The 133436-nt window shown below is 40.7% G+C and overlaps 4 protein-coding genes across 6 annotated transcripts in view; 3 read left to right on the top strand and 1 right to left on the bottom strand.

Annotated features, from left to right (window-relative positions):
• Positions 1 to 14799: 14799 nt before the first annotated feature.
• Positions 14800 to 101242, top strand: fam102a (family with sequence similarity 102 member A). 2 transcript variants are annotated; one of them, XM_033048715.1, is made up of 11 exons: positions 14800 to 15456; positions 62275 to 62395; positions 64690 to 64719; positions 68870 to 68986; positions 71013 to 71059; positions 78251 to 78402; positions 80172 to 80276; positions 82261 to 82528; positions 84235 to 84356; positions 91656 to 91725; positions 92499 to 101242. In XM_033048715.1, exons 1-11 carry the CDS (start codon positions 15311 to 15313, stop codon positions 92542 to 92544), a joined length of 1224 nt encoding a protein of 407 aa, XP_032904606.1. In that variant the 5' UTR covers positions 14800 to 15310; the 3' UTR covers positions 92545 to 101242. The 2 variants fall into 2 exon arrangements, with proteins under 2 accessions (XP_032904606.1, XP_032904608.1); XM_033048717.1 differs by having other exon boundaries at positions 14801 to 15456; positions 82261 to 82450.
• A 654-nt stretch (positions 101243 to 101896) lies between these two features.
• LOC116990771 lies at positions 101897 to 105805 on the bottom strand. 2 transcript variants are annotated; one of them, XM_033048718.1, is made up of 4 exons: positions 105362 to 105805; positions 104293 to 104343; positions 103712 to 103927; positions 101897 to 102513 (listed from the first exon to the last, which is right to left on the bottom strand). In XM_033048718.1, the coding sequence occupies exons 1-4, from the start codon at positions 105789 to 105791 to the stop codon at positions 102365 to 102367; spliced, it is 846 nt and encodes a 281-aa protein (XP_032904609.1). In that variant the 5' UTR covers positions 105792 to 105805; the 3' UTR covers positions 101897 to 102364. The 2 variants fall into 2 exon arrangements, with proteins under 2 accessions (XP_032904609.1, XP_032904610.1); XM_033048719.1 differs by lacking the exon at positions 104293 to 104343.
• A 3227-nt stretch (positions 105806 to 109032) lies between these two features.
• Positions 109033 to 119951, top strand: dpm2 (dolichyl-phosphate mannosyltransferase subunit 2, regulatory). Its single transcript, XM_033049372.1, has 4 exons — positions 109033 to 109213; positions 113242 to 113331; positions 115731 to 115833; positions 116596 to 119951. Exons 1-4 carry the CDS (start codon positions 109211 to 109213, stop codon positions 116652 to 116654), a joined length of 255 nt encoding a protein of 84 aa, XP_032905263.1. The 5' UTR covers positions 109033 to 109210; the 3' UTR covers positions 116655 to 119951.
• An 8228-nt stretch (positions 119952 to 128179) lies between these two features.
• Positions 128180 to 133436, top strand: part of pip5kl1 (phosphatidylinositol-4-phosphate 5-kinase like 1) — a 49471-nt gene continuing 44214 nt past the window's right edge. Inside the window, exons 1-2 of the mRNA XM_033048672.1 lie at positions 128180 to 128305; positions 131625 to 131738. The gene's annotated coding sequence lies outside the window, so the exon portion shown is untranslated. The remainder of the gene's footprint in view (positions 128306 to 131624; positions 131739 to 133436) is intronic.

The following is a 133436-nucleotide window of genomic DNA, read 5'->3' as shown; positions in this document are numbered from 1 at the left end:
TGGTGTTAGTGTGCGGGGATCGCTGGTCAAAGTGGACGCGGTGGGCCAAAGGGCCTGTTTCCACGCTGTATCTCTGTAAGAAATAGAAGCAAGGATAAGCCATCTAAGTTCACACCACCATCAGTAAGATTATTGTTGATCCTGTACCTCAACACCTTATTCCCACATTCTATCCATTATCCTTCATCCTTTTCGTATTTGAAAAAAAAAATCTCTCCTTTCAAGGACTCGACTTCCACCATCTCACGCGATCAAGAATTCCAAGATTCCCAGCCCTTGAGTGAAGAAACTGCTCCTTGTCTCATTACTAAATATCATTACCCATATTCTGAGACTTTGGCCCTCGTTCTAGATCACCAGACCAGCCGCAATCTCCACCCACGAGTCCAATCTAAACAGAGATAGACACAAAATGCTGGAGTAACTCAGTGGGTCAGGCAGCATCTCTGGAGAAAAGGAATAGGTGACGTTGCAGGTCGGAAGCCTTCTTCAGACTGCGTTCTGACACTTCTTCTTCTTCTTCTTGCGTATGGTGTGCACAGCCTAAAGTTGGAGGACAACTTGTTCTATTTGATCTTATTTGACTGTGCACACCGGGTTGATTGCATTTGTCGAAACAGGGCGGACCACGTGAAGGTTGCAATCTCCCACCCCGCGTTCTGACACCAAAGAGCAAAATGTCCAACGTAGATACAATAATAAATATATCGCCATTTGCATTAGTTTTGTGCAGTTAACAAATCACAATTTCACACAATGTACATAAGACGGCAGTTATTTGACAAATACTCTGCAGTTCGGTGCAGGAGATCTTGTCGACGAGTATTCTGGACCCACTGTTGACATCTGAAATTACAGGAGATATCATTTAGGATTAACTAATAAGAAAACAAATGATCATAACTACATGCCTGAACAATGGATGATATATCACTTAAATGCAATTGTTTTCAGTTGTGTGGAGAGACCTGCATATTGAAGATGTTTTTTGCCTCTAATATGTCAATTTACCTTAAATGTAGAAGAGCTTATTAAAATCTTCTTACAAAGACCATTAAGTATTTTCTTTCTATCCTCTTTTGGACCCAAGGCATAGCAGAGCTGCCAACTCTCACGAAGAGGTAAGGGAGGGAGAGAGGGAAGGGAGGGAGATCGAGAGAGATCGAGAGAAGAGAGAGATCGAGAGAAGAGAGGGAGAAGGGGGGAGAGGGAGAAGGGGGGAGAGGGAGAAGGGGGGAGAGGGAGAAGGGGGAGAGGGAGAAGGGGGAGAGGGAGAAGGGGGAGAGGGGGAAGAGGGAGAAGGGGGAGAGGGAGTAGGGGAAAAGGGGGGAGAGGGAGAAGGGGGGAGAAGGGAGAAGGGGAAGAGGGAGTGGAACGATAGCACATTATAACGTGCAGCCGTCCCATTCCGACCAAAGATTATAGAGCAGAGCTCCTCTCGTATCTTTGATTGCGACCGCCGCCGCCGAACCCCCCGGCCCACCATTGCACCCAAAGATGATAGAGCAGAGTTGTATAATCTTTGATTGCACCCTTCTTCACGGCGGGCTTGTGATCTTTGCTTGTGATGTCTCGACAATTCGAGGGACATAACGGGTAACAGCCGTCGCCTTCTCGGACTTGAATCTGAGCTCGAAAAACCTCGTGGTCACTGGGCCTAATGTGTCCCACGGGTCATATTTTGGAGACCAATCCCTTACAAGAACAAAACCAAAAACGTACAGAAGTGTTAAAAATGTCTTTATTATTATGGTAAGTAAAGATCTATTAAAAATAAGTCTAATAACTTTCTAATGTACCGACAAACCTAGTTTCCCAATGGCCGTTGATGGGAGGACAGAAAATAACATTTTCACGACAGAATATCGACTGAAAATAATAATAATATTTTCTCACCTTTCTTTTTTATTGGGGAACCTAAAGAATGACAGGTCGGGTCGTTTAGATTTACGATTAGAACAATTGATAGCAGAGCAGTGAGATGAAATTTAGATGAGGACGCCATGATAGTATGGGGCAAAGATTATGGTGTGGGGGAAGCCCAATAAAATGCCTCAAAAAATGGCGTCGACAATCACACACGTCATACTACGTGTTTTTCGAGGAGTGATCTATCTTGCTCCTCTATAATCTTTGGTCACGAGTACCGAGGTACAATGACAAGCTTTTGTTTGCGTGCTCGTTGAATGATTTTTGCTGAAGAAGGCATGGGTGGGGTGAACGTGGAAGAAACCAGTGCAAGGTCAGTCAGGGTTCAGGGAAAGGGTGATGGTTTGTGATCATCTATCTGAATAGCAACTGTTTCCCTCTTCACAGGCGTGGCCTAACCTGCTACAATTTCTCAGTATTTTCGTCTTAGTTGGCAGATTTCCAATATCTGCAGTGTTTTACTTTGTCATAAGAATACAATAATTCCTACCAGCAGCAGATGGCAGCATTCTCATCCAAGTAGCAATAGATCTGTTCCAAGTTGTCCGATCTCATATCCAAATTTGATAGTGTTGCACACTAAAAAACGTTATTTCTCTTTCCACAGATGTTGTCTGACCTGCGGAGTTTTTCCAAACATCTTTTCTTTTTGGTTCAGATTTCCAGCATCATTTAATGGGGTGGGAGATTGCAACCTTCATGTGGTCCGCCCTGTTTCGACGAATGCAATCAACCTGGTGTGCACAATCAAATAAGATCAAATAGAACAAGTTATCCAACAACTTTAGGCTGTGCACGTCATACGTAAGAAGAAGAAGTAGAAGAAGAAGCAGAAGAAGAAGAAGAAGAAGAAGAAGCGTCATTTAATGATCTTTGTATTTTAAATCCAGTCTCCATGGTTCATAAGATGGACTCCAGCTCCCTCTAATGTCAGCAGCACATCATTACTTCTCCCACTTTACATCATTCCTCATTGATTATGTGGCTAAGAGACATAGAGCTGTACAGCATGGAAACTAGCACTTGGGTGCATCTTGTCCACGCTGACCAAGTTGGTATGTTGAGCTAGTCCCATTTGCCTGCATTCAGCCCCTATCCCTCTAAACCCTTCCTAACCATACATCTGTCCAAATGTCTTAAAAACCATAATTGTATCCACTTCTATCGTTTCTTCTAGCAGCTCATTCCAGATACCAACCACCCTCAGTGAAAAAATTGCCTCGGTGGTCCCACTGAAATCTTTCTCTCATCTTCTTTATATAATATTCTTAGGTGGTGAGAAAGATGAAGAGTAGAGCAGTTAAGGGAGAGATATCCTTAGTTTAGGGTCAAGTCAGCAAGACATAGCTGCCAATGGCAGGCCAGTAGACTTTGAGGATTGTCATGGGTGCACAGTTTCTTGTACAGTGGGAAGTTATAGAGATTGGATGGATAGTGAGAGACTTTTACAGCACAGACGCTGGCCCAACAGTCCATGCTGACCTAAATTACATCTCCCAGGTGCCAGGTTAAAATGCTGAGCTCATTCCATTTGCCTGTGTTTGGCCCATATTCCTCTAAATCATACAATTTATTTGTTGTCATTTGAACCTCATTGAGGTTCAAATGAAATTTGGTTTCTGCAGTCATACACACAAGAAAAAGAACCAAGACCCAACACAATTTACATAAACATCCATCACAGTGAATCTCCTCCTCACTGTGAGGGAAGGCAAAGTCTTATCTCTCCTCTGCACTCATCATTCTCCTCCCGATGTCAGAGTCAAAGCTCCCGGCGGGCGCTGGTAAGTGTTTACAATCTGTCTACCTGTCCAAATGTCTTTTAAATATTATTATTGTATATATATATACGATAATAATATCATATAATATATCATCTCTATATTACTAAAACTCTGATCTTGACCGCTTTTGGCCCACTCTGCTGCGATTTCCAACAGAACGCCGCCACCTACGGCCGTCATTTTTGGCCACCTCACTCAGAGCCCCCCTCCGCCTTACGGGTGTGGAGGGTTTTTCCCATCGATGACAAATCAGGGAGATATTAATGTTTTTTTTAAATTCACCATTCTCTCTGCTGCCCCTGCTGGAGGGAGGGGGAGGGACTATAAAACCAGGAAGTGGTGCGCCTCACTTAGTATCTGCAAGATGGATGAAGCCAAGGGTCACGTCTCCCTGAGCTCTGAATAACACTGAACAAATGTCTACACAACTGTGAGTCCCCTTAATGTGGTTTGAAAATGAAAATATGGTTTGTTTGAAGTAAAAAGGCACTGCCCGCAAATGGTTGTTGGGTGCTTTGGCTTGAAGTTGAAAGGCACTACTTACTGCAAATTGTGGCTTGGGTGCTTTGGCTTGAAGTTGAAAGGCACTACTTACTGCAAATGGTGGCTTGGGAGCTTTGGTTTGAAGTTGAAAGGCACTACTTACTGCAAATGGTGGCATGGAGTTGAAAGGCACTACTTACTGCAAATGGTGGCTTGGGTGCTTTGGCTTGAAGTTGAAAGGCACTACTTACTGCAAATGGTGGCTTGGGTGCTTTGGCTTGAAGTTGAAAGGCACTACTTACTGCAAATGGCGGCTTGGGTGCTTTGACTTGAAGTTAAAAGGCACTACTGCAAATGCACTTACTTCTGTAATGCACTATATAGTGATTTTAGATAAAATATTACCACTTACGGCTGTGAGTTTTGGCCATCTTACTCAGTCCCCCTCCGCTGAGCAGGTGCAGAAAATTCTTCCGATCAATGAAAAATAAAAATGTTATTAGTGTTTAAAAAATGTTGAGAATCTCTCTCCTGTCAATCACGCCATGAAAGCCACACCTTTTCCGGTGGGAGGGGGTTATAAAACCCGGAAGTGTGGGTGTGGCTCAGTCTCTGCATGATGGGGGAGGGAGAGGTCACGACTCTGTCTGAGCTGTGAATCAACTGAACACACTGAATGTCTACTGAACTGTGAGTTTGGTGTTTTGTGTGGTTTTATGGTGGTTTCACCCTGCTTGAAATGGAATGAAACTGCACTTGAATTTGGCGGCCTTGCATCCTGCTTGAAGTGGTATGAAACTGCACTGAATTTGGTGGCCTTGCAGCCTGCTTGAAGTGGTATGAAACTGCACTTGAATTTGGTGGCTTTGGATCCAGCTTGAAGTGGTATGAAACTGCACTTGAATTTGGTGGCTTTGCACCCTGCTTGAAGTGGTTGGAAACTGCACTTGAATTAGGTGGCCTTGCACCCTGCTCATAGTGGTATGAAACTGCACTTGAATTTGGCGGCCTTGCACCCTGCTTGAAATGGTAGGAACATGGATTTGAATTTGGTGGCCTTGCACCCTGCTTGAAATGGAGTGAGTGAGCTGCCAGCAGATCAGGCTTAAGGGACTGAGCTGCCACCCCAAGAACCCATACCAGCACTCCAGAAAGCCCCCCACTGGCCACCAATATTGGAATTGGTGGAGAGGTGGAATATTGCGTCGGGGGACCAGCCCTCCCGTGTGAACATGAGACCCAACGGGTCCAACTTAGTCTAGTTAGTCATAAAGAAGGATCTAAAATGGCATCTAAAATAGAATAACCTAAAATGGCATCGCGCCATTTTGCTCTACAGATGCTACCTGGCCCGCTGAATTTGATAGTTAGAAGGACAGGCAGAAGATACTGTGGCTGCAAACGAGATACCTGGGTGCTATGTTATCTCCCAGGTGCCAGGTCAAGGATGTCTCTGAACAGTTGCAGAAAATTCTCAGGAGGAAAGGGGTTGAGGGGAGCAACCAGAGGTTGTTGTATATATTGGTACCAATGACATGGATAGAAAAAACCTTTGGGTTTGTGAACCTTCATTCTGCCTCAGGCACTGGCCAGGGACCTGCGTACGGAGGAGGGGTGAGGGGTATGGTGACAGACAATGTATCAGTGATGTATTTCAGTGATAGGCTGCCCACATTTCACTGCTCCTTTATCTACAGCTTCTTGCCCTTAATGATGAACTCAATGTCCTTAACAATGAACTTACTAGTAACGGCAAACTCCGACCTGAAAGCTGGCTCACGATTGGCAAGGAGCAGTACACCCCAAGACACTTGGATGAGCTACAATCCCAAAATACTTGTATATCTGATTAATCCACACTCCCGGTTTACCAGCTGTCCAAACCATTAAGGTGCTTGGAATGCTTATGAATATTTCTGACACTCATGAGAACTGAACCATGTTCATGATCTATGAATAATAATTTTACTGCAATTAAATTTATGAAAACTTTTACTATAAATTAAAAATGTGAAATACTAGAATACTATTACTATATAACAATAAAATGAATTAAAATTAATTGCAAATTTATTTTACCTGCAATAACCTCTCTTCCTTGGAGTCATTGGTATCCATTGAAATGAAAGTAATTGCAGAACTTGCACCAGGCTTGGTCCAGTTTAAATAGGCAGGTTTTCCATAGTATTTCTGAAAAAGTACGTGAAGATGCTGTCTTGGCACTGGACTGCATGAGGGGTCCAGCATCGTCAGAGTAACAGCAAGAGCATCACTGGATTTCTGTTTTGAACGTGGCGGTTCTCTGCAACGTTGTTCCAGAAGAGGATCAATTGTCCTCATGTACAGTATGATTCAACTGGGTAGCATGCAGAACAAGCTTTCTACTGTACCTCTGTACACGTGACAACAATACACTAAAGGAAGAAGGGATTCAGGGCATCAGTATTGCATTCAATCCACAAATGTTCTGCTGACAGCAAGCCTTTCTTCCTTTACCAGAGCAAATTACATTTGCCACATTTGGAAATCCAGCTGCGGAGCCCAATGTGGCTGGACCAGTGTTGTATCAGTGGGTCTGCTCCATCAGCCACATCTCAGATTAGGCCAAGAGCAGAATCTGAAGAAGGGTTTCGGCCCGAAACGTTGCATATTTCCTTCGCTCCATAGATGCTGCTGCACCCGCTGAGTTTCTCCAGCATTTTTGTGTATAATCTAATATCAATGTTCATCTCTGTGGAGATTCTCAGTCTGCAGAAGAAGGAAAGTACTTTAATGATTTCAAAGCAATGACATGTTTTAATTAACATTTGGTGTATTTTAAAAATTTGTGTTTTTAGACATTATTTACATCAATTTTAATAGTTTTTAAATGTTTCAGCTGTACAGATGCTGATTGGTGGGACTTCCTTGTCTGACCACTCCATGTGCACAGGATCAGCAAAGGTCAGCATCGCAGACTGGAACAATGGGCATGAATCTGAGCAGTGGGCGAAGCCAGCAAAATCCTGCCGAATACATTGGTCGTGGAGCTTAATGATCATGTAAATAAGAAGAAACCTACCAGAGACTCCTCGGTCATCTCAAAAGTACCTTACAAATGGAGCATTTACTTGAAATTGTAATACGAGAATCCTAGCCTGCAGTTTGCACCCACAGATTGTAATGTGATACTGACCAGATAATGATGATAGCTGGGGAATAAATATTTGCCCCAACCCAACAATTGCCTCACTGCATTTCTCAATAGAATGCCCTCCTCTCTTTTCTGTCCCCCGCCTCACTTGGTGTGCACACATATTTCCCACCATCTCACAACACCCCAGTCACCCTGCTCCTTTCTCCTTCTTTGTATGTTCATCTCCTATCCCTTTCATCCCCTCTCTTTCCTCACCCTATGATCCCTTCCACCTGTATCCCTCCCTCTGAGTTTATATTTCACTCCAGGCTTTGTCCCACCCCACTCTCTTTTCTAGTTCTCGCTCGTACTCCAATCAATCTGAAGAAGGGGATCGACCTAAAACGTCAACTGCCCATTACCTCCACAGATACCGCCAGTTCCTCCAGCACTTTGAACTTTGCTTGGTTCCAGAATCTGCAGTTCCACGTGTAGCCATTGGTTAATTTGTGCAACCTGAAATTGACAGCAAAAGACAGCACTTCCTGTAATGCAGCATCACCTCAGATAACAGACTCAATTCTGACTCAGATAAGAGATCTTTCCACTGAGTCATGGTTGACAACAGTTCACTGAGCTGTTCTATGTTAACAACAAATTCCAAGTGGGTTTATTTGACCTGGTGCATGTTTCAACATATCTCAGAAATATTTGAACACCTGCACGTTTCAGGCTACGATGCTATCTTAACAATGAAATGAAAAACTGTTCCAAACCTTGTAATAATTTGTAGCTAGCATTGAAAACTGAAAGTCATTACTTGTCAATTACACCTTTAATGCAGCAGAAAAAAACATCTGCTTTCAATGTCGACCCTCTCATGACAAATAACACAATAGTAATAATAATGAGACTAAATCATCTCAAAACTGCACAGCACTTCTTAAAGATGTGAGCCAGAGATAACTTCTAATTTTAAACGTTTACATTTCAAATATTTATTAAACTTCAAATCTTTTTCAAATCTTTGTAATGTTATAATACTTATTATTCCCTTGAAGAGAAATTGGTATGAGCACATCAATCTATTTAGGTCCCTGCTGTGTCTTTTAACAAAATAGGCAATGATAATTGCTCAATTATTATCAGAGTATATGTTTTCACACAAATAAACAATGGAACTTTAGTTTCAGCAGCAAATCAGAACTGACAGCACCAGCCTCAGCTTGGCTATGAATGAGTGTTCAAGAGGTACAATGTGATACTAGACACTGGTCAAGTTTGCATACTGCAGAACTTTATCAGGAAAGAACTCCAACACTTATTGGCAGGTAAATTTATTTTACAGAAATTGACATATCTTTGGTTCTTACTGTTGAGTGTGTGACACAAAGATCCAATCTCAATATATCAATCAAATATCAATATCAGTTTTATTCGTCACTTGCACATAAAGTGCAAGTGAAATGAATTTGCCAGGGGCGGTACAATGAAAAAGAACACACAAAAACACAATTAAAAATGTTAACACAAACATCCACCACAGCATTCATCACTGTGGTGGAAGGCACAAAATTTGGCCAGTCCTCCTCCATTTTCCCCCGTGGTCGGGACCTCAACCCTCCGCAGCCGCTGCTGCGGGCGTCCAGAAGTTCAGATAAGGCTAAGTCCAGGTAAGTCCTGAATCGGTGCTGCCCCACCGGAGACCGCGGCTTCAGGTTGGTGTAGGCCGCAGGCCGGCGGTCGAAGATTTAAAGTTCCCGCCGTGCCGCAGCCAGAAGCACCGCAGACAGCAGTCGGAGCTCCTCTCCGGGGGTCTCCGGCGAGGTAATCTCAACCGGATGGTAGATTCTCTGCTCCACAAAATGTTTCTATTCTTCTTGTGCTCACTTCACCTTTGAGTGACAGTTAAACGGCACACCTCTCCCAGGAATAGCTCACTTTGTACCCTCGCATATGGTACCATTATGCAATTATTGCAATGGTATACATTTGGCAAGGAATTGCAATGGCATACATTTGGCAGTAATTACTGGATTACTGCTGGAAATACAAATCAACAAGAAAAACAAAGATTTATTTTTTAATCTATTTTCCCAATCACAGGTCTGGTTTTGATAATCTAAGTCATCACACAACTGGAGTGAGGTGGGGGACTGGAAAGTTGTTTGGATTATTGATCCAGATGCGGCAGGGTGGCACAGTAGTACATTTGCTGCTTACAGCGCCAGAGTTCTGTCTGTGCTGGGTTTGTACGTTCTCCCCGTGGGTTTTCTCCAGAAGCTCCGGTTTCCTCCCACACTCCAAAGATGTACAGGTTTGCACATTAATTAGCTAGATTAAATTGCCCTAGTGTGTGTAACTAGTGTTAGTATACGGGGATCGCTGAACTGTGTGGACTTGGTGGGCCAAAGGGCCTGTTTCTGCACTGATTCTCTAAACTAAACTAAAATCAAATGCAGCCTTTTGTTAACAAGTCTTTTGTTATCAAGAACTATGTCCTTGAGTGTTCTTGGTTCTTGGTTTCTTGGTCCTCCAAAATATTCCAAATGGAATTTAAACTGGAGGTGGTGGAGGGAGGACTTAAGCCAGAAAGGGTTATTGGGAAGAAAGAGCTACTTTAAATTTAGTTGCATCTGGTTGGATTGGAGAACAATTAAAAAATAAAATAATTGATAGAGTACTGTGCTGGACTTTGAATGGGGTGCAAGGATAATCGGATCAACCTCAGCTACCCCTCCCAGGCTAACACTACCAGTATCGAGGCTCTGATTACTCTCCACATTGGATGGGCTACACCAGACACCCAAAACTGATGTTCTAATGTAGGAGGAGATTATCAGGTGGACAAAAAAAAAGATTTGAGGATGTACTCTTGAGAAAAATGTTTTGTCGCCACTGGCTCCTGGGAACCACTGGCCAAGATTACTCAAAGTGGAGCAGGTGCATTTAAAATAATATGGAGAACCTCGCAACAGAAGCATAGGAAGCTCTGTATAAACAGCAGTAGATAGTGCCTCACAAACTACCCATCTGCCAACCACTGCTTGCTTTATCTACAGAAGAGTCTATAATTACCTCATTGACCTCATAAGCAACCTTCGAAACTACAAAATCAAGGTGGAATTAGGCCATATCAATCCTGAACATGTGCCAAAAAAGATAAAGGATTTATCAAGGAAGGTGAAATATTTAAACAGTAATGGTGTTGAGAGGTTAAGCTATCAAGAAAGACTAAACAGGAGGGTCTCTTTTGTTTTGGACGTAGGAAATATCAGAACCATAAACATGTCTCCATAATAAATTTATGGGGATTTGTTTTTAACCTCATGAGGGAGAAAGGGATGTAAGAATGTATCCTTTTATTCTTTATTACGAGGATGTGAGTATCACTGACAAGGTCGGCATGTATTGCCCAAACCTCATTGCCCTTGAAAAACTGGTAGTGAGCTGCTGGCTTGAACTGTTGCATTTCTCTGAAGAAAAATAACCTCATAGACTGTTGCTTTATATTGAGTTCCAGGATTTAAATCCAGCACTGAAGGAACAGAAATACATTTCAAAATCACTGTAGCAACTGCTTGGTGGGGGCAGTGCAGGTGATGGTGTTTCTCTGCATCAAATCATGAAGAAATTATTGTTTAGGTTGGAGGATCGAATGCCAATCAAGTTGGCAGCTTTATTCTAAATGGTGTTGAGTTCCTTGAATATTGGAACTGCAATGTCCAAGCCAGTAAATATTTCCCTTCAGAGTTTGGATATGCCATGATGCAGGTGTAAAAGATGCCAAAGAGCTAAGAAAAGGAAGGATAGAAGGAGGCTCATAAGAACCATAAACACCAGAATGCAACAATGGAGTGAATGGCTCTGACCTTGATGTGAAATATAGGTACATGAGCATGGAGATGAAAGATATCTTGCATTATATAGTATTTATCAAACATCAGGCCATGCCAAAGTCATTGGTTTTAAATCCCTTCTTCCTATTTGCTTTCTCATTTTCAGCAGTTATTGGAACACAGTTTGTGTCTTTTACAATGAAGGCAATTATAAAATATTTGTTCAGTGGCAAAATTGAACAGATTTTGTTGGGTAGGGAGGGAGTGAAAACCCCCCCATAATTTTGGGACTGAATAATTCACACATTGTCCAAGTTCCCGACTTTTATGTGCCTATATAAAACCAACCTTTATTTTCATGCCAATCACCTCTTTCCCTCAGACACCCTAATTCACTCAAGGAGTATCATGTACTCCTTCACATGATACCTTTCTGGTTAAGCACAGGGGAAGCTCTTACGACTGTGATCTTCTCACTTTCCAGTACCCGTCCACACCGGAGGTGAATCATGGATTTACTTGCATTATTTTCAATTTAGCATTCCATATTTGCTAGTCATGATCTGGTCTCTTGTACAACAGGAGGACACAACACAAATTGGGTAATGCCTTTACAAGGACTTCAGTCTCTAACTCAGTCCCACAAAGCTCAATTTAGACATTTTATAACTTTTTGCATTCAAACAGGACTAACATTTTCAGCTCTTAACCACACCCTAATTTCTAGGTTCAGAATTTTACAGTAAGAATGTGATAATGTAGAGGTAAAGAAGATTTATGGATGTGCAGGGGTGAAGCATTTTAATTATTGATTAGACTAGCTTAATTAATTCCTTTGGAACATGGGAGACCGAGAGAAAATTAATTGAGGTACACAAAATATAGTGTAGGGTGGGGTGAACAAGTATTTCCAATGTTATGGAGAGGTAAATAGCTGGAGGGACAAAGTTAATTAAATGAAAAATTTGAGGTGAATTGAGAATTTTTTTTAAACTAAATAACGGGCCAATGTGGATAAGGTGGGCTGAAGGGTCTGTTTTCGTGCTGTGTGACTCTAATGATTGGTCTGGAGTTCACTGCCTCAAAGGTGGTGCAGAAACTTTCAACACACTTAAAAAGTACTTGGATGAGAATTTGAAACACCATAACGTATGGTCCATGGATTGAGGGCTAACAAATATCTGATGAAATATACATTTTTCAGGATGAACATATTGGCAAGGTCAGCTATGCTCACCCATCAAGGATGTTATGAAGGATAGCTGCTAGCCTGGCCATTCCCATTTCCATCTTCTGGAAGAAGACGCAGGAAAGCCCTGATGTCCAGCCTTAAGAACAGCTTCTTCCCCACTGCTATCAAACTACTGAACTAGTCACCTCTAATATATCCAGTCTAAAGAAGGGAGTTGACCCAAAACGTCACCTATTCCTTTACTCCAGAGATGCCGTCTGTCCCGCTGGGTTACTCCAGCCTTTTGTGTCTGATCTCTATTACACCCAATTCTGGAAGGTGCTGTCATGTTATTCTTAATTTTACCTCATTCAGTTATTCCGTTATTGCACAGAGGTATTTTTTCTGCACTACTTCAGATTGCACTACACTCTTTGCACCATTCTACTGTTTTCAATGTGTTGTTGTATTTACTATTGTATCTATCGTTATGTACAGTGAACAATAAATTTCATTGCATCCTGGTGTATAACAATAAACTATTCTGAATCTGAATGTAATTATTTGAAAGGCCTCCTTAAGAATTGCAAATTTATACGTCCATCTTTTACCAGCTAATATATTTATTATATTTCAAAGTTCTTTTTAGTTAATGGCATATAAATGAAACATTATTCGGTTTCAATCGGACATGAATGAATTACATTCTTTAAATATAAGATCCTAAGCCTGAATTGTTAACATTCTTTCCCCTTCCATGGGAGCTGCCTAACCTGCCAAGTATTTACCAGGAGATAAGCTTGCTTGTTTATCTCCCGTAGGATGTGATGGAAGTTGCCATCATTCTGTGTCTGAATCAGGGAGCCAGCAACTACCATCGCATCCAACCTGGAACAGTTGCTGCTGGTCCCCAATAATGACTCACACTCACCGTGTCGACCAAGACGCACATCAGCCACTCAGCCCAGCCTGCTCAACACTCGTCTTTGCAGCCAGCCTCTCCACACAAAGCCAATGGCAATTCATCCCTGGATTCTGGCACAGCAGCTGTCAGTAAAGCACCTCTCTCTCTCCCTCACTGTCTGTCTGAAGAAGGATCCTAACCAGAAAAGTCACCTATGCATGTCCTCCAGAGATGTTGCCTGACCCACCGAGTTACTCCGACACATTGAGTTTTACTCAGGATTCCAGCATCTGCAGTTCACTGTGGCTCCATCATTCTCTACATTGGAGCAGATTCCACTATTCCTCTCGTTTCCTGGAAATCACCCTGAGCTCTAAATGTAATCCCATCCACATTCTTTTCCTCTAGTTTCTTCAACTTTACAAAAGCACAAAATATTCACTATTAAACAAGTGAACCATGTTAATGAACTCTGAACTAATGTACTATCATACGCTCCGAAATATTATACAGTGTTAACAATAAACATGAAGCCAATCGATATCTTAACTTCAGAATAAGCAGCGAATAAACATTGCTACCACTGCGACATAAGTCATTAAATTAGGTAATGAGGTAGGAAGAAATGACTCATCCATCGTTAGCTGTACGCCAAAGGGACACACTGGAGTAACTCTGGAGTAGGTACACAAAATTGCTGGGGAAACACAGCGGGTGCAGCAGCATCTATGGAGCGAAGGAAATAGGCGATGTTTCGGGCCGAAACCCTTCTTGGCCCGAAACGTCGCCTATTTCCTTCGCTCCATAGATGCTGCTGCACCCGCTGAGTTTCCCCAGCAATTTTGTGTACCTTCGATATTCCAGCATCTGCAGTTCCCTTTTGAATAACTCTGGAGTATGCTGGAGTAACTCAGTGGGTCAGACATCATGTGTAGGAAGGAACTGCAGATGTTGGTTTACACCGAAAATAGACATAAAATGCTGGAGTAACTCAGCGGGACAGGCAGCATCTCTGGAGAGAAAGAATCGGTGACGTTTCGGGTCGAGACCCTTCTCCAGCCTGCATCATCTCTGGGGGACATGACCAGGCATCATTGAGGGGGTCAAACCAAAGATGCAAGGGCTGTGATCTTTGGGTCAAACCAAAGATGCAAGAGCTGTGATCTTTGGGTCAAACCAAAGATGCAAGAGCTGTGATCTTTGGGTCAAACCAAAGATGCAAGGGCTGTGATCTTTGGGTCAAACCAAAGATGCAAGGGCTGTGATCTTTGGGTCAAACCCCTTCCTCAGACTCAGACTCAAGCATTCGCTGTGTGTTTCTTTAAATCGATTAGCAATGTTTTCGCTGGAAACGTTTGGATTTTTCAGCCAATGGAGGTGCGCGTTTCATCCTTGATCGCCGCGCTGTCCAATGAGATGGCTCGTTACATCCTGCGGCCCGCTGACCTGCCACTCAGTATTGTCTAGATGGGCTGCGCCGGGACCAATCAGGACGGTTGTCTGTGATCCCGCCCTTGCGGCCAATGAGCGGCGCGCTGTGATTGGAGGGAGTGCGGGCGGGCGGGCGGGACGAGCGGCCTGTGCTGTTGGAGTGCGGTTGTCGAGGTTGAGGCGGGCTGGGCGCTGACAGGACATACAGGCGAGCGGCCGGGAAGGAAGGAAGGAAGGAAAGCGCCGGCTGATGGTGCGGAGAAGTCGGGGGGAGGCCAAGAGATTTTTTTTTAAAAGCTCCCGTGAAGCTTCGTGAGGGCAGCTTTTTAAAAAAAAAATAACTCGTAGCCAACCCCCTCATCCACCGGCCACCAGCGGCCTCCGGAGCACCGGTTAGCCGCCTGGATGCGATGAGGACGATGTCAGCTCCGCTCTGCGCTGATGCCCGGCTTGGAGGGAGACCGCTCTGGGCCCAGCGCCGACCCCTGGGTGACCGGACCTGAGTCCTACAGACCTGGGCTCCAGCATCTGCCGACCGCTCTTCGACCGACGCGCCACTCGCCCACCTCCTCCTTTCGGTCGCCCAAGTTCCCGGACCGTGACCAGCTCTGAGGAGGAAAAGAAAACAGACTGTGCGAGATTGACCGTCCGCCCATGGCTTTCATAATGAAGAAGAAGAAATTCAAGTTCCAGACCAGCTTCAGCCTGGAGGAGTTGGCCGCCGTCCCCTTCGTCAACGGTGTGCTCTTCTGTAAGATCCGCCTCTTGGATGGAGGGGATTTCACCCAGCTTTCATCCAGGTAAGGCTCCTCATCTCCAGCAATCATAGAGCAAAGGAAGAAGAAAAACAATCCAGAAGCTGCTTTTCAACGATTAGTGGGCAAAGCCAGTTCAATCTTACTTTGCGACAGACAGTGCTGTTTAAAGTTAGGGGAAGTCAAGTAAACCGGTTTTGGGCGAGATAAGATTTTGTTTTGATATAAGGTACAGAGCACAATTCCATGTGGCTCCCACTTGACCTTTAGTTTAGAGCTATTTGGAATACAAAATATTTAAGAAGGAACTGCAGATGCTGGAAAATCGAAGGTACACAAAAATGCTGGAGAAACTCTCCAGCATTTTTGTGTACCTTGGAATACAAAATAGTTTGATGTAGTAACAATATTATTGATTTTAAGTTTGTGGAAGACTTTAAGTGATTATTTCAAGACTCTAACCTTGTACGTGGCTTTATGGTGAGTTATGTTCTAAGATATGACCAGAGGCAAAATTAAATTGGAAATTTGATCCAGATATTGACATTTGGCCTGGCCTACCTGCGTTGGCATTTATGCTTCACTTACGCCTTTTCCTGTCGATCCACTTCTGAAATCTTTTTTTGTTTTGCATTTTAATTGTTTAGATGTTTCCTTGATATTGGCCCATTTAATCACTGCATCAGCCAATAAGAAAGTGGGTGAGATTCATCCAGGATATTACTTGGAATGAAGTGTCATGAGAAGAGACAGGAAAGGTTGCAATTGTTTTCCTTAGAACATACAGCACGACACAGGCTCTTTGACCCGCAATTTCTGTGCTGCACACGATGCCAAAATAAATTAATTCAATTTTCCTGCATGTGATCCATATCCCTCCATTCCCTGTAGTTGAAGTTAGTGAGGCTGAGGAAAGGGTTCTGGTTGAGGTGCATATAATTATTAGGGGCATGAAGATGGGAGGAAACGTTTACCCATAACAGAGGTATATAAAGCTGGAAGAATAGGTTTTGAGTAAGAGGTTTAGAGGGGTTCTGAAGAAATTTGTCAAGCAGAGAGTAGTTGAAATCTAGAATCTAGCACTGCTCGAAGAGGTGGTGGAGATAGAGGGAGATGCATATTTTTTAAGAAGCAATCAGTTGAACTATTGAATTGACATGGCATAGAAAGCTACGACAAAATGCTGGTAAATAGGTTTAATGTAGATTGGTACTCGATGAACAGTTTGAATACAGTGCGGTGAGCTTCTTTGTGTGCTGTATGACTGACAAAACAAATTGAGTGCTGAGTCAAGCAGCCAGAATAGTCAGAAGTCTAGAGGAGTTATATTAAGACCAGGCCGTGCTCTCATCTAACCACTTGGGTACATTTAGTTCTGTTCATTAAAACAAGAAATTCAACAGGCCAGGCAAAATTGACTAAAACGCAGAAGGGTAAAATATTGGACAAAAAAAAGAAGTATTTTCCGTCTTGGAGCTGATGTTAGGAAGATGATGTTATTCATGAAAATTTGATTTTTTAAAAAAAATTTGGAAAATTACTGAAAATTACATAACAGAACAAAGGAAATACTGCCTAATGTGAAAATATTATTTACAATTGAAAGCAATTTCTTCTACTTATCCTTGCAGTTAAGATGGCTGACAGGAGATTAATAACAGTTTTTAAGACTGGAACGATTGCATAACTAGTGACAGAAGAGGTGTTCGTGTGAGGAACCTGTAACTGAGAACAATAAATTCGAGATAGTCCTAACAAATCCGATTAAAAAATGTAGTTGAGCTTTCTTTGGCTTGCGTGCAGTGAGAATTTGCAACGAGCTACCACATGAATCAGTTAAATAACATTTGAATTTAAGGGAAAGCTAAATACGTAAACAAGTGAAATGAATAAAAAATTGGTTGACAGACAGGAAACAAAGAGTAGGGATTAACGGGTCCCTTTCAGAATGGCAGGCAGTGACTAGTGGGGTGCCTCAAGTCTCTGTGCTGGGACCACAGCTATTTACAATATATTAATGATTTGGATGAAGGAATTAAAAGTAACATTAGCAAATTTGCAGATGACACAAAGCTGGGTGGCAGTGTGAACTGTGAAGAGGATGCTATGAGGATGCAGAGTGACTTGGACAGGTTAGGTGAGTGGGCAGATGCATGGCACATGCAGTATAATGTAGATAGGTGTGAGGTTATCCACTTTGGAAGCAAGAATGGGAAGGAAGATTATTATCAGAACGTTGTCAGGTTAGGAAATGGGGAAGTACAACGAGACCTGGGTGTCCTAGTACATCAGTCACTGAAAGTAAGCATACAGGTACAACAGGCAGTGAAGAAAGCTAATGGCATATTGGCCTTCATAATGAGAGAAGTTGAGTATAGGAGCAAAGCAGTCCTTCTGCAGTTGTACAGGGCCCCGGTGAGACCACACCTGGAGTATTGTGTGCAGTTTTGGTCTTCTAATTTTAGGAAGGGCATTTAGGAATCTTGCTATTGAGGGAGTTCAGCGTAGGCTCACGAGGTTAATTCCCTGGATGGCGGGACTGTCATATGATGAAAGAACGGAGTGACGGCTTGTATTCACTGGAATTTAGAAGGATGAGAGGGAATCTTATAGAAACATAAAATTATTAAGGGGTTGGACACGCTACCTGCAGAAAACATGTTCCTGATGTTGGGGGGAGTCCAGAACCAGGGGTCACAGTTTAAGAATAAAGGGTAGGCCATTTAGAACTGCGACGAGGAAAAACTTTTTCACACAGAAAAAGATTTGTGGAATTCTCTGCCTCAGAAGGCAGTGCAGGCAAATTCACTGGATGCATTCAAAAGAGAGTTAGAGCTCTAGGGGCTAGTGGAATCAAGGGTATGGGAAGAAGGCTGGAATGGGGTACTGATTGTGGATGATCAGCCATGATCACATTGATTGGTGGTGCTGGCTCGAAGGGCCGAATGGCCTACTCCTGCACCTATTGGGTATGTATCTATGAGTGACGAGTCGTGCTTGTAGGGTGAAATAACAAAGATAGTAGGAGGTTTGTATATGTCATAAGGACTAGAAACCAGTTGAGTGAGATGGGTTGTTCTGTGCATTCTTTGCAAGTTAGACCATGTGCTGGGTGAGATGTCAACTGACGGGCAATAAATATAAAGTTGATTTTGCATTTCACGTTTGTTTTGGCTTAGTTAGATGTAAACACTTTACCCCCTCCCCTTTCATTTCCCAAGTGATCACATATTTCAGCCCAGTTATTGAAAGTGTGCACATTAATCCTGACTGATTTATTTCCTTGCCCGTTTTCCGTGTAACAACACTAGTTGGAGTGCCCATCATTGCTATTTAACTCGCATGGCACATTTACAAACAAATCTGGGACCGTCTGCTCTTTTTAAAGTTCTATTTCGCACTAATGGGAGCATTTACTCCTTTGATGCAGCTTCAGGTATATGACTCCAGGCTAATTTCACTAAGGTGTGCTGCTGCATACATTGTTATTTTCTTTTACCGAAAATGAAAATTGTTCACTAAAGCTAGTCCATGTTTATCATTATATAGAATAGAATAGAATAGTGTCTTTATTGTCATTGTAACATGAACCATGTACAACGAAATTGTAAAATGTCAGCCAGTCAGTGCACCATTCAAACATTTCTAAAAGCTAACGATACATACAAGGTAAAATATTTAAAAAAAGATAAACAACTAAAATAAATATCATGAAAATAGCACGCATAAACACCCAGCCCTACATCCTTCTGTCGATTTCACAGTCTCTTATTATGTATCGCCCCTGCGTTCCTTGGCGGCTACATTTAGTGCCTTTATAGCAGTGGGGTAAAAACTGTTTTTAAGTCTGTTTGTCCTTGTCCTTGTAGATCTGTACCGTCTGCCTGACGGTAACAGTTCAAACAGGGAGTGTCCGGGGTGGGAAATGTCCTTTATAATACTCTGGGATTTTTTGATGCAGCGGGAACTGTGTAAGTCCTCCAAGGTAAGGAGAGGGCAGCCGACAATCCTCTGGGCGTTGTCAATGGCCCTCTGGAGCGCTTTCCTCTGAGCCGCTGTGCAGCTGGTGTACCATACGCATACACAGTATGTTAGGATGCTCTCAATGGAGCACCGATAAAAGGACAGCAGCAGTCTCTGAGTGATGTTATTCTTCCTGAGCACCCTCAGGAAGTGCAGTCTCTGCTGGACCTTTTTCAGCAGCGCAGAGGTGTTCACGCTCCACGTCAGGTACTCCTCAATATGGATTCCCAGGAAGCGGAAATCCGCCACCCTCTCCACACAGTCCCCTCTGATAGTTAATGGATTGTCCTTGAATCTGTTAATGCTTGATCAAGTCTGCACTTTTGAACCAGCTTTCATTCTTGTATTCTTTGGAAATACAGTATTTATTGATTTTTGTTAAATTCGAAGATTATCTGGTGAATTAAAACTCAGTTAGCTTTTGTGGTTCATAATCAATATTAATCTTGCAGTTTTAACTGCTTTTTATACTGTACTCCTGAACACAGCTTTTGAGGAGCTCGGGTTATTGAGTCAAAATGTGTCAGAAGGAACTGCAAATGCTGGTTTACATCGTAGATAGACACAAAATGCTGGAGTAACACAGGGACAAGCAGCATCTCTTGAGAGCAGGAATAGCTGATGTTTTGGGTTTAGACCTGAAGAAGGGTCTCAACCTGAAATGTCACCCATTCCTTCTCTCCAGAGATGCTGCCACCTGTCCAGATGAATTACTCCAGCATATATTTGGGTTATTCAGTTATGTCCGAATAGATATATTAGGACATAGTTTTGTTTTGAGCAGGCAATCCTCTGGTGACTATTTTTTTTTATTTTGAATTTCCTGATTTAAAAAAAAAACAGCTTACAATAAATGAAGCTCTTGCCCTGAATTATCAGGTGAAAAAATTGTTTAAAGATGCAGACTGAATGAGTTCTGTGCTCTGTTGGGGAAGTGAACCGTCACATTGTATTTCAATATTTTGTAATGGATCTTTCCCCATGACATTCACTGTCAAATCAGCTGAACTAAGTTACCATACAATTTGGGCGTTGTTCTATGGGGACTGTAACCACTGCAATTTTTATTCTCTATTGATTAACTCAATCCGGACATGTTTTATGAATATTGTATTGCCTTAGAATTGTTGATGAAACAGAAATATAAAATGAGAAAATATTCAGTTTTCTAAGAAAGCCATGCCCCTACCCTGTAAGGTGGGATCACCCAAATTCCTACTTTGATCACAGATTTTTATGTTATATACAATGAAGTATGGAATGCAGAACTCCTTAAATGCTGTGTACATTTCAATTGTATTAATATTTTTTAACTGGTTGCAATGGGGCAATCCCATCCCAGCAACACGACAATGGCTACATGATTTGTTTTGGTAATAATGGTTGGGTGATAAATGTAGACCATGACATTGACGGAACTTTTGTGGTCTTTTAAATAATGACACAGGACATTTTATATCCACCAAAAGTGGCAGATTAAATGTTTAAACATCCCATCTGAATGATAATATCTCCTGGCAGAGCAGTGCTTTCACTATACAGGACTTTGTTTCTGCAGAATGGGTATCTGGCGGATCCTTCAACTGGTGCTGACACTGCTGAATGATGCAGTTACGTATTTACAGTATCCAACCTAATTCACTAGGACATACTCCTGTATATTTCACTGGGACATCCTCCTGTATAACTTTCCCTTTGTATTGTGGTTTTATTGTGGATTATGTTGATATTTTTACTTTTCTGCACGTATTCTGTAAATACCTTTCTGTTGAATATTCTTTTCTTTTAGGATAAGGACAAGTATTTTCTTTATTGGCTTTATTAATATAGCTGTTTGGATGCCAAAGGATTTAGAAGCATGGATTGATAATCCTTAGTTTTTAATTTGTTTTACCTATCTGGTCAGAAGAAAGTACATTGGCCATCATAGTAACATTGGCTGTGGTCATATGTTCTTGATTCTGCTGATACTGCGTGATATGACTCTATAACGATGATACCTTTTGTATAAAATACTTGGCTTATGTGGTTTACAATTACATGTGACTGCATGTGCTTATTTAAATTTTAAAGATCTATACAACTTTAGTTTGTGTGTTTTAGTTCTAGTTTCTAAAGTTTTTTTTAACTTTCTGAAACCACTTGTTTAACATAGAGCAGGTGCTGAAGTACTGAACCATCAAAATGGAAAGTCTGGAACCTAGGTCCCATTGTGGCTGCAGAAAGCAAATGATCATGAAAGCTTCTGCTTTATCACTTTTTTAAATTGTTTCGGCCTGTCTTAATTTGGCTCTATCGATTTCAGCTGCATTCTGAGAATAACGAGAAAGTAAATTAATTTTTCATACACAACGCAATTTTGTGCACAACCTAAAATCCTGGCTTCACCAATAATCAATGAAAGATTAGAATAATTTATTTAAAATCGTGTTCGGATGTCCTTTAGATCTATTTTTTGTGTACTGGTTTATTTTAACATTACTTTAACTTCCTGTTGATACGTTTCATGTTGATCAAAGACTTAACGAATGCCACCTGCTTTTCTTTGCAAGTAGATGGTTACTGAAATGTTTGGCTGTTGGCTTGTATGGTTCTGTATGTCTCCAATTATCTTTTCATGTTTCATAATTCAAACAAATGGGAAATTTTACATTTCAGCTCATGTGCGCAATACCTTGTAATTCTTTTGGTCTTTTAATATTCGCACATCGCTTTGGGTAAATGATCAGTTATAGTGTCTCTTCATGATTGGCCATCATTGTGTATTTGATGTCCCCAGTTCTTTGCCGTTATGTTTTTGAAAAAAATCTGCACTTCTTGATATTCCATAAACATATCTGGACCACAATAATTATTTTGTCATTTATTCTTGTAGAACCCCCATGCACAAAATCTATTCAGTTTCTTTGTACTGTTTTTCTCTCCTGCATGCCGACTCATTCCTGAAGCCTCTTGTCCTTTTTGAGCATCAGGCTACAGAATGAGAACTGTCCGGCTACTCATTTAGGCTGTCGGAGGGATAGGGTAAGTTAAGTTCAGTCTTGATTTATCAGAATAGGAAATGTGGCAAGACCTATCAAATATCCTGTTGCTAGCCCAAGGTTTTGGAAGAACAATTGTTGCTTCTATACTTGTGTGTCTGCTGATATTGGCTCACGGTTTCAAATTGAAATGTAAATCAAATGATCCTCCTCGTGTGACTTTTGTACCACTGAAGGAAAGGGAACAATATGCTGAGACCAGGTTTTGCTTCAGAAGCTACGCAATATAACTTGCATTTGCATATCCCTCTTCATGACATTGGCCTTTTGCATCCAGTGAAAAGATTAGCATATTCTTGTCAACATTTATTTTAAATTTACTGTCATGTGTAACTGCTAAAAAGTCCTTGGTTTCACTTATACATGCTCAGTCATTGTACACTCCATGATTAGCTCTGAAAGCAGCTATTTGGTATGTAGTTTCCAGTGGTTGTCACGCTATGAACCTCTAAAAAATTTGGAAACGCTATTTAATTATGAGTAGTATGACTGCTTTAACTACTTTGCACGCATGTAAAATTTGTTCAATGCCTCAATTTTAGATTTATAGTTTTGTATTTGTTTTGCATTTATTAATGTTAATTTGGATAAAGGATTAACTGCAATTGCAATATCACTGCAATTAAGCTGTCAAATTTTGGATTGGAAAGAAAAAACCGACTTCAGAAACAAGGATTCTAATGCACAAAATGAAGTTGTTTAGATCTTTAAAAGCTTTAAATAAACTTATACAGTAACATTAGCAGAATTACAGGCTTTCCATTTAAAAAAAAAAAAAATGAACTTGAGATCATTACAGTTTAAGTTTGAATTTATTGATTCTTAAAAATTGAGGGAGGAAGTTTCCTCCAAGTTGTGAAAAGGGAAAATGCTGCAAGCCTGATTATTTCTGGTTTGTTTAAACAAACAAGGCTGTGAGAATCAAATGATGAACAAGTTATCTTGTCTAGGAATTGTGCAGTTGAATGAGACTAATTATGTGTTGAGGTCATATCATAATCAATACTTTGATATGATAAAGCATTTGTCAGATTTAATTTTTTTTCATAACTGAAGGTAATCTTGTGCATCTGCTGCTGCACCAGATTGTGTTCCCTTATGCAGCATAATGTTTGAGATTGTTTATGCAGTTAAATTGATTGAAGGAGGAAAGGGACAAGAAGGTTTCATCAGATTCCAATGAACTACAATTTATTTTGAGTCATTAAAGGGATATGGGTATCGCAGACAAAATCGGCTTTTATTGCCTGTCCTTATTTGAGAAAATGGCGGAGAACCATCTTCTCGAACAATTGGTGTACTTATGTGGTAAGGATGTTTTTGCAAAGTTATTGGGTGAGAGTTGCTGAAATGAAATTCAGTGACAGTGATACAACAGTGTTATATTTACAAGTTAGAAAATTATGTGACCTGCAGGGTGGTGTTTCCATGAGCTTTCTGCACTTGTTCTTCCAGGATTTAGAAGGTGCATTTGGAGTGGAATGCCAAAGTATTGGTAAACAGCTACATTCTATTTTATATTTCTTGTTTTACTCATTAATAAACGAGGACATTGTTGACATAGGTCTGGATAATTGATGCCTTGATCACCTGCACGCCTCGTGCTGGTTATGCAGTTCTAGGGACCAAATCCTCTGAGGAAGTAACGACAATGTATTTCCTCGTCAGGATGAGGTACGGCCCAGTAGAGAATCCATGATGGTGGAACTCCATCAGTCAGCAACTCTTGCCATTTAGTGATAAAGGTAAAAGGTTTGGGAGATGCTATTGGAGTTGCAAGTAACTGCAGTGCATTTACATAGAAACATAGAAAATAGGTGCTGGAGAAGGCCATTTGGCCCTTTGCGCCAGCACTGCCATTCAAAATGATCATGGTCGATCATCCTAATTCAGTATCCTGTTCCTGCTTTCTCCCCATATCTCTTGATTCCATTAGCCCTAAGAACTATATCTAACTCTCTTTGAAAATATTTAGGTGGATCAAGTTCCATAGTGCATTGTTGTTGGGTTGAATTATTGCTTTGGGTGGTGAATTGAGCCCCATTCAAATTGGCTAATAGTCCTAGATATAAGAATGACCACCTGGATCTGTACTTGGGACTCAGCTGTTTGTAACATGCACTACTGATATGGTAGAGAAGATCAAAGTTTGATGAAGATACAAAAGCTAAGATGAAACCCTGAGGTTCCATAAACGTATAGTTTGTCCCTGCAAATTATGCTTACTCTCAGAAGATATTTTAACACCCCTCACAAGAGATATTATCGGTAGTATCTTGGTTCATCAAAATAATTGGGTTATTGTTCACTTCAGGAAGCAAAACAGTACACACCGCAGTGGAGATTGACGGTGCAGAAGTGGAGATCGTTGAAAGTTTCAACTTCCAAGGAATAAATATCACCAGTAATTTGTCCTGGCCTAGTCATATCAAAGCTATGACCAAGAAAGCACCCCAATGCCTCTACTTCCTTCAAAGGCTTAGAAAGTTCAGCAGGTCCCCAGCAACCCTCACCAACTTCCACAGATGCACCATAGAAAACTTTCTATCGGGATACATCTTGGCTTGGTTTGGGAACAGATCCATCCAAGATCACAAGAAATTGCAGACAGTTGTGGACATAGTCCAGAACATCACACAAACCAACTTTCCTTCCTCCAGCTTTTTGTGTCTATCGTCCTTCATTGACTCCATCCACATTTCTCGGCAAGGCCGCCATTACCCTAGCAAGCAATCTGGATTATATGTTAGATTTACCTCCCTAGATTTTTCATGCCTTCAATTAAATGAAAAATATTTATTGTGAACATTCTTATTTTAAATGCAGCACTTTATCTTTTCCTGGGACTTGTGCAGTAAGAGATGACTTGGGTGACTTGTGCTGTTTAATTTATTAGTTTGATATAGATTGTCCAATTTGTCTTTTACAATGTGCGTGAATAAGCGAGTTCCGTATAACAACTGCATGCCCAGGTCATGGGTCATTCGGGATAAACATTCTCACCAGCTGAGCTACTGTGTGTGTACGGACCTGCGTATTAATTTCAATGATTTATAAATAGATGTATCCGTCAAATATGTCAGCAGTATGCCACAGTGTACTGCAGGCTGCACAAATCCACAATTGTATCTGTTTAAATTATTGACTCAATACAGCACCAGCCTTGGAAACGCAAGAATGCTTGGAACGAACCTGTCAATTATCAATTCCCTGGCATTAGCCTGAGTCACAGCCATTCAAATTTGATATTGATTTACACGAATTACAAGTTGTGTGGTCAACCAATTTGAGACAGTCCTTGCATTCCGATCTAAACAACCTTCCTGGATTGAAGGAAACGAGAATGTGTTGTGTGGATTGTGTAGAATGTAGGTTGGAAAGTTCAGATTAGATTCGAACAGGCTGGTTAAACTTTCGAGGTGGGTTGGCTTAAATAAAGATGCTGTCGCTTTAATCTCTGGGGTTGGTTCCAGTCTGTCAGGGCACACAGTTGGGAGCCGGGTCCAGGGTGATCGGGCGGTGATAATTATGACAATTTGCAGCCATTTGAACCGCAGCCAAACTAGAGGCTTCACTCAGGAGTGGGTCGCAGCTCCCCAGCTGACGGGACCTGTTCTTGCTCTCTTTGAAGGAGGCGCCGCCCGCCACAGCGAGTGGGCAAATGCAGAGCCAACCTGTAATATGAGTGAGAGCATTTTCTCAGTCAGACAGTTGGGATGGGGAATCTGGGTGAGAGAGAGAGCTGCCGATGCCACACAGACAGAACAGTTTAATGACTACCCATTAAAATCCGCCCTTCGGCCACTCGGCAACCTGGGCCGATCTAATCTGACAGCCCTCTCACTAGCTCGCTGCATGCCCGATCCTAATGCAGAACCTCCACAAAACCTTTGGGCTTCGGGTAACACCTGCACAAAGAGCCTCTGCTAACAAGGGCTGGCGAACCTGCACTGGGAGATGGCTGGGAGAAACGCACCGCAACCACCGCAAACTTGGAACAGCATAGACCTTCCACTCAATCTATCCAATACTAAAGGTGAGGCATATCGCAGTTAAATATCTTACATCGGATTGGCGGCTCCTTCACAGGAGCAACCCTGTACTCAGTTTTCCTCGGAGATGAATCTTTGCCTTAACGGTACATTCACACCACCTGTAGGTAAAGCATCAGCCCACATCACTACTGATACAGTCGCTGCCTGTCTCAGATTAAATATATTTTTGCACACAAATTATGAATAAGGATAAGAAAATGTTTCAAACACAAGTAATATGAAAGGAAGCTATTGAGTTGACAGAATTCTAGATTAATTCCTTGGTAGAATAGTTAACAATTTATACACAGTTTATACAGCTCTGCGTTCGCTTTTTTATCCCGAATGACCATTGACAAATCCCATGATTCCTTGCGTTTATCGATATACTGAACTCACGTATTGGGGAACGTTTTGAATTTATGCAATTTAGTGTGGAATTGATTATTTCTAATCTTGCAGCACAGCAGATGCAATAAAGATAACATGACATTAAGAAACATTGACAGAACTATTAAATCTCTTTCAAAGAATTGTGCAAATGTATTTTTTTCCAACTGAATATAAAGATGCTTTGTAATTCCAGTTAAATGTTTACTGTATTCTTTATTTTTCGAATGATTTTTAAATTCATCTCCTTTGCCCCAATGCCTTGAAGGAGGATTTTTTTTTTCATGTGCCAATCCAGTGTGCAGCATCTGTGCAGTGTTGCAATTTGTCATCTTTTCTCTTGCATGTTGCCTTATCTAGCCACTCAGAGTTTATCAGCCAGAGTTATGTTGTTCATGTGCTTATGTTGAATTAAAAGTCAGGATCTTCATATTTAAATTGATGCTTCCTCTGAAACTAGCTGGGATATTTTTATGTAATGCCTGAAAATATACATGCTTGCTGTATGTTAAATAACAAATCTATCTTGAGAACAACAACATCCCCAAATGTCCTGTTATTTGATGCATCGATTGAGAATAATAATTGTAGCCTAACAAGGCAGCTATTTGCTATTCTTGGTACTATTTTTAGCCAGTTGTTTATTCATAGTCAAAATCTATTTGCACATGGTATGTTTTTATTTAGTGTCCCTTTCACTGTATTCAAAAATTGAAACCAGAATTCCTGGAAATAGGGAAGTATTCTTGCAGCATGTTGAACTCTTTTATTTTTCAGAATGAGTAGAACAGGGTATCACAGAAATATTTGGGGCTGAATTTCTTTGCAACAAATTATTTTCTTGTCACTTGTTTATCTTCATCCTTCTTCACCTAACCTTTTCTGCATATTCTTTTTCCATTTATTTAATTCCCCTGAATGCATCTCTACTATTTGCCCCAATTATCACGGTGGCAAATATTATTCTCTGGATAATTATTCTCTAGCCTTCATTGTTCATGTTTCAATTTTGATGGATTTGATTTCCTCTTTAATCAGATGCTTAAGACTGTGTTAAGAATTTGTTCAGTTTCTGAATCTCTTTGATACCATTTTCTCTAAAAGTAACTAACTTCAAAAAACGATTGGATTTGTTTGGCTCAAGTGCCTTTTTTTTAAACGAGAATAATGCCCGTGTTCGAGTGGAGTGTGTTTATTAACTTAGTGAAATTAAATTGATGTCAAAGATAAATGGAACCCAATTTTTGGGGGTATATAGCACATAAACAGGACATTCTGCTGAACTGTTCCATGTTTCTCAAATTCATCAGTGACTATCTTGTATTTATCATCTGTATTGTGTCAATATGCAATATTTCTGAGAGGAAGGAGTTTTTGAGAGAATTTGAAGGAAATTATTTTTGTCATGGAGTCCTTGTTATTTGGAACTGGTGCTAGAGGAGGTGGTGATATCAGATGAAATCACTGTTTGAGAAACATTTAGACAGCTACAAATAGGTGAGACATAGTGGATATTGACCTAGTATGGGGATTATTGTAGATGTGCAAAAAGGTTGGCATGGATATGATGAGTCAATAGGTCTGTTTATAGATTAAATTTGTTGAATGCGCAGTAATTTTGTGGATGTAGCTTACCTGTAAATTATTGAAAGTAATTTACATACGGTCTTCCATTGGTAGGCTGCTGTTGAATATTACGATTTAAAGGACTAGAGTTTGCAATTGCATGGTTCCTTATTGGTACTGGACCGTATCTTTAATGTAATATATCATGAACTCAGTACAGACATGAGTTAACCTGCTTATTGCAATATACATGACAGTCAAAATTGCCCACAACAACCATTTTGTTATTTGCTGTATATTAGCTTATTTATGCACTTATACACTCTGCTATATTTAAGAGGGAGTTAGATGTGGCCCTTGTGGCTAAGGGGATCAGAGGGTATGGAGAGAAGGCAGGTACGGGATACTGAGTTGGATGATCAGCCATGATCATATTGAATGGCGGTGCAGGCTCGAAGGGCCGAATGGCCTACCCCTGCACCTAATTTCTATGTTTCTATGTGATATTGTGGTTGCTCTTTGAGCATCTGACATCCAGCTTCCACTCCCTTCTCCATCGTGCTACCTATAAAAATCTCTATTTCCTGATTTGCCTATCGCACCAATCATTAAGCAATACCTGTTTGTCTCGCCTCTCACCACACTTGCCAACTACTTTCCATACTTTTCCTATCGACTTTACAACAGTATATTTAGTCTTGGCCCTAAATATTTTTTGAGCCCTGTTTCAATATGACCACTATGGCATGGAATTTATTCCAGCTATGGAGCCCCTTTTTGTGTCAGTGTTGTACACTTCTTTGGCTTCTAATTTTTAAACAGGTTTTATAGAGTAAAAATTCAGAGGCTGTAACACTCAAGATATGTTCATTAATTTACCTGTTAGTATTAGTATGTACTAATCTCAACAGGACTTGCTGAGAATTATTTCTCAGCGGGACTTGCTGAGAAATGCAAATGCAGATGCTGCTTTTACAAAAAAGACATGAAGTGTTCGAGTAAGTCAGCGGGTCGGGTAACATCTCTGGAGAATGTAGATAGGTGATGTTATGAATCTGAAGAACGGTCCAGACCTGAAACATCACTTACCGCATGTCTCCAGGGATGCTGCCTGACCTGCTTAGTTACTCCAGCACTTTGTGACTCTTGCTGACTTTTTTCGTCAACACAAAAAGAGAGGATCTTTCGCATCCCTCTTTGACGTGCTTTTAAGTAGCTTTGTAATTTGCCTTACATAGTATGTAGTTTGCACCTTGTATAAAGTGGGAGTTTTGAACCAGGTTGCAAAAAGATCAAAATAATTTGATGGCTGCAGGGGAATTCCACAACTGTCTGAAAATCATGTTGTTGACTGAGTAGTATTTTACCAGTAACCTCCTTTCTGTTTCCACATCCGATTTGGGACTACTGCCATTTGTCAAATCAATCTAGCCGAGTTCTGGTAGTAATTAACTATCCTAGCATTCACTTTCCAGCATAACTCCCAAGATGGGTTGAGGGTTAGTTGGGGGAAGGGAGGCCATGTACTTGAAATACGGCACTCATTTTAATAAAGGCGGTGAGTTTGAGGCACAGATGTTTTTATTTGACCTCATCAATACAGTGTGCCCACTAATTTGGAAAGTCAAAAAAATTGACTTGCCTCGACTTCTGCTGTTTCATCCAGAAACTTTTCAAAAGTGATTAGTTATTTGGTGTGAACAGAGAGTTGAGTACAGTTGAAAGTTGTTTTGATATGAGTTCTGTACAGTTGTTTAACTTTACAATCAGATTACCAGATGCTATGTATATTATTTTAACGCGCTGGTCAGGGAAATCCCACTATTGGTGTTTTAAAAGGAATGCCTAAAGATAAATAGAAAGTAAAATGTGGCTAGTTCTGGAAATCTAAAACAAAAAAAAGAGAAAATCAGACAGTCAATTCGTTTTGTAGGAAGATGTACAAGATGATGCTCCTATACAAAGCCTCCAAAATATTCCTGTCTCCACATAAACTGGTCTGCTCGGATATGTGATTGCCCAAGAAAACTTCTGAATTGCCCAGAAACTGGTAGAAACTGGACAAATCTTTTAAGATGCTGTCTTTTATCAGATGCTATTGTTTCTGTTGAAACACATCATTTATTTATTTATTTATTTATTTATTTTTTAAACTGATCTTGAACAACTTTGAAAGGAAGCAAGCACACGTTTCAGAATAGTCCATTTGGGAATTTTAATAGCAACGTTGAGAAAAGCAGTTGCAGTGTAGAAGTGTATTTAAGTTAAATTTAATCTTGTATATCTTATTGTTTTACAATGCCAGGCATATGAAGGCCTTTAAAGGTTTTTGGATGGAGAATTTTGTGAGCTGGCAAACTCTGTGGAATGGCAGTGATGTGACCCTGCTCATTGGTCCTATGTTTGTAAGGCAACAGTGACAGATGTTTTCTTATTCTGCTTCATTCTGTTCAACACAGTCTGCACAATGACTGTAGCCAGATGGGATGACTTAAAAACAGCAAGACACTGTGGTGTCCCCAACTCGGCATTGTTTCCAGATTGTCCTGCCAGACTGTGCTTGGGGAGGAGACATTGGAGGAAAGATGACGTACTTGTGTGGCTGATGTGGCAAATATAAACAGTCACTACTTTAGCTCAATGTTTTGCAGTTTATTTGTCGTTTAACAGGACATGAGAGATTATTGTACGTTTTGCTACCTTTCATCTTGCATATAATCTTTTGAAATCTCTTGTATATAATATTTGAAATAATTTGCACAGTGCATTCTGCTAATAGAATATGTATCTTGCATTTACAAATGGAGAATTATTTTGTGATCATGAAAATGTTTCAAAAAGCCATTTAATAGGTATGTTTGTCTATCAGCATTGAAGTTCCAAGATATTTGTACTATAGCTGGTGCCTAGAGCAAGGTTTGGTATAAATGAGCTTTGTAGTTATGCATGTTTTGCTTTGAGCTGTTGTTAATGATGAACAGGTGTTCCTTCATAGTTCAAAGATGGCAAATGTCAACAGATGCAAGAGTTCTTCTGCTGTGTTGGTAGAACTTTGCAACGAGTTGATGCAAGCATACATCCAAGGTTTTCCAATCTTCTACGTTAACATTCTGATGCTTGTTAGGACAGCTCTCTGTTGATCAGAATTGGGCTGTACCAGCAGCTGAAGGTAGTGTCCACCCATGGAAAATCTCTTTTGAAACTCCAGACAAAGCACAGATACATCTCCCTGCTGCCCTAGAATTGGACTGAAAGTTGTTGCTCTCCAGTGCTTTGTACAGTGTGATTGCTGAGACTAGGTTATTGTTCCAGTGGAGAGTGGAAGAGTGCTGCACAATAACATTGCATACAGTTCCTCTTTGTTTTTACAAGGAACCCATGTGTTACTCTCATGAAAAGATTTTTTTTCTATTGCCACTGATGCAGTAAATTTTTTAAGTTGTTATGAATTGCAGGACTCGAAGACAATGAATAATTTGTGTAAAATTGCAGTTGCCGAAAACACTTTCCTTTGTCAGTTTTTTGGATCAAACTTGAAGTCTACAGGCAGAAAGTTAAAATAAATGCAGAATTATTTTCATTATTGTTTCTGGAAATCTTGTGTAGTGTGCTATAGCTAATTCAAAGCAGTGACTAATTGTTTTTAATTGAGAATGAATTTACTTGGGTACATCTTTTTTATAGAGAGAAGTTTCACTGTCTTTTTAAAGATTATTATTTTGGTAACATTTGTATTTAAAAACACTAATCAGGCCACATTCTTTAAAAGCAAGCCTCTTTTAAATGGGCATAGGCAGAATAGTAAAAAGTGAGGTGCAAGACCTTTCACAGCTTGCACCGAAAGTTGATTCATTCAGATGATTATGGAAACTGGTTTATACATAAGTACCACAACTGAATTGAGGGCTTTTCTACTTTGTTTCTAGGACAATTAATTTACTGGTTTCAGATGTTGGCCTGCTTACATAATGGCAAAAATCTTATGTAACAGGGTACAGTTACATAAGTGAATTGGTTGAAAATTTATTTTTACATAGAAATTGTTTCTAATTCCAATTAACACATGTCTCATTACGAACTGGTTACTAATTTACTAACTGGTTGTCAAAATCAATTGCTACCATATCCTGGACAACTAAGTACATGGTTTATATCAGTGTGGAATGCACGTGACTATTCAAATGTATATTGTTGTAACCATCTGCACAGTCTGGTTTGTGTTGAGTGCTACTGATCTTAAACAGTCCCCTTTAAATTCCTTTTTGGGAAGGGGCATATCGTTTCCCAAAGAACATTTAAGTCTGAAGTATGAATTTGTGCTTGGATTTGATGGTCAGTCCTCGGAATTCCTACATGGCCATAGATATATTTTATTGCCAGTTAATGAATTAATGAAATTGGAGGAAACATGTTGGCAGCCTTAATAAAATTCCAGGTTAGAATTGTAACTGAGATGCATATTCCTTCATTACCAGACAGTAATATACTGTTTTATAATGTTTTGAACCAAAGGCAAAATAGCATGTATGTTTTTGATTCTCTGTTTAAGTAATGAGTTGCCTGGAAGTGGTTAATGTTCTGCACACTGGAATGTATGAGAAAAGGAGAGAATGTGCTACAGTTGAGGGTCAGATGAAAGTGCTGGGGGGATGGAAATGGTTGGATTGGATTACACTGAAGGGGACTGTTATGGGGAGACACAGTGTATAACACTGATGTTTACTGGATCATTGACAGATTTTCTTTTGTGGTTTGACTCGGTGGTTGCTGTGGTACTAAAAGAATGGATTGCAGCTGACTGTGTGACTGAGCAGAATTAAGAAGTTTTGATATCAATTAAATAATGCTTCAAACTCTAAAATATCAAAGTCCAAATGTGGATTTAATTTTTTTTTTTTACTGTGTACCAAATTCTGCACTTTTTGCAAATCCATTTTACCCTGTCTACCCCTTAAGCCTACAATCTGTGCAGCTTGCAGACGCTGGCAGCTCTTGTGTTGCTCCACGTGTCCACTTTACATGGGAGAGACCTCTACAGCTGTGGGAATCTTTAAAGGCCTTTCTCCAGTGTCCAGAAAAAATGCACGTATTTCAGTACAAATAAAAAATAATATTTTTATTTCTGCTGCACTTCTTATTGCCACTTAAATTCCTAAAGTACTCAACCAGCAATCCACATGTAGGCTAACAACAGCTAATACACACTGCCAGCTGCATGGAGGAAAGGACAAATTAATTTGCTTTTGTAATGTTGGTTGAACCATAAATGTTTGCCAATTACCAGGAGAACTCCATTGCTCTTTTGGATATGTTGCATGCTCTCTCTTGCTAAAATGGCCTTAAATGTAAATTCCATGAGAAAATGTAGTGCTGCCACTAATCCACTGGAATCACTGTATATGTTCTGGTTATGTCTCCCAATCTTCTATACATAACTAAAACTCTGATCATGTGCTCTTCCGGGTTTGCGCGGTTTTTCTATTTGTGCAAAAACGGTACGCGATGGCACTACGATTTTTCGTCAGCTTACTCACCGTTCTCCTGCGTTGAGAGTGCAACAAGGTTCGTTTCGATCGGTAGTATATTGTAACGGTTAGCGAAGTTTAAAAATCGTAAAATCCGCGCGTGCGCAGATCGATCTCCTCTCCTGCCAGTCAGCGCTATGCAGATTGGTCTCTTCTCCTGTCACTCCGCCGCTTCCTGCGCCATCGCGTCTTTACTGGAGCTGAGGGATGCTGGGGGTGGCCGGCCGAGCTTTCCAACCGGTCACAATTTTCGGAGGGACCGGAAGCGGCCCAGCGCGGAGGTGGAGATGTCGTAAAAAGGAAAGCGGAGAGTCTGATCCCGACGGAGGAGCGTGTCCAGCGGCCGCTGTGAGTCCCAAACGCACCACCATCGCAACGGCCCGCAGCTCCAGCCCCTTCCCCTCTGGTCCCCCTAACTGCTTCCTGTCACCCTCCCCCGTGATACTCCCCTCTCCCCCATGGCTCTTCCCATCGTCTTTTCTCAGAGCTCTCCCCACACCCCGCCCACACGCCAGCACGGCCGTAGCTGCTGGTGCTTCCGGGCTGTGCCGAGGATCCGAGGCCTGGCTCTAAGAGCGCCGACAGCTGATGCTCCTCCGGGGCACGCAGGAAGGGAGAGGAGCGGCAATCTCAAGATCCTGGGGAGGCGAGGAGGGAGTGTATGGTTGGAGAGGGGATAGAGGGAGAGGAGGGGAGTAGGGAAAGGAGAGGAGTTATGGAGGGAGGGAGTGACTGACGATAGGGAAAAGGTGAGGGAGGGATTGGGGGAGGGTAGGTGGAGAGGGAAAAGAAGAGGGAGGAGGTGGACTAGAGGGAGAGGAGGAGGGTGTGGGTGGGTAGGGATTGGGGAATAGAGGGAGAGGAGGGCAGTTGGGGAGATGGGAGGGATAGTGGGGGGAAGTGAGGAGTGGGAGAGGTGGGGGGGGGGTAGCGGGAGAGGGGGGGGGGGGAGGGGGTCGAGGGATAGGAGGGGGTAGGGAGGGAGGGAGTGACTGAGGGTAGGGGAAAGGAGAGGGTGGGGGAGGGATTGGGGCGGAGGAGAGAGGGAAAGAAGAGGAAGGGTGAAGGGAGGAGAGTGTTAGGGATGAGGGAAAATGAGCTGCGCCTGTGCAGTTGGGGGATATGGGTGAGTGGTGGAATATTGCATTGGGGGACAAGCCTCCTGTGTGACAGGGTCCCAACGGGTCCCACTTAGTCTAGTAGGGTTTAAAGTCTCAACCTTCTGACTTGAATGGTATCTTTGAAAATATTTATGACAATCGCAGGACTTGTTTGGCAGTATCATACATCCCCTGTCTACACCCTAACTATTTTTCATCGATACATTCTATAACTAGAATCGGATGTCATTTATAATGCCCACCATGCAATCCTCAACTTAGCACATGTTGATATTCCTGGTGTGTGTGGCCCATAATCGCATCATATTGACTACTGACCTTGCTGAAATACTGACACTTCACTTGCTGCTACCTTGAAATCAGTGAATGCCATTTAATCATCTTCATTTGCATCAGTGAAAATTTGCTTTTGTTGATCTGTGATTGGCTAAAGGCAAAGACCTTTTAAATTCTATTGAAAGGCCATGGCATCTTGATAGTAAAATCTTAGTTCAGAAGCAGTTAAACTGATTTCTGGTGCACATATCATGACCCAGTTCTCAAGTAATTTGAATTATTGCGTTCTCAGGTTAAGCATGGCTAAGCGCATTAAGACTGATTACGTTATTTCTGAAATTATCTTGAGTTAATATATCCTGAATTACTTGTGCATGAAGAAATTAATTTAAATCTTCACTTGCTGCTGGATACTTTCTTGTCTGAGCAAGGGCTTATTTTTCTTTTATCTGACAGTGACAAGTGTTGTAATGAAACAGAAAATTAAAGTTATTTGAAAATGTTTAATTTTTCTTTGGAAAACTCACATAAATGTAGCAAGTATCATTCAGAAAAACTGTTCCACGCATAACCCCCCACCCCCCATGGATTAATTAACATCAGAAGAGGGTTAGCTGCTCTCCATGTTGAATTTGTTATGACTTTTTAAATCCATTCAGTGATACATGCATTTATTTATGAAAGTCTGGAACTTTCATGTGTGGCTACTGTTTGTTTGATTTTATTTTGCCCAGCCAAAATTATATTATTTCAAAACTATGAATATGGAAGAATTAACATTAAGCATTATAAAATCGGTGTTATAATCTATGATATAAGTTTGTAATTGCAATAATAGCTCGCTGCTGAGAACCTTTCCATACTGTTCAGCTTGCAGTTAGTGCATTATATCTGCTCACAGCTCCATCAGAATTCTGGTAATTAGGCTGCTCTGATTATCAGTCAGTTTCCACATAAACTTGTTTTGGAAAATGGGAATCCTGCTAGATTTAGAAGTTTATAATTCTCTTGATGTATCTTATGGAAAGTTGACGTTAACAGTGTTAAACATTGTTAGCGCTTCAGATTTTAATGGGATAATGAGATTTGTAACCACTGCGATTAATGAAAATATATACTAGTATATTGTAGAATGTAGTTCCTTTCAATATGTAGACCAATGAGATTGCCATTAAATTGCTGAAGTAATATCTTTACTATTATATTCCCTTAACTTGGAAGCTTTATAAAATGTTGTTCTCAATTGAAGGATGCTACTATACGATACAACAAACCCAGCTACCAGTTATTCCCATATAATTCTCTCGTCGACTAAAAGAAGAGAAATCCTTAGGTTGGTTTGCCAAAATGTGTGGAATATTTATTTGAGATGTAAACCCCAGCAGGAAATGATATTAAATTAATCAAATCATTGTTTCATAGAAGATCTTTCCTGCAAGACGACAGGAGAAACTTCCAACCTATTACTTTGGATATAATTTGTGTGACGGCCCAGTATGTTACCCAGCAAACCACCCAATTGCTTAAATGTACTGTCTTCCAATATTTTTATTGTAGCAAACAAAATCCTGGTTGTACTTTGTATGAAGTGTAATGGAAGCATATAAAGGGTTTTGAGAGTGCAAGGAAAAATCCACTAAAGCAGATCTCATGGTGAATGATTCCAAACAAATTTGTTTCTTTATAGCCCCAAACAGAAATTTAATAAATACTAGACCAAGTGCAGACCCGTTGGGTCTGTTCCAACGTGCGGTTGTGGGGGGGGAGGCGGCATGCAGCGTCACACACACTAACTATCCCCCCCCCCCGCATTCACGCTAATTACCCCCCTTGATATTATATTAATGTTATTAATTTGCTCCTTTTACCCCATAACCACCCTATCTACTGACGCATAGCCCCCAACTTGCAGTCACATCTAGAGAGGGAGGGGGGGGGGCGGGGTCAGAGAGTAAGGGCAGAGAGAGAAGGGGCAGAGACAGAGAGAGAGACAGAGACACAGAGAGGGGCAAGAGGGATGGGGGGGTGGAGAGGAGGAGAAGAGGGAGGGTGGGTGAGGGGGGAAAGGTGGGGGAGGAGAGGGTGAGAGTGAGGGGGAGAGAGAGGTGGGAGCAGGAGGGGGAGGTGAGGGAAGAGGGTAGGGGTTGTGGAGGGGAGGGGGAGGGGATGAGGAGAAGAGGGGGAGGAGAGGAGAGGGGGGGATGAGGAGGGGGAAGGGGGGAAGAGGAGGGGGGAGAGAGAGAAAGGGAGAGACGGGGGGTGATGAGGTGAGAGAGGATAGGGAGAGAGAGGGAGGGAGAGAGAGGGAGGGTGCCTTTTTACTTCAACCCCAAACAACCATTTGCAGGCCGTGGCTTTTTTCCTCAAACTAACCATATTTCATTTTCAAACCACATTACTTTACTTACTTTTTTTTTAATTATGGAGGACTCACAGCTGTGGAGACATTTGTCAGTGTTATTCAGAGCTCTGATTGAGGCACACCACTTGCAGAGACTGATTGAGGCACACCACTTCCTGGTTTTATAGTCCCTCCCCCTCCCTCCAGCAGGGGCAGCAGAGAGAATGGGGAATTTTGTAAAAACATTAATATCTCTGTCATTTTTCACCGACGGGAAAAATCCTCGGCACACATGCGGCGGAGGGGCGCTCTGAGCGAGGTGGCCAAAAATGACGGCCGTAGGTGGCGGCGTTCTCTCGGAAATCGCAGCACAGAAGGCCAAAAGCGGTCAAGAACAGAGATTTAGTAATATAGATTGAAGATAGATATTTAAAATGATTTTTTAAAATAGATTATTAAGATAAACTCTTTCTTGTGGCCGACTAGTCAAGATTCAGAAAACATTAATTTCAACTAATACACATCACAATAATCGGAGATGGTATTAGGAAAAACATTTTTATACAGGGAGTTGGTTGGGATTTCAGCGTGCGTGTGGATAGTATAAAGTTATTACCTTTTGAATGTGCAGCTATAAGACATCAGGTATTTTTTCTATTTCATTAATTTTATATTTTTCTGTAATTTCTTTGAATACATTCTAAAATAGCACCTTCAACAACAGCAAAGTGCATCACTGAGCCTGCCATTGTGCTGATTATGAACAAAGGTTATTGCTGAAGAGGAACTGAGAAGTATTGTCATTTGATCTTTGACGTAGTTAACGTGAAAAGTGCTGCGATAGTGACATGTTGCATTGAGAAGAATCCTTTTGATCTGTTATTCTTTTAGAGGCAAGGTAAATTCTAAGAGCTGGTGCACTTTTATTTTTGCTGGGCTTTTGTAAGCATGAGATGCTAAGTTTTCAGTGCCACCCCAAATAGTCCTCCTGCTACTTTAACAATCCAGGGTCAGGAATTCTGTTGAGTTCATAGGAATGTTACTTATTTTGCAAAGAAGCCTTTGAGAATATCTTTAAATTGTTTCCTTTGTTGTTCTGGTCATTGTTTCCTGTGACATAGTTTGGAGTTTCAGTAGTATGTGTTGAGTATGACATGGGCTCTCCACTGGAGTCGGCCAAACCCAATTAAATTATGCCTGAAGAAGGGTCTCGACCTGAAACATCACCCATTCCTCTCCAGAGATGCTGCTTGTCCCGCTGAGTTACTCCAGCTCTTTATGTCTACTATAATTAAATTAAAGATTGATTCTGTTAAGACCAACCTTGCAAGTAATGAATTTCAAATCCAGACTACTCACATTAAAAATATTTTTTCCTCACCCTGTCCTTTGACTTTATTTTTGTCCAATTTTTTATAATTTATGTCCCCAGGCCCATTTGATTGAACTACCATCTTTCTATTTACTCTTTCTAAATCAGCCACACATCCCATCAATTCTACCTTTAAGCTGCTTTGCTCCAAAGAAAATAGCCGAAGCTTCTCCGTTTATTCTTTAACTGAAATCAGTAATCCCTGGAACCATTCCATTAAATCCTTCCTGTATCCCCTCCAGGCCCTTTTGCATCCTTCCTGAAGTGTAGTGACCAGAATTGGAAACAATACTCCAAGAGTAGTGTTAGCAGTGTTTTGAAAAAGTTCACACAACTTTCCTGCCTTTGTAATCTATGCCTCCATTTACGGATTTCTGGGTCCCATATGTTTTACTAACTCTCAACATGACCTTTCCACTTTCAAATACTTTTGCATGTGTGGAACCGAGTCCCTCGGCTCCAGCACATTCTTTGACCCTGCCATTTAGTCTGTAATGCGTTTCCTTATTCTTTAAGCTAATATATATCACTTCACATTTAAATTTATTTTACCAATTGTTTCCCTGTTCAGCCAGCCCAATACATGCAGTGTAATCTATTACTTTCTCCCTCACTATTTTACCACGTTGCCAGGTTATCTGCAATTTGAACATTCTTACCCTGCACACCCATGCCCAAATCATTACAAATATCATCTACCATCAATCATCCTCCAGTCTGAAAGAAACTGATTATCACAATTCTCTACATTCTTCCTTCTAAACCAATTTCTTACCCTTGCCACCATGACCCTGGTAGGCAGAATGGCATGAATCATAACTAAATCTCTCGCCGCACACTATATGTCATTAAGCAACTCTGCTGAGCAGAACGTCAGTCAAAAATGATGACTTGTGAATTTCTCATGCACTCTGCATGAGATAGGGGGCGCTGTCCCTGTGCACGGCTGCACTGCCAGCAGTTGTCTGTCTTTTCAATCGTTTATTTTATTTTTAGTTAGTTAAAGTGTTTTGTTTGGAGGTTAGACTTTTTTGTGTGGGGGGTGTGGGGGGGGGGGGGGAAGGGGGAAACTGCCTTTCAGGGTCCCTACCTGGTCGGAGAGGCAGCTTTTCTCCGGGCTGCAGCTTCGACCCGTCCTCGCGGCCTACCAGCGGGCATGGAGCGGCGTTTCCTGTCGCGGACCGCCAGAAGCTCGGCTTCGGAGGCGGCACAGCGCTGGAGCGCTATCGTGGAGCGGGCGATGCCTTGCCTGGGTCGCCGCGCTGGAGCTTCGGTGAGCTGAGACCGCCGGGAACAACATCGCGGAGCTGCGGGACTGGAGCGACCAGCTGCGGGCGGCGGCGCCGAACTTTACACCGGGAGCCTGGGATCTCGCGACGAGATCGGCAGTTGTCGAGCTCCATCCGGCGCGGCCTTGTCGGCTTCGGAAGCCGCGGCCTCCAGTACGGAGGCGGCCGTTCCAGGGTTCCCATGCCGCTGTGAGGACTCTCCCGACGCCGGAGCACCACCACCCGGCGAGAACAGCCAGGAACATCGGGCCTCCGTAGAGGCAACTGTGGAGGCCTCAATAGGCCCGACTATGGGTGAACTGGGGTTGGGGACTGGACTTTGTGCCTTCCCTCATGGTGGGAGCCATTGTGGGGGGATGTTCTTTGTGTTTAAGACTCTCATTGGTGTTATGTCTGTATTCTTTTGTGTACTGCAAAATGGCAAAAAAGCATTTCACTTCATTACACCTCAGTGTATGTGAATGTGACTAATAAAAACCTTTGAACAATGGAGATTAAGTTCCCCATGCTGTAATTCATGTTTTACTTCTGGGAGACAATTGCCAGTATCATTGCAGATCTTTTCCTGCCTTAGCCCCATTTTGCTTTGCACGATCATATTAAATCAATTTGCGAACCATGCCAATTCAGGAGCTTGTTATATCTTTTATGTAATTCCATGCTGGTTTATAGACACTGATAGCTTCAAATTGACATTGCTGCTTTAACATTTTCTATATTGGATTGTTATATTTTCCATGCAAGGTTCAGTTACGTTTTAAAAGGTAATTTTCATCACTGATTTTGAGAATAGCAGATTGAGTTGATCCCAAATTAGCCATATTGTTTTATCACTATGGGAATTACACAGCACTTGCTTTTGACTGTTTGACAATCCTGTTTAGGAATGCAACTATTTGAGAGGAAAGTAATATTTAAAAAAAAACAATAACTGCTCACCAGGTTTTAACATATTCCACGAGTTAGGAGCTGCATGCTGTGGCATGAAATTTCATGTTTTAAGTGGCTTTTCCGTGCACCACTAAATTTTTAAAGATTCATGCAGTTCTACTATTGAGAATAACAGCTGAATCTAGGCAGATTTTACTTTGATAAGTTCACTTTGCATCTGCATTGTTTTGATAGTGTTCCAAAAGAATAAAATGCAATAAACTTGAATGCCCTGAAGTGAAGTTGCTATATCTGAGAATAGCAGGAATTTGGATGTTGTGGATTTTACCTCTGCATCCAACACCATTGTGCCAGAGCTTCTAAACTCCAAACTCTCCCAGTTGCCTGTGCCTGAACCCCTCTGTCAGTGAATCACCAATTTCCTGACAGACAGGAAGCAGCATGTGAGGCTGGGAAAGCACATCTCGGACCCGCTGACCCTCAGCATGGGAGCACGGCAAGGCTGTGTACTTTTCCCTCTCCTTTACTCACTCTACACCAACGACTGCACCTTAACAGACTCTTCTGTCAAGCTTCTCAAGTTTGTGGACGACACAACCCTGATTTGGACTGATCCAGGATGGGGAGGAATCTGCCTACAGACAGGAAGTGACACAGCTGGTGTCCTGGTGCCATCGCAACAACCTGGAGCTCAATGCACTTAAGACAGTGAAATTGATTGTATACTCTAATAGAGCTCCCCCCCACTGACCATCAACAACACCACTGTCACATCTGTGGAGCCATTTAAGTTCTTTGGAACCATCTTCTCCAGGGACCTCAAATGGGAAGCCACCATCGCCTGTTCAATCAGCCGAGAAGGCTGCAACCTCCACACACCCCCTCCCCACCCGTCGACGAACTGTACACTGCAAGGGCCAGGGTAAGATCATCTCTGACCCCTCTCACCCTGGCCACAAGCTCTGAAGCACTTCCCTCTGGAAGGCTACTCCGGACTGTCAAAGTCACCATGGTCAGACATAAAAGCAGCTTTATTCCATGGGCAATAGCTCTACTCAACAACCAAAAGTCTGTAGCTTCCTTTTCCTCTGGCATTTTATTTCATTCTTCACATGTGTAATTTATAATGTTTTATTCCTAATTGTTAACTGTATATCATGTTGTTAATTGCGAGCACAAAGGCAAATTCCTTGTATGTGTACATACTTGGCTAATAAAAATGTATTCAATTCAATTAGTCTATCTGAATCTGGAGCGGGCGAGGCCTGGTGGAGTGAGGGGTCGGGAGCACAGTTAGCGCAGGTAGCGGCGGCCTCGGGGGAGGGCGGCGGGAGAGTGGGCACTGGGCTGGGAAAGGCCTGGGCCTTGTCGGCGTCAATACGTGCTTTAAAGCAATTAGAGGGAGTGTGTGTGAGCCCTGGTGAGCAGGGGGGGGGGGGGCGTGTGAGTCTCTGAGCGCGAGTAAAGGTGAGGGGACGTCCCTATGAGTGTGAGCATTGAGGGGTCCCCTGTGAGTGAACAGTGAGGGGGGTCCCTGTGAGTGTGAACAGTGAGGGGGGTCCCTGTGAGTGTGAACAGTGAGGGGGTCCCTGTGAGTGAGCAAAGGTGAGGGGCTTCCTATGAGTGTGAGCAGTGAGGGGTTCACTGTGTGTGAGTGGGGAAGACCCTGCGAGAAATTAAGGGTAAACAGGCAAGAAAACTGTAATTTCAAGGTACAATTATCAAAAAAAATCTGCATAAAGGGGATGCTGCCCCCTTTTACCGCTGCCAGGGGCATTGCCCCTTGGAATCCTACCAGCCTGGACTCTCTTTTTCCAGTTTTTTTCTCCATCTTATGCCTGTGGAGCATTTCATACGATGCGATAGAAATTTATTCATCCCTGGAGGAAATTTAATTTGGTCATCATAAAGTTGTTACGTTTGAATGCAAAAATATGTAAAAATCCATACCTTGCCACCGTGAGTGTGTGATTTTATTTAAACTGGGATTGTTTTTGCTAGTGTATGTCAAATGCACATTGAAGTGTATGACAATACACATAGAAGTGATTGACAATTTTTTTTCCTGTGTAAAATGTGATATTATTGAAGCCTGCTCATGTTGAGTTCGATGGTGCGTGGTACTTAAAAATTTTGTCTAATAAAACTAACTTGAGAAGCAATGATCGAATGGCATAATTACAATTTTACTTTAGTGATGAAGAAAAGTTGCATCAAACAGTATGTTACAACGTTAGCAGAGCAAATCTATATGTCTTATTTCTAAGAAGGCAACTGATTTGGGACATTATATAACTCAAGCTTTAAATTCCCCTGTACAAAATTATTTTCCATTTCCCATGTTACAAATAATTTCTTGGCCTGTGTCAAAGGTAAATGCATATTCCTAATTTTGGCACAAACTTTTCTATAATTATTTCCTTAATGACACAACAGTCTATCACTTTTGTGAAATGTGTTTGATTATAATTGTTTGAATTTTTATTTTATTTTGATTAAGTGCAGTGCACTACAGATTATTAAGCAGGCTGACTGTACAAATGCTGATCCAAGCAAAAAGTTTATTGGCAAGCCAGTCCTGTAGCTTTCCAAATTCAGCTGCACTGGGCAATCAGTTCTCAATAGGGCGGATTGTTCCACTAAATTATTGAATATTTTAGCTGAAACAATGGTTAATCAACAGCAGCTTTTGAATTGTGGAAAAGTGAATGTAAAAAGGTGTCGATCTTAACGAGGCACCAGACTGCCACAGCATTGCACAGACAATATTAATCTTATTCTTATTCCACTCGCATTTCACAATACAGTAACTTCGTTGTGTGTAACAGCTCAAGTTCAGCCTAATTAATCCTTTAGTTGTAATGTCTGCAGTTCTCAGTTGAACACTAATGTCACATGGTACAGTGATGTTATGTGATTATAACCGCAAAAGCTATTTTGATTTATCCTGAGCTGTAGAATTTTCCCACTTTGCCGAACAATCATTTCTCTTTTGGGAACATTTTTTCTCCCAATCAAAAAATCTACAGAACTTGTTTTGTAATCAGAGATTAAAGATATTATGTGGACTCATTAAAATGCAAAGGAATTGTGTCAGTTATGATATTTAGTAATTAATATGGTTGAAAAAAAATATCATTTGAGCAGTAGCTTGACTAGAGTAGCTTATGAAAATATCAACTCATTTCCTTCAAAGCATGGGTTTCATAGCTTTTGCTGACCTGTTTAATCTCTCAATAAGGCGACATACTAATTTACAATAACAGGAAAATACTCCAGAGTAAGACAATAGGTGGGTGTGTTTTTAACTATGGGAATTAGAGATAACCAGAAGGCAAAATGTCTGCACTTGGCCATGAGATCACATGAAGAGTGAGATCCTTATCTGACCTGTTGGAGGAACCAATGCTATGCCTGATTAGTTCTACCAATTACTGAGATGCTGCACAATTGGTGAGGTGGTGCCATAATAGACAGTATTCCAATTGTAATTACCTGACGATTAATGAAATGGATCAACCCTGGATCGTTGTTGTGGTACTGTCTCGGACGAGGCGAGTAGAAGGAATGGTAGGGAGATGTTCCTTAGAAATGGGGTTTTAACTCTTTATTAAATCCATGCATAGCACTTGAACCTGGGACCATAGAGCTCTTCAGGCCAAAGTGCACACGGAGAAATCTTGTGCCCAGATGTAAAAAAAACCCCAAGGGAACGTGCAAATCTAACTGTTATTGATCGTTATGTGTCTTAAGGTTGTATATTGTGCAAGGTGTGAGGGATTGTACATTGTCTTTAAAATTAAGAGTTTGAATAAAGCCAAGTATACCTTTCACCAAATGTCACCAGTAAGTTTCCAATAAAAGTGCAAATTCAGCAGTACATTCCTACCCCAATAGCCAAACTCACCAATAATATGATTCCTCTTCCAGCTGTGTAATGCAATGCAAAGCAATGGAATTGAACTGATGCCAATATTTTATTAACCCGCAACCACTGGATCAGACTTGGAGGGAACCATATTGGCACTGTTGTCTGGTACTGTCAACAGAGTAGAGAAGTTACTGTCGAACTATTTAAAAGCTGAGTTGCTAAGTCTTAGAGCAGACTAACTTTTTTTTGTCCAGTCTCCTCTTTAGTCGATGTCAGTATTATATTGCAACATTTATGAAATGTATTTCTAAGTAAGTCATTGTTTAGAATAATACATAAATATTTATAGTTTTTAAGTTGTTTTATCTTGATAAGGAAGTTTATAAGCAGAGGAATTTGCAATCAAATGCGCCATCAGTACAGTGTTGATGACTAACCCTTCTTCCTGAATCTATTTCCACAAACCTTGTGTTTTGAGTTTATAGCCTTATTTAGATCGGCGGTCTTTCTTTAGATTGATTTTAAAAGGCAACTTCAATGCTGTTCAAATGTAGTAATAGATAATATAATGTTTATTAGTGTTCTCCGAATCCCTTCGTGTAGATGCATTGGGCTACAGATGAATTATAACAGTTTTTTTGTTTTTTTTTACTTTAATGTTCAGGAAATCTTAGATTTTACAATTTTTTAATTTCTTTTTTAATTTTCCTTTCGCCAACCCTATTTGCGAGTGGTTGGGAAGGGTTCAGCCAGGTTCAGCTTGTTATCTTGCTCCTCCTGCCCTTTTCTTCAAAATTTAAAATTTCATCCTGGCCATTGCTAAACCGCATTTGACATTGATAAATCTGGTTTTAGTCTATTAAGTCATCGATTTTGTTCCACACATCAAGCTTTGATTTAATTGAATAGAATTTAATGCATTTCTGTGAGAGATCCACTCCAGTTAAACGCAATCGATGCCGACTAGTTTCCTCTCGGTATGTCCGGAATGCGTTCTCTGGAGATGTTGTAACAATGACGTTTTTCAAACATTGTGTTTTTGTATGCTGTATGAAGCAGCTCCATTAATTGCTTGCAAAGCACTGGGGCATTTGTTATTAAAATGTATCTTTTGTAATAGTAAATTGTTGCACTATGACAGCAGTTTTTTCAGTTCTCCTGTAACAAATCACAGAGCTCCCCACTTTTAAAACTATAATAATACTGGAGCATCATTGCCTCCAAGTCACACGCCACTTGATATCTAATCACATTCTTTATGTGCTGATCACAATCTTAGAATTCTATACTTAACACCGTGTGGTCTGAAATGTTTCAAGTGTGCAGACGACCAAAATCACCTCTTGGGGTGGGTAATATTTGTTAATTGCCGTAGTAGGCCACGATGCAACCTGTCAGAATACTTGTGTAGGAAAGAACTGCAGATGCTGGTTTAAATCAAAGACTGATCAGTCTGAAGATGGGTCTCGACCCAAAACGTCACCCATTCCTTCTCTCCAGAGATGCTGCCTGTCCTGCTGAGTTACTCCAGCATTTTGTGTCAAACTGTTGGAATACTTTCTACATTGCATATGTAGCTGTTTGAGTATTCAGTGATATGCTGAATTAAAAATATTAATGTATTAATTAAAGTTAATGTTACAAAATATTTCTCAAAATCTTATCCCTATGGAGTTGAGCAAAACGTTCTGATTAATGCGTATTTAATAATCTGTTAATTTAGCAGTGGAGAATACAACTGTGTAATGTGGTTCAATCTCTGATTGTAGAGGAGGTCATTGCTATTGGCAAAACCAACGGGGATGTCGGCGGGGTGATATTTTGCTGGGGAGGAGAAATCTCAAGGGTTGCAGCACTCTAAGCAAGTGACATTAAATCAAACCACCTTCTAGTCTGGTGCCACTGATCCTTTTGTGCCTCTTAAGTGCAGGGGGAATCTTCACATTTGCAATTTAAGTTAGCAAAACTGAAAGTAGCTGGTTATTATCATATTGGCTACCATGCTTCCTAAACTATACTTCCAAACGTATTTAGTCAGCTGCAAAGTGTGTTGACATCCTAAGGCTGTGAATAGTTATGAATGCTGATTCTTTCTTCCCAGTCTGATAATCTGCATGGAAATCAGTGGGAACTTGCTTTATACTGCTTTGACCTTTCCAAACTGGAATATTCCAGTTCATTATCTTGACCTTGTTCTTTAGGATGGGAGAAAAGTATTTATTTGGCATCGACCCCTAGTGTCTTGTGCAAACTATTGAATGTTAAATTGGCTTGGAGCAATACCTTTTCCTCTTTACTTGCTAAGCATCCAAGATTGACATGTGTTTGTTTTAATAGCAGAGGAGGTGTTGATGAGCTTCCTTTCACAGGATTCATTCATTTCTTGATGGTAATGTTTACCATGTTTCAAGTAGCCATATCGTTATTTTTGTTCTACTACCATAAATGCTGAAAGAGATTTTAGGTTTAAGTACTTAAAAATGGAACTGCAGGTTTTTTTAATAAATGTTAAAGCTATGTTGGGTATCCTATCAACTTTTCAGTTCCTGTATATTTTAGTATTGTATCAGACTTGCTTGATGCCACATTCAATCCTATGTTGTTTAAATGTCAAGAGAGGTCACTGTCACTTTGCATCCTGGACTGCATTAAGGATAGGTGATCAAACATACACCACGATAATTCTCAACACTGATGCCCAGCCAGGGTGTGTGCTCATTCCCTTGCCATACTTCCCATATACTTGCGAAGTGTGGTGAAATTCTGGTCTAACTGCATTACAAGTTTGCAGCTGACACCACAGAAGTGGACTGGATCTCAAACAGTAACAAAACTACATATAACCATATAACATATAACAATTACAGCACGGAAACAGGCCATCTCGACCCTTCTAGTCCGTGCTGAACACATAATCTCCCCTAGTCCCATATACCTGCGCTCAGACCATAACCCTCCATTCCTTTCCCATCCATGAAGGAGATAGAGAGCTAAATGACATGGTGTCAAAACATCCACCTCTTCCTCAATGTCAGCAAAACAAAGGAGATGGTTAATGACCTTAGGAAGTGAGATGGAGTATTTCCCTCCAGTTCATTGCAATGGTGCTGTAATTGAGATGGTCGAAAGCTTCAAATACCTAAGTATAAATATCAACACCAAGTTGTCCTGGTCCAACCACATTGACGTAACGGCAAAGAAAGTACATCAAATCCTCTCCTTCCTCTCCCCAACTACTCTTAACAATTTTTACCAGATACAGGTGCACCTTTTATCCGGAGTTCCGGAAACCGAAAAGCTCAGAAAACCGGACATTTTTTCCAGGATGTCGTCTGCACACCAAAGCTCGCGTTTGGCGCCAAACTTGACCCGAAACGACCCACGGTCAACCCAGGTCTGTACTACTGTAGCGGCTGCCTCCTCCCCGGAGATCGGGGAGACACTTAAACATCTGTAAATCATTGCTTAAATGTTAGTCAGTTAGTTTGGAGGGCTTTTATGTGAAGGGGGGGGGGGGGGGTGTGAAGGGGGAAACTTTAATTCTTAGTCCCCTACCTGGTCGGAGAGGCGGGGAGCGGGCAATGCCTTACCGGATCGCCGTGCAGTAAGCTCCGGAGCGCTGTGGCCGCCGACTCCCAACATCGCGGAGCTGGGGCTGCGGGCGTCCGGCCGCGGGCGGCGCCGGTTGTAGCTCCGACCCCGTCAACTCTACCCCTGGCTGCGTGGCGCTCCAAATCCAGTGCGGCCCGCGGCCGGACGCCCGCAGCCCCAGCTCCGCGATGTTGGGAGTCGGCGGCCACAGCGCTCCGGAGCTTACCGCACGGCGACCCGGTAAGGCATTGCCCGCTCCCCGCTGGTATCCCAGCGCTGTGGCCGCCGACTCCCAACATCGCGGAGCTGGGGCTGCGGGCGTCCGGTCGCGGGCGCGCTGGATTTGGAGCGTCGCACAGCCAGGGGTAGAGTTGCCGGGGTCGGAGCTCCAATTGGCGCCACCCACGGCCGGACGTCCGCAGCCCCAGCTCCGCGATGTTGGGAGTCGGCGGCCACAGCGCTCCGGAGCTTACTACACGGCGACCCGGTAAGGCATTGCCCGCTCCCCGCCTCTCTGACCAGGTAGGGGACTAGAATTAAAGTTTCCCCCTTCACCTCCCCCCCCCCCCCCCCCACCACATAAAATCCCTCCAAACTAACTGACTAACATTTAAGCAATGATTTACAATGATTCCCCAGTCTCCGGGGAGGAGGCAGCCGCTCCAGACTTTTCAAGCCGCCCGCGCTACCTACCTAATCTACGCTAAAAATCTTCCATTCCGAAATACAAAAAATTCCGAAATCCGAGAAGTGGCTGGTCCCAAGGCTTTCGGATAAAAGGTTGTGCACCTGTACACCATAGAAATCCAGATGCATCGCAACATGGTATGGCAACTGCTCTGCCCAATACTGCAACAAATTACAGAGTGTTATGACACTTCCCAGTATATGGTGCAAACCAGCCCCCCCCCCCCCCCCCCCCCCCCCCCCCCCCCCCCCCCCCCCCCCCCCCCCCCCGCCCCGCTGCTCATCCCCATACACTTCACCGTTCTGCCTTGGGAAAGCAGTGCATTCAAATGTCACTCCCAGTGCATTCAAGGGTCAAGAGAGGATATTCTCTCTTCAATCACCTGTGGACAGAAGATGCAAAATCTTGAAGGTGGGTACCACCAGTTCCTAGGATGGGTACATGGACACATACATGGATAGGAAACGTTTAGAGGGGCCAAATGCGAGCAGGTGGGACTAGTGCAGATGGGGCATCTTGCTTGGCAAGTTGGGCCAAAGGACCTATTTTCATGCTGTATGACTCTATGACTAGAACAGCTTCTTCCCCACTATGATCGGACTCTCATTTGCTAAGGATGTATTCCCAGTCTCCCAATGTACCTCGTTGTGGCCTTTGCACTTTTATTTTAAACAGTGCTTTCTCTCATGTTGTAACACTATATTCTGCACTCTGTTCCCTTTCTCTTGCACTACCCAATGTACTCCTGTCTGGTATAATTTGCCTGGATAGTAGGCAAAACAAAGTCTTCCATTGTATCTCGGCACACGTAATGATAACAAACCAATGTTGTCTGGGCTGTAGATTAGGCTGGATTAGTTTGGGAGTATATAAATACTTAGTTTTGTGCAATTTGTGAAAAGTGGCTGGAAATAAATAAATGTTCATTATGTATTGTACACTGTAATGCAAAAACTGCAAGTGCTGGGAATATAAAATAAGACAAGAAATGCTGGAAATAACCAGCAAGTAAGTCGGCACCTGTGGAAATGGGCGAATATTTCACATTGACGGTTTATCTAGTACTAGTAAAACAACGTTCGCCTGGAATATTAACTATTGCAAGCTATTCCTTTGTTTAGACAGGCTGTGATAGCTTGCTCTATGATGTGGAGTGGTGTACAGTTGTTGCCCTGTATTTCTGGGTGTCTCCTCATTCAAATTTTTAGCTGCCCCTGTAATTTTGAAAACTTGGCTAGATCATAATTTCCAAAATGTTCTGTTTGATTCATAAAGTTAGAAGCTCTGTAACAAAAAAATGCTTGCGATTATTATTGTGCTTGGATAATTACCTGCTGAAATAACATTTACTTTTGGGAGAAATCTGATTTTCCGAAAGTCACATACAGAAAGTAATGCATGACCTAACATTCCTCTTTGCGTAAATGGATGAGATTTAACTGTGACTATTTCCAAAAGACTGATTCCAACTGAACATTAGCATCCAACCAATGGGTCCAGGTCAAAATCAAATTATGATTGTTCTTTTAACCCTTTTAAGAATTGATATATACTTTGAATTGATATATTATTTTAATGATTGGGATTTCTGTCTCATATTTTGTATGAGATCTTTGTTCCTATTTTTGAAAATTACATTTTCATATTTTTAACTATACCCGATATTGAAAAAATCTACAACTGTATTTCTGTAGGATTGCTTTCAAAAGGTTATTGCGACAAGATGAAAGTAAAATTCACCTGCATCATACTGTGATACCCTACTGATAATGGTCATTAATACAACAATAATGATCTGTTATCAAATTGTTTAATGTTGATTTGGAAACAATGGAAAGTAGGTGTAGCTGAAAAATATGAAGGGCAAAGTAACTTTGTTAGTACAGGTGCACAACCTTTTATCCGAAAGCCTTGGGACCAGACACTTTTCGTAATTCAGAATTTGTCGGTCTTCGGAATGGAAATTTTTTAGCGTAGATTTTAATGGCTGGCTCAGTGGTAGAGTGCTCGGCTCATATCCGCAAGGTCGCGAGTTTGCGCCTTGATCCTGGCAGTTACTCGATCGCGAGTTTGAGTCTTCAATGTCGTTTTTTCTTGCAGAATAAATGTTTGTATGAAATACAGTGTAGGAGAGGTGTACTGACTGTGTGGGCAGAACTTTGGAAGTGATTGCCCACCAGTCTAAAAAGCCGCTGTGTCTCCCTGTCCCTGGGATAGCAGGGGGCGATCAAACAGCACAATACCCCCCTCCCCCTCCAACTCCAGAGGAATCCGCTCCCCGATGGGCCGCTACCAAAGATCATAGAGGAGCTCCTCTATGATCTTTGGCCGCTACAGCGACAAGTGGCAGTTCGCCCACAGCCCGAGCTGCGCCCCCTCATCCGCCACCCCAAGAACAAGACGTACCTTGCACACCATCAGCTTCTGCCCCTACGTGTTCCTCTGGAGTTGGAGCGGGGCTGGGCTGGAGTTGCTGCTGGCTGTGGGTCTCTGGGATCTCCGTGCTTGCAGTGGGCCTGGGGGTCGGTGGGCGGCGGTGGGAGCTGTGGACCTACGGACCTACCTCCGTGGAGCTAGCCAGCTTCGGAGCGTGGAGAGTTGCGGGGGCGAGCTGCTGCGACCCGACTCCGGTGGATGGTGACACCGGGAGCTCGCGGGTCTCCGGTGGGAGACTGCTTTGCGGGGCACCGGCAGCGGCGACTTCTCCCGCCCGAATTACGGGGTTGAGAGCAAACATCATAGAGGTTGAGAGTGACCTGGAGGGGGGCCTTACAACGCCCAGCGCGGCTGTAAATTGCCGCGGACTTGCTAGCGCCCGCCGGGGGCTCCAACATCAAGACCCGGGGCAGGGCCCTACATCTCCCGGCGTGGCTTTGAGTGGCCGCTCCCCGATGAGCCCCTACGACGCCCCGAGCTGCGCCCCGTCATCCGCAACCCAGGTTCCTCTGTAGTTGGAGTGGGGCTGGGCTGGGCTGCTGTTGGCTGTGGGTCTCTGGGATCTCCATGCTTGCGGTGGGCCTGGTGGTCGGTGTCTAATTGGTCCTGACACGGTCCTGCTGCAATCGCCGACGTGAAGACAATGCAAAGCCCCCGCGCCGGTGCAATGGGCGGGGAGCTGGAGAGGGGAGGGAAGGGGTCACACACATGGCCGGGTAGCAGAGGGGTGTAGGTGGGGTGATACTGAAGCGAGCGACAATCTGCTGCTGCCTGCCCCGCTGAGTTAACAAGTTCCCACGCAAGACTCACGAAACACTGTATATCGTGAGTCCACCGTGGGAACTTTTTAATTCAGCGGGCAGGCAGCAGCATATTGTCAATTATTAACCCTCCCGCGCAATATACCCTCACCTTCTCTTTTATGAATGGGGATTTAGTTCCCCTTTCTTCGAGGACCGACCGGAGGTTCCGCTGTCACCTCTGCGGGCCGCCCTCGGTGAACGTTTTCAAGGACCTTTCTTCAAGGACCGAAAAAATGGCCGCTATTCGGAGGTTTTCGTTATTTGGATCTTCGGATAAAAGGTTGTGCACCTGTATAATAATCATGAGTAAAATCAATATTGTCAAGTACACTTCACTTCAATCTTGCAGGCTAGATTTGATCTGCAGGAATACGTTTGAAATCTTGCCCTTTCTCCAAGAAAAAACCCCATTATGCATGAATGCCATGTCTTTTTTATCATCTTATCTGCCAAAAAAACGCAATGGAACCCTTTTCATCCAGCCATCATTAAATAACATATCTCGTCCAAATACTCAGTGAAGTATTCCACCACTTAGCAACACTGACTTCTACATATGGAAAATATCTTATGTTCTCTGCCTGCCCTGTGCTATGATTCAATTTTATCTAGAGTAAGTCGCAACAAACAGCTAACAATGGCCTGTTTCCTTTATCCTCTTTACTTTTTTTCATATCTTTCATTCATTGAATATATCTCTCTACATCATCGTCTATATCTCTTGTTTCCCTTTTCCGTGACTTTCAGTCTGAAGAAGGGTCTCGACCCGAAACATCACCCATTTCTTCTCTCCAGAGATGCTGTCTGTCCCGCTGAGTTACTCCAGTTTTTTTGTATCAATCTTCGGTTTAAACCAGCATCAGCAGTTTCTTCCGACACATAGTACCCGTTAATTGGTTTGTATAACTGAATGCTTATCATTGACCATCTGTCATTGTAAATTTTGGCTGAAGAAGCTTTCCGATGGCTGACATGATCTTCAGCGTACTAACATGATTGCAACTCAAGAATGAGGAAGAGCTATTTGGACAAGCTACCGGAGAGCTTGTAGTACAATGCTGCAAGAAAAACACAGCGGTGCAAATAAAAACGATACACCCATTTTCCTCCTTCCTAACGGTAACCTCTCTTTCGGGTATCATGGTCCACATTGTGTAATCTTAAATTGACAATCTGCATCTATCAATCTTCTCATACTCTGGCTATCCTTTTTTTGTATTTACTGTTTTTAGTTGCCTTTTAACATCTTGGCATTGAACAGAGCATAGCAGGTATTTATAAAGATATGAGAAGCAATCAATGTGACCATCAGAATAGATGGAGCAGACTGAGGTTTTCTTTCAGTTGGAGTTAGAAGATTACAAAAAGACCTTTTACGGATTTTTTTAAATTATGGCATTTGACAGGATTGATGTGAATGATAGTTTCCACTTCTAGATAAGTCCAGAACAAGCGGAATCGTGATGTAAGCTAGTCATCAGATGACATAAAGAACTGAGGAGGATTTAGCGCAAAGCAATGATAATGTGGAATTTGCAATCACATGGGTTAGTTGTAGCAGATAACGGTTTAGGTTTATTATTGTCACGTGTACCATGTACAGTGAAAAGCATTGTTTTGCATGCTATCCAAACAGATCAGATATACTATATTTTGGTTCATAGGAGAAAATGTAATGTAAATGTGAGAAGTAGAGAATGAGTAAATATGGGGATAAAGCCAGAAGATACAATTTCAGTGAGAATAGATTTATGATGGGTATAAACATTATACCCTTCTGGAGGTTTTGTTCTGTGGAAGGGTAGGATGAGGAATCATTTTAATCGATTAGTTTTGGTATCTGTATCATTGGGTGCTTGGAATTGGGCTTTGGGAGACATAGCTGCAGTATTAATAGCACCAGATCCACGTGGAAACTACACGTACAGCTGGCCTGGAATCAATAAATATTCATCTTTAGGACTGGGGAGTGTGGAAGTGTGGAGAAATAGCCTCTTCGCCCATTGAGGACAAATTTCCAGCATTTCTGCCTGAAGTAATATTGTCATTGGTAGTTGAGATTTGCGCCTTATTTTGCTATGCAAAAATTGAGCCATATTTGAAAACATAAATGAAAAATAAAACAATGGGTTGTATGATAACTGAAATATGATTGGAAACGTAATATATTGTTATAATTAGATTAACCATCCATAGATTCCTCGTACGTTGTTTAGGTTTGGTTTTGAAATTCCTTATGAATCCGGGACAATGGGATTTTTTGTAATGTGTTTATAATGGGAATTGAAGCTGAGTGTAGGTCTGGTCTCAACTGGTGTTTTTGCCCCATTTTATAATGATTGCAAATGTGTGATTGGGCTGTTGTGTTTCTTTTTTCCATACCTCGAAGACAGCTTATTGTTTGCAGCCATGGAGCTGTCAACTTGGCTATGATTTCCAAGCCTGGTACAGATCTACTCTGCATGACAGCTCCATGAAAAATGCAGACTGTTGCACTAGCAATTGTATTAGACCTTTTTCAAGCTCACCACAGCCTTTGACTTTACCATTTGTCAGGAACAGTGGATAACCCTCCCCGTTTTCAGTTAGCCACAGAAATTTATCGGCATCTTATGCTTAGTCTGCAATTGTACACAAGCTGTGATGGTCTACAAAGACCTAGTGGACTGATTTACAAGGAGACAGACCAGATATGGAGAAGGATACATTTCTGATTTGCACAAACCATTTACCCGAGCCGATTCTGGTAACACATTAGAATTCCATGACATTCACAACTTCCAAGGTGATCTAACCTCTTTAAAAATAGCATAACCTATTTATCTTTTATAGATTTTTTTAAATCTGACCTTTATAAAGCACAAAGTCAATCAGATATTTGTCTATTAAATACATTTTGGCTGCTTTCCATTCTTGATTTCCACCTCTGCAATGATATTATATTGCTCAAGGTCTCATAACCTTGGGCAAAGTAGTTTATTTTTGGAGTTTAATTCAGTCACTTAAATATGTTAGTGTACCATAAGTGAGTTAGAACAAGAAATGGTTTGATGTCAGAATTTCCCTGGACGATTCATTGAATGAATACTGGTTTAAAATTATTCTTGTATGAAGCAAGTAATAAAATTTAGAACTCCAAACTGTAGGTACTATAACTATTCCACTGTACAAAGAGAATCTGTGTTCCGATTTCTTAGTTGAAAGGCATGGATTTCTTTACCTCATCCTGTTGCTCTGTATAAATATTAGGCTAGATTAGTTTAGCTTAGTGTTGTTTATTTTTTATCACCTATAGAGATATAGTGAAATGCTTGTTCTCCATGCAATCCAATCGAATCATACTAACATGAGTACAATAGATTCTATCCCAGAACAGCATGCAGGGTATCGCTACATTCCGGTGCCATCGTGCAACTTGTAAGTCTGTTTAAAAATCCCAATCTTGGCTCAAGAAGGTGTGCAATATCGCATTTTCTCACTTTACCGGCCAGTGTCCAGGCGGAACTGGATCAATAAAATAGGGGTCGGCCTGACCAAGCGCAATATCTGTAGGGTGCTCTCAATCACTCATTCATCCAGCAGTGGTGGGATTGCCCAAGACTGCCTCTGCCAATACCATGACCCGTGACCACTGCAAATGCATCATCCAACTGACTGTTCTTAACAGTCGTTGGGTCAAAATCCTAGAATTCTCTCCCGAACAGTTCAGTGGGTATACTCGCGCCTCAAGGACCGCAGAGGTTCAAGAAAGCAGCCCACCAGCACGTGTTCAAGGGCAATTAAATGCAGTCTCCAAAACCCACATCCCTTTAAGAACCATTGAAAAGAGTACTTGAATCTCCCATGGCTTGGAAGGCTACCTACCAAGTTGTTGGTAAATAGTAGTATACATAGAAACATAGAAATTAGGTGCAGGAGTAGGCCATTCGGCCCTTCGAGCCTGCACCGCCATTCAATATGATCATGGCTGATGATCCAACTCAGTGTCCCGTACCTGCCTTCTCTCCATACCCTCTGATCCCCTTAGCCACAAGGGCCACATCTAACTCCCTCTTAAATATAGCCAATGAACTGGCCTCGACTACCCTCTGTGGCAGAGAGTTCCAGAGATTCACCACTCTCTGTGTGCAGATGGGTGCTTGATGATTGGTGTGGACATGGTGGGCTGAAAGAGATGTGTCTCTGTTGTATGACTCAGAGGAGCAGGGTCACTGATTTGAAAGCAAGGTTAAAGTATTTAAAATTAAGTTGGGAATGATAATTGTTATTTTTCCTTGGTATTTTCCTGTAGAAAGAAAGGCAGCCGGATGGATATTTAGTACTGTACACTTGAGGAATCAAAACCAAGTGTTTTCTTATGGTAAAGGGGGATCGAGGCCTTGTGATAAATTTACAAAGTTGTAGCACCAGGGTTTAGTCTTCATTATATTATGCATTTGGTTCATATTTTTTGTTTTTCTTTCTACCCATTTGAGTTATGTATAATAGAAATGATCTATGTAAACTTGGCAGGTTGAAGGTGCAAGTGTGTTATTACAAGATGCTGGTGGGAGGTGTGATTACAATGTGACAACATTACATACGCAGTTTCCATTATAAATGTGCATACAGGAATATGTAATGGAGGAGGTAGCCAGGAAATGGTTATTGCTGGAAGATTTTTTTTGCATTTTTAAAATTATTTTACGTGCTTCTCTTTCCAGAACTACTTGTAGCAATTTTTGGCCCCCTTTAGAAATAATTTTTTGAATCCTGCAAATGCTCTCATTATAGATTTGGGTAAAACTTTTGGCTTCTGATACGGGAAGAAATCTTTGTAACCTTTCTCTAACACTTCATTGCCCTTGTTCATACAAGCCTCTTGCACACAAGCCCCATGATTTAACATTTGCCATGTATTTGATTATATAAGGGAAAATGTCAGTTCCTGGCCTCTGACAAGCTGAGAATTTTGTCTTCTATCCCAGGACGCTGGAGTTTACAATATTCGTACTGCTAGTTCAGCTGACTAGAGAATTAGATTCTTCTTTTCACAATATCATAATACATAAATATGTGGAGGATTTTCCCCATGGATAGAGAAGCTTGAACCAGGGCTCAGTTTCAAAATAAGTAATTTACCACTGAAATGATGAGAAATTTCTTTAATTATAGGTGGTGAATACAAATATATGAAATGGGGAAAAGGGGTCGGCATTTCAGTCCCTCGAGCTTCATGGATGATCTGATTGTAATCTCAACTCCTCATTCCCGTGCTAAACTTTTGTCCCATTGATTCTTCCTCTGCCTTTGAAATTTGCAAAGACTACTTCCACTGCCCTTTGACAAAAAGCACTTCGAAGATATACAGGCGACCTCCACATTACCACCATTTTGTTAACGGAAATTCACTTGCACCAGATTTGCAAATCGCCACCCAATAATTTGAAATGCGGAATAAAACTTGTACTCACTGAATTATAAATATATAAACACTTTTATTTTCAACTCTTGTTTGTTGACACTAGTGCAGATAACGCATTCACATTATGGAAAATAATGATATAGATAGTTTTGTAGAAAACTGACCCTTCCCTTCCCATAATATGAGGATCACATGTCCAGCCCTAACGAGAAATTTCGTCTCCTCTGTTTCTAAATGTACGGCAACCTATATTTAATCGAATCCCTGGTCAAGGCCCCTCACTCTGCCTGACCCGCTGAGTTCCTCCCACCTTTTTTTTTGTTCAAGATTCCAGCATCTACAGTTTCTTGTCCATTTCAATCAAGTCCCCACTCTTTCTTGTACCAGAGAAAAACCAAGCCTATCTTGCCTTTCCCCATGTCAGCCCACCTACTCCAGATATTCGGAGGTACACAATACTCCAGATATTCTCCTACTTCCAACACATGAAATCCAGAAATAAGCAAAACAATGCAGTGTTTATTGTCAGTGATAGGACAATTGTTGGGGGGGGGGGGGGGGGGGAGATAATCTGAGGAATATGATTAATCTGCATTTGGAAAGGCTAAAATTAATCAGATTATCAACAGAATTTTGATAGGGGAAGATCCAGTTTGACCAATTTAGTTACATTTGCTGAAGATGTAACAAAATGTGTTTGAGGGCAGTGTGATTGATGTGGGCTACGTAGACTTAAGGCGTTTGACAAAGTCCCACATGGGAGACGGGTCCAAGAGGTCAGTGAGTCCATGTGATCCAGAACAAGTTGGCAAATTAGGTCCAAAATTGCCTTTGGAACATTGGTATTGTTGATAGTGAGGAGATGGTTGTAAGCTACATGATGTTGTTAATCAATGGTGGGCAGAGCAATCGCATGTGGCATTTAACCAGAAAAGTGTAAATTAATGCATTTAGGAAGGACTACGAAGGTCAGGAAATGATAGGCTCCTAGGGAATATTGTGGCACTGAGAAACCTCAATGTACAAATGCAAGATTTCTGACGAGCCCAGATAAAAGTTTTGGGCGTTGAAGACATTAAGAATCTATGACTTCATTAGCCAGGGTTTATAATGTTAGAAAAGAGACACAAAATGCTGGAGTATTTCTCAGCAGGCAGCATCTCTGGAGAGAAGAAATGGGTGACATTTCGGGTCGAGACCCTTCTTCAGACATAGTCAGGGGAAATGGAAATGAGAGATATAGACAGAGATATAGAACAAATAAATGAAAGAAATGCAAAAAAAGTAACGATCAAGGAAACAGTCCATTGTTATACTGGAACACTAAGGGATGCAAGACAGGGCAGGAAAGTAGTGTCAAGATAGAGTATGAGCCATTAAATTGTTAAATTGTGGAGCAGGTTTGAGAGGCTGAGTGGCTGCCTACTGCTCCCATTTCTTGTGTGCTTTACAAGCTGGCTAAACATTTGTTAATACGTTTCACTTAAACCTCTGCAGTTCTTGTGCAAATAGCAAGCCTAAGTTATTTAAACGTTAATATCTATTGCACATAAAAGCCTTGTCAATGGTTGTGTACTTAATCTCAAAAAGAGTTCATAACAAATTTAACTTTAAAGGCTGAAGTAACTCGTTTTATTGTTGAATCGAAGTTGAGGCAGGGAAAGTTAAGAATTTGTTCTGAATTAATCTCCATTGACCATAAATCTGAATGTTAAAATGATACAAAATTCCTTCCATGTCACTGTGGACGTGGCAGATATAGAAGGCATGCATGATGTAAATGTTGACGCTGCATTCATGGAGCAAAATTTTGAAGCCAAATTTTTTTTTGTTCCTCTTGATTCCCAGTGGCTTTGTTTCAAAAGTATAAACAGGGAATGGGGGAAGGATCATGAATTATCCCAGCATTAGAAAACCTTGTAAATGGAACTTTAGTTCTAGCCTCTGACTTTTATCAATCCTGTTTACATGCCAAACTATTCATGAGACCACTGGAAACATGATGCAGATTTATTTTTATTTTAAGCGCACCAGTAAAGATTTGATTGTACAAATGTTACATTTTGTGAATAGTTTTGGGCTGTTTTTATTCTATTACCAGAGCGATAGTGCTTCCATTGTAAGTGTATATGGGTGTGAGTTATCTCTCAAGATCGATGAAAATAATTGTTGTGTAACTTACAGTAAAGCTCCAACAATTGGCCCGCTCATGTTTTTCTGGACTGAGATGGTTTATCTATTAATATCCTAGTGCACTTTAAATCAGGGTTTTATATGTTCCATAGTATTATTATTTTTTAAATGCAGTGTGAAAATCAGGTTCCCAGTGAATAGAAAGGAAGCACAGGGAGTACAGAGAAGGTTAACCAGACAGATTCCTGGGATGGCAGGACTTTCATATGAAGAAAGACTGGATAGACTCGGCTTGTACTCGCTAGAATTTAGAAGATTGAGGGGGGATCTTATAGAAACTTACAAAATTCTTAAACGGTTGGACAGGCTAGATACAGGAAGATTGTTCCCGATGTTGGGGAAGTCCAGAACACAGGGTCACAGTTTAAGGATAAGGGGGAAGTCTTTTAGGACCGAGTTGAGAAAAACATTTTTCACACAGAGAGTGGTGAATCTTTGGAATTCTCTGCCACAGAGGGTAGTTGAGGCCAGTTCATTGGCTTTAATTAAGAGGGAGTTAGATGTGGCCATTGTGGCTAAAGGGATTAGGGGGTATGGAGAGAAGGCAGGTACAGGATATTGAGTTGGATGATCAGCCATGATCATATTGAATGGCGGTGCAGGCTCGAAGGGCCGAATGGCCTACTCCTGCACCTATTTTCTATCTTTCTATCACTCAGTAAGTCACATTATGGACCATTGGGATTTCTGAATAGTGGACGTTTTATTGTATTTGTAGTTGGTGATGTGACTTTGACCAGGACTCAATGCTAAGGATTCTGTATCTGTGCACGGTTTACAAAATTGTTCAGTATTAATTCCACTCAGATTTTTTAAATATTTAAAGTTCTGGGAATGGTATATTTTCCTTTCTTCCTCCCAAAACACTGCAGTTGAAATTTAACATTGACCACTTTGTGTCTATTTTTAAAGAGGTTGAATTTGTTATTTTGTGGAGCTTAAAGAAACACCGATTTTTTACTTGCCACTGATCGGATTACCACCTCTGTGCTGGGTCCATCCGTGATCTTGCCCCTATCAATCAAAATTACTTTTATATTCATCACAGATAAACATTGTATTGCCTGACAGGCCAATTGTGCTAGCTGATTGTTGTGTGCAGTTCACCGCCTCAAGATTGAATTTAGTTTTATTCTCTAGCCTGTTTTCACACGTGACCCAATCATCCCAGTTTTACAATGTTTCATACTAAACACATATGCCACTCTGATGGAAAGGTAGTATAAAACATCATCCTGTCCAGTGCACAGGGTAAGAATGTTGTATTAAAATTGTTGCCAATTAGTCATTGCAGCAAGATATGAATTTCAAACTGTATTATGCTGGTCCTGGAAGATGGATGCTGAGAAATAGAATTTATTATTTTTCATTTTGTTTTTGCATTTTGCTATCACAGAAAAAAATATGAAACATAGCAAACCTCTCATACTCCGTTTCTTTATTTCTTTGTCAGTCTGAGTTCCCAGAAGAAAAGCACAATATTTTTTGACCAAGCAAAGCCCAAAGTTGGGTTATGTACGGGACCTTTTCTGTGTCCACTGAATGTTTTATTGATGTTTTTTGAGCAGTTGGCTTTATCTGACTAAATCTTAATTGCAATTCACTTGATGGAAAATCTATTAAATTGTAACCTCTGTAGGATTGCACCTTTCACAACTGTGGCCGTAACTGCCATAGGCCATATAAATTTAAAAATCTTGCATTGTTACATGTTTATTGGAGTTTGGAAACTCTCCCACCCTTACTACCTGCAATTTCTTGCACATATTTGCCGATACGGGTATGTTGGTGCTATTAAACAGGAATATAGAGGTGAACACAACACATACACTGTCTTGATTGGAAGACGTGCACTGGTGTTTATGCCAAAGAACAACTGGTCAAGAGAGGATGGGAAGGATGACACACCCAGGGAAAAAACTAATTTTAAGTTATGCTTGATTTAAAATGACATTGACACGAGAATGAGATCAAAGCAAAAACTAACAAATTTGTCTTCTTTTCACAGGGTAGAAGTTCAGCAGAATTGTGTTCGTTGGAAGAAAAAATTTAGTTTCATCTGCAAGATGAGTGCAAATCCAGCAACTGGTGTACTGGACCCTTGTATTTGCAGAGTATCTGTACGTAAGGTAAGCATCTTGGAAATCAAGTCATTTCTAAGTGAATGTTTACACTGAGGTAAAATACATTTCCCTTTCTGGTGAAGTGATCCGCATTGGTTACAGAAAGTATAGACCAGAGCCTTCGCAAAAGTCTATGATAACCAAATTAAAGTAATGGAGAAACAAAGAACTGCATATGTTGTCTTACCAAACAACGCACAGTGCTGGAGTAACTCAGTGGGTCAGGCAGCATGTCAGGAAAACAAAGATACAATGCCCTCCATAATGTTTGGGACAAAGACCCATCATTTATTTATTTGCCTCTGTACGTCAGAATTTGAGATTTGTAATAGAAAAAAATTACGTGGTTAAAGTGCACTTTGTCAGATTTTAATAAAGGCCATTTTTATACATTTTAGTTTCACCATGTAGAAATTACAGCAGTGCTTATACATAGTCCCCTCATTTCAGGGCACCATAATGTTTGGGACACAGCAATGTCAAGTAAATGAAAGTAGTCATGTTTAGTATTTTGTTGCATATCCTTTGCATGCAATGACTGCTTGATGTCTGCGATTCACGGACATCACCAGTTGCTGGTTGTCTTCTCTGGTGATGCTCTGCAAGGCATGTATTACAGTCATCTTTAGGTTATGCTTGTTTTGGGGGCTAGTCCCCTTCAGTTTTCTCTTCAGCATATAAAAGGCATGCTCAATTGGGTTCAGATCGGGTGATTGACTTGGCCACTCAAGAATTGACCATTTTTTAGTTTTGAAAAATTCCTTTGTTGCTTTAGCAGTATGTTTGGGATCATTGCCTTGCTGTAGAATGAACCGCCGGCCATTGAGAGACTAGTGTTTCTCCCACTAGTCTTACTGACTCTGCCTACATTCTATCATTGTCCCGCCCCCTCCCCGACATTGGTCTGAAGAAGGGTCTCGACCCGAAACGTCGCCCATTCCTTCTCTCCAGAGATGCTGCCTCACCCACTGAGTTACTCCAGCATTTTGTGTTTACCTTCGATTTAAACCAGCATCTGCAGTTTGTTTTTCCACAATGGGTTTTGAGGCATATGTTTGAACTTCAGCAGATAGGATGTGTCTCTCCCCTTCAGAATTCATTATGCTACTATCATCAGCAGTTGTATCATCAATGAAGGTAAGTGAGCCAGTACCTTCAGCCATACATGCCCAGGCCATAACACCCCCACCACCGTGTTTCACATCTGAGGTGGTATGCTTTGGATCTTAGGCAGTTCCTTCTCTCCTCCATACTTTGCTCTTGCCATCACTCTGATATAAGTTCATCTGCGTCTCATCTGTCCACACGGCCTTTTTCCAGAACTGTGGTTACTCTTTTAAGTAGTTCTTGGCAATCTGTAACCAGGCCATCCTATTTTTGCAGTTAACCAGTGGTTTGCTTCTTGCAGCGTAGCCTCTGTATTCCTGTTCATTAAGTCTTCTACGGACAGAGGTCATTGACAAATCCACTCCTGAAGAGTGTTTCTGATCTGTCGGACAGATGTTTGGGGATTTTTCTTTATTATAGAGAGAATTCTTCTGTTATCAGCTGTGGAGGTATTCCTTGGCCAGCCAATCCCTTTGTGATTAGTAAGCTCACCAGTGCTCTTTCTTCTTAATAATGTTCCAAACAGTTGATTTTGGTAAGACTAAGGTTTGGCTGATGTCTCTAACAGTTTTATTCTTGTTTCTCAGTCTCATAATGGCTTATTTGACTTTCATTGGCACAACTTTGGTCCTCATGTTGATAAACAGCAATAAAAGTTTCCAACAGTGATGGAAAGACTGGAGGAAAGACTCGGTGCTGAGAGCTCTCTTATACCTGCATTAAGAAGGCAATTAAACACACCTGAGCAATTACAAACGCCTGTGAAGCCATGTGTCCCAAACATTATGGTGCCCTGAAATGGGGAGACTATGTATAAACATAGCTGTAATTTCTACATGGTAGACCAAAATGTATAAAAATACCCTTGGGCATTTTGATCTTTCATTTACCCTTTTTGTTTTTGCTATTCTCAAGGTTTTGGCTCTTAATGCACAAGATGCTTCACCTGCTTATATAGTTGATACGTTTTGTAATCTGATAACATTACATCATCGTGACTGTCGTTTTCCAGTTAAAATCTTGTTTTAAAATTATATTAATTTTTTGGGGGTTTCATTTAAAAATCAGATATCTCTAGAGCACTTTCAGATACTTAACAATATACTAGTGATCTCGCATATATTCATATTGTCCTTGTATAAAGCTAATAATAGATATAAAAATGATTATTAATTCTTCCTATTTTCTTGCAGGAACTCAAAGGTGGAAAGGCATTCTCTAAGGTAATGTTACACACCTCCTGCATATGATGTGTGTAAGCCTGAGGCTATGATGCAAAATCCAAGAGTTTGGTCCAGATGTTAGTACTGTTCAACATTCAAATTGACAAATTGGCAAAGTGGCAGGTTGAGTAGCTGCCTTACAGAACTAGAGACCTGGGTTCAATCCTGACCACGGGTGCTGTCTGTTCAGAAATTATACATTCTCTATGTGACTGTGTGGGTTTTCTCTCGAGGTGCTCTGGTTTCCTCCCGCACTCCAAAGACGTACACGTTTGTAGGTTAATTGTCTTCTGTAAATTTCCCCTAATGTGTTGGATATTGGGAGCATATGGGGTGATCTCTGGTCAGTGCAGACTTGGTGGGCCGAAGGGCCTGCTTCCACACTGTATCTCTAAATTCTAAAGCAAGAAAGAAAATGCTAATTTGTTAGGAAACCGCTTTGCTTAAGGGCATCAATTTATCAAGCCTGCTCCCACTCCTGTTGTTACTACTATTTTTAGCACAAATTTCCACTTGTCAAATCAATTGCAAATGTTGCTTTCAAACCAGAGACTCGTGTTTCAGGTAATACAATTCTTACTCGTGTCAAATGTTTATGGGTTTATTCCCAATCCTGACCTTCAGAACATAATTTCAATTGATACTCCCAATGCTCCAGTGAGTGAATACTGTACTTGTAAACACCATATCCCTTTGGATATGATGTTTAACCAAGATCGGTGTCTGCATATGTTCCCAGTTGAGGCAAACATTAAAGATGTCACCTAGTAGCTCGTTATCCTGATTTTCCACAGATTTAGATTGTAATTCATTTAATTAAAAAAAAAAAAAAAAAAAAATGATATCTCAGTCCCCCTTTCTATCCAGCCATGCGCAAAATGATGTGCTTGATGTATTCCCCATAATTTTAAATAAGCCACATCAACTATAATGATTTTAAATGTTTTTGAGAAATATGGTGAATTTCAATATAAATGCAACCCCTTTTTGGTCACTATTCAGATTAACTGTGAGATTAGTAAATGCAGTAGATCAGGAAAATTAGGCCATGCTTATTGTCATCTCCAGATGTACGAAGATTTTTAGCTCCTAGTAAACATATAGTAAATAGCTTCCAGTTAAAAAAACATAATTTTTATTCCAGTAAAATGGAGCAAAAAAAATATGTTTAGTCTTCACAAAAGTGAATGGTAATCGAATTAAAATAATGTTCCTCAATAATACTAAATCACTTTCCATTGTGCCCGAAAGGAATAAATTGAATTGTCCATCATTCTGGTTCTCAACAGTGAAATAATTTTTCTAGCAGTCACAATGTTGCCAGTTACAGTTGCTATGGTGAGGCTGCAGTTAATGTAAATGCATTTCCCTTTGACCATGACCTCAGCTGGGTTATTCAATATGCACCAAGTTTGTCACTGAATTTTTAAGGGTATAATTTAGTCAATATTTATCTTGAAACTTATATCATCAAGGCAGTAATGCAAATAAAAACACTTATCTTGAGATCATCTCTTGCTAGGCAGTAATTGAGGATATCTTTTAAACGTAGAAGAATGTGATCTGTATTTTTATCAAATAAGCTAAAGGGGCTGTCCCACTTGGGCGACCTAATCTGCGAGTTTTGAATAGTGTCTTCGACCTTCAAACTCGCAGCATGGTCGACACGTGGTCCTAGGAGGTCCTATGAGGTCGCTGGAACTCTCCTTCATGCTCGAGGGAAGTTCCCGAATACTCGTGGCCTCAGCTAGGTAGCGGAAAATCTTTCAGCATGTTGAAAACCTTTCGCTAGTAAAATTTGTTCAGCGTGGTTCTTTTGAACTCGCAGTGGAGTGGGGTTGCTATGTAGTTATAGGCAGTCGAGGGCAGCCGTAGGCAAGCTCCCTCGCTGACCGGGCATTTTGATTGGCTCATTGGAGTTTTCAGGACCCAGGGAAACCGACCGGTAGGTAAAATGCCCGCTAAACTTTATTATGCTTCTTAAAAGTGTCTCCACTCCTTCTTCTTCCCCCTCCCCCCCCCCCCCCCCCCCCCCCCCCCCCCCGGTGTGTGTGTGGTCGGTCGATCCAGCTCGCGGTTTCAACGCAGACGGTCGATCCAGCTCGAGGCTTTCCAGGCGAGTGTCCTCGAGCTTGAAGGTCGAAGACACTCTTCTTAACTGGCGGATAAGGACGCTGCAGTGGGACAGCCCCTTAAGGGAGAGGAGTGTTTCCATGATACATAATATTTTTGTATTGTTTCATGTAGAGCAAGCATTTTAAATGTTGTATAACATTTTGAGATTCTAAGGATGAATATTGCATGCCGATCTGGACATTATTTTAATTACCCTGAACCTTTAATTACCATGAACAGGTTTTTCTTCTTGTGGAATGAATCCTTACCCTCCCCTCCCTCCCTCCATTTAAAAAAAATATTTGCACATATTCATCTATTTTCTGCTGGACTTCCTGCTCTGGTGTCCAGGGTCATCAGTGCAGAACGTTGACTGCTTCATGCTGCTAAATGATTCAAGGAATTTTCCTTCTGCCAGATACTGCATACTAAGAAATTCGCTGCATTTGATATCTTGATCTTAGAATTGGTAGGGTCAATAAATGTGTTAGTGCACTAAAGCAGGAAACTAAATGAGGAATTGCATGCTTAGACTCTGATAATTTGTGATAGATTTGCCTCCTTTGTTTTATTGACCTTGGGTTTCGGATCAAGTACAATACAGTGAATTTAAATGACAGCTTGCCCACGAAAAATCTGGACAGTGAAAGGTGTTTTTTTTATATACATATAGCTGAAAAACTATATAAATATGGATTCTTTTTGGTACAGACAACACTGGTTTTCCTTCTGTTTTATATCTGTATTTTTTCTGTGAACAAGGGCTTGTTTTTTTTGTTTTTTTGCCCTGGTGAATTAATATGAGAATGATTCTTTTAAGATAAATTATATCTTTTTCTCAATCATTTTGCCTATCCTTGCCCTACCTCCAGTCGGTTTTAAAGCACATTATTTCCCCCCTCCATTTCCCCACCTCATTCCTCCTTGTATTTGGTGCCTTCTGTTAATTACATTATGTTTGCAGCACGTTAAAGATGAAACAATCAGAAGCACTGCTGAAGGACTTTTCAATTTCTTTCCCTCCATCTCCAGAAATGAGCTTGCCTGACATTTCAACTACAAATGGATCAAGCTACAATGGATACTTGTGCATTTAATAATTTCAGCATATTTTTGCCTTCAGGAACAATGCAACCTTTCCTGGCATTTGCTTAATAGGTTTTCTGACATAAATCTCTCATATTTCTTGAATGACAAAAGACTTTTAAGTTTCCCCAGCCTGAGGAAGTATTTGTGCACCATGCTGATAAGGCAATCCTCTTGTTAGAAACTCATTAAGAATCCACTTGACTCTTTGGAGATTTGTGTAGTTCGTAGTTTGAATTACAATAATGCCACGCGGAACACTGCCATATCTGCAAAATAGAATTTGCAGTTTGTTTACTGATGGACAATACTGTACTTTTTTTTGTTTTAAATCCCATTGTAAATAAACCTCCTTCTTAAGTCTTTTAAATTTCTGTCATTTTTTCCCCCCCATTTATCAACAAGAGTCTGAATTTTGGATTTGACCTGATCTTGTAGTTTACAGAGAAATGCAGCTTTAAGGTCTGAATTTTCAAGTCAAATGTACACCTATGTTTTTAGTTTATATTTAATTTAACTGTTAAGAGTGATAATAGAATAGTTTTTGCTGCTGCTTGACCAAATCGGCATGTACAGTGCATTTTGCTGGTTGATCATTACTGCATAAGCATTGTTTTACAGTACTTCCTGGAAAAATCCTGCCTATTTGTAGAGACATCTATCTGCTCAGGCAGTTTTCCTGCCCGTGGAAACTTATTTTTATTGTAGAATGGAAAAATGAAGTTTAGGATTAAGGACTTAAATCTGAATAACAATTAACCTATTGTGTGTTAGACTGTTTCCAGTAATGGTTATAGTCAACACAGTGTTTTAGAAAAAGTGAGAACATCTTATAGTTATGGTTTAAAAACATGAAGATAAATTACTTTTGGTTTCAATGGGTTTTGTTGTTCACAAGTACTGGTCAGGATAACTATGTTAATCTTTGTTTTTTATTTCCATCTCCCAGCTTGGGTTTGCTGATCTCAATCTAGCGGAGTTTGCAGGTTCAGGCTCCACTGCACGCTGCTGTTTACTAGAGGGTTATGACACGAAGAATACTCGGCAGGACAACTCCATCCTTAAGGTATAATTGCTGATAGAGAACATTGATGTTTAAAGTCGAAAAAGCAATGACATGTTTAAAACAAAGTCTTAGCTCCTGGGTGAATGTTCAAAATTATTCAGTTTCTTATAAAATCAAGGCAGGTTTTATGCCTTGCCCAATTTTTTATCTGGTGTCACACCCTTGTGATTCCCTGCGTGATCTTGGCTTCAATCTTGGCCTTAAATATTACCATTGAAATTCTATACTTCAAGAACTATGGATGCCCAAACATTTGCAACTTGCTGAGTTGGTGAAAAACAAATCCCTTTAGTTTCTGATCCGGAGACTAAAGACCCTAGCTCTGGACCACAGTTAGAGGAAATGGTTGCTTAGCATTTACCTTGTCACTGCCTGAGAATCTTGTATGTTTCAATGTGGTCACCTCTCATTCTTCTAATAAAGGGAATGGTACTTGTGTAACATTTTTCATGCATGCATTCCTTGAAAGGCAGGGATTAAATAGAGTAAATCTCAATTGCATTGCTCTAACGTGATGCATTCTTAGGCAAGGAGACCAGAACAGTGCCATGTTATCAGATATTGTCATATAAAAGCCCCACACTATTGCAGCATGAATTCCATTCCTTTGTGCTCCAACTGCCTACGAGTTGTACCAGCATACTAACATGTTGCATTTCAGGTACCTATACTCCCTGTGCCTTGATAGCAGGTGGATTGTGGTCTGGACTCTAGACTGCAGAACCTTTGAAGAAATATTGCACTGTGGTCATCAATAGATCACCACACCACTAACAAAGCGGAAGCAAATTACCCCCCCAGCTTCCAATACATAATAGGGCTGAAGGAACTGGGTAGCATGCAATTCCATTGAGGAACACCAGTTAGCTGCAGTGTATGTGCGATTGTGTTCTGGATTTCTGCACTTGCACATCGGGACGTGATAACACTCAGAGCTCCATAACACACTGGGCTGAATGACCAGATTTAATAACTATTCCTACAGCTTTGACTGCCACAGCTGGAACATGTGGCATAACACACTCATGAGTAGGATCACTAATCTTCTCCAAAAGTGTTTTATAATACCTCATTAAAGCCTTAAAGATAATTAAAACACATTTGTAAAGTTGAATGCAGTTCTGAGTTTTAATTTCATTAATTTTTTTAATTTCTATCATTATTTAAATATTAATCTGTTGTACCTAAATATACCTACACATTTGGAAACATTAGAAAGGCCAGGCAGCACAAACCTTCAGTAAGCCATCAGGGTGGTCTGTGGCCTTCATTTGGTCTAGGCGTTGTTTGCAAACTGCTCTGTCTTACTTAGCAGCCACAACAGTACAGCCAGCAGGGCACTGCCAGCCCTGCAACAAAATATAAGATGTGACTGTGACCATCCCAGGAGAAATGCAGGTTTGGTCCAGCACAGTTCAACCCACTTTCAATATATATTATTAAACTGGAAGTAATTATAGGACTAGAGTTTTTGATGACTTCTAGTATTTCTCTTTGAGATTATTTGATTCCGAGTTAAATTACTAGAGCAATTAAGTCATATGGGCTGGAAACAGGCCCTTCGGCTCAACTTAACCATGCCAACCAACATGCCCCATCTACACTAGTCCCACCTGCCTGCATTTGACCCATATCCTTCTAAACCTATCCTATCCATGTACCTATCAAAATTGTTTTAAACGTGTGATAATACCCACAACTACCTCCTCTGGCAGCTAGTTCCATATACCCCCCACACTTTGTGTAAAAAAAAAGTTGCCCATCGTGTTCCTATTAAATCTTTCCCCCCTTACCTTAAACCTATGTCCACTGGTTCTTGATTCCCCTTTACTGGTTAAAAGACTCTGCATTTACACAATCTATTGCCCTCATGATTTTATACACCTCTATAAGATCACCCCTCATCCTCCTGATGAGCAGATTGCTGCTTAATCCTTTAATCAGTTGCTATTCTCAGGGCTACAGGTGATGATTATTTTAGCAGATGTCTTATCATGTTTTTTACACTAGCTGTTTTGTTTTGCAGGTCACCATAGGTATGCAACTATTGTCAGGAGATCCATGCTTCAAAACGTGAGTGTTTTAATGCTCACCTTAATTCATGAATTCTGCACAGATGTGGCTGGGTTCATACAACAAAAGAAAGCAGGTTTTTCCAAATATTATATTTTAAGAGCAATTAATTCACTGCCATATCTCAAATGTCTATTTGACTTGATCTAATGTTCTCTAGAAACATTTATTGATGCAGGGTTACCAGCAGAGTAACAGTCCACGGAGACCTAGGTCTATGGCTCATTCTTCTTGTTTGCAATAACTATGAATCAGCAGTTGATGGGAGAGCAGTAGAAATCTATTTGCAGGTGCTATTGCAAAATGCTTGAGTAACTCAGTGGGACAGGCAGGAACTCTGGAGAGAAGGAATGGGAATCTATATGCACTTTGGCCGTCCTCGCACCCACAAATCCAGGCGCTAGATGTTATGAGAGACAAAGATTGAAAATGAGAATCTAGGTCATCTGTCCTCTAATATACAAAATGAAACAGTTACTAATAATATAATTAAATAATGTTATGAGTCTTTGTAAAAAAAAAAAAAAAAAAGCTTTCCAAACATTAATGGAAACTGAAATAAAAAGCACACATTGAAAACTGGTTTAATTTGAGTGTTTAATCACTTGCCTCCAAATAGAAACCTTTTAACAAAATGGCTAAAATAGGATTCTCAATTGGCATTACCTGCAGTTTGTGATGCAATTGTTTGAAAGGTAGAGAGTTGGACGCAAGAGTTGGTAAAAATGTATACAAGCAAATTGGTGAATGGAGCATCTAATTTGTGCTAATTTTAGTGGGGTTGTGAATTCTATAGTCTCTAGAAAGCCTCGGTTGTCTGTCTCTGTAAGATTGGGATGTTCTCAAATAGACTACTTTTTCAGGGATTCCTGTAGATCAATGAATAGGCCGGAGTCTGAGCGATCCCAGGCAAGGGATTGGCTCCGATGGTAACTCCACGCCCCGGGGTGGGGTTCAAAGTCAGTCCCGAGCAAAACCTCCAGCTCCAAGATGTTAGGCCGCAGAGCGACCGGAGATACAACCCGGAAGGTAATTGCATCTCCGGCAGGGTAAGAGATTGGAAAAAAAAGTTTCCCCCGACCCACCTCCCCCACATTTAAAAAAAAACAACTTTCAAAACAGACCAAAAAGTAACAAAAACATGACAAAAAACCAGCCAGATTGTTGGCGAGGCTGCCAATCCCTGGATTAGCGTTTCCAATAATAAATGTTTCTTCTGGGTACTGTGTCCTCCCACATCCCAAAAACATACAGGTGTGTAGGTTGTTTGGCCTCTGTAAATTGCCCGTAGGGTGTTGGGAGTGGATGTGAAAGTGGATAACGGAACTAGTGTGAATAGGTGATCGATGATCGGTGTGGACTTGGTGGGCCGAAGGGCCTGTTTCCACACCGTAACTCTAAACTAAAAAACATAAGCAGACAAACTAGTGAAAGTTTGCTTGTAGGCAATGTGAGGGAGAATGGACGTAAGAAGATTTCATGACAGTAGTACAGGTGCACAACCTTTTATCCGAAAGCCTTGGGACCAGACACTTTTCGTAATTCGGAATTTGTCGGTCTTCGGAATGGAATTTTTTTAGCGTAGATTTTAATGGCTGGCTCAGTGGTAGAGTGCTCGGCTCATATCCGCAAGGTCGCGAGTTTGCGCCTTGATCCCGGCAGTAAACTCGGTCGCATGTTTGAGTCTTCAATGTAGTTTTTTCTTGCAGAATAAATGTTTGTATGAAATGCAGTGTAGGAGAGGTGTACTGACTGTGTGGCAGAACGTTGGAAGTGATTGCCCACCAGTCTAAAAAGCCGCTGTGTCTCCCTGTCCCTGGGATAGCAGGGGGCGATCAAACAGCACAATACACCCCACCCCCTCCAGAGGATACCGCTCCCCGATGGGCCGCTACGGCGACAAGTGGCAGTTTGCCCACAGCCCGAGCTGCGCCCCCTCATCCGCCACCCCAAGAACAAGACGTACCTTGCACACCATCAGCTACTGCCCCTACGTGTTCCTCTGGAGTTGGAGCGGGGCTGGGCTGGAGTTGCTGCTGGCTGTAGGTCTCTGGGATCTCCGTGCTTGCAGTGGGCCTGGGGGTCGGTGTCCCGTTGGTCCTGACTTCTCCGGCCACCCCCCTGGACTGGAGCTGAGACTGGGAACTGTACCGCCCTTGCCCCCTCCCTGTGCAACTGCAAACAACCCCACTCTCCTGCAAGGGCGGTACAGTTCCCGGAGGATGGCAGGTGGCCGGCGACGTCAGGACCAACAGGAACCCGCTCCCCGATGGGCCCCTATGACGCCCCGAGCTGCGCCCCGTCATCCGCAACCCAGGTTCCTCTGTAGTTGGAGCGGGGCTGGGCTGGGCTGCTGTTGGCTGTGGGTCTCTGGGATCTCCGTGCTTGCAGTGGTCCTGGGGGTCGGTGTCCCGTTGGTCCTGACGGCTCCGGTGACTGGCACGGTCCTGCTGCTATCGCCGACTTGAAGACAGTGCAAAGCCCCCGCGCCGGTGCAGAGGGGAGGGAAGGGGACACACACATGGCCGGGAAGCAGAGGGGTGTAGGTGGGGTGAAACTGAAGCGAGCGACAATCTGCTGCTGCCTGCCCCGCTGAGTTAAAAAGTTCCCACGCAAGACTCACGAAACACTGTGTATCGTGAGTCTACCGTGGGAACTTTTTAACTCAGCGGGCAGGCAGCAGCATATTGTCAATTATTAACCCTCCCGCGCAATATACCCTCACCTTCTCTTTTATGAATGGGGATTTAGTTCCCCTTTCTTCGAGGACCGACCTCTGCGGGCCGCCCTCGGTGAACGTTTTCAAGGACCTTTCTTCAAGGACCGAAAAAATGGCCGCTATTCGGAGGTTTTCGTTATTTGGATCTTCGGATAAAAGGTTGTGCACCTGTAGCATTAAATCACTATTCCTTGCAAAATATCCTGTTCAAGGAAGTTCCCATCAAACTAACTTTACAATCATTTTTAAAAACTGGATCCACTCTGACAGTGAAAAGATGTAAAGGAGGCTTCCATCTAAAGGTGATGGAATGAAAAAGTGATCAATTGGTGAGTGGAAACATTTCATGTTCGGGTTTTTGTCAACAGATTACGTAAAGAATCAAGTGATCTGTTAATGCAGCTATTGTGATGGATGAATTCCTGACCCTACTCTTGTTCTAAGTGCATTCAATATATTGAACAATAGCTGAATGACAGCCAAACCACGGGTCGGGTGACATTTTTCAGATGCATATACCCCAATTGTCCAGATAATGAACTGCATACTAAAAATACACTTGAGTAAGTGTCTTGTTGGCGTAGTGACAACCGGGAAAAGTGATAAAGTGAGATAAACATAGTTGGAATAAATATGCGGTACTACACATAACATATACTGGTTGGACACAGCAACCACTTGTTTATCAAAATTACAATCATCGTTAAATTTCCCATTATTTCGCAAAAATCTTATTAGGGAATGGAAATTGTAAATTCATTCATTCGATGACTAGAATTGTCTTAAATATTGTTCTAAATCACCATTTATTATCAATTAACATTTGATATTAAAGGCACGTAGATTAATTCTGAAGATCCTACTAAAACGTACATGTTGAAATCCTCAAATTAAATTCTGAGAGTATATTGTTAAATAGCCGTAATCCCATAAAGGATAGTTTCCTTCCTTCCTGGACATTATTTGGTTCAAGGTTTGAGATGGGGAATATTTCAATCTCTCCCTGCCCATTCCACTCCTCCTTTGTTCATGAAGGGGTGGGGAAAACGCTATTGATGGAATAGCGTTTTTCTCTTGCTGCCACCTCCAATTTTCTCTTTTCACTCCTCTAGGGAATTTTTATTATATTTTGGACTCTTGCTTTGCTGTTTTTTTCTACATTTCAAAAAGAATCAATGCATGAAATGTAATTGGATGGTGAAGTAATGAGAGAGGATATCTAATCTTCATCATGCAGTGAGCCAAAAGCCAATAAATATTATCTCCAAATCCAGAAGGTCAAGGTTATTTCTCTCTTTTTTCATTTTGGTGTACTAAATCATGCTCCCTCCAAATCATGCTGGAAATGCCCAGGATCCACAGGGTTGAGATAGACACAAAATGCTGGAGTAACTCAGCGGGTCAGGCAGCATCTCTGGAGAAAATGGATAAGTGACCATAGAGTTAAATTTGAATTTGAGGATTCAAATGAAAATGAGTGTTGTCATCTCATTTAAAATTCATAAAATTCTGATTTTTCTGATCAGCAGTCAAAACTGAAACAATTGCCCTTTATGATAGTAACAACCGTAGCAACAGGCACGAGTTTTGTGGCACTGGATATAGTACAAACATTTGCCAAAACTCTTAAATAAAATATATAAAGGTTTATTGACAATATCATTATTTTAGTTTTTAATTTTCAGTTTTTTTCACATTAAATTGATTGTTCAGCTTTATTAAAAATTCAAAAATTGCTAACTTTTAGGGTTATTTTACAACCACAGAAAATATGTGTTTTCTTAAAAAGAACAGTTTTTTGAGAGCTCCAATTTATCCCAAAAGATGTTTCAAAATAGATTCCAAAAATACTTCTGAAAAGTCAAAAATATCAACTACAGCAGGATGGAAAAACTAATTTTCAGCATTGTGTAAAATCTTGCTTTTGTTCTTGTGATTGCTCCCTTCAAACTGCACATTTTAAAACATGAACATGAGGTTCCTAATGATTAGCAGTGAAAGATACAATTTGGTATGTTACTATGTCCAAAAGTATATAAAAGCCGTGTCTTTGATAAAATGTGTGTGGAATAATTGGATGAGATCAAGACTATTGTTGGCCTGTGTTGAGCCAGCATAAAGAATGTTTTTATGAACAAGTATTGGGAAGGTTGCCCATCTCCAACAAACCTTATACCCAAATAATAATCCACAAGACAAAGAAGGATGGGTGAAAGTGAAATGCTGCAAGTTGTTGCAGAGAACTTCATCTTTTATTTCCTCATAGTTTGACATACTATTTAGGTATAGGTCTCTGACTTACAAGCCTTGCATGTCTCCATTAGGTGTTACTTGCTGTCCTTTTCTCTCATTCTAAACTTTTCATGTTCATAACATATTTTAACATTTATCTTAATATAATTTTAATGTTAGCTTCAAGAATTTGTTTACTTCAATGCATATTTTGTGGGAAGAGATGGTGGTCTCACACAGCTGATTTAAATCATCAGAGATTATGCTCAGTTCCTTGAAATGGGACTTGGATCCTCAGGCTTCTAACGTTAAAGACTCTTTTCCTATCAGAGCCAAAGCTTGCAGAAGATAGTGTAATCGTAATGGTTGGAGCACACAGCTGTGGCAGAAAGCTGTGAGTTCACAAACACCCATTTGTCCAAGCCAACCTTTTCAACAGCCCCTTGCTGTTTTTTATCTGCACTGCACTTTACAAAACATTGCTTTGTCATGTAATTAGTTAATTCAACAGATTCCAATCTGATGTTGGGGATAATTTACTGTAGTTTCCAAGGCAATTAAAGAGGAATCTTCATCAGTTGGATCTCTCCATTTTGTTTCACTGTTGTTGAGTTTGACTCTGCATGTGTTTTCTCATTTTCTCTGTGCTGCCCTCTGGTAATTTCTGTCCTGTGTATTGTGTTCCACAACAACCACATTACCCAAGAGAGCACAAAGTGCTGGAGTAATTTAGTGAGTCAGGCAGCATCTCTGGAGAACATGGAAAAGTGACGTTTTGGGTTGGGATCCTGCTTCAGATCTCACAATCCCGTTACTCAACTAGTATGATCACTGCAAATGAAGAAGGTTGTTAGGATCATTGATGCAGGGGGGAGAAAACTTAGTATGGCTTCCTAACGCCAATGAGAATTTAATAAAAAAATTTTTTTAATTCATTCCTGTTTTCGCTCTGGAATGTCAGAGGTTGAGGGGAGACCTGATAGAAGTATATAAAATTTATGTTCATAAGTGATAGGAGCAGAATTAGGCCATTTGACCAATCAAGTGTACTCCGCCACAGTCAGGATGAAACTGAGGTCTCTGGTGCACTAAGGCAGCAACTCTGCCACTGTGATGCCCTGTTCTATGTCCAATGTCTATGTCTAACTATTTAGATAGTTTCTCTTTATTCTAATTCCTTTATCTGAAGGGACATTAAGAAGGGATTTAATTAAATGGGACCTTTGCCTACATCCACCCCTCTGATATCAAATTAATCCACACTCATTGGGCTCAGACTACGGCAGAATTTATTACTTCTGATCAAGTGGAATCTGTCAGGAAGTTCACAACTTCCAGGTTTGGAAGTAGACCTCATATTTACTGCCAATTTGTTTAAATCTCAGTAGTTTGCCGTAGAACTGCTGGTGTTTCCTGGGTAAAATCGGACTATTTGGCAAAAGATCCAGAGATGGTGTGAAATAAGCTTTTTATACGACATAAAAAGGGCCCTGAATACATTCCCTGATATACTCGATAAAATTGGATACATTCACAAAGGAAAAAAGATTGCAGAGAGGTGGAACTAGCCTTGATTGCACTTTAGAATCAAAACAGAAAGTGCTGGAAATACTCTGCAGTTCAGGCCGACGCACATGTGGAAAGAAAAACTGTTAAGATTTTGGGTCCAAGACATGTTATTAGAACTGGAAAGGGAAAACAAGTTGGCTATCCGTGACAGGGAAACTTGGTGGAGGGATGTGTAGAACAGAAGGAATATCTCTGATAGCACGAGCCCAAACAAATTAATGCAGCAGAGTAGTGGGTGGGATTAGATTTTCTTTGTATATCTAATTGCAAGGTTGTGGGACATACTCGGGCAGCCAGGCTATACAAAGAGCAAAATAAAAATTGTCAAAATGATGATGGACAGTAATGGTCAGTTCCGATACAGGAAGAAAAAGGGCAAATTATCTGAAGAGAGAATTAAATATTGAGTTGCAATGTTGCAGTGTGCCCCTATGAAAATTAAGGTTCTCTTCCAAAAATTGAGATCTTGAACTAATAAGATTGTTTATTGATTGCCTTGGAAGTAATTACACTGATGCTGGAAGTTCAGAATGTTTAAGGATGGTTAATCCCATGCTAATCAATAGCAGCTTTACTGTGGATGATGTCAAACCTGTTGAGCATTGTTGCATTTATTTTAATGTGAAGTGTCTAAACATTGCTAAAAAAAAATCTTCTGTTGCATTCTACAGGCCCGCATGTACTGCCAAGTCCATCTCGATTCCAGGCCAAGATAGCTCCTTGCAGCTGGACTGTAAAGGAGATGGGACCACAGGCAATAATGTTGCCTCTGGGGGCTTGAATTCAGTAAGGCAGCCAAAACCTCGGCCTCCACTCAACTCAGGTAAAAGAAACTCCAATTGTATGAAAGGCAAACTTAAATGTATGTAGAGCCCATTCAGTACAACTTTCTTGCCGCGAAGAACTGCTGAGAAGGTGGCTATAAATGGTATTTGTTACAATATGAGGGTAGTCTTAACAAAATAATGATACTAATTGAAAATATTAACAATGATCTTGTACACCAAACCCGTTTGATTAATCAGGGCAGACATTGTTATTACTCAGTCCTGTTTGCCTGTAGGTTACTGTGAAATGTTAGCATTTGCACTATCCAGCTTTAATTTAGTCTGACATTTGAGATTGTTGTAACACTAAATGGTCAGAACTGGGAGTTTGTATAAAGCATTGGACATTAATCTAAAGGCTTGACATTTTTCTGAGCTGGTAGATTTTAATTTCCCTTGATTTTACGATCGGTTGTTTTACAGACTGAGTGCTGTTCCCTTTTACTGTTGTTGACTGAGCTATCTGCCTCCGTAAACCGAGTGCTGATGTAAGACTTCACACAGACTCTAAACAATGTGCCAATATCTTTATGGAAACTTATTGTTCTTAAAGGTTTCCCAATATACTGATGTTATGATCCAAAATTCACTATGTGAGTGGGTTGATGAAACCTGATTCCACAAATCATTAATAATTGGTGGATTTATATTTCAACTATTTGACAAAGAACTCTTAAATATTATGAGGGAATTTAGATTTCTTGTTAAAGTAAGACTCAGACGAGTTGTAATTTGTTGCTAGATCTGCTGAATATGTTGATCAGCAAGTTTTATATTATAGGTAGTTCCCTAACCTTTCTATGAGAGTTCTTTGCTCACTTAACAGTGGTCCCATTTCCGTGTGAATTGAGTTTTTTTTTTTAATGCAGATGCTAGAAATCTGGAATAAAACCAAAAACTGCTAGAAATACTCAGCAGGTCCGGCAGCATAGAACTGAAACTCTCAAATGTTCTGACAAAGGATCTTGGACTTTAAACTTTAACTCTCTCTCTCTCTCTTTCCACAGATGTTGCCTGATTTGAGTTTTTCTAGCATTTTCTGCATTTAGTACAATTTCCCCGCTCTTTCCCTGTAGCCGAGAAATGTTATGCATTTTTCAGTTATTTAAACCATTCCTTTTGAAACTTACTATGGAATTTAGTTTCACCAACCCTTTCAGGCAAATAATTTTAGATTAAAAGAATTCAATGCATAAAGACTCTCAACTCTGAAATAAAAGCAAAAATTCTGCAAATGTTCAGGATGTGAGGAACAACCTATGAAAGGAGAAACAGAAGTAACGTTTGCAGGTGAAGGTTCTCTTTCCATAGGTGCTGTCTGACCTGCAGTGTTTCCAACATTTCCTACTGTTTTTTCAGATTTCCAGCATCTTTTTATCCAATAACTGAAATACAGTGCCAGATTTGATAGAATGTATATCTTTCCCCAATACCTTGTTAAAAGTGCACAAACTGAGATTATTTTGAACACCAAGATTATATAATGTGTATTGTAACATTTGATTTATTGTATGCATTGAATATTTAAGTAGCTGATGATTGTGACGATTATCAACTCCAGTAAAGCAGTTTATGCTTCATTTCTTTCTGCTGGTCTACATGGACGCTTCTACCCAGCTCAGTATATCCTCAACAGTCAGCCAAGCAAAGAAATACTTGTTTTTTTTCTTAATTCTTCGTTTTTTTGGTTCCATTATATTACCTTTTGCCTTTGCCTTGAATTTTATTTAAATTGCGCATATGGGGATTTTTCCATTTTTACCAGGCTTGATTGAAGATGCTGATCAGACCCCACCCAGCCCAGACGAAGTATTTCAAACTGGTCATTCCCGGAATTCCAGTTATGCCAGTCAACATTCTAAAGTGTCAGGTAAATAGTTTCCTCTATTTTCAGTCTCTGTCTTCTATTGTGCCACACCTTGTGGGTTGTACAGTTCCGCTTGAAGAACATTTTCAAAGGAATTGAATCTGGATGTTGAGTAGCTCAATGCAGACCTGATGACAGTGGTATGGGGTTCAGTTTATTTTGAATATTTTTTCCTTAACTGGCCTCCCAGTTCAGTGCATAGGAATGTTAAAAGATATATTCATAACGGTAAAGAAAGTGTTGTGTTGCTGAGCAGTGCAATCAATGTAGAAAGATGACTAATGGGTATGAAGTCATGATTTTGATTTGAGCAAATAACTAGGCCAGTTTTCAAAAGCTCAAACGTATGTGACTAAGAATGGAACAAACACTCAGTTTTGTCTTGGGATTTGGAAGAATTCTTGCCTCCTCCAAATGTATTATCCTTACAGAGGTATTATTCAATATAAGAGATTTGTTTTTTTTAATCAATATTGCATAAGGAAGGAACCAAAGGGGGGAGAAAATAATTATTTGACGTTCGTGCAATACAAAGGCATTGGTTGCTCCCATATTTAAAACATCAGAAATTTCAATAGATTCAGATTCCAAAGGTGAATTGTATCCTTTATCCACCAACGACACCTGCAATATAGGCCTTGATGGTAGTGGGGCTGATACTGATTCATAAAATCCTATTCTTAAAGGAATGCATTTTGCTCATTGTGCGGCTAAAACAATTAATTTAATTAAGTCAGCGAGTTCAAATTATAAAGGATGATCAGATGAAGACACATATGGTGAAGCAAATAGAAGGCATTTGCTGCAGTGAATTCTTCAAAGGTTTTACTGCAGTGACCTTCATTATTAATCTTTAAAATAATGCTGACTCATTTTGCGGATGGATATACTAGAGTTACTGATTGATTGCTCTTTTTCTTTTAATTTATTTTTATGGTACAACCTTTCCATGTCCTATGTAGATCCTGACTCGTCATCTTTTGTATTATTGCATCAGTTTTGTTTTAAAGAAACAATTTCCATTCCCTTGAGCAGTTGCTTGGTGTCTATTTGAGATTTGTGTTGGTTAATACCAGATTAGAGTTTTAAACTATATATATGCTTGGATAATGAGCTCAATCTGCCCATCCCCTATCATGTTGGAGCATTAAAGTCAGCAGAAGGGTGAAACTGTTATGATCTGCGTGTATTCTAGAACTGGTCATCTGTACGTAACCGGTGGAGTCGGTAGATTTGGCCAGCCAAGTCTAGGGATCTGGGCATTGCATCATGAATTTCTAATAAGGCTGGCAGTTATTGCTCTTATCAACTCCTCGCAGGAGAAAAACACATTTATTTTTAATCAACTCTGTAGGAATTATAAAGAGCGAGGTTGGACTGACTTGGATTGTTTTCTCTGGAATGCCAGAGGTTGAGGGAAGACCTGATAGAAGTATATCAAATTATGGGACATAAATAGGGTGGACAGTCTGAACCTTCCCAGGGTGGAATTGCAAAGATTAGAGGGCAGAACTTAAAGGAGATATACGGGGCAACTTTTTTTACACAGAGGGAGGTGGATACCTGGAACGTGCTGCCAAGGATAGTGGTGTAGGCATAGTGGTATTGTGTGCAGGCAAATAAGATTAGTGTATCTTGGCATCATGTTTTGCATCGATCTTGTGGGCCGAGGGGTTTTATCTTGTGCTGCAGAAAAGTACTTGGCTCTGTTCTAATTACAAGGTATAAGGATTTATAAGCATTTTCAACCATAATTTCTTCCTCCTGAGATCCTCATCACCACAGGAGGAGGCATTTAGCCATTTCTTTTCATTTTGAATGATATCAAGAAATACCTGGGAGCATCAGGTACTGCCTAATAATATAAAACCAATATAGTTAATTACAATGTATATACTAATTATACTACAAGAACAGTGTTCAATGTTAGATTCAGATTTGTATCTGAAATTTTTGATTGGAAATTCAATATTATTTGAAAATTTAGGTTACAGCACAGAGCACTCCCGGTCCTCCAGTCTCTCAGACCTAACTCACAGGAGGAACACATCCAGTAGCAGCAGTGCCTCTGGAGGGCTCAGCATACCAGTTGAGAGCACAGAAGGAGAAAAGGAACACAAAGTGGAGAAACCACCACGGCCCCCAAGGCCAGCACTCCCACCTGACAGGCCATCCAGGTACACAGCTGTTCTCTTTAAAAGAGGTAGTTCCCTATCTCTGGATAGTGCACATCCTGATAGCAGGACCCATAGAAGGTGAGACCACGGAACATTATACGTACAGTTTGATTTGAAGAATGTTAATGTTATGATCTGTAATCCATTCTGTCCTTATTACATTTTTCAAACTCCACACTGTACAGTCTTAGATATGTGTTTGTCCCAGATCAGAAAATGTTTGTCTGAAGTCTTATGTTCATGTAAACAATCTCTATATGGGTTTTTATACCATTCAATATTTTCTTATCTGCTAATATATTCATATTTTGCAACATTCGGCTATATGGCAATTTCTTCATATTGGATTTTCTAACTGACTAAATGTGGGTTTATTGATTCGGTCTTAAGGGCACTCTACTCCACTCAAGTTGTTTCATTAGATCACATATTCCTTCAACTAAAGCAGTGCCATTCTATTACATTTTTTCTCCCACTTGATGATTCATTTTATTTTAACCAAAAGATGGTTTCAATCAATACCATTTGGATCCAAGATTTGCTCAATTTTGCCTGATGATTTGACTCTGGTTGTCCCATCCACTGACCAAGAGCTTCTGCTTTCATGTGCTATGTTACCTTATATCTAAACCTGTCCTTGCAGAGAAGGGAGGCAAGTTGATTTTTCATTTCAACAAGCTGGGTTGAAATCTAACCCATATTGATCGAATCAAACTTGTCTCTCTCGACTGCAAAAGTCCTCCGTGGAATGAATTTGTGGAATCTGCACGTCTTATTAATGATCATCTGTGCCTCCACACAATCTATTACTAATTGATAACAAATTTGCACCCTTCTCCAAGATACAGTAATTGCTATGATATGAGTATGAGCAGAGAAGAAAGTACTTGAATCTTTATCCAAACTATTATATAAGACTTGCAAAAATTGTTCAAAAATGTGGAAATAAATAGTAAGGAGGTCATCAGCATTGTTTTTTTCAATCATGGATTTATAAAACAATGCTTCATAAGTGCATTTACTTACCTTTGACTAACTTTATTTTTGAGTGAGCCACAAAATATTTTGCAATCAATGGGAATAAAATAATAATATGAATTCCAATCTGATCTGGGATGGGGAAAAGGTCATAGATATTCTAACTTCAGTTGTCTTAATAGCTTACTGGGAAATGCTTGGTTTGGTATTAAGCTAAACTGATCATGAAGGTATTGGATTTGTTTTTGCACTGAACCAGCTAGCCTCTCCTGAAGATAGACACAAAAAGCTGGAGTAACTCAGCGGGGCAGGCAGCATCTCTGGAGAGAAGGAATGGGTGACGTTTCGGGTCGAGACCTTTCTTCAGTCTTGCCCTGAAATGTCACCCATTCCTTCTCTCCAGAGATGAAACCTGTCCCACTAAGTTACTCCAGCTTTTTGTGTTTATCTTCAGTTTAAAACAGCATCTGCAGTTCCTTCCTACACATAACCTCTCCTGAGGCAGTTATGTGGATACTGCAATTGACCTTGTGGCCAACTGCTGCATAGGGAAATCATAGTTTATGCTCCTGAACATATAGATGCCCCTGGAAAAAAGCACTAGTGCACTTGTTGGGCATCCACTGGACTGACTTTCAGTGATTTGCTTAAACGAAGTGTTATGCATGGACTGTTGAGGTCAATGCTTTCAAGGGAGATTTGGAAAAGAAATATGCCAACGTTTATGTGGCAGGCTCCTCAACTCTGATTATTCTGATAACTTTCGAGCATGTAGATATATTTTTAATGTATTCTCTCTCCCTAAGGCGGAAAAAGGAAACAGTGGAAAATCAGCCCACTTGGGTTGATGACACTAGAATTGATGCAGATGACATTGTTGAAAAAATCGTACAGAGTCAAGACTTCACAGATGTCAGTAATGTTGAAGGTAAACGGCCCACTTTTTCTTGCCTATTTCATCCTCGCCTAATTCTGGGATGCCATTCTCAGCGCCTCATCAAGTAAATGTCACCACAAGTAAATGTCTCGCACAAAAAACAAAAACTGGAGGAACTCGTAGGGCTGAGGGGTGCATGTACATGTATGCGTGTCTGCAGAATTTCAGCTTTTGCAATATCTTGCTGTATCTACCTCATCTAAGTAGCTATTTGTTAGCAGCCATAATAGCAGTCAGACATTAAAATAATAACCAATTTAGAAACTGCCTCCTTTCTAGAAGGCTACTTTTTTGTTGCTTACTTTTAGTATGAGACTGATATGACTAAGTTCATTAGAAATGCAAAATTCTATTTAAATGTCTCTGTTGATCTGCTCCATTTGTGCACAACAGCATGACTAATGCAACTGCGGAGAGCCTGGCACAATAATGGTCATGTGCCTTGGCTTCTGCTGAGGGTGACCACAATGATGTGTGGTCCTTTGATGAGACGATTGTGGAAATATGCAGATTCAACAGTTGCCAAATTTTATATTCTTTTATTCTCAATAAGGCCACGCAAGTAAATCATCTTGAAAAAATTACTGACAGCAGAATTACTCATTATATCCACGAGTTCATTACATCTTAGCTTGTCAGTTAAATGTAATCCTTGTAGTCTTTTATATTTCCTTTTTAAATATGAATCCAGTCACTTTTAAATGATTGTATAGTTCCAGTCTTGACATGTAACACACCAAACATCAGCAATCTCTAATATCTTAGTGAATCACCAAAAGAATTAAAGGCAAAATGAATAGATTGTATAGATGTTATAATCTGAAATGTGCTACCAAAAGAATGGATTTGATTCAGTAATAACTTTCATAAGAAATTGGAAAAGAAACTTGGAAGGAGAAAGCATTTTCAACATTAAAAGGGAAGGATGAGGGGAGGCTGCAACTAATTGTTTAATTGAATGTGTAATTAAAAAGTTCAGGTATAAGTTCAGGACGGATTGCATCTTAACAGGTGGGGGACCAGCATTCTGGCAGGCAGGTTTGCCACTGCTAGACGGGTGGTTTTAAACTGAATAAGGGGGGTGGGGTGTCAAATGGGATAGTTGAGGATGGAGTTAAAGGGAAAGGGTTTCTTAAATGTGTGAGCGGAGAGACAGAGGGGTGTAAATTGAGGGTAGAAGCAATAGGTAGCAAGGTGAAAAGTAAAAGACAAATCCAGGGCAAAAATCAAAAAGGGCCACTTTTCAACATAATTGTATAAGGGGTAAGAGTGTTGTAAAAACAAGCCTGAAGGCTTTGTGTCTCAATGCAAGGAGCATTCGTAATAAGGTGGATGAGTTGAATGTGCAGATAGTTATTAATGACTATGATATAGTTGGGATCACGGAGACATGGCTCCAGGGTGACCAAGGCTGGGAGCTGAACATCCAGGGGTATTCAATATTCAGGAGGGATAGACAGAAAGGGAAAGGAGGTGGGGTAGCGTTGCTGGTTAGAGAGCAGATTAACGCAATAGAAAGGAAGGACATTAACTTGGAGGATGTGGAATCGATATGGGTAGAGCTGCGAAACACTAAGGGGCAGAAAACGCTAGTGGGAGTTGTGTACAGGCCACCTAACAGTAGTAGCGGAGTTGGGGATGGCATCAAACAGGAAATTAGAAATGCGTGCAACAAAGGTAAAACAGTTATAATGGGTGACTTTAATCTACATATAGATTGGGTGAATCAAATTGGCATGGATGCTGAGGAAGAGGTTTTCTTGGAATGTATGTGGGATAGTTTTCTAAACCAACATGTAGAGGAACCAACGAGAGAGCAGGCTATTCTAGATTGGGTATTGAGTAATGAGGAAGGGTTAGTTAGCAGTCTTGTTGTGCGTGGCCCCTTGGGCAAGAGTGGCCATAATATGGTTGAGTTCTTCATTAGGATGGAGACTGACATTGTTAATTCAGAAACAAGGGTCATGAACTTAAAGAAAGGTAACTTTGAGTGTATGAGACGTGAATTGGCCAAGATAGACTGGCAATTGATTCTTAATGAGTTGACGGTGGATATGCAATGGAAGGCATTTAAAGACTGTATGGATGAACTACAACTATTGTTCATCCCAGTTTGGCAAAAAAATAAATCAGGGAAGGTAGTGCATCCGTGGATAACAAGGGAAATCAGGGATAGTATCAAAACAAAAGATGAAGCGTACAAATTAGCCAGAAAAAGCAGCCTACCAGAGGACTGGGAGAAATTCAGAGTCCAGCAGAGGAGGACAAAGGGCTTAATTAGGAAAGGGAAAATAGATTATGAAAGAAAACTGGCAGGGAACATAAAAACGGACTGCAAAAGCTTTTATAGATATGTGAAGCGAAAAAGATGAGTTAAAACAAATGTAGGTCCCTTGCAGTCAGAAACAGGTGAATTGATCATGGGGAACAAGGACGTGGCAGACCAATTGAATAACTACTTTGGTTCTGTCTTCACTAAGGAAGACATAAATAATCTGCCGGAAATAGCAGGGGACCGGGGGTCAAATGAGATGGAGGAACTGAGTGAAATTCAGGTTAGCCGGGAAGTGGTGTTAGGTAAATTGAATGGATTAAAGGCCGATAAATCCCCAGGGCCAGATAGGCTGAATCCCAGAGTACTTAAGGAAGTAGCCCCAGAAATAGTGGATGCATTAGTGATAATTTTTCAAAACTCTAGATTCTGGAGTAGTTCCTGAGGATTGGAGGGTAGCTAATGTAACCCCACTTTTTAAAAAGGGAGGAGAGAGAAAACAGGGAATTTCAGACCAGTTAGTCTAACGTCGGTAGTGGGGAAACTGCTAGAATCAGTTATTAAAGATGGGATAGCAGCACATTTGGAAAGTGGTGAAATCATTGGACAAAGTCAGCATGGATTTATGAAAGGTAAATCATGTCTGACGAGTCTTATAGAATTTTTCGAGGATGTAACTAGTAGAGTGGATAAGGGAGAACCATTGGATGTGTTATATCTGGACTTTCAGAAGGCTTTCGACAAGGTCCCACATAAGAGATTAGTATACAAACTTAAAGCACACGGTATTGGGGGTTCAGTATTGATGTGGATAGAGTACTGGCTGGCAGACAGGAAGCAAAGAGTAGGAGTAAACGGGTCCTTTTCACAATGGCAGGCAGTGACTAGTGAGGTACCGCAAGGCTCAGTGCTGGGACCCCAGCTATTTACGATATAAATGATTTGGACGAGGGAATTGAATGCAACATCTCCAAATTTGCGGATGACACGAAGCTGGGGGGCAGTGTTAGCTGTGTGGAGGATGCTAGGCAAATGCATGGCAGATGCAGTATAATGTGGATAAATGTGAGGTTATCCACTTTGGTGGCAAAAACAGGAAAGTAGACTATTATCTGAATGGTGGCCGATCAGGAAAGGGGGAGATGCAACGAGACCTGGGTGTCATGGTACACCAGTCATTAAATGTAGGCATGCAGGTGCAGCAGGCAGTGAAGAAGGCGAATGGTATGTTAGCATTCATAGCAAAAGGATTTGAGTATAGGAGCAGGGAGGTTCTACTGCAGTTGTACAGGGTCTTGGTGAGACCACACCTGGAGTATTGCGTACAGTTTTGGTCTCCTAATCTGAGGAAGGACATTCTTGCCATAGAGGGAGTACAGAGAAGGTTCACCAGACTGATTCCTGGGATGTCAGGACTTTCATATGAAGAAAGACTGGATAGACTCGGTTTGTACTCGCTAGAATTTAGAAGATTGAGGGGGGATCTTATAGAAACTTACAAAATTCTTAAGGGGTTGGACAGGCTAGATGCAGGAAGATTGTTCCCGATGTTGGGGAAGTCCAGAACAAGGGGTCACAGTTTAAGGATAAGGGGGAAATCTTTTAGGACCGAGATGAGGAAAACATTTTTTACACAGAGAGTGGTGAAACTCTGGAATTCTCTGCCACAGAAGGTAGTTGAGGCTAGTTCATTGGCTATATTTAAGAGGGAGTTAGATGTGGCCCTTGTGGCTAAAGGGATCAGGGTGTATGGAGAGAAGGCAGGTACAGGATACTGAGTTGGATGATCAGCCATGATCATATTGAATGGCGGTGCAGGCTCGAAGGGCCGAATGGCCTACTCCTGCACCTATTTTCTATGTTTCTATGTTTCTATAATGGTCAAACAGGCATCCTATATTTCAAAAGTTTGATTATTTCATTCAGAGTGTGTCACGTATATCAATGTGCCAATCAATGGTAACAATCTTACACTGCTTGTCCTTTCCAAATATTTCACAGATTTTGTGACCCTTCAGTAGATGTTGAAACATTTTTCCCCATCCTAAACCAACACATCAATTGCAAACCTATATGCATGAACACTTAACACCTGCTTCAAAAACTTGTCAATGTACTCGTACTATCTCTGGCCACCTTACCCAGTATTTCCTGGCACTCAACCACTCATGTTCCCCAATCTTGAGAAAGTTAATTTACTACTGTTTCCTTTACTCGGTCCAGAGATTTTCATTTTCCTTTATGCTAACTTCTTATTCTCAACAGGACCACACTAGTAAATCATCTTGAAAAAATTACAACACGAGCAGAATTGTTCATTACTTCAAAGAGTTCATTACATCTCTCTGGTTAGAACTAATTGCATATTCTTGTTTTATTTTATATTTTCTTTTCAATTCAGACAACATTTGAGAAAGATACTCCATACATACCAACGATACGCAATTGATTTTATTTTCATGCTGTGAAAACACAAGTTTTTCTTTCCAAATCTATACTGACAATTCCTGAATAGTCTCTCGAAATGTACATTAATTTCATCCCTAAATGGATTAGATGTTTTGACATACAGGAGATAATTTCCTAGTATATCCTGACTAAACAGTAGTACAACATTTGCCGCTCTGTAAATCCTTGTCACAATTCCTAGAATTTGTAGAAAATGATGATTATTGTCTCTTATCTTACTCCTCTTCTTTAACATTTGGATTGCAGGCTGCTAAAAATATATAATTTCTTAGTACAGAATGCTAACGTTCAAAGTGAAGGAAACAAATGATCATAAACATCACCATGGTGATCACAAGTATCTTCACTGTTTTACTGGTTTTGAAACTAGACATTTTCTGGTGATGTGGTACTCACGAACATGAATGCAGTTGATTAGAAGTTCAGGTTCTTGCAACATCTACTGTTGCCATTTTGAATGAACAAATTCTCCAGTAAAAATTAATGAAGACCAATTTGATTCAATCATGATGTTCTTAATTGGCAAACACATATTTCCTGACACGACTACAGCAGTGACGGATCTATAAACATTTCAATCTTTAACCATGTTTCAAGTCAGAAGATTGTGTTTAGAAGACAAAATCTATAATTTTGCTGCCGAGTATTTCATCTTGAACCTTGTATGCTCAGTTCAAATACCATATATTTAATTTTAGTGAAATCTGGGTGATTTTTATCATAGTGCTCTCTGGTGCAATTTAATTTCACTCCTTTATAATATTCCATTGTTATTGACACAGGGGTGTCCTGTACAAGTATGAATAATATGACATGACAAGTGATGTTAATTTGTTTAGAAACAAAGGAGGACCAAAATGTTTCCATTTCTTCAGAGATTGCAGTCCATAATCTGGAAAACCAAACTGAATGTACCTGCTGAAACACTGCTCAAGTCAAATGGAACTTCAGTGCGGCAGTAATGCAAATAAGGCAACTGACATATTTGTTTGAGGGAGTAAAGACTAAAATATCAGTTTTAACCTGTTTGCTACCGCAATGGAAAATATTTTCTGTGTATTTTTTATTTGATTTTTAAATATTAGCAGAGACCAATTATAGTAAAGGAAATAATATGGTTGGAACTGTATCCATGTTTATGTTTTTAAAAAAAATAAATAAGAACACTTGCCTATTTTCCTAAGTTTGATAAAACAGCAATTGTTTGACCTAGACAAGTTTGAGACAAGCTGACCTTTCATCCATTCGTGCTATTTTCATGATATTTATTTTAGTTTATCTTTTTTAATATCGTTAGCTTTTAGAAATGTTTGAATGGTGCACTGACTGGCTGACATTTTTAAATTTCGTTGTACATGGTTCATGTTACAATGACAATAAAGAAACTATTCTACTATTCTATTCTATTCTATTCTTACCACAATATTTTTAAAGTAAAAAAACCAGCATTCTCAGGATTCTTAGTGCCAGAGATAAAACGTGTGTTAGAGCCATGGGGCAGAGAATACAGCTGCCTATCAGAGATATCTAATTAGTTATGTGACCCTGCTTTTTGTTTCTTTTTTCTGATCTACAGTATTTTACATTTTATGTCTGAAGAAGGTTTTCGGCCCGAAACGTTGCCTATTTCCTTAGCTCCATAGATGCTGTTGCACCCGCTGAGTTTCTCCAGCATTTCTGTGTACCTTTTACATTTTATATATTTGTTCAAACCCTTTTTGAAAATTACCATAATCTTCTTCAATCATGCTTTGACGAATAGCATCATCAAAGCTCCCTGCGTGGAAACTTTTTCACTCATTCCTATAAAGCCCCCAATAAAATTTGAAACCATTTTCTAAACATTCTGTAAACACATTGTGAAGAGCAAGTGATCTAAGCTATTTGAAATAAAGTACTTTTTGAAAAAACCTTATACTTTTGATTAAAATATTGAATTACAAATTTTTAACGTTCAAGAACTTTCGACTTAGACTTTTTTAACGTTGTGTTTTTCTTTCTTTCTATTGTTCCCTGGTTCTCTCCTTTTTCAGCAATGAAGTGTGTTTATAATTTTATAGAAAAATGCCTTTTGACAAAGGTTTAATTTAGTAGATATAGTATTTAATTGAATGAACTTTTAATTCAAGGTTCAGTTGCCGCGTTCAACAGGATCAGGCATATGTCAAAAAGCCCTATTTGAGGGAGAACAGTATTTTCCTCTTTCTCAACAAATTTGATCATACAGCAATTAATGATTTCTTTCCTTGTTATTTTTGAAAAGTTCTACATAAGTGGTTGCTGTGGTTACGTGAAATTCAGCAATCACTGCAGAGCACTGGAGCAGGTGTGGGCGGGTAGCCGTCGGTCGACATGGACTGGATGGGCCGGAAGGCCTGATTCCATGCTGTATCTAAACTAAACTAAGATCATAATCCATTGTGGTTTCTGATATGCTAAACTCTAATCTGAAAATGAGAGTTGTCATCAATAACATTAGCAGTTTTTTTAATGGTGCTTTTAAGTTTCTTTTCTGCAACATGTTAATGTTTTCTACACTTCATTTTCAGACAGTAATCTAAGGTTGTTTGTGAGTAGAGATGGAACCACAGCACTCAGTGGCATTCAGCTGGGAAACAGGTGAGTTTTATTTATAGATGTATGATCAGTGAACATAGTTGATAGGCCCTTTCTCATAACCAAATGATCTTAAAGCTTAGATATCTAGTCTGCATTTTTTCCCCTAAAGTGATCTTTTAGTACTTACCTTAAAAAATAATTTGTCTTCGATTGTATGACTAGCCTTTAGCTTTGCCTTGACACATTATTGATCCTTTAAAACTGCAATTGTTTTAATGTAATATATTATTGCAGGAACAGAAGTGAAGCTTGAGGACACAGGTGATCCTGTCAGTAAAATAAATCCTCGATATAATGAATCATTGGGGGGGGGGGGGAGGGATAATGGTGTCTGTTATTGGCAATTATCCGCTAGAACCGAGTAAAGGGGGTAAATATTAACTAGTTTAACCCAAGGCCAGGTGGGAAGAAACGTGGTGTCCAGGGATGTGGGGGTTAAACAAGCAGGAATTCACAGGCCGGGGAGCCACAGAGACTCCGGCCCCACATGCACTGCGGCAGGGATGGGCCCGGTACTCACACTCCCTGCATGCTGCAATGCTCTTCAAGAGTCTTATACTGCTCACTCTCTCCCCACTGACACCTATCCACTGCCCAACACCCACACTGCGCGCCACCCACAAACAGCCACCACGGACACAAGCCTCAGTCTGCTACACCTGAAATCCATTATAAATTTGCCCATGCTCCATAATAGCTTTTGGTTAATGGAAATCTATGTTTTTAGTCTGTATTCTGCATTGAGGAATAAGCAAATGTTCCTTTCTTTGCAGGGTGTCAGCAGGTATCTTTGAGCCTGTTGTTATCGAGAGCCGTTGAGAAGCTTGAGGGTCATTCTGAATCTACTAACCACTTTCCATTCAAGCTCCTTGTCTACTGCACATATAATCTTCTCACCAGATCATGCCGCCCACCTACACAGCTGGACTGGAGGAAGAGGGTGGCTGTTTCCATCCAATAGCCCCAAGTTTTGGCAGATGTTGATTCTCACTGCATTGGAGTGATAGGCAATTGGTTTTATGTTGCAAAATTTACTGTAACAATGCTGGGATTGAATTTTAGGTAAAACACACTTTTGACTTTGAAAATTTATTTCAGAAATCCTTTTAAACACAATATTTAGATACCAATGCCATCAGGTTGTGATCAGTTGAAAAGGGGACAGATTTTTTATGAGATGCTGTGGCATTATTTCATGTCAGTCCAGAGCGTGTATAAAAGATCTCTCTCCAGCAAAATTCTGCAGACCAAGGTTGTGAATTAAGCATGTTAGCCCATGAAACATTCTGTGATATTAAGAAAAAAAATGCTTTTAAATGTCTTTAAAGATCTTAATTGTGTTTACCGCAAACTTCAGTGCGTGGCAGGACTGCTAGTGAACAAACTAGATTGTGATTTTGATCACAAGAAAAGCACACAAGTTTTCCTATAATTTTAAGAATTCCAATACCATCATTTTTCATATCAGAACCAGGTGTCTGGGAAAAATTGAGCTATGTTTCATGATAAGCATAGCAATCCAATCCCAAATAAAACTGATCATTCCAATTCCAAATCAATGAGTCAACCATGACGCCATTAAGGCATGCTTACAATACTGTGAAGTCTTTGCACTGAGTATTTGAGTACCCTTTGGGTGTTGGATTTCTCCTGAAATCAAGTTATAGGATGTTACTTTGTTTTGTTCAGTCAAGATTTTATTCACGTCTCCTGATGCTTTTTATGCTCGGCAGCGACTCAGCAACTTTGTGCAGCTAATATTTCTTTTAATAATGTATGTTAAAGGAGCACATTTCTTTTTAGACAGGGAGCAAGTTCATTTATCTTAATTTTTATTTTAAATCTATGGTGCAGAGGAATAAACATGAATCGTGTGTTTTAGCCTGTACATAATGAACACTTAAAGGACAATAGCTGGTTTGAAATGTTCAAGGAAAAAAATTACACGCAAGTGGCATCTAGTGTAATTACAATAACTTTATCAGAAAGAGTTATGGGTATATTCTGCAGAGATGAGAAGTGGATCATTGAACTAGGCACCTATCCCTGATATTGGCTTTGAATTACACCCACTGTCCATAAAACTACAGGCGATCCTTGCTTTGCAGATGTTTTCTAAAACCACATTATATTTTGAGCACAAGCTGCTGTTTTAAAATGGAGATTGTCCTCAGTCCTTTGGTAAGTGTCCTTTATTACAGGCTTTTGCTTGCTTAAAGCAAAGGTTTCTTTCCAAATGAAAATTTATTTTCCAGAATCGATTCTGGACCTGTCAAATGAAATAAACAACCCTTTGACCCCAAGAGTTTAACCCCAAGTTTAAGTTAGATATCTGCTGCGCAGCATTAATAACTGTTTTCCTTACAACATTGCTACTGGAACACTCCATTCTTGCCAGTGCCAAGATCTAGTGATGAATATTACATGTTCCAGTTCTACTGTACATTACCCATTATCTACTGCTCATCTCTGGCTAACTGTGTAAGTACTCAAATTGTCCAGAGCTTGGACTTTGCAGTTCTGAGCCAGTTTGCTGCCATCAGCATTGTTGCCTCTGATGGAGCAAATTACTCCAATCATTTATGCCTAGAAGCTTTTGCTCTTTTGTGATGTCATTTTCTGCACCTAAATATCTTGGCAGTGGTTAGCTATGCACTTTGAGGATTTTAACATTTTCTGCACCATCCACGTCGTCTTGCTATTGCATGTCACCTGTGAATATTGTGGCTTGATTGACGTACTGTGAATGGTTAACTTGTACACGATCTGTATCTGTGGTATATTGAGGCCTAGAACACAAGGCTGCAATGAATAATGTCCTGATTTTTGTACTGTTTTAATAACTGTTCTGTAACAACTAGTATAAACAAAAACTTTAGCTTGTTATCTATGAATGCATAGTAAAAAATAACAATTTTTACCTGCTGGGGCATATTTAGGTAACATAGGCAGCAGGTTCACAGATGATTAAATGTACTTTCTAAGTCAGCATATTTGTTTAAATAATCTTTTTGGAACAATAGTTTAGCCACAGCAAAGGTTCTCATAGCCGTAAAATAATGCCTATTTGGCCAGCATGCGTATATAATTAAGGTTAAAAAAAAATATGGTGTCATTTGAACATGGTGTTTCTGCTGGTTGTGATGAGGAAACACAGCCACCATTTCAAGTTCCACCCCAAAAAAATTGGCTTCTAGATTTTCACATTCCAGGGTGAGGTTGAGCATGCTTACACGAAGAGTGAAGAGTAGTAGTCATCTTTTTCCATCTTCCCACAAATCTGTTACTGCTGAGATTGAGAATTACTGTCACATGAGAGCATGTTTGTACTGTGCACATTTAAGCCAGGAATCTTTTGGTGATTAACCAAACTTGTTGATCACAACACACTTGAGCTAATGAGCTGAATTCAATTTTGAGGCACTTGAGTGAAAGAAGAATCAACCACCTAAAGCTTGTGGAAAAGTTTTAGGAACCCCCTTTTACTAAATAAAATTATTAAAGAAAATGTTCATCAGTGGTTACTGGTGCATTTTGTACATCCATTTGTGTAACTTCAGGCTTTAATTGCTTCATTTAGTTCAGGTTTGTGTTTTTTTTAACAGAGAAAAGGAACAAGTTTGGTATTAGTGCCAAGGCATGTTTAGAACCCTTGTTACTTGGATGATTAAAGTGCATACTCGCAGCTATTTACCTATTTTGTACTTTGGTACTATTTGTTCTTGAGCTGACCCCAATCTCCATTGCTCCTCCTCCCCTGGTCCAAGTCCTTCCCTCCAATCCATCCACCTTGCATTTTAACACTCTCAGTATGCATAATTCATGATTTTAGACTAATTGCTGCAGCAGTGGTCTGTCTGAAACTCTTGAAGGGAGGTGTTTGTATTAATCCTCTTGTTTCAAAGTAACAACGTTCTTCCATGCCACACACAATATAGAGCAATAACTGCCACAGATGTTTAATATTACCATAAAAGTGTGTTTTACAAGTACACTCCACACTAATTATTTTTGTGTCGGTTTTCTTTTGGGATCTGGATAATGCAGGCAAGTCCAGTGATTATTTCCTGTTATAGCTCTTCAGAAGCTGTTGAAGGGCAGCTGTCCTGAACAAACAATGTATCTTAGTGAAGCTATTCCCACACCGCTGTTAGGGAAGGAATCTCGGGAATTAGACCCCTCAATGATAGAACAATGACGTTTTTCCCAATCAAGAAGGTGTGTAACTTGAAGGGGAACATGCAAGTCATAGTATTGCCATGCACTTGCTTCCCTTATTCTTTTTGGTAGAGTTTGTAGATTTGGGAGGTGCAGTTGGAACAGCCAAGGCAAGTAATTGCATTGTATTTTGTAGATTGTTACACCATGCAGCCACTGGTAGCAAAATAATATTAAGGATGGAGGATAGGTTATGAATCAATGGATGGTGTTGAACTTGCAAGTTGTTGGATCTGCCCTCCTGTAAAGGAGAGTATTCCATCTATGTGCCTTGTTGATGGTGGAAAGGCTTTGGGGTATCAGAAAATGGATAATTCGCTGCAGAATATCCAGCATCTGACCAGCTCTTGTGGCCTCAGATTTTATGTTGCTGGGCCAGTTGCTTTTCTGGTCATTGGTGATTTGGAAGATGTTGGCGGTAGAGGACTCAGTGACTATAATGCCCATGAATGTTAAGGAGAAATGGTTAGACTCTCTTGTCGTAGGTCACTGCAATGTGAAACATGAATGTTACTCGCCACTTATCAGTCCATGTCTGAATGTTATCTAGGTCTTACTGTGTGTGTGTTTAATTTGCTGGTCATGAATGAAAAGGGACATTTTGCAGTCATCAGCAAACATCTCCGCTTCCTTCTTTATAATGGAAAGAAGGCCATTGATAAAACAGCTAAAAATTTGCGGGCCTAGAACATGGCTCTGTGGAGTGTAGCGATGCCCTGAACTTCACCAACCACAACCATCTTCCTTTATGCAGGGTATGACTCCATCCATTGGAGTTCTTTTTCTTCCTTGGTGTCATTCACTTCAGTTATACCAGGTTCCCTTGATGTTACATTTGGTAACATGTAACAATGTTAGGGCAGTTGCTCTCACTTCTGGAATTCAACTGTGGGTGGCCATGCTACAATTTAATAGCCAAGTAGTCCTGGTGAAATGCAACCTGGCCATTGGTGTGCATATTATTGGTAAGTGAATACCTCTTGATAGCATCATCGTCAACATCTTCCATCACTGTGTTGTTGATTAAGTGTAGACAGATTGTGTGATAAATTGCCAGATTGGAATTCTCCATATGTTGTCAACAGGATCTGGGAAATGTTACCAGATAAATGCCTGTATTGTGACAGTTCTGATGGGCGTGAAGTGCAGCCAGCTTATAAATGTATGTTCAATAAAAGCTCTAGATTTGATACCCAATATTTTCTTCTGACAAAATGATAGTGAAAAAAATTTAATTGTGCATCAAATAAAAAATAGTTAAATACTTTTAAATAGTTAACTACTGGTAGTTATTTGTTCTCTTTAAGTTTTACTTGTACAAGGTGGTCACCAGCATCAACATTTGTTCTATTTTACAATGCTTGTCCACAAAATGGCCAGCAATTTCAAACCGATTATTTCAGGATTTGATTTCTCTACCATTGAAGTTATTGCATTGTGACACATGTCTAGATATAAATGTTAAACTAAGTTCTAAGTTTTTAAAATACCTTTTGAATGTTGGATCAGGATCCTACAGTACACATTGGACAGGCAAACTGTTATTATACCTTATAAAATAGAAAATCTTTTGTGTAACTCCTTATGCATCAAAGTAATCACTTGAGTAAGTATGTGTGTTTACCTAATATACAATCCTTTCCCAGTGGATTATTTTATTAAGAGAAGTTAATAAACTTTTTGGGTGATATTGAAATCCAAATATTTTCCGCATTAAAAACACCCACAAATCAAAGTTTCAAATTAGCAAACTTTTATTGTGTTTCAATCACACGGAATATTGGAGATTAAGGTGTTCTGTTAATCAAAGTTTAAAGTAAATTATTTTCAAATGAAACATTTTTTTTCAAGCACTTTTTCTTGTTCTACTTCCTGTTTTCGGAGGTAGGATCACAAATTAATGTAGGGCTCGCTGAATGAGGTAACTTTAATTTGTACAGTTTGAATGCATAAATTCCAAACTACATTGTCACTCACTTTACACAACAAAGTGTTGAAGGAACTCAGCAGGTCAGGCAGCATCTGAAGAGGGAATGGACAGACAATGTTTCAAGTCGGTTCTCTGCTTCAGACCCGAACTGATATGTCATCTGTCTGCTCCCTGACCCACTGAGTTCCTCCAACATTTTGTGTTTTACTCAAGTTTCCAGCATCTGCAGTTCCTCGTGTCTCCTTGTCACTGACTGAGCTCTGCTTATTCTGTGGCTTGACATTGCTTATAAAATACCCAATTATATTCAACCAAAGCAAACTATGGATAGCTGATGTGATCAAACAACATTGTTTCATCAAATGTAGTTTTGAGTCTTTTGAATATATATCTTTGAACCCTCCTAGCCTTTTCATTCCTTTTTTTTTTCCTGGTTTGGTTTTGTCTCTTGATTGAGGAGCTGGTGGATGAGGTTTTTCCCTTCCTTCATCTTCCTCTATGCCATAGTATCATCGAAGTATTAAGCCACCTCCAAGATCATTTTGTAAGTGATCACGTAAGCTAGGGATTAAGAAGGGCAGATCTAAAATGCAGTCGCCACAATGGAAATTGCATTTACTTACAATACTACATAATAACCATAACTTTAAAGGGAAGGCAGGACGTTTGGATTAGAATAATGTAAGGCATCGGGTTTCTTGTTAATGAAGGGACTGTAATGCACCAACAAATGTGAGTTCCAAAAGACCACTATTGACTTGAAGAAACTTTGCTTTTGTAGGGTATGGCCTGAGTTTGCTTTATTCAGTCCATGATTAAGATACTGTATTAGCTATTAATCCATTTTAGAGCTCGGGTATACTACTTTACCAACTTATTTTGCCAATCAACGTTGATGACTTTTTTTCTTAATTAACTGTTAAGTGATTGCTTTTGTTTGTGAAACTGTCCAATTTTGACCACTGTTGTAGGAACTCTTTTTTTAAAAAGATGTTTCTGAGAAGTGTTTTTGCCATGTATCGCAATACTTGCAACTAGCAGGCTAGTTGTGTTGTTTTCTTTTGCCATGATGAGTGGATTGCCCAAAATCACGGCACCACCCATCTATCTGTATGAAATTTAAAAAATGTTTAGAACATTGCATTTAAGTGTTGATTATGTTTCTAATTTTCTTTTATAAAAAGTCAGCTTTTTGTTAGTATTACAGTGAATTGAGAACTGTTGTGACTTCCTCTGATTAAAAGATTTGGATAGTGGAGTGCCATCTAGCCACACTGATGAAGCCTGTCTCTGGCTAGACAGGATATTGATGAATTGTTCAGAAGCTGTTCTGGCCTATATTAATTACCTTGGTATATTCCCAGCAGTCAGCAAAATATTAAAAAAATATTTCAAATGTTTTATAGACCACCTTAAGATACTGCAGCAACATTTGACACAATTGATTAAAGTCAGTGTTGGTTGCAGTTAATTGCACTAGTTGTACAACGCCTTCCATGGTTGGTTTGATGATGAATCAATCGAAGCTATGGTGCACTGTCCAGTCTTAAATCATTTGTTGTATATTCTAATGTGGATTGAGACGAGATGGGTAGTTGAAAAGAATGAGATTTAAATAATAAATCCAAATCTAACTTAAAGCCATAAACCCTTTTGATTCTGTAATGTTCCCATACCTCCACTTGTTCTTTCCCTCTTTGAAGAGGGGCTGCAATGATGAATGGATAGCAAGGTTATGATGTTTCATGTCACATAATAAATAGTTGTCTATCTATAATGCATCCCAGTATTTTCTACTTGAATCTTTTCCAAATGATTAAAAGCTGAGAACAAGAAGTGACCACACTTCATACTAAACGCAGAACACAAAATACTGGAGTAACTCAACAGGTCAGGCAGCAACTCTGGAGGACATGGATAAGTGAAGTTTTGGGTCAGGACCATATTTCAGTTTGGGACCCTTCTTCAGTTAGCTAAACGTTGACTATCCATGGTCTCCAGAGATGCTGCCTGACCCACTGAGTTACTTTAGTACTGTCTTCTGCACAAGATTCCAGCATCTGCAGTATATTGTGCTTCATAATAAAGATTTATTTTAATTGCAATTTGTTTCAAACTAATTTATGCAACTCGTGTTGCTAATTGTGTGCTGGTGGGAGGGAGATGTTTTGAACTGAGATTCTACGTTTCTTTAGCAAATAAACAATTAAAGTAATTGGAAGTAGAGGAAAGAACATTTAATTGTTAAGGGACTTGAGTTAAATTTCCTATGCATTTTTTTTGTAAATCAAATGCAGCTAAATCCATTCGAGCTTCAGAGTTAACTGAGAACTCATCAGCTAATAGTTGTAAAATGGCTTGGTTCCCATGCGTTCCACTTTCAGAATGAGAAGGAAGTAAAGGAAGAATTGAAATCTACTGTGCGCTTCATGAATCATTGCTATCTGTTTTCTGGAGGCTTCGTAGTTCTTTAAAGGCGTAGAATAAGTTTACTGATTACTTCACAAATTGTGCAGTGACTGTTTTGTTTCCAAAGCTGGTTATGCAGTGTACTGCTTTATATTGATCATCTAAACATTATTAGTTACTTCCCCGGTAAATTTTACTTGTTCCTGAATTTTCTCAAGGTTTGTTTGTGGCATTTCTATACTACATGGAAAAGGGGTGGGGTCGTTTGCAAATTCTAAAAGTAATTACTAGCAATCGATCTTAAAATTTGCCTGCTTTCAAATGTCATGTATCTTTTTAACTCTTTTTATTCATTAAATGCCAACCCTAACTGGACAGCTGAATGTGACCTTTACCTGGATAGCACGTTAAATAGACTGAAATAAATTACTTTTATCAACCTCTTTTAATCAGCTCTTTGTTGAGGCCAAATAATGTGTGGCTAACTGGCACTCCACTTGTCGTAAGCAATTTTGTATGTTTCTGAAGGGGATTTGAAGCTATGCATTGGGAGTCCAGGCTCTTCAATAGATGGATTTAACATTTTCTGAAATGACCTAACTGTCAACTAAAGTTGAATAATGACAAAATATTTTTATGATTTTGTTAAAAAAGGTGTAATAGAATGTATTCAAAATGATATACAGTATTTAGACACTTATTTTTGTGATTCAATGGAGGTTGGTGTACAGGTTTCTTAAGTGCCCAGAGGATGTGGAATTTATAGAAATGTTTATCAGCTGGAATATTGTATAACATTTAAATATGTTTAGAATGCACAATGGTTAAAGAAAATTGTATTAAGGTTATTTGTTTCATATTTTAAAATGTAACTATAGGACAGTATCATGTAATACTGTGTTTTCTGGGAAATGATATTGGGTACCTGTATTAACAATAAAAGCTGTTATTTTGTGTTTAGCATAAAGAGTTTTATTTTATGAAAAATGTAAAATATGGGTTTTCATTGCACTCTACCCAATTTGAGTGATGTGCAAAGTGGGTATATTAAGGAATAATTATTGTTTCACAACTTCCTTGGCTCCTGTTATGGTTCTGCAGACCTATTCACTTGCCTAAATGGTCAACTCTCACGCAAGGCAACATGGTCTGTATTGGCAGTATGCTCATCTGCTGGATGGCATCACAGGTCACTTGTTACCATCGTAACAACAGAGTACCTTGGAGAGGTTCCTACACTAACTCCAACTATTTCCGTATTTTTGAAACTTAATGACAGTTGTTAGCTCATAACATTGTCCGCAAATGGCAAATTCAGCATACACAAGGGAGTTGATTCCTTAAAGTATAGCTTCGAACATATCAGGTTGTACATTCAACCCTTTGAGGCACTGATAGTGTTCAACAAATAACTAGACAGTGAATACTTTCAAAAGTTTTTAAGAAGCTTCAAACATCTCATAGAATATTACAGCTTTAGAGCACATTCAATGTGCCATGACCACACTATAAAGCTACAGTAAAGCTAGCCAATTTGTAATCCTTCCAAGATCTTGCCCATCCAGTAACATTTCAAAGGATTGTAGAAATAAAATATAAATTTGAAAATAAAAATTCCTGAACAGCCATTTTTTGAATTTATTCACTGGGTCATTCATTCAGGGTTCTGGATCACCAATTGATTAAAATAGTAATTGTACTCTCAAATTCTTACAACACATTGGATGAATTTCTATCATTGATTTGTGAATTCATAAGCAATAAATATTCTACTCCCAACCTCGTGTTAAAATGTTTAACTCCCAAAGTGTTGGTTTTAACAAGAAGTCCCCAGAAAACATTTGCCAGAACCTCAGCACAAAGATTTTGGAAATAATTGATGCACCATCATGAGTTATTTTGCTTTAAATCTATGGGGAAATATGCTTTAGTTTGTCTTTCAAAGCTGTTGAGCTAACTTCTATAAAATAACACCACATTTTAAATACATTCGATCTGAATAGGGAAGGAAAATGAAATCTGAATGTTTTGCAGCAAATACTGTGTGTGTGTGTGTGTGTGTGTATTGCAGATCAAAAGAAGCTAATCTGGTATATTGCTTAATCGGTTATGTCTCTGTCTTGTGCTCTTTCTTCTTTTCACACACGCAAAGCACAAGCTTAACCAGATGTTTTCCTTGGGAATAATTTCGATGCCATTCGGAGTTCTGACTGGATCGAATGCACACAAGCCTGAGAAAATAACCAGAGAGACTTCAGATTCCTCACTTCCATGTTGCCATAAACAAATAGTTATTTGATGGTTCAAGGGATTTAGCAGCTTAAGGGTTCATGTGCACCAAAAAACTATATTGTTTGTAGTATCTTGTTAGCAACAAGGTCCAACAGCATTTAAAATGAATCGGAATGGCTTAAGGTATGTTATGTTCCTTAAGCCAAAATAGAGATAACTTAATTGGTTTGAAACATGATAAATTGCCAAATTATCTGTTTTAGTGGAGGGATAAATATCAGTCTGGACAACAAACATGTTCCTGTACTTATTTGAATTGGTTAAACGGCACGGACCATTCAACACTATTTCAGTACACTGAGCTGTCACCCACCCCACTCCCCACCACCGAATGAGTGTCTTCACTTTACCAAGGCAGTATATTAATTGATAATTGTAATCATGCTTCACCTTATGCTTATTGATCTATAATGTTTTGTGGTACCAAAATACCTTACTTTAAGTTCTTGGGTTTAAATCATTTGCCGATCTTCCCCTTCCACCGCATATCTCTCTCAACACGTGAAACTCCACTATAAAGTTATGTTTGGCTGCTTGTAAATTAACCCCGCCCCACCACTGTCCCATCCTTGACCCACAACTGATGCTGTCCCTTCTATCGTCCACTGTTCCCTTTAATGTAAAGCAAGTTTACAGGGCTTGTAGAAACAAGCCCTTTGGCCCATTGAGTCCACGCTGACCATCAATCACCCATTCACACTAGTTCTATGTTATCCCACTTTCTCATCCACTCACTTCACACTGAGGGCAATTTACAGAGGCCGATTAAACTACAGTTCAGCGTGTCTTTGGGAGGAAACCGGATCACCCAGAGGAAACAAGCTGTCACAGGGAGAATGTGCATACTCCACACAGACTGCATCTGAGGTCAGGATCTAACCCAGGTCTCTAGCCAGCTGTCAACATCTCAAATCTTATTAATAATCGAGATCCCATGCTTTGCAGTTCCTTTCTAACGATTTTGCACCTCTACTCCTTTAGCCCTTCCTTGAACATCACTAAAAGTTTTGATTTAACTTTTGGTCACCCCCTCTGTTTTTCCTTAATTTTTCTCCTGTAGTTTTGATGATTTCTATGAATCGCATTAGGACCTCTATGTTAAAAATGCTGCTTGAATGAAAGCCACCATTAACCCACCAAACAAGAAGTAGGCTGTAATAGTTATGCTGAACACCACTAAGATGATGGTTCCTGGACCCACATCGGTAGGCTTGCAGCTGTTGGGGCAGGCACAAGGGCTATCGATAGAAATCCATAACACATCGGGATTCTCTGGTTCTTGAGAGGGAGTCACTGAGCGACTGGAGCTGCAAATGTATCGAACCACTGTCTGCCGTGAACTGCTGGGTGATGCTGTAAGGTATAAAGAGAATTAAAATTATGCACTGCAAGTAAGCAAAGCAACAAAAATAATTTACAAGGTACACAAAAATGCTGTAGAAACTCAGCGGGTGCAGCAGCATCTATGGAACAAAGGAAATAGGTGATGTTTCGGGCCGAAACCCTTCTTCAGACCTATTTCCTTCGCTCCATAGATGCTGCTACACCCGCTGAGTTTCTCCAGCATTTTTGTGTACCTTCGATCTTCCAGCATCTACAGTTCCTTCTTGAACAAAATAATTTACAGTTGTTGGTACCTTTTGATCGGTGAAATAAGCCAAAACACTTCAAACATTAAAGCTCTCTTATACCTGCATTTAGGAGGCAATTAAACACACCTGAGCAATTACAAACAGCTGTGAAGCCATGTGTCCCAAACATTATGGTGCCCTGAAATGGGGGGACTATGTATAAACACAGCTGTAATTTCTACATGGTGAAACCAAAATGTATAAAAATGTACATCTGACAATGTACACTTCTACCACATGTGATTTTTTTTTTTCTATTACAAATCTCAAATTGTGGAGTACAGAGGCAAATAAATAAATGATGGGTCTTTGTCCCAAACATTATGGAGGGCACTGTATATTTAACACGCAAAGGCACACAGTAGAGTTATCAAACACAATTTGACAACAAGTTACACTAGAAACAGTTTGTCGTAGCTTATTTGATGTGGTAGGTTTTAAACTCGAGAGTCAGAAATTTGAGGGAATTTTCTACTTGGGGGTTAGCTTTGTGTTGTTGCTGCTACAAGAGATGCTATAATCTTGGCATATTTCTCTTAGTTCCTCCCAGGCTGCACTTGCCCTCCTTTCATATTTCTTCAATGCATAATAAATTTTTACAAGAGCACAAATTCCCTTAAGTCTGAAGAAGGGTCCTGACCTGAGACATCACCCATCTATGTTCTGATGTTGCCTGGCCTGCTGAGTTACTCCAGCACTTTGACTTTTTTTTGTAAATCAGCATCTATATTTCCTTGTTTGTGCAAACCTCTTCAGTTTTTTATATGATCTCTTAAACTTGACTAATACTTGACCCAAATACAAAGTGTTGTGGGAACTTGATGGGTCAGGCATCATCTGTGGAGGGAATGACAGACAACGTTGCAGGTCCGGATGCCCCTTCAGATTGGTGAGGAGCCCTGACCTGAAATATCGCCTGTCCGTTCCCTCCACAGATGCTGCCCGACTCACTGAGTTCCCCCATCACTTTGTGTTTCACTCACAATTCCAACATTTGCAGTTCCTTGTGTCCCCATTTGACTAATACCTGTTGATGTTAGAACATTAGGAACAAGAACAGACCCACAAGCTCCATCCATCCAGCTTTACAAGTTTAGTTTTCAAAACTTATTCATGGATCCTTCACATAAAATGTTTAAAAATTGAGAAATCTTACCTGAATAGGTGACAGTGAGAATTTTTGACTTGTTATCATAATTGAACTCATTCAGCTTGTGCCTCCCATAGTTGTGAAAATTCACATTCTCTCTCCCTTGGGCTTGGTATCTGAAGATCAGGCAAACAGCCACATCCGAACAGTCAGAAGCAAACATGAAAGGTTCACTAAATGGACGACAAGGGCTAAATGAGTAAAGAATATTAAGATCAGAATCCCCAGACGAACTAGTTGTAAGAGATTTATCCCTTGCCAGAAATCCATTATCGTCACCCACTGCTGCTAGGTTAATTACTCCTGATCCATCCTTCATTATACATTTGCAGGAATTCAGCTTAATGCATTCTGATCTCTGGGAGAAAGAGGGAGAAGACTGTAATATCAGCAGCAAGTATAGCCAGCTGAAAGTCCCAACCCCTGTACTCTGCATCTTGGAGAGGAATTTGTCACGATGCATCTATGTTTAAAATGATGCAACAGTGAGGAGTGTATTTATTTGAAGTCGGCAACTAAAAGGACACTCTTTGCAGTCGTTCATTGGTACAGAAATTGTAGTTGTTAAGTGAAATCATCAGGTTAGTGCAACCCTCCACAGCTGATTGGTATAACGCTGTCTCTTTTATTGATCAAGGTAAAATTCCACAGATTTAAAATTGTTATTTTCAAGTTCCTACTTTGTTCATTTTCTCTACCTCCTTGCAGCCCTATAAACATCTGAGATGTCTGCACTCTGATTTTAGGTACATCTTCAAATTTAATCAATTAACCCATTAATGACCCTGCATTTAGCTGCGTAGTTTCCAAACTGGAGTTCCTTCCCTCTCCATGAAGAAATTCTTTAAAACTACCTTGAGAGTCGAGTGATTGTCATATGTACTGGCAACTGACAAATTAATTTCTTACCTGCAGCTTAAAAAGCCCATTAGCACAACACACAAATAAATATATAATAATCAATAAATTAATAACAGTAGTAGGTAACCATAACAGTGCAAAACAGATGTCCATAGTGCACCATTTGAAGTGGTCAGCAAGAATTAATAATGACTACACTGTGACTGAGACTGGTGCAAAACAGTGCTGGAATGACTCAGCAGGCCAGGCAGCATCTGTGGATGGAAAGTGAGCAATGTACAACATATTGGGAAGCTAATAGGTTGGACACTTTTCTTTATCTCTGAAGTTCACTAAAGTGCAGAGCATAGCAAAATGTAAAGTTGAAAGTGAATAAACTGAGTTAATCTTAAATATAAATAGCCACAGGAAAGAGTTCAATGATAATGATAGGTGATAGTCATGTCAAGAGCAAGTCTCATTTGAAATAAGTAGCTGCAGTTCGAGGAAATTAGATTCGGAACTGGTGAACTGGAATCTGAACTTTGGGTACTGCAATGTATCAGAGGGGAAGAAAATTCATTGAGCAACTCTTTCATTGCAGGTCATGTATTGTAGATTCTGATTATCTATTGTAGATTTGGTCAATGAACAGGAACAGAACCTTTGACTATGGGTGAAAAAATTACGAGGAACCAGATGGCAACAGTAGAACCATGTCTCCCCAGAGCAGTTACAAACAATCTGCTGGAGGAAATCAGCAGCTCAAGTACCATCTGCGGATCGAAAGGAAATGGTGAAATGTTTCGGTTTAAAACCCTGCACCGGGAACTTTGACCATTTCCTTTCCATCCACAGATGTTGCTCGACCTGCTGAGTTCCTCCGGCAGATTGTTTTGTTGCTCCAGATTACAGCATCTGCAGTCTCTTGTGAGCGCAGAGTTGTTTGTCACTCAAACTTACTGTGAAATTCTATCATGTTATGATTGTTATTCCCCAGAGAATATTTATACTTATCCAATAGATATAAGGTTGTAGCAGTTTGCGTGAACAAGGATTAGCAAAATGACCACGGCATCAAGATACTGAGAAAAGCGACTCAATTTTGTCAACACAATTTTGTTGAAGAGAAATTATGTTTGACCAAATTGTTTGACTTCTTTGTTAGCAAAGAGGAACCAATTTAAATGCACTTGAATTTCCAAAAGACATTAGATAATGTGCCAAGTTAAAGATTATCACAGAAAATAAAAGTTTATAGAATAGGAAGTAATGTTATCATGAATAGTTAATAGGAATCTAGGCACAAATGGATCATCTTCTGGCATGCTGCCGAGATTGATGCTGGAGCTTCAGATGTTGTTTGCTATTTATACGAATGACTTGGCGAAGGCGTGGAGTGATTACTAAATATGCTGATGATAGAAAGAAGTTAGTTGTGAAGAGGGATAAGAGTGATTTAGGAGCATGGATCATTTAAAGAGAAATCTGGTAGGCATGATGAATAATATTCTGATAAAACTGGATAGAGAAGCAAAAGGACAATAAAAGATAGAATAACTCAGCAGATTAAGCAGCATCTCTGGGGAACATGGATAGGTGACGTTTTGGGTCGAGACCCTGAGTGTCATTGTGTGTCAGTGTGGAAACAGGCCCTTCAGCTGAACGTGCCCACGCCACATGTCCCATCTACGCTAGTCCCACCTGCCTGCAGTTGGCCCATATCCCTCTAAACATGTACCTGTCTAAATGTTTCTTAAACGTCGTGATAGTCCCTGCCTCAACTACCTCCTCCCGCAGCTCGTTACATACTCACATTGTGTTTTTTGATTTTGTGTCTTTGGAGCGATTTCTATCTTTAATTTGTATATTGATGATGTCCTTATTATTTATTTTTCTCCGACTATATGTTTTTTTCTCTTCTGTTAATCTTTGTAAGGTGTCTTTGAGATTTGAAAGGCGCCCGAAAATAAAATTTATTATTATTATTATTATACTCCATATAAAATTCTTAAAGGAGTGGACAGGCTAGATGCAGTAAACATTTTCCTGTTATTGGGGAAGTCCAGAACCAGGAGTCACAGTTTAACAATGGGTAGGATATTTAGGAATGAGATGAGGAAAAAAAAATCACCCTGAGTTGTGAATCTGTGGAATTCTCTGCCACAGAACACAGTGAAGGCCAATGCTTTCAAGAGAGTTAGGTTTAGCTCTTCGGACTAAAGGAATCAAGGGATATGGGGGGGAAAGCAGGAATAGGGTACTGATTTTGGATGATCATATTGAATGGTGGTGCTGGTTCGAAGGGCCGAATGGCCTACTCCTGCACCTATTTTTCCATGTTTCTACCTACCACCTTTTGTGTGAAAAAGTTACCCATCAGGTTTCTATTAGATCTAACCCTCCTCCCTCACCTTAAACCTATGGTTTTCGATTCCCCTACTCTGGGCAAGAGGCTCTGTGCATCGACCCAATCTATTCCTCTCATGATGTTATACACCTCAATAAGACCACCCCTTATCCTCCTGCGCTCCAAGGAATAGACTCCTTCTTATCTGCAAAGCGTGGGAGGAGCGTGAAACAAAATTCTAGCATATGCAGATCCTTATGCCAACAGGTTTTGGAACTTTGATTTCAATCCCTGCTAACAACACACAGTAATGTGGAGCAGAGGGTGGGGGGAGGGAGGCTGGGCCATGACATCAGCTGCATTCCAGGAGCTGAGCCACGTCACCAGCTGCTCGCTGTCATTACCACAGTCCGCCAGCAGCGGGCGCTGTGGTGCGCGCATGCGCTCTGTCCGGCTGCGCTGCCTCTTCACCGTCTCCGGCGGGTGAAGGATTGGATGAGCGGGCGGGCCCGGGCATTCTGGGTGTTTATACACCGGCCCGCCGCTGCCTGTACGTCGTGATGCGGGGCTAAGCTTCTCCCGGAAGCTGCCGGGCGGGAGCGGGAGGCGCGGCCCACGTGACCCGGAAGTTGACGGCTCGCTCCGCAAGGTGGTGACCAAAGACCATGGTGAGTGAGAGGCGCTCAGACCGGCGGCGGCGACAGCTCCCAGGCTCCAGCCCACACTCGGCACCCAGGCCGCAGCCCCCAGCTCACACCCGGCCCCCAGCCCCCAGCTCCCAGCCCCCAGCTCCCAGCTCCAGTCCCAGCCCCCAGCCCACACCCGGCCCCCAGCTCCAGTCCCAGCCCCCAGCCCACACCCGGCCCCCAGCTCCAGTCCCAGCCCACACCCGGCCTCCAGCTCCAGGTCCCAGCTCCAGCCCCAGCCCCCAGCTCCAGCCCCCAGCTCCCAGCTCCAGTCCCAGCCCCCAGCTCCAGTCCCCAGCTCCCAGCCCACACCCGGCCTCCAGCTCCCAGCTCCCAGCCTCCAGCTCCCAGCCCCCAGCTCCAGCCCCCAGCTCCCAGCCCACACCCGGCCTCCAGCTCCAGGTCCCAGCTCCAGTCCCAGCCCCCAGCTCCAGCCCCCAGCTCCCAGCTCCAGCCCCCAGCTCCAGTCCCCCCAGCTCCAGCCCACAGCCTCCCAGTCCAGCCCCAGCTCCAGGCCCCAGCCCCCTGCTCCAGCTCCAGTCCCAGCCCCCTGCTCCAGCTCCAGTCCCAACCCCCAGCTCCAGTCCCAGCCCCCAGCTCCCAGCCCCCAGCTCCCAGCCCCCAGCTCCAGCCCCCAGCTAAAGTCCCAGTCCCCAGCTCCCAGCCCCCAGCTCCAGCCCCCAGCTAAAGTCCCAGTCCCCAGCTCCCAGTCCCCAGCTCCCAGCCCCCAGCTCCAGCCCCCAGCTCCCAGCTCCAGTCCCAGCCCCCAACTCCCAGCTCCCAGCTAAAGTCCCAGCTCCCAGCTCCCAGCCCCCAGCCCCCAGCCCCCAGCTCCCAGCCCCCAGCCCCCAGCCCCCAGCTCCAGTCCCAGCCCCTAGCCCCCAGCTCCAGTCCCAGCTCCCAGCTCCAGCCCCCAGCTCCCAGCTCCAGTCCCAGCCCCCAACTCCCAGTCCCAGCCCCCAGCTCCCACTCCAGCCCACACCCAGCCCCCAGCCCACGGTCCACACCCGGCCCTAACCCACACCCTCTCCTCCCCCGGACCGCCCGCCCCCCACAGTGATTTGCTCAGTCTGATTCCGACCTGAGCAAGCGACGCCGTGGAAGATGAGTCCGTCCGTCGTTCAGTACGCCAGGCGGGCAGTCCCCGCCCTTTTCACACATGACATGCTCTGTACCCATCCGTATCTCTAGTCTCTCTCTTTTCTCCTGACCCTCGGTCTGAAGAAGGGTCTCAGCAGGAAGAAACAGTGTCACACTAAGACATGGGATTAATTCATCCAGATCTGAAGAAGGGTCTCGACCCGAAATGTGCCCCATTCCTTCTCTCCAGAGATGCTGCCTGTCCCGCTGAGTTACTCCAGCATTTTGTGTTTATCTTCGGTGTGGGGTAGGGGGTAGGGTGTTGACCAGGGGGTGAGGGGGATGTAGATCAGTTAAACCAGTCTCTGCAATTCCTTCCCCCACAGTCCGCCCCCTCCCCCCCCCCCGGTCTACATCCCCCTCACCCCCTGGTCAACACCCTACCCCCTACCCCACACCGAAGATAAACACAAAATGCTGGAGTAACTCAGCGGGACAGGCAGCATCTCTGGGGAGAAGGAATGGGTGATGTTTCAGGTCGAGACCCTTCTTCAGACTGAGAGTCAGGGGAAAGGGAGACTTGAGATATGGAAGGGTAAGGTGCTCACTACCATGTCCGAGATACAATTCTGTAGCCTGACAAATTGTGGTCGTCCAATCAAATAGTTACTGATCCAGGACACCAATGGAACATCCACCCACATCTTTGTCGGTTTGCTCCCTAGCAGATGGTGTTAAAAGCACTAGAGAAGTAAAAAAAAACATTGCTCTCACAGTGCTTCCCAGCTTATCCAGGTGAGCATAAGAACGGTGGAGCAGGTCGATGATGGCGCCCTCAACCCCCATCTTTGTTTGATACGCGAACTGCAGGGGGTCCAGGTCTGGTTTAACCAAGGGTTGTAGGTGAGTGAGCACCAGCCTCTCCAGTGACTTCATGATGTGTGAAGTCAGCACCACCAGTCTATAGTCATTGGAAGAGCTGGGACGTGTCCTCTTTGGTACAGGAACCAGGCAGGATGTCTTCCACATCACAGGAACCCTCTCCAGGCTCAGGATGAAGATATGCTGGCGTACTCCGCACAACTGGCTGGCACACGCCTTGATTATCCTAGGGCTGACACCATCCGGACCCGTGGCTTTGCCTGGGCGGTGTCTGCTCAGCTCTTTCCTCGTCTGCTCAGCCTTGATGGTCAGGTGCAACAAAGGAAGGGCAGAGGAAGTGGACCCTTTGGATTGGGGGGAGAGTGATTCTTGATGATATTTCCAGCCTTCCTGATACAATTCCCTGCCCCCCCCTTATCCATAATGTCTGTGATGCCCTCTGTCACTTTGACAGTTAGTGCCTTTTTGCCAACTGTCTCATCTTTACTATGGACTTCATTTCCATCTATACTTCCGTCCACACTAGAATGGTCTGAGGAGCTTTCACTTTCTCCTTTAACGGTTAATCCAGCTTCTCTCCAAGATTATCCTCATTTGTGTAACTGAGCTAATTTTTACATTCAACAGCTTCTTCAATTCATTCGTTTTCTGTGTATCAAAGGTGTAGCAGTGTGAATCTGCTTGGTCCGTAGATAAATGGATCATGGATACAGCAAAGAAGCTGCCCTCCCCCCGCTTGTCCTTGCCAATCATCAAGCACCCATTGTTACACTAATCCCATCTTACTTTCCCCACGTTCCCATTAACTCTCCACAGATTCTACCACAAGCTAGGGGCAATTTGATGGCCAATTAATTTAGCAACACATTTGGGATGTAGGAAAAATTGAGGCACTCAAAAGAAACCCATGCAGTGCGGGGAAAATGTGCAAATTCCACACACAGAGCTCCAGAGGTCAGGATTGAGTTTGTGTTACTCGTGCTGTGAGGCAGCAATTCTACTTGCTGCACCATTATTTTAAAATGTGACTATTCAATTACGATATCCATACTTAACACTGTGACAGAGCTTGCTTGATATTTCTATGAAGTGCCTCGGAATATTTTATCGCCAATAAATTTGCGGTATAAAGATTAGCAAATGGGGAAAAAAATTCCAGAAAAATTATCAAGTCAATCTAACTCAGTGTTTTTAATATATATAACTGTTATATAAAGAGTCAGAGAGGAAATGGCAAAGATTAGAAGGCATAGGGAAAGTTTAAAGGAGATGTGCAAGACAAATTTTATTTTGTGGGTGCTTGGTATGCGCTGCGAAGGGTGATGGTGGAGGCAGATACGATAGTGACATTTCAGAGGCTTTTAGACAGGCACATGGATATGCAGGGAATGAAGGGCTATGAATCACATGCAGACAGAGATGAGATTAGTTTACTTTGGTATCATGTCCAGCATAGACATTGTGGACTGAAGAGCTTGTTGTGCTATACAGTTCTGTGTCTTAAACTGGACAGTGAATAATGTTGTGCAACTGGGACAGATTGCCACATCGGCAGCAATTATCAGTGAGCCCACGGAGGCTGTTGCAGGAAATCGGAATGTCAAAGAGTGAAATGGTCTACACCATGAGGTGTTTCTATAGGTGCATCCATTCTGTGTTTTATTAGAACCCAGGAATGCTCAATGCATATTCAAGCAAATGTTCATTTGCAAGACCCCTCTTCTTCCATTAAAAAAGATCTAAACTAAATTTGAAGGAATTGATTCTGTATTAAACTTGTGAGTAATCCCTCGTTAGGGTATTGCATATTAGATGCACTTTTTGTTTGAATACATGGCCAGCACACGTGTAAAATGCTGTGTATTTTATTGCGCTAAGGCTGTGACATTTGGAGCAGTCAGTGAGTTTGCTGGAAAGTTACATGTCCCTCTGAAGAAGCTGATACTTGTGTAGGCATTGACTTGACTTTGACAACTATGTAGTGCAGCAGAGATGACAGAACTATGTTTGTCTTGTTTGCCAAATTTCTCTCTTTCTCTCCCTCTCAGGCTACAGGAGTAGACCAACTAGTCGGGATGGGACTAGTGGGCTTCAGTTTGCTACTTTTCTCGTACTACACTATATGGGTCATTGTGTTGGTGAGTATCGATTTTTAAAATGTAGTGATGTATTAACTTAAGTAATGTTGACATAATGCTTATGTTACTGATTTAGTCATCCAAATACACAAATTAATCCTTATTTACTCTCGGGATATGGGTGTTGCTTCTTCTTCTTTCGTGTGGCGTGCACAGCCTAAAGTTGTAGGACAACTTGTTCTATTTGAACTTCCGTTTGTACACATCAAGTTGATTGCATTAGTCGAAACAGGGCGGACCACGTGAAGGTTGCAATCTTCCACCCCATGGGTGTTGCTAACCCACATTTACCCATACCGAGTTATTGTCCTTCTGTACGTGATTTAGAAACTACAGTGCCCTCCATAATGTTTGGGACAAAGACCCATCATTTATTTATTTGTACAATTTGAGATTTGTCATTTTTAAAAATCATATGTGGTTAAAGTGCACATTGTCAGAATTTAATAAAGGCCATTTTTATACATTTTGCTTTCACCATGTAGAAATTAAAGCAGCGTTGAAACATAGTCTCTCCATTTCAGGGCACTATAATATTTGGGTTACAGCAATGTCATGTAAATGAAAGTAATCATGTTTAATATTTTGTTGCATATCCTTTGCATGCATTGACTGCTTGAAGTCTGCGATTCATGGACATCACCAGCTGCTGGGTGCCTTCTCTGGTGATGCTCTGCCAGGCCTGTATTGCAGCCATCATTAGCTTATGCTTGCTTTGGGGGGCTCGTCCCCTTCAGTTTTCTCTTCAGCGTATAAAAGACATGCTCAATTTGGTTCAGATCGTGTGATTGACTTGGCCATTCAAGAATTGAGCATTTTTTAGTTTTGAAAAACTCCTTTGTTGCTTTAGCAGTATGTTTGGGATCATTGTCATTGCCGGCCAATGAGTTTTGAGGCATTTGTTTGAACTTGAGCAGATAGGATGTGTCTTCAGAATTCATTATGCTACTTCCATCAGCAGTTGTATCATCAATGACGATAAGTGAGCCAGTACCTTCAGCAACCACACATATCCAGGCCATAACACCCCCACCACCATGTTTCACAGATGAGGTGGTATGCTTTGGATCTTGGGCAGTTCCTTTTCTCCTCCATACTTTGCTCTTGCCATCACTCTGATATAAGTTAATCTTCGTTTCATCTGTCCGCAAGACCTTTTTCCAGAACTGTGGTTGCTCTTTTAAGTACTTCTTGGCAAACTGTAATCTGGATATCTTATTTTTGCAGCTAACCAATGGTTTGCATCTTGCAGTAAAGGCTTTGTATTTCTGTTCATAAAGTCTTCTGCGGACAGTGGTCATTGACAAATCCACACCTGACTCCTGAAGAGTGTTTCTGATCTGTCGGACAGGTATTTTTACTTTATTATAGAGAGAATTCTTCTATCGTCAGCTGTGGAGATCTTTCTTGGCCTGCCAGTCCCTTTGCAATTAGTAAGCTCACCAGTGCTCTCTTCTTAATGATGTTCCAAACAGTTGATTTTGGTAAGCCTAAGGTTTGGCTGATGTCTCTAACTCTTTTATTCTTGTTTGTCAGTCTCATAATGGTTTTTTTGACTTTCATTGGCACAACTTTGGTCCTCATGTTGATAAACAGCAATAAAAGTTTCCAAAGGTGATGGAAAGACTAGGTGCTGAGAGCTCTGTTATATCTGCATTAAGGAGGCAATTCAACACACCCGAGCAATTCCAAAGACCTGTGAAGTCATGTGTCCCAAACATTATGGTGCCCTGAAATGGGGGGACTATGTATAAACACAGCTGTAATTTCTACATGGTGAAATCAAAATGTATAAAAATACCCTTTAATAAAATCTGACAATGTGCACTTTAACCACATGTGATTTTTTTATGTTACAAATCTCAAATTGTGGAGTACAGAGGCAAATAACTAAATGATGGGTCTTTGTCCCAAACATTACGGAGAGGGCTGTAGTCCACATGGCAGTCAAGAGTACGTTGTGCAGCATGAATGGATGAAAATGGTAGACTTCTTCCCAATTGTGCTTCCGTAACAATCCAACACGTTCATGTATAATTTACCAATGCCATTTTTTATTTTTCAAACATTACAACCTATTTTTTAATTTATTTGCATTGCAGTTATTCACTCAAGGCAAAAGGAAATTACGTTGATTGTATGCCCACTTTTCATATCCTCAGAACTTCACGAAATATTCCACTGCTATTTATCAAGCACATAGATTATTGGAATACACAAATCAAAAATCCTTAGAAATAATCAGGGAATAATATCAGACACTAGTAATTTGAGGCTCTGACCTAAGAATAATAATTTTGTTGTGCCTGTTTCTCCCCTTTCAGAGATCTGCTCCAAATGACTTTTCGCACTTTATCTTACTTTAAACCTGTTGATCAAATTAATTATTGTGTTTGCAGCCATTTGTGGATGGTAGACATATTCTTCACAGCTATTTCTTGCCACGTGAATATGCCGTGATCTTGCCCGCTGTTGCTGGTCTGCTCCTGGTTTTATTAGTGGGTAAGTGCTCAGATTTCTCCCTCTCATGGCGTAGTACTTGTTTCAATATAATTTCTGCCCATCACTTAATTGCTCTGACTTCTTTAGTTAACTGACGCTAACTATACTTCAAAGTACTTCACTGAAGTACTTTGCAGCATTCCTTTGCTTCCCCTTTGTCATAGTAGCAACATTATAAACCTTTAAAATTGATACCATTTGTCCTTGCAGAAATTACATTTGATTAAATTAATAAAAAATCTAATAAGAGTCATACAGCACGGAAACAGATCCTTCCACCAAACTGATCTATGCCAACCAAGATGCCCATTTAAGCTAGTCCCATAGATATCTACCACTGCTGAACAATACTCCTCAATTGATTTTCCTAGTCCATTTTAGTTTAACTGTCCTCATGACAATTTTGAATACTGATTTCAGATCCAGGTTTCTCATCCTCAAACTGAAATTTAAATTCTACCATAAATGACCACTCTTTCCTGGGTAGAACACAAAGTACCGGAATAGCTCGGCGGGTCACGCAGCATCTCTGTAGAACATGTGTTGGCAACGCTTTAAGCTTGAAACCCTTCTTCATACGGATACCTTGTTCTACTCTTTCCAGGATGATTCTTTACTGTGGGATCATCAGTTGGTTACCTGCAAGGTTCATGCTCTATTTAAACTCTCAGGGCCTCTGTTCATAGTTTTTAAAAGCCTGTTGGCCTGAATGGCATGTTTCTATTTTCAAGTTGACAATATCCTGTTATCTTCTCATTCCAGGAACATTTATTGCCATAGTTATGTGGAAAAACAGAAAGCCTACAAAGAAAACAGATTAAACAGGACTCAAATAAGAACTGCAAGATTACTTCATTGTCAGCATGTCCAGGTCAGAAAACAGATTAAACAGAGGATTAAAATACAGAAGGCAAAATAACAGAATAAACCTGCTTCATTGGTGGTTGTGAGATACTGTCACATGCTGTTTTTTGGGCATCTGCACTACTATCTTAATATCTGATTCATGTCTGCAATGGTATTCCTCTGGTGCCAGTTCTGGACATTGTGTTCCCTGGTATTAGCTGTTCAATGCCACTGTGAAACGTAAACATTTTGTTTTGTCAAAGAGAAAATCATATAAACTAAACAAAAATGTTTTTTCCAAAATTTAAGTGCTGTTTGGACTTGTCAATATATAATTCAAAGGACAATTTGATATACCATTTGACTAAAAAATGCTTTACATTGGTGAGGATAACAAGTGGACTGTTCCTACAGGTTGAAGATCTTTAATTCATGAGTTAAGCATGCATCTGTTCTGAAGATCATATGTCCATGTTTCTAATCTTAAATATGGCTGCAAAATTGAAGTTTTGACGTTTACTACAGACAAATATACAATGAAAGAAACAGGGCAACTTTTCACGCCTTTAGAAAAATACTTTTGAGAATAATCTTGTAGCTACAGTATATTTCAGGTAATAGATCACAAAGGGATGGATGTGATGTATATCCAATAGCAAGCTACAAATTGCATAATCCATAAGCCTTCTGTTTGAAGTGTGGGGAAGAGAGAGAAAGACATACCCATTCCTGGATATATCAGAAATATGCTTGATGCATCAATTTCTTGTATAAATGACCAATTTATCAATAATTATGGAAATCCAAGGACCATTTTTAAACCTGGCATTTCAGTTTTCTGGAGTGCTCTCTGCACAGTGGTGAGCTTTTCAAACATTAATTTCTCATGATATGGGTTGGCATCTATTATTAATCCCGAGGTTACCTTTGAAAAGGTGATAGACCTCTGCCATAAACACATATTCTACTGTGGTGCAGTCAGTAGGACAATTCCAGGACCTTAGTGGTGTGAAATCGAATGATGGGAAGAAAATATCTAAGATGCAATAGTGTATTACCTGTATCATCTGCTGTTGATCGTGTCCCATGTAGTCCAAAGCTCTTAGAGTTTTAGGAGATGGAGGCATCGGGTTTCAACGCGCTGCTGAAGAAGTCTTGTTACAATGGAACCTGAGAACAATACATACCTCTTTCAGAGCGGACCGGGAGTGAATGGACTACTGGTCAAACACGCTGCTTCATCCTGAATGGTGTTTCTCTCCATGCTGTGTATGAAGTAAAATCAGAGCCTGACTGCTTTATTATGTGGAATTGCAACAGCAGAGTGGTAATTGTTTTGCAAAGTAATCGTGGGAGTATTACCAGTAACTTGGTTTAATCTTACAGTGTTTTAGAAATAACTTGAATTGCGGGAGAGTTATGCTGAAAATGTTTTTTGTTGATCACAAACACGTTTTGCATCATAAATTGACATCATGGAAACATATACAGGAATCATATTACTAAATTTAAATCTGCCTGCATTTAGTCTTTTTTTACAGCTGATTGAAGAAGCCTTATATCCAGTTGCAGTATTTTAAATATTTTATGCACTTAAAGAAGAAAAATAAAATCATTTCAAAATTAAGGACAAGGATGTTCATTTTGTTGTAAAATTAGAGTTTTTTTGATGTTGTATCAATTAGAAAAATTTAATGAAACATCTGAATTTTAAATGGAAGATATTCTCTGTGGAATCTGTTTTCATTGAAGCTCAGCAACACAACTTACTTTGTCCAGATCAACAGGAACTTACATGAGCCCATCTCTGTGGGATATGCTGAACCACTCTTAGTTTGGCTCACTCTCTTCACTCTTCCTGTTACATAAATTCCATCAGCTTTCTTGATTACATTTGTTATCATCCATGAGATTTTAGTGATCCATCTGTGACCATGACTTTTCCCCCATCTCTATGGTTTTTAGTTTTTGACCATTTAGAATGTACGTCATCTCATTTAGGTCCCGTCTTACTGTATTGAACGTAGTGGTTTATTTATCTAGCAGCCGCATTTTTCACCCTTTGCCCTGCAACTGCAACACACCAGCTTTATTAATGCCGAGATTAAATCCCGTCATCCAAGCCCCAATTTTGTTGCGATAAGTTAACACGCCGGACTGCTTATTGAACGTTGGTTTCTTTGTTTTTAAACACTTCTGAACTGTTTTTATGCAGTGTGTTTCCATTTACCTTGTAGTTATTCATATGTCACTTATGGTGTTAACCCTGGCATTTAGTAAATCAACAGAGAACTTTGTGATACATTCACATCTCAGCGGGGCCAACAGCTCGGCTATTCCTTGCGTGAGCATTTAAAATATTTGTTTATTCTTAATATATTTTCTCCCTGGAGATTCGTTGCTGTGTATGGTTGCAAACTGCTACAAGTTTACTGTAAATGTGGAAAGTGTTAATACCTGTTGTGGTTGAAGCTGTTTTATTTACTTCAGTTATAGCGTGCTGCAGCTGGTTTGATTAAGATCAGTATGTTATGGAAATTTTTTATTAGAAGTATTGGACTCAATTATAGCCTTGGTTCTATTGTTTCATTGGAGAGTGGGTTTGCTGTAAAGTTTTCTGATTGCTGAGATACGTGACATGCACTCGCATGAGACAATGGAAATGTCTTATTAGTTTGGGTAACATGTATATTGAAATTGTTCAAACTTGGGCTAAACCATACTAAGGACAATGTGCATGTCTTGTCTTTATAATGTGAGCAGCAATTGTTACCAGAATCAAGGACATATAACTAATTGAAAAGATTGGAAAATTGTGGTTGAGTTGTGGGATAATGGGTTTGAGACCTTTGATCATGAGTTTGATATGGTAGTTATAAAGGGGAGATCAAAACTGGTGACTATAAGATTAGGATAATGCAGGGTTACTTAATTATGCATAGAATAATGGGAAATCAGAACTCGCTGGAACAGCACTCAACAAAATATTGGGGTGATTAGCAAAAATGGCAGTAATGGTTAATTAGATAAGTACGAAAGGGAAAAAGCAATAGAGGAACATGTTAATAATGAGTTTAAGCGTTAAGAAGATATTATACATCAGCATAGAACATTTGGACTGAATTGTTTGTTTCAGAGCTGTGTATTTTATAATTTCACCCTGTCAGATTACCTGAAGTCACAGTAATGGCATGGCTCTAATTCTGCATTTGGATGTGCTGAACTGGGCTTGCACTGTGAAGTGCCAGAAAATAAAGTCTTTTTAGTTTTGATGTTTCTTCTGTCTTTATTTTTCCAGTGTCTTTCTCTTCGAATGTGAAACATTGTCATAAACACAATTTGTCACAGATCTTGTATGATCAAAGTTTGGAATGATCACCCAGGTGAAATTCTAAATTAAATTTCAAGGATTATGTTCGACATTAATCCTTGTTTAGCACCAGCTTGTTTACTACAAACACCCAAAACCAAAAGATGAATCTGTATATGGTGGAGTCTCTCGGGACGAAAGGTAATTCCTAGCTCTTATAATTTAATTTTCAAGCTGGGAAAGACAGCATTTATTTTGTGCTGCATTCAAGTGTGACTACTTTATGATTGTAGTTTGTGTAGAGATGCTCCAATAATGATAATCGGTAGGGAATTTCAAGATTTTAACTCGGTAAAAACGCCATCTGCCCAGACTTCCAAAAACATTAAATGGCTGTTATATGCCATTTTATCAAAATTATATTCTGTTTGTCCTCGGACTGCCGCTCTCACCCAATGATACCAAGATTCCTTTGGGTCTGATATCTATTGACCCTTACAGCAAGTTGCACACACTAAGTTCAGACTTTTCTCTGATCCACATCCCATTATTAACTACGTTGCCAATTTGTCATTCCTCGGGGAAAAGCCACAAAATAGAGAGAAATTCAATGAAAGGATGACTAATTTTACCAATGATTTACATGAATCATTTTTAGAGTTGTGGGGAAAATGTAAGAAATTTCAAAAGAGACTGGAAGTAGGAAACATAATATATTTTAAATTATTGTCTGGTTCTCAAATATTTAAGGCTATAAAAGGAATACTATCTTGCAAAGTACACGTGTCATCTCCTAGCAACCTTATGTGAGTTATTAGTATTTAATAGTTTTGCTGATGCTATTGTGGCTTAGCTTTGCCAAAACATAGACAGCCGATGATCAGTGTAAAATACATCCTGCATGCTTATTGATGTTGAGAAGGAAGGAGACTTCATTCTTAGCAATGTTCAACCAAGAAAACAGGTTCCCTTGCTGCCATTAAGGAGATTATCATGCTCTGTGACTCGGAGAAGGGAACAGTTTTTTCGCTTTGGATAGTAGACTTTCTTTCAGAGAGATCACCCTGATGAAAAGCAGAGAGATTTGAAGTCAACATTTTATTTTCTGGATCGATATGAAGAGGGACAGTGTTACCACATCAACAGAAACCGAATGCAGCAATGATGAAATGTGGATGTTACTGATAACAGCCCTAGCAAGCTGGGAGATGGTCTAGCACTTATTGAGAGGTTTGGATATACTTGCATATGACAAACTGAAGCAATGGAAAATATTCTTGTCTTCATAGTATCACCAAAACCGAGAAGTTCAAAAGATAAATTCTAGATTACCGATTATGTGATGTGTTAATTGGTGCTGTTCAAGGCTGGTTTCTACCATCAGATTTCACTGATAGAATTGCACTCTACCACAATCCTTAACTTCCACTTCAATCCAAGTATGTATATTTTTGTCACGTGTGCGTAGGTGCAGTGAAAGCTATGTTTTGCATGCTACCCAAACAGACCAGATAATACTATACATAAATACAATTATGTCAAACCCATATCCAATAGGTAGAGCAAAGGTGAAGATACTGTGCAGAATATAGTTCACAGCATTGTAGCGCAGTAGTTCCATAGACAAAGTCAAATGTCTGCAATGGATTAGAGGTGAATTAGACAGCACTCTAACTTTTGGAAGAATCTTTCAGAAGCATGATAAGAGGGAAAGAAGCTGTTCCTGAGTGGTGGTGCACGGTTTAAAGCATCTGTACCTTCTGCCGAATGGCAGCAGAGAGAACAAGGGAATGTTTGGGGTGGTACAAGTCTTTGATTTGGTTTGCTGCTTTTCTGAGGCTGTGTGAAGTATAGATGGAGTCAATGGTGAAGGGTCTGGTCTGATTGGACTGGTCTGCATCTCCAACTCTGCAGTGTCTTGCAGTTTTTGATCAGAGCTATTCCAAAACCAAGTTGTGATGCACCCCAATAGTATGCATTCTATGTGGCATCTAGACGTTTGTAAGAGGTATTGGAGGCATACCAAATTTTCTCAGTCACCTAAGGAAGAAGAGGAGTAGGTGTGTCTTCATGGCTGTTACGTCAAGTACAATTTTTTGCTCTGCATATACTTCATACTACTACCTGTACTTCCATTGGAATAGGAGCCAATGTTGTTTCAATGAGTGTAGATAGGCATGTTAGGACCAGAGATAAACAAAAAATCAAAATGCTAGCCTGATTTAACATTAACAGGATCACATGTGCATGACGGCAAATTTAGCATGTAATAGAATAAAAATCAAGCAATTGCATTATAACCCTTTTGTCTATTACATTAAGTATGAATGTTGGTGGACAATTAAACAGCTGACAGAAGAGGGAAACTCCAAGCACATTCTCATAGGTAGACAAAAATGCTGGAGAAACTCAGCAGGTGAGGCAGCATCTATGGAGCGAAGGAATAGGTGACGTTTTGGGTCGAGACCCTTCTTCAAAGTCTCATTCTCATCCTCGTTGTCAATAAAGACAGCAAAAAGTTCTACAAAGAGTGTAGTAATGTGATGGAATATTCTGTATTTTGAATGCAATTGATGAATAACAACAGTTAATTATATTTTATTTTTCAATAATGTGTCATGGGATTTAGTTCATGCTTATCCAAGCAGAAATTTTAGTAACGGGCCCAAGATTACCACTCACTTTAGTTTAGTTTAGAGATATAGCGCGGAAACAGGCCCTTCAGCCCACTGGGTCCGTGCACACCAACACTATCCGACACACAGGGACAATTTACACTTATACCAAGCCAATTAACCTACAAACCTGTGCGTCTTTGGAGTGTGGGAGGAAACCAAAGATCTTGGAGAAATCTCACTCGGTCACGGGGAGAACGTACAAACTCAGTGCAGCCAGCACCCGTAGTCAGGATCGAACCCGAGTCCCTGGAGCTGCAAGCGTGTAAGGCAGAAACTCTACCGCTGCTCCACCGTGGTCTCCCTGTTTTTAATTGTCTTTAATTATCCTGGCAATTTCTCCAGTACGTGAGCAGGCTACAATAGGCAGCACCATGAAAAATTATCATTCTTTCAGAAACCATTTGTTTATTTACTCAATGACATCGAAGCTAACAGCAGCAAATGAAACCACTTGGTCCGTGCCAGTGTTTACGTTTCACATCAGCTCATATTTCATAATATAACTCCTATCCTTTCCCTCAATATTAAGATGTATATTGAGCTTCCTCTTACATATTTTTGTTAATTGCCTCATAGAGTGATACAATGTGGAAACAGGCCCTTCGGCCCTACTTGCCCACACTGGCCAACATATCCCAGCTACACTAGTCCTACCTGCCAGCATTTGATCCATATCCCTCCAAACCTGTCCTATCCATGTACCTGTCTAACTGCTTCTTAAATGTTGGGATAGTCCCTGCCTCAACTATCTCCTCTGGCAGCTTGTTCCATATATCCACCACCCTTTATGTGAAAAAGTTACCCCTCAGATTCCTATTAAATCTTAAACCTATGTCCTCTGGTCCCCAATTCACCGACTTTGGGCAAGAGACTCTGTGCCTCAAACCAGTTTACATTATGCATTATGCATATTTAGTACAGTTGAAACTGACCGACTGGCATGTGTGCTACTATCCAGCAGTGTCATCGGTTGCTGTGGCTAGGTTGTTTCATGCTGCTTGCGTTCAGTCCCTAGTAAGGCAGTTCTCGGCACAGCAGAAATTCTGGGTTCTCTTCATACAGGAAGACCATTGTCCATTCCTGGCAGCCTTGAAATCATTTCCTTGATAACCAGCTACTGCTCCTGGAATGTTGAGTGCTGTGATTAGTCCTTCTGAAAACGGAGACAAAACAACATATCGACAGTTTTAAAAGAGTGATGGTGAGAGTTCAAGGCATGCATGTTCCTGGTAGAGTAAGGAATCCTGGATAAAGAGAGAAATTGAGGCCCTGGTCAGGAAAAGAGGCAGGTAGGCAGCAGGGATCAAGTGTATCCCTGGAGGAGTTGAGAGGACTGAGGGACTAAAGAAAATCAGGAGGGCATAAAGGGGGCAGGAGATAATTCTGACTGATGAAATTAAGGAGAAGCCGAAGATATTTTATATACATTAAGGGAAATAGGATAACTAGAGAGAGAATAGGACCCCTCAGAAACCAAAGCAGTCATCTGTGGAGCTGTAGGAGATGGAAAAGGTCCTCAATGAGTATTTCTCCTGTTTTTACCTTGGAGGTGCCAGTACACCACCGATTTTCCAGCACACTTGGTTCCAGGATTGCCGGATTATCCATTTTGCCAGACCAACAGACGTCACGTAAAAATAATTTGGCAAGTACAGGTACAGCAGTATCTGCAGCTCCTTGTATCTCTGTTTGCTTTGGCGCTTGGCTACCAGCCCAAACCCTAACAAGTAAGTGTTGCATTCGGGTATCATTTAGAAACAACTCCAGTTGCAAATTGAATTCAATTTCTGAGAGACTCTTCAAGCACTAGTTTACTGGCAAAATTCAAAAGCATCCTGCTGCCTTGATTTGAGCTCAGTACGCTCGGCACAACCCAAAGTCCTGTAGACAATGAGGAGATGAGGATGTAGCACCGGGACTTAGCCACAGGTTTCTGGATCTAGTTGGTGACCACAGTGGCATGTGGAGAGATAAGTCTACAGTGGTAAATTTTATCTTAGATACTGCCAGTGGTCTTGTCTCATTCATTCTCTGCAAACGGGACAGTCTGATGCCTGACAGGCACTAAATCACCATTGACCACTTTTACGAGGATATTGCCAGGACTAGAGGGTGTGAGCTATAGGGAGAGGTTGAGTAAGCTGAATCCCTATTCAATGGAGCGTAGGAGGATGAGGGGAGATCTTATAGAGGTATACAAAATCATGAGAGGAATAGATTGGGTAGATACACAGAGTCTTTTATCCAGAGTAGAGGAATCGAGGACCAGAGGACATAGGTTCAAGGTGAAGGGGGAAAGATTTAATAGGAATCCGAGGGTAACCTTTTCACAGAGAGGGTGGTGGGTGTATTGAACAAGCTGCCAGAGGAGGTAGTTGAGGCTGGGACTATCCCATCGTTTAAGAAACAGTTGGACAGGTACATGGATAGGACAGGTTTGGAGGGTTATGGACCAAGCGTAGGCAAATGGGGACTAGGGTAGCTGGGACATTGTTGGCCGGTGTGGACGAGTTGGGCCGAAGGGCCTGTTTCCACACTGTATCACTATAACTATGACCATCATTCAAGATTAAAATACTGAATAGTAATTACGGATCTGCACTCTAGCAGCTGGGATCAATCCTAGGTAAAAGCCCCCTTGGTTAAATTGTTAGACATGGGTGTGGTGGCAGATGACTGGTGGGTGGCTAATGTTCTAAACACCAATACTCGTGCTATTTAACAATATTCCACTATTCAAATTTTTGCAACAAAATGGACAATGTTACATTTTTTCCACATAATCCACATATAACGAGGGATAAAATAGGTCCATTAGAGAGACAGAGTGGACAGTTATCTGCAGAGCCAAAAGAGATGGGGGAGATATTGAACAATGTATTTTCTTCGGTATTCACCAAGGAGAAGGATATTGAATTATGTGAGGTAAGGGAAACAAGTAATAATAATAATAATACATTTTATTTATGGGCGCCTTTCAAGAGTCTCAAGGACACCTTACAAAAATTTAGCAGGTAGAGGAAAAACATGTAAGGGGAATGAAATAAATAGTAGAGACATGACTAGTACACAAAGTAAAGACAGAACTAGTACACAAAGTAAAGACAGAAGTAGAGTAGCTATGGATACTATGAGATTCAAAGAAAAAGAAGTACTGACACTTTTGAAAAATATAAAAGCGGATAAGTCTCCAGGTCCTGACAGGATATTCCCTAGGACATTGAGGGAAGTTAGTGTAGAAATAGCAGGGGCTATGACAGAAATATTTCAAATGTCATTAGAAACAGGAATAGTGCCCGAGGATTGGCATACTGCGCACGTTGTTCCATTGTTTAAAAAGGGTTCTAAGAGTAAACCTAGCAATTATAGACCTGTTAGTTTGACTTCAGCAGTGGGCAAGTTAATGGAAAAGATACTTAAAGATAATATATATAAGCATCTGGATAAACAGGCTGATGAGGAACAGTCAACATGGATTTGTGCCTGGAAGGTCATGTTTGACTAATCTTCTTGAATTTTTTGAAGAGGTTACTAGGGAAATTGATGAGGGTAAAGCAGTGGATGTTGTCTATATGGACTTTATTAAGGTCTTTGACAAGGTTCCTCATGGAAGGTTGGTTAAGAAGGTTTAATTGTTGGGTATTAATGCAGGAGTAGCAAGATGGATTCAACAGTGGCTGAATGGGAGATGCCAGAGAGTAATGGTGGATGGCTGTTTGTCAGGTTGGAGGCAGGTGACTAGTGGGGTGCCTCAGGGATCTGTGTTGGGTCCACTGTTGTTTGTCATGTACATCAATAATCTGGATGATGGTGTGGTAAATTGGATTAGTAAGTATACAGATGATACTAAGATAGGTGGTGTTGTGGATAATGAAGTAGATTTCCAAAGTCTACAGATAGATTTAGGCCATTTGGAAGAATGGGCTGAAAGATGGCAGATGGAGTTTAATGCTGATAAGTGTGAGGTGCTACATCTTGGCAGGACAAATCAAAATAGGATGTACATGGTAAATGGTAGCGAATTGAGGAATGCAGTTGAACAGAGGGATCTAGGAATAACTGTGCATAGTTCCCTGAAGGTGGAATCTCATGTAGATAGGGTGATAAAGAAAGCTTTTGGTATGCTAGCCTTTATAAATCAGAGCATTGAGTATAGAAGTTGGGATGTAATGTTAAAATTGTACAAGGCATTGGTGAGACCAATTCTGGAGTATGGTGTACAATTTTGCTCGCCCAATTATAGGAAGGATGTCAACAAAATAGAGAGAGTACAGAAGAGATTTACGAGAATGTTGCCTGGGTTTCAGCAACTAAGTTAGAGAAAGGTTGAATAAGTTAGGTCTTTATTCTTTGAAGCGCAGAAGGTTAAGGGGGGGGGGGACTTGATAGAGGTCTTTAAAATGATGAGGGATAGACAGAGTTGACGTGGATAAGCTTTTCCCATTGAGAGTTGGGAAGATTCAAACACGAGGACATGATTTGAGAATTAAGGGACAGAAGTTTAGGGGTAACATGAGGGGGAACATCTTTACTCAGAGAGTGGTAGCTGTGTGGAATGAGCTTCCAGTGGAAGTGGTGGAGGCAGGTTCGATTTTATCATTTAAAAATAAATTGGATAGGTATATGGATGGGAAAGGAATGGAGGGTTATGGTCTGAGTGCAGGTAGATGGGACTAGGGGAAAATAAGTGTTCGGCACGGACTTGTAGGGCCGAGATGGCCTGTTTCCGTGCTGTAATTGTTATATGGTTGTATGGTTATATGCTATGTTCTAGCCCATTCACTTAAACTGTCTATATCCCATTGAAGACACAAGAGACTGCAGGTGCTGGAGTGTTGAGCATAAAACTAAGTACCGGCGAATCTCTGCAGGCCTGGTAGCATCTGTGGAGAGAAATGGAGAAGAGACATTTCGCATCTGAAAAAGGGGCCTGACCCGAAACATCGACTGTCTATTCCATCCACAGATGCTGCCTGATCCACTGAGTTCCTCCAGTACTTGTTTTTTTGTTGTTGTATCCCCTGAAGTCTTCTGGCATCCTTCTCAGGGCCCACACTGCCACCCAGCTTTGCATCATTAGCCATCATGGATATATTACTCTTGATATCTTCCTCTAAATTCTTGATGTACATGGTGAACAGCTGGTGCTCCCTTGGGGCTCCCAAACTAAATATAATCCATTTACAGTATTCCCACTCTATTTTCTCAATTCCCAATTCATGCCGTATGTTGCCCCCAATGTTGTGTGCTTTAATATTGTTAAATAACTTATTTCACAACACCTACTTGAAGACCTTCTGAAAGTGCAAATATAACACACTATTAGTTCATCTTAAAGCAGCATTTCGATCTCAAAAAATATTTTTGTGAAACATAATCTTCCTTTTAAAAAAATATCTTAACTCTGCCCAAATCCAGTTATTTTCCAAGTGCTATATTATCACATCCTCAATTATGAATTCCAGCATTTTCCCTATCACTGATGTTGCACTATTCTCCGTCCCTGACAAAAGTGGATGCTCATTCCATGAGTTTGTTGAAGTCTGAGATTTGAAGATGAGATTGATGGATTTTTAGAATGCAGAGGATGTGAAGACAAGGTTGAGGAATAAGATCTGCCCTGACCTTGAATGATGAAGTAGGTTCAAAGAATGTTGTGACCAGCATCTATTTGTATTTCTTAGACTTTCTTATGTTCTAATTGTTGATCATTTTACAGAGATGTGTTATAGTAAAAATATTATTGCATTTGAATAAGTATTTGGGATAGCGGTCTTTTTTTTTTTTTTAAACTACACTTTTGATGAAAGATTATTTGGCTTTCATGGATGACATTAATCATCCCACCTCCCCCTGCCTGCTACCCCCTCCCCACCTTATTCCCTCAAAATATCACAGTCATTCCTGCAGATGCAAATGACAGGAATATTGTATGCTGTCAGTCATACAAGTGCATTTTTCTTTCACCCATTGATTTGACCCGGCACAGATAGACAAAGATTTTATGACCTTTCATCGTTCTTGGGTGAACTATAGGCAAAGCTAGGGATTAAGTAATGTGAAAATGAAGTTGAGACTAAATAGTACATCAGCTATGATTTTACTGATTGGCAGAGCAAGCTTGATGATCCATTTCCCCCTGTATAATATCACTGTATCCCTAAGTTCTTTGGCACCAGTACATTACAACACCATTTGGGCAGCACAGCAGTGCAATTTGTAGAGCCGCAGCTTCTCAGTGCCAGAGATCCAGGTTCAATCCTGACCTCGGGTGCTGTCTGTGTGGAAACTTCACATTCTTCCTGTGATCGTGTGTGTTTCTAAACACATCACAAAGACGTGCGAGTTTGTAGGTTAATTGGCCTCTGTAAATTGCTCCCTGTGTGTTGCTGGCTCGTGGAATCTGGGGGGAATTTATAACAATATGGAGAGCATAAAGTTGGATTAGATTACTTTTGGATTAGTGTAAATGGGTGGTAGGTGGTCAGTGTGGACTCGGGGTGGCCAAAGTGCCTGTTTCCATGCTGTGTTTATCTCGGTTCGTGTTCAACCTGTATGACTGTCTTTATATACCTGTAAAAGCACTTTTTGCCTTCCCCTATACTGATATTCTTGATAGCCCCACAGCCATGTTAATACTGGCAGTCTTGTATCTAGCCCGCCTGCAAATATTGCTCGCATCTTCTCTTTTCTCTACACCTTCTCACCTCAAATTGAATATCATCCTTCTCTCAGAACAGTATTGATTCTGGACCTGAAAAAGGGTCCTGACCCGAAACGCCGCCTGTTTATTCCCTTCACAGTTGCTGCTTGACCCCCTGAGTTTGTCCAGAACTCTATGCTTTGCTTAAGCTTCCATCAACTATAGCTTCTTGTATCCACATACTGTATATCAGAACCCACAAATGGCATTCAAAACATACAATCGGTTAAAATCCTCGATCTCTCAAAACCAAGCGGCCCAAACTTTGCAGCATTATGAGTTAACGGTAGCAGCAGCAACTGGTTAGTGATGCAAAGAGAGGGACTTGTAGAAAGGGCAATCTAGAATATACTAGACTAAGTGGGACCCGTTGGGTCCCAGCATCACACGGGAGGGCTGGTCCCGCAACGCAATATTCCAGCACTCCACCAATTTCAATATTGGTGGCCAGTGGGGAGGGGGGGGGGGGGGGCTTTCTGGAGCGCTTGTATGGGTGTTGTGGGCTGAAGGGACTGGTTTCCAGAGGGCCAGTATGGACATTGTGGGCCGAATGGATTCTTGAGGTGGCGGCTCAGTCACTCAGCCTGTTGTGCTGGTAGCTCACTCACTCACAACTGGTGGGCTGGCAGTTGACTCACGGCTATTCCTTGAAATTCCATTTCAAGCAGGGAGCAAGGCCAGCAAATTCAAGTGCAGTTTCATACCATTTCAAGCAGGGTGCAAGGCCACTAAAGACAGCGAGTTGTGACCTCTCCCTCCTCCATCTTGCAGAGACTAAGCCACTCTCACACTTCTGGGTTTTATAGTCCCTCCCCCCCAACCACCAACCACCAGAAGGGGCGTGGCCTTCATGGCATGATTGACAGGAGAGAGAATCTCAACATTTTTTAAACCGTAATAACTCTTTTATTTTTCATTGATGGGAAAAATCCTCAACACCTGATGAGTGGAGGGGGACTCTGAGTAAGATGGCCAAAAATCACAGCTGTACGTGGCAGCATTTTTTCTAAAATCAATATAAAGTGCAAACAAGAAGTGGTAAAAATTAGACTTAATTATATAGAAGGCAAGGCAACTTTAATTAGGCACGGCAACTTTAATTAGGCACTTTAATTAGGCACGGCAACTTTAATTAGGCAAGCCAACTTTAATTAGGCAAGGCAACTTTAATTAGGCAACACAGCTTTAGCATTTCCAAACCAAAGGCAACACAGCTTTAGCATTTCCAAATTATATTTTCAAACCACATTAAGGGCACTGACAGGTCAGTAAAACCACTCACAGTTTAGTAGACATGTGTTCAGTGTTATTCACAGCTCAGACTGAGAGAAGTCACAATGTGGTGGGTGGACACGATGGCTCGGCGGCCTCCCTCCCTCCCACAGCACGGTGCTCCCTCCTCACCACCCCTCCCCACCTCCCACACACTTCCCATCGCGGACCAAATATGATTTGAAAGTAATACGGCCAGCTCTCAACACCGTGGTAAAGGAATTCAATCCCACTTACAGACCAGCTTCTAAAGTTATTCAAAGTCATTCTCCAACTTCACATTCATGACAATTGCTCAGAAACCACAGAGACTTCAATGCACATAGTTCTGAAGTTTGCTCTGAGTAAGGGAAGGACCAAAATTGCAAAGCCATAAAGTTATCCCTTCCACCCCACACCCCCCCCCCCCCTTCTCCCCCAACCCCCCAATGGGTCTGCACTTGGTCTAGTTTTTATTAAAACTATTGAAGATGGCAAAAGCCTGAATGAATGGGTACAGTGAATGCAACAGGGAGAGCAAATGGGAATTAAAAAATAGGCAGAAATCTCTAGTTTATTTGATGAGTTGAATATCATAAACATAAGATAGCTATGATTTTTTTAGATATTCTCATCTTCTGGAACTGTTGCCATATTTTAAATCTATACCATCTGTTTTTTTTGTGCATACAGTTTCCACAGTAGAGCAAAAAAAAAATCAAACTAAGGCTTCTGAATGACAACCTAACAAACAGATGTTTCTAAAGACCTGTTGCTCTGATTTAATCAGATTGATTAACATGGTTTAGATCATAAGATGATTTAGTTGCATCAAACCAATTTTGTAAATAAGATTATTGCTGGTGAATGTACTCAGACTGATTATACCACGTGTGACAATGCCAAGAGTACCTCATGCTGTTCATCCACATTTGCTTGTCCAGTGTATTTGACCATTCAGATGTCAATGCAGGTGGATTTTAATGTCTTATATATGCCACAGGTTAAAAGAAGAGAGAAATCCTAAAGTGACAAGAGGAAGAGGGACATGTATTGATGCTGCTAGTTTTCAATTCATTTACATGACAAAGGACTTTCCTCTGCAATCTAAAAACAGGTATGTAGAAAGAATTAGTAATGTTCTGCATGGAGAAGACTTGCATTATGGATAACAACATTTGTTTTTGGTATGGAACCATTTCTATGGGTTGTGTGGAAAACAGAGCAGTAAGTTGGTTAGGTTGTGTCTCAAAAGCCCTAGTTTGATTTTTTTTGTACTTTACTTTAGAAACTGCTTGCTCAAAAATCATAGGGCACACATTTAAAGCATTGGGCAAAAAGACCAGAGGAAAGATTAAATTATTTTAAGTGCAAAATATGAAATGGAGCGCCTAAAAAGGCAATGGAAACATAGACAGCAGTAACATGTAACATGGAATTAGTTAGGCTGGAAAAGGATTGTTTTACAGAGCTATGGGGGAATGTGATAGTAATAATATTTGGAAACTAAGCAACTTTGCTTTGTATTCAAATTCCTCATTGTATCAGAATAAGAGAATGGGAGCAGGTTGAGTTTCAATGCCAAACAGCATTCTATTCTCTGATGTGATGTATGGCTTTAACTCCAGTAACTTGGGAACCATGTGGTTTGTTTCTTATGATTCATTACCAACCCCTCTAGAATTTTTATTTCAGATCTAGCACACAGCATTATCCTAAAGACCAGTCTTTAATTACTAGAAACTCTTAGACCAGTAATGGAAGTAATTTTTCCATCCTAAACATTACACTGCAGCTAAGATTGATTTAATTCTATTCTCACACACAGAGGCATTGAGAACAATGAGCTATTTTATTCTTTGTTTTCTTTGGTCATGTTGTTATTTGTTACGAAATATATTGGAGATGGGAATAAAAGCCTGATGGAATGAGTGGGGGTCATTGGAACAGGAATGTCAGAATATCAGATTCAGATTCAAACTTTATTGTCATTGTGCAGTGTACGGTACAGAGACAACAAAATGCAGTTAGCATCTCCCTAGAAGAGCAACATAGAATATGAGCAATAAATAAATATATTTACGTGCCTACAGTTGTCAATAATAGAGTTGTAAATCTTTGTGTTTATTCCGGTTTAATCTGACGATTTTTGTTAATATCCACTAGTGAACACTGTGGAAAATATGAGGTACTTATGAACTGTTTTACATGCCCTAGATATTAAGGAAGTCAAAGGATATGATGTTAATGCAAGTGAAGACTCAGTGTCTGCTTGGAATAATAGAGCAGTCATGAGGGGGCAAATGGCTTCCTCTTGCTTCTATTATTGAATGGTCTGTTTTATTCTGATGGTGAGATTATGGACATGAAAATCTAGCTGGGTTAAAAGAGTGAGCAAACATCTGGCAAATGGAGTATATTGTGGGAAAATGTAAAATTATACATTTTTGCATGAATATTGCAGCACAAAAACAGGCCTGCCTGTTGGTCCACAATATCTGTGCCAATAATGATAACCAGTTACACTAATTTCCTCTGCCTGCACTATGATCCTTATCCCTCCATATCCATGTTCCTATCAAAAAGCCTCTTAAATGCCACTGTCTTATCTGCTTACACTACCACCCCTGGCAACATGTTCCCGGCAAAAAATCTCCACATATCTATTTTACATTTCCCCCTCTGACCTTAAAGCTATGCCCTCTCTACCTTATTTATGTCTGTGATAATTTTGTAAATTATATCAAGTGTCCTCTCAACCTCCAATGCTGCAGAGAAAACAATCCAAGCTTTCCAATCTCTTCTTATAGCTAAT

Source organism: Amblyraja radiata, chromosome 32, assembly GCF_010909765.2.
Source record: "Amblyraja radiata isolate CabotCenter1 chromosome 32, sAmbRad1.1.pri, whole genome shotgun sequence".
In the NCBI taxonomy this organism is placed as follows: domain Eukaryota; kingdom Metazoa; phylum Chordata; class Chondrichthyes; order Rajiformes; family Rajidae; genus Amblyraja; species Amblyraja radiata.
This window is presented reverse-complemented; position numbering and strand designations above follow the sequence as displayed.

Coding starts and splice junctions, on each gene's coding strand:
- LOC116990771 (XM_033048718.1), bottom strand. CDS start 105,791: ATGCAGAGTACAGGGGTTGGGACTTTCAGCTGGCTATACTTGCTGCTG. Junction 104,344..105,361: donor TCTCACTGTCACCTATTCAG/GTAAGATTTCTC, acceptor CCCCATTTCAGG/GCACCATAATGTTTGGGACA. Junction 103,928..104,292: donor AGCTGTTTGTAATTGCTCAG/GTGTGTTTAATT, acceptor TATACCTTACAG/CATCACCCAGCAGTTCACGG.
- fam102a (XM_033048715.1), top strand. CDS start 15,311: ATGGCTTTCATAATGAAGAAGAAGAAATTCAAGTTCCAGACCAGCTTC. Junction 15,457..62,274: donor TTCACCCAGCTTTCATCCAG/GTAAGGCTCCTC, acceptor TTCTTTTCACAG/GGTAGAAGTTCAGCAGAATT. Junction 78,403..80,171: donor TCGGCCTCCACTCAACTCAG/GTAAAAGAAACT, acceptor CATTTTTACCAG/GCTTGATTGAAGATGCTGAT.
- dpm2 (XM_033049372.1), top strand. Junction 113,332..115,730: donor CTATATGGGTCATTGTGTTG/GTGAGTATCGAT, acceptor TTGTGTTTGCAG/CCATTTGTGGATGGTAGACA. Junction 115,834..116,595: donor GCTCCTGGTTTTATTAGTGG/GTAAGTGCTCAG, acceptor TTCTCATTCCAG/GAACATTTATTGCCATAGTT.